At 43.8% G+C, this 144,179-nt stretch overlaps 2 protein-coding genes across 12 annotated transcripts in view; one reads left to right on the top strand and one right to left on the bottom strand.

Annotated features, from left to right (window-relative positions):
- The first annotated feature begins 4,075 nt into the window (after positions 1 to 4,075).
- Positions 4,076 to 82,635, top strand: ARHGAP23 (Rho GTPase activating protein 23). Of its 4 annotated transcripts, XM_088474593.1 has the most exons (25): positions 38,055 to 38,271; positions 46,780 to 46,956; positions 48,482 to 48,500; positions 48,900 to 48,998; positions 49,827 to 49,905; positions 50,389 to 50,443; positions 51,129 to 52,392; positions 54,219 to 54,374; positions 55,315 to 55,426; positions 56,427 to 56,484; positions 59,453 to 59,590; positions 59,867 to 60,160; positions 60,573 to 60,634; positions 60,724 to 60,848; positions 60,997 to 61,118; positions 62,203 to 62,358; positions 62,757 to 62,835; positions 66,150 to 66,223; positions 67,475 to 67,564; positions 70,146 to 70,271; positions 70,546 to 70,587; positions 72,586 to 72,679; positions 73,871 to 73,894; positions 76,713 to 76,744; positions 79,014 to 79,064. In XM_088474593.1, the coding sequence occupies exons 1-23, from the start codon at positions 38,077 to 38,079 to the stop codon at positions 73,888 to 73,890; spliced, it is 3,636 nt and encodes a 1,211-aa protein (XP_088330719.1). In that variant the 5' UTR covers positions 38,055 to 38,076; the 3' UTR covers positions 73,891 to 73,894; positions 76,713 to 76,744; positions 79,014 to 79,064. The 4 variants fall into 4 exon arrangements, with proteins under 4 accessions (XP_088330718.1, XP_088330719.1, XP_088330716.1 ...); XM_088474592.1 differs by lacking the exons at positions 38,055 to 38,271; positions 73,871 to 73,894 and adding an exon at positions 4,076 to 4,232 and having other exon boundaries at positions 79,014 to 82,635; XM_088474590.1 differs by lacking the exon at positions 73,871 to 73,894 and having other exon boundaries at positions 79,014 to 82,635.
- A 51,603-nt stretch (positions 82,636 to 134,238) lies between these two features.
- The window catches only part of SRCIN1 (SRC kinase signaling inhibitor 1), a 542,753-nt gene continuing 532,812 nt past the window's right edge, over positions 134,239 to 144,179 (bottom strand). For 6 of the 8 annotated variants that reach the window (XM_088474595.1, XM_088474594.1, XM_088474598.1 and 3 more), the window contains 2 exons: positions 138,776 to 138,919; positions 134,239 to 136,369 (listed from right to left, as the gene is read on the bottom strand). In XM_088474595.1, the coding sequence (XP_088330721.1) occupies positions 136,238 to 136,369; positions 138,776 to 138,919 (276 nt within the window). In that variant the 3' untranslated portion in view covers positions 134,239 to 136,237. Of the gene's footprint in view, positions 136,370 to 138,742; positions 138,920 to 144,179 lie in introns of all 8 variants that reach the window. The other 2 variants (XM_088474600.1, XM_088474599.1) reach the window with 2 other exon arrangements.

Here is a 144,179-nt window from a genome sequence, read left to right on the forward strand (position 1 = left end):
ATTTTTCAAACACAGCCTATAAAATATAAATTAGAAGCTGTTTGGTTGGTGATTTATATCTCACAATGTTATCTCTCATTAAGCTTTGATACATAGGCCCCTTGGTCCACTATATCTGTGAATGACATCTTTCACAGATATGTTGCATTGGCCGTGCTGCGTGGCAGATGAGATATATTGTACAGATATATCCTTCACATCTTACAGTGTGTACACATGATCAAAAGTTTACACGTTATGTTGGCCGCAGGAACCATTGCAAGCATCAAAACTGGGTCGGCAAATTTAAATGGTTCTTCTGGCCAGACATATTGTGCTGCTGATTGGTAAGTGTATATGCTTACCAAAATTGTTACATTGGTCGGCCGGTCAATGCATCATTCTAGTGTGTGCCCCACATGAAAACTTCATTTTCCACCTTATTACTTCAGAACACTTGGCGCCTATACTGTACATATAGCATAATTAATAAAATAATTGCTGTAATTTTCTACAACATAACTGCTACCAGGGCCGGACTGGCTATCTGGCAAATGCAAGAAGGGCCGATGGCCTCATCGGCTGGTGTAGACTGAAATCTGGGCACCCCCCACAGCACATGCGTCACTCAACGCATGCGCAGAAAGACTTCTGGGTCATAAACACTGAAGACTTTCTATCGCAAAGGACAGCTCTTACTGGGAGAGCTGTCAGTTCAAAAATTAAAGTTGAATTATGGCAGGGGAAGATAATGTATATTGGAGGGCCACTTATTTCCCACCCCTAGTCTAGATAGATAAGATTCATGGATGTGTATTGAATTAATGGTATCCGGATAAAATAGAGGATCGACAATATAAAGGTCGACAGTCAGTGGGTTGACATGCAACAGGTCGACAGGTATAAATGGTCAACACATTTTTTGTTTCTAATGGTTTTTCAACATTTTTAGGGTAAGGCTGCCGGAGGGTACTGTTAGGTTTAGGCACTTGGGGGAGGATTAGGCACCAGGGTAAGACACTAGGGGTAAATTACATAAAAAATAAATGTGTTGTCCATTCGAAACGGTTAACCTTTACATCTTCAGTATTTTTTACCACACTCTGAATCAGGGACGTGCAGTCAGGGTAGGCAGAGGTGTGAGCTACTTTAGAAAAATGAAACCTCATGAAGAGCTACTAAAATTGTAGAAAAAGAAAATAATCTGGCTAATCGAACAATTGAAGATAATTTAATAAAATTAAAAACAAAAGGAAAAAAAAAAAATTTCATAGAAAATAAAAATGCATTTAATTATTACAGTGATATTGTAGTTTGTAATTAAAATGAAGCACAGGCACATTTCACTGTTAATTACCGGCTCCAAGGAGGTACGTGCAGTAGAGGAGCAAAAGATATAAGCAGGGCAGCTGTGTGATTTTCCGGCAGGGCTGGGCGGGAGTCACTCGCTCTACCGTAGCGTAGACGCCGTGGGTGGAACCAGGGCCGAGCATCAGCGGGGGTCTGCCGGGACTGGAGTTCCAGGCCCGGACACTTGGGGGCCCGCCTGCTCCTACCCCAGCAGCGCTAAGATCCCCCATCCTCCGGCGGACCACAAAGGCAGCCAGGGACAGACTGGGCTGGGGGCATACAGGCAGAGGACGCTCCCCGGCTGTTCCAATTATATTTGTAAATACAATTAGAGCGGTCGGGCAGTGTAATTTTGCCTGTACACTGACACTCACCGCTACACGCACGCAGCATCGGCGGCCGTCAGCTCTGTTTGGCTGCAGTCAGTGACCTGGCGCTGTGCGATGCTGGTTGGTTAATGGCTTCAGCCATCCACCAATCACAGTAATGGGATGTACTCATGCACTGATTGGTGGATGGCTGAAACTATCCACCAATCACAGCGCAGGAGACTGTGTGGTACTGTATTCAGGAATCAGGATCAGGAGGACTATCATGAGATGGCAGCGCCAACCAAAGGCAGCCAGGTGAGGATTAGAATAGATATTTTAATATTTAACAAGAGGTGGGGAGGAAAGTGTGGGGGTTTTAATCAGTGAGTGGGGGCATTGTAGATTTGGGTCATGTTTTTCAATGATGTATGACAAATTGCTCGCATCTAGTACCGCTTCTACTATCCCCTTGAAAGTGAGGTGAGTGGCAGGCCTAGCTATCCCCCCGCGCGAGTCACTTCTCATCCAGCTGCCCAGGGCCGCCCTCTTGCCCCACCTCCTACCTACATCACGGCCAGCCCGTGAAAAAAACTTTTTCTTGTTAGCCGGCATGCACACCGCTGAACGATAGAGGAGTTGTGGCGTGTGAGGTCCCTGCCTTTTTTTGTCACTGCGGGTCCCGTAATTTCTGATGGCAGCCCTTGGTGGAACCATGGTGAAGCATGTCAGGTGATTGCTGTAGATGTTGTGGCAATCACCTGACATGCTTCCGTGTGACTCCACCCATGTGTCAATGCCACGGGGAAGCACACATCAGAGGTCACTTCCTCCTAGTTGACTCGGCAGTACTGCAGCTAGGTGAGCTACCAAAATTAAGACCGCGAGCTACAGGTTGGAGACCACTGGTCTAGTGTGTACTCAGCCTTAAGGGGGGTATCCACTAGACGATAAAGTTGAACGATTGAACGATAATGATAAAATCGTTCGATAATCGTCTGATAATCGTTCAAACATCGTTCGAACATCGTTTGAAAATTTGGCCTTTTAGACATCTGTCATTGTGCAAACATGATGGTCAACCTGACGATATCGTCAGGCTCAGCATGTTTCCAGATGATGGATGACCCTGCACTGAACGTCTGCTTGTTCAGTGCAGGCACATTACACGACTGACAAACGACTGCACGATTACAATGTCGTAATCGTGCAGTTGTTTTCAGATCTTGTAGTGGATGCCCCCCATTAGAGAAGAGGGATGCTGGAAGCTGTAATTGTTATCCCTCTCTTAGTAAACTGCACTTATTAGCACTGCCAGGTGCCTGTATGGTTGCGGCTACATACACCACTGTATATAAAAGTATGGCTTTGGCAGCTTCCCCAGTTCTTTTAAATATTTTTCTGAGCAATGAATTTGTATTAGTGATGCTATTATTATTTATAAGCAAAACTGTTCTATAGAAAATATGAATGCTGCTCAAAGCTAAATACACAGCAGGTGTGGGTGTGTGTATATATATATATATATATATATTTATTATATACACACAGGGCCGTAGCTAGGGTAGTGCGGCCGGTACCGTGGCACAGGACACTGCAGGTCAGGGGGCGCTGTTTGCATACCCTCCAACATCTCTCAGTTGAAAATCGGTACAGGGGCGTGGCCACAGTTAAATAGGGCGTGGTTATATATAAAGGGGGCATGTCCACAGGTACTGAAGACTGGAGGCAGCTGGCCCTGGTTGGTCATTATGTCAGCTTCAGTGCCTACTGCCAAGAACTACGGAGGACAGAGCCACCTGTTACTCAGCAGCGCTGCTGTAGAATTCAGTAGATTGTACTCATCCAGTACAATCGGTACAGACCCTGTTTTGCTGGTACAGACCATTACAAAACGGTACTATACCGGCCAAATCGGTAAAGTTGGAGGGTATGTGTTTGGGCCTGTCAATTTTCTGTTTATTATCATTCTCACTTGTAGCTTCCTATTATTTCATTCCCAGCATCTCCTGGTCTCCCCTATCTCTTCCCTGGCCCTTCCCCATAAGGCCATTACCCTTTTTAGGGTGCGTTATGTCACTTTGAAAAATGAGGGGGGCACCAATGCTCTTTCTGGCACAGGGCACCAAAAAGTCTAGTTACGGCTCTGTACACACACATACCCTAATGTATGTACAAGTATACATGATATTTTTATGAAATCTGCATCCATCCCACTTTCGACCCCCATCCCGTTCCCATTCCATCCACTTTATCAATTTTCATTCTTTCTTCTATCTCTCTATCTCTCCCGAGTCTCCTTCCTCTTCCTCCTGTCCTTCTCTCACAGCCCCCCTCAGTGTGACAGCTCACCCCCCTCCCGGCGGCTCTGCCCTGTATCTCCCCCTCGCCTACAGCAGCAGCCTCTCTCCGGCAGGAGGGGGAGGGGAGGTCCTCTGTCATCCTGTGAGGAGGGAGAGAGAGACTTACACACACTGCGAGCCAGAGAGAGAGAGGAGGAAGGGTCCGGCCATTGCCAGGGATTCCCGGCCCCTCCACCAAATGAATGGCGTGGCTTTCTGCCTGGTGGGATCCCCGTCTTCCCCCGCCGCTCAGGTAGGAGCCGCCCGGTCCCTGGAGCCCTCAGACGTAGGCGCTGTCTAGGGTGAGGGTGGGGTTGGGGTGTTACAGGGGCCGCTCTATCTCCTAGTGCTACTATAGCCCCTCTTGCAGTTGGTGGACAGGGCCTCCTGTCTGTGTACTGGATACTTATATTGGATTATATAATAAATTTTATATATTATATTTGTAGCTCCGTCTCAGTTATATGTTACGGCAGTCATGGTGGAGGGTAGGGTATTTTATCCCCTTCCCCTAGTACATGTCTGCACGACTCACTTACACTATTCACTATGTTGTCATAGACATTACCTCCAGTATTGTACTCAAAATTACTGTAAACATCTGCACTAAATATAATGTAATAACTGCATTCTACACTGTCTACAGTGCATGTTTCTTGTATGTGTCTACACTATGTATATAAATGTTATACTAGATGTACATCAATGCATGTTAAGATTGTTCCATATACTGTACTGTTTGTAACTATTTATGTACCAGGGCATGAGCCAAATCTAATACTTGTTTTATCCATTCCCTACTCTACTGTAAGTATAATGTTTACATTATCCTAGATTTCATTGAACCAACAGGTACATACACTGGATGCAGTGTACAGGCAAATATATGTATAGACTTGGTAGTTACATACTTATGGAGATGACTGTAGATCCTAATGATTTGTACCCACATCTGTGATTTAACTGGGATATGCCTAGGCAACAAAAAGACAGACTGATCACAATGCTTCTATTTAAAATGAACCCTGGAGCAGGTAACACAGGAAGCGCTCAAAGAGCTTGTATAAATGGCACCTATACCACTGCTCTAAAGAATAAAAATAGATGATCTATCTATTCTCCATTTATACGTACAAATCCTGAGTGCTCCCCTAATTGTGCTATAGAGAGAGTCTGCACTCACACCAGAAACAACGGCTGGTGCTACCTACTGTAACCTCTCAGGATATCCAGGTAGACATGGAGAATCAAAATTAAGGGGCACTCACCAGAGCGCAATGACTGAAGCAAGGTTTTACTTCTTACAAAATCGAGTCCCTAAGTCTTTTGGTGGGCTTATGGCTGGAATTGAACTGTGTGTGTATGTATATGTGTGTTTGTATATATATATATATATATATGTGTGTGTGTGTGTGTGTGTGTATATGTGTGTGTGTGTATATATGTGTGTATATATATATATATATAGCGCAACAGGTAAGGAATGGGATATGCCTGTGCACTGGGATCTTTGTACTTTTTTCTTCCCAGTTGGTTTGTTGGTGGTCTTGAGAAACGTAATTTTTCAATTTTGTAGGTATTAAAACTTTACACTTTTCATTTGAGCTCTGGTGATTGCCCATTTATTTGGAATCTTATCTATCTATCACATTGTACGGGTCCTTTGCTTTATACTAACTCGTCTGTGACTGAGTGAAACCAAAATAAACTGGTTATGAGTAGGCCAGTTGCATTTCCCTGATCTGAGGGGAACCTTGACATATGAAGAACTTGTTTTTGTCTGCGTGCTAGGACATGTAGATGTCAGGCCTGCCTTCTCTTGGCATGTCATTCTTCATGTTTTTAGTACATTTTTGTGGTTTGAATTAAAGATCTCTGCATCATCTGATTTCACAGTATGATGTTGTCATAGCAACAGTCTGTCCCCCATCTACTAATTCTTTCACTATTCCTGCCTTACTACATGTATAGACACTTCTTATATATCTGGACTGAAATAATGTGTCCTGATTTTTAAAGGCTGCAAGACTGTTGTGGCCCTATACAGAATCCTTTTTTTTTTTTTTTTTTTTGACTGTCGCACAATAATAGTTTACAAACTAATTGGGGCAGATTAAATTATTCTGCAGCTGCACACATTTTTTTTTTTTTTTGCCATAAGAAACATTGTTTTTGCTAGTACTTCTACGGTTTGTGAGCAAAAACAAGCAAGGTTTCCTACCCGGATAGCCCATGTAGTGTTAGCGGGCAAGATTCTGCCAGCATCTTGAGGCTGATTGAATCTGCCCTCTTCATTTAGCATTTTTAATTGTATGTTTAACAATTAGGCCCACACAAAATGTGGCCCTAAATAGCTCCTTTACTTATGCCTAATGGTTTGCTAAGCACATTTCCAGGTGTACACCCACTGCTTTAAACTACCCTGAGGTCATCAGTCATTGCCTGGTTTTGCAAGTTTGCAGATACACCTGAAAATGTGAATTGAGCTAAGACTGAAAACATCATTTGAAAGTCCTTTATCCTACTACATCAGGTCCACCTATTTTAACAGGTTATACGTTTTACCAATACACTGCCACATTTAGTGTTTAATGTTATGGCTAATTGGGGTGTGTGTGTGTGTGAATGTATGTGTAATACATATATCTATCAGTGATGTGCAGTGAGGTAAATGACTGGGGAGGCACTGGCTAGTATCAGAGCCAGATTTTGAGATACATATATATACACCTGAGGGTTCATGTGGGCATTATACAAAGGTGCGGCAGTATATAGTGCTGGAAATTTAGTGTGTTTCAACCATGGGTGTGTGTGTGTGTGTGTATGTATATGTGTGTGTGTGTGTGTGTGTATATATATATATATATATATATATATATATTTTTTTTTTTATATATTTATTTAGATGGGTCCACATACATCTAGCATCCTTGTGTGTTAAAACACCCCTTCTAGTCGCGCCGTGGCGTGACTCGATAGAGGTGAGAATCTTTTTACCTTCAAATGCTTCTTATTTGCACAACTATGTGACTAGATAGCACAAGCAGCTTCTGCTGATTAAAATTATATGCAGCATGCCTATGTTCTGTGTGTGACTGCGGGTGTATCTGCATGTAAATTGCTATGTTACAGTGTCAGTGTGCGAATAAGACGCATTTGAAGGTAAAAAGACGCACAAAAAGATGCTCGGCGCTACAGAGTCACACTGAGCTCCCACGAAAGATGTATGTGGGCACATCTGTGAAATATATTATAATATAATGTGTGTATCTATGTAGCAACGGTTCGGCACTCTGACTGTAAAAAACACCAACTGTCCGGGTGCCAGTGTCTGATAAGTATAAATGTCATAGGTGTAGGTGCTTGTAAAGCTGTCCTTCACCATACTGCACTCCGGGTATAAAGAGATTTATTGAAAAAACTTTTCAGAGCGACTAGCATCCTGTCTTCAGATATACATAACTTTTATTCATGATGTGTCCCGAAGAATAATCCACAAAAAGTGGCGGGTTTTTTTTTTTTTTTTTTTTTTTTTTTTACCCCTGCAACGGTGAGAACACATTGATCCATGAGCTTATTACGATCCTATGTATTTTCGCCCGAAATATCCTATTTTTTCGTCCAAAATAATATGAGGAAAAATGGGGATTATCGGCGAAACGGGGCTTACATAAATTTTTCTGGAGAAACCGGATAATACGTATCAATCTCTACATGGTATAAAATAAAGTCCATCGTTGTGATTTATCTTTAACGGTTTAGGCAGTTTAAGCCAAGAAAGCGCTCGGATGTCCATTTCCTTCACTAAAATCATCAGTGCTCGGCTCCCTTTTGTCATATATTAATGTTACATACACCTAAACCTTCCTCGACAAATGCTCTATAGAATAGTGAAAACTGCATCAAAATCCGTCCAGTGGTTCTCGAGATTTGCCCGAGCAAACAGACAGACGGCTACCAGGGACTGTTTTATTCATTGAGTTGCTTCACTAAACTCGTTACTGCTCGGCTCCCTTTTGTCACACATTGAAGTTTCTTACACCTAAACTATCCTCGAAAAAGGATCTATGGAATAGTGAAAACTTCATCAAAATCTGTCCAGTGGTTCTTGCTTCGTTATGTGAAGAAAACAACCCGGGGGATGTGTGATGCACTGGAAACTTTGGGTCCTAGCATTCATGTGGATGTTACTTTGACACGTACCACCTACCTAAACATTATTGCAGACCAAGTACACCCTCCATGGCATTCAAGGTGATTAATTGGCCTCCAAATTCCCCAGTTCTTAATCCAATTGAGCATCTGTTGGATGTGCTGGAGAAACAAGTCCAAGCCATGGAGGCCCCACTTCGCAACTTAAGGTGTGTACACACGGAACGATAACAATATCGTTCAAATCATTTATTTTTATGCAGTGAACGACCAACGATGCGTGTTCCCGCATGAACGATAATGGTATCTATGATCGTCCGTACATGCAGGCCAACTTGCACGATACTGTCAATTTAGCCTGTTCAGAGATGTGGCAGGATGACTTCCTGGAAGGATATCTTTGAAAGATATCTTTCAAGTCGGTGGTGCAGATTGTACCGTGTGTATGCAGATTAACAGGACTTAAATGATCTGCTGCTAATGTCTTCGTGACAGACACCACAGGACACCTTCAATGGTCTTGTGGAGTCCACGTCTTGAAGGGTCAGAGCTGTTTTGGCGGCACGAGGGAGACCTACACAATATTAGGCAGGTGGTTTAAATGTTATTGCATATATATATATATATATATATATATATATTTATTATAATTTGGCACAGATATTTACTTTGTCAAGTGAGGGTGGCACTTTTTTTTTTTTTAATACCCTGTTACCCACGTTCAAGGAATACCAAGATATTATGGTTTATCAGAAAGTGCATGATTATTTATTAGCACTTATTTATATGGCACACACATATTCCACAGTGCTTTACAGAGAATATTTGGCCATTCACATCAGTCCCTGCCCCGGTGAAGCTTACAATCTATATTCCCTATCACATGCGCACACACAATACACACTAGGGCTAATTTTTGTTGGGAGCCAATTAACCTAAAAATAGTGTGGGAGGAAACCGGAGCACCCGGAGGAAACTCACGCAAGCACAGGGAGAATATACAAACTCCACATAGTTAGGGGCATAGTGGGAATCAAACCCACAACCTCAGTGCTGTGAGGCTGTAATGCCATTACACCATCTGTGCACGTCTAGAAAACCCCCCAGCTCATTAATACATTCCCCCAATAGTCATATGTGCTGCTTTCTGGCCTTCACTTTGCTGTATTACAAAGGAGATTTAGTACATTTCAGTCACTGATGACCATAGACCTGTAAACATTGAACACACATGCACACCTGTAGGCTTCCACATGCTGTAACTGAGTAAAAGTAGTAGCTTCTTTTGGGGGTGGGGGGGTTGATATTCTTTAACGGATTGAGTCCTGAAAACTATTCAATCAGATCAGTTGCCGCCATGACCTGAAGCAGGGATCTTTCAGTGTCTCTATGGTGATTTGTGTTTGCCATCTCAGGTAGTATGAGCAGAAATCAGCAAAGGCAACATTACTTTATTTGCCGGTTAGAGCATAGGCCATATCACATAAGATGATTGACTATCCCCTCCCCTCTCCCTGTTATACCCCTTTGACACTTGGTCCAATAACCCGGGTTATTATTATTATTCTCGTTTATATGGCGCCACAAGTGTTCCGCAGCGCCTTATAAAGTACATAAACTGGTTGATTAACAGTGACTTGCAGTACAGTACAATACAGGACATGGATAATATACATTGCTACATTCGCGACCATAACACCCAGATAAGCAACCAAGTGTTAGGTGCCCTGGGAGAGAGTAAGAAGTAGATGAAGGTAGAGGGCCCTGCTCATAGGAGCTTACATTCTATTGCACGTGAACGTGCAGCAATCCGGTTTACTGTGAATGTGAAAGGGCCAGGTTAAAATAAGCCAAGTTGAGCGACCTGGCATTTCAACCCTGGTTACGAGAAGGGTTAAACGCGTGTTCAACGCTGCTTGTGACGCAGTCTAAACTGGTAACCCGGGTCCCGTTCACTGCATAGGAAGAGCTGGCGCTTGGAGATGAGATCATCGTATAATGCTGTACAACATACTCTGCAAGCTGCAAAGTTCTGGCAAACTAAGGAAACTTAGGGCCTAATTCAGACCCGCTCGCAAGCGGGTCGATGGTGCGCATGCACGAGACCCTCATAGCGACAGCCAAGCTGTCGCTATGGGTCTCGCACCAAAGGGGGCGTGCTGTCGATGGTGAGTGACAGCACGCCCCCTTTGGTGGGCATGCCGGGGGCATTGCTGCCCAGACGGAGGCGTTCCCATGGGAACGCCTACCGTTTGGGGCCAGCCCCACTGACATCACTAGTGACACTAGTGATGTCAGTGGGAGTGCTTTTGGCTCTGATAGAGCCAAAAGCACTCCAGGGCAGTGGAAGTCCAAATGGATCAGGCCAAATTTCTTCATATTAAATGCAATCTCTAGTATTTAAATATCTCCTACTCTATGCTCTTTCCATCTAAGTTACATGTAGTAGTCAACGGCGAATCTAGATTCTTCCTCACTCCTCTTGAAACAGCTGCATGATTGGACCGCCATGCCCCTGGCCACTGCAACTAGCTACTGACTGACTTTCCATTCATACTGTCTACAGGACTGTGGGGGTCATTCAGACCCACTCGCAAGCGGCAGTACGCTCACAAGTGGGTCGATGTTCCCCACTGCGCATGCGCACGACGGAGGGAGCTCCGTCGTGCGCATGCGCGAGACCCGGACTGCGACAGCCAAGCTGTCGCTCCGGGTCTCGCACCAAAGGGGGCGTGCTGTCGATGGTGACTGACAGCACGCCCCCTTTGGTGGGCGTGCTGGGGGCGTGCCTGCCAGACGGAGGCGTTCCCATGGGAACGCCTACTGTCTGAAGCCGGCCCCACTGACATCACTAGTGATGTCAGTGGGAGTAATTTTGGCTCTGATAGAGCCAAAATCACTCCAGGGCTTGTGGCTGGGAGACCCTACCGCAGGGTCTCGTCGCAAGCCCGATGGTCAAGACCATCGCGACCATCTTTTTGGCCGCTCGCATAAGCTGTGGGTGGTCACCCACAGCTATGCGAGCGGCCAGGAGGCCGCTCCATTTTTAGGTAGGAGGGCCCTGATTCAGAGCGAGCGCTCTGGTCAGAGCATCCGGCTCTGAATCAGGCCCTTAGTTCCCAAATGTTATATGAACAATAAAAGCATACATATTAAAGAATTGGCCATAAAGTGGAATGTTTTGAGTTTCTTAAATTCCAAGATTTATGGATAATCCAATGAAGAGCACACGTTTATTCGATTGGTCAATGACACATAAATAATGTAAGATTAGGATTATTGTGAAAATGACACATCATAACTAGACTACTAAAGTGACATAAAAAGAAACCATTACCACCACTGTCTCATAGATAAATGTTTAAATATAAGGGGGGTACAGGGTTTACCCCGCGACCAATTGCCAGATAAACTCCCCACGGCGTGGGGAAAGGCTATTCAGTTAAATAGCCTTTTTTTCCTGCGCTGAAAAAAAAATCAGGATTCGTGTGTGGAAACAGATTGATTCAATGGTTTTTATTATTTACCGCATGCGAGCCCGATTTGAGTTTTTTTTGTTTTCTGCGGACTTTACCCCACAGCTGCAAGGTTCAGTCCGACTGTGGGGACTTGCGCGCGGGGTAATCCCCATTAATTGATAAGCTCCGATGTGGCAATTAGCACTAATTGAATACCCCCTATGAGCACTTATATTATCTTTTACAACCTGGCATCAATTTACAAGATACACGTATCAAAGTAGAGTAAGTTAAGAAGTTTATTTATTCTATTCTATACTTCTACCCAGTTTAGATTTTGTCTCCTGAAAGCGTTAATGGTTTGCAGCTACACTTTGTTCAGTAGCTTGCTTTACAAAGGGTTAAAGGGGCAAATTAACATTTTTGTTGACCTTTTAAAGTTACACGTGTGTTTCAGACATGCCATGCTCTTACTGAATGGAATTGTTTATTGGGTGTAAAGTCTTATAGTTTCTATTAAGGAGGTGTTACAATTCTTACATGGTGGGTCTGATTCGTATGGGGGTGGAGCATGGGCGATGATGGGCAGCGTTGCAGAAAACGGGGGCATGTTGCAGCCAGTGGCTGCGTCCTTTGATGCAGCATCACTGGTTAGTCCAGTGTGAATTCTCCGGTCATGTTGAGTAACCTGAGGGTTGTTCAGATCGATATTCACGCAGATGATCCGATGTTGCATCCTCTGACTCAGCAGCAGATCAGAAAGGCCGGCATTAGGCGTCTATGTAAGCAAGATTCTTCCCACTGCATTAGCATAGTATAACACAGCCGATGCGTCTTGTGATTGGCATACATCTTGGAAGCAGACCCTCAGCTAGCAAAAGTGATCCTTGCATTGCCAGTTTGAAAATTGGATCTAATCTCTGTGGAATATATTTACTAAAGCTTCTAGAACACACAAGTGGTGATGTTGCCCATAGCAACCAATCAGATTTTGTGTTTCAGTTTCTAGAATGCTATAGAGAAATGATAGCTAGAGTCTGGTTGCTATGGGTAACATCACCACTTGTCTATTTTAGAAGCTTTAGTAAATCTACCCTTGTGTGTTTATTAGTAGTCCTGTTTCTCCCGTTTGCGTACCAGCAGGTGGGTCTTTGTTTGTTTGTTTGTTTGTTTGGGCTCTGTTACATAGTAAGCTGAAGAGGAGTATTTTAAAACTATGGTGTCTGTTTATCAAGCAGGTATCACCCATTTTTCTGGTGTTATTGCTGTAAATAAAGGTTATCTGCTTTTCTCACTATTTAACAAGAGGGATGCTGCTTATAAATCACTACTTTCTCCTGTGGCCCCTCAGTTTTTACTATAATCTACTATTTATGAGGACTGTGAAGTGAGATCAGGTTGTTCCTATGAGTTTCCTGCACATGCATGACTGTTTTGGTTCACTCTTGTGCATTACCGAACTTCATCAAGTCATGAAAGAATGTCCGGTAGACTTCGTAGTCTGCGTTACACTGACTGCAGAAGGTAATACTAGACCGTCTGAGAGGTGGTCTTTCACACCATCTCTCCGGGGTATGTAATATTGATGAATTGCGGCTGTACAACACTCAGAATCACTTCAGCATAGAATGATACAGAATGTAAAGCACTGCAGCAAAAAAAAGAAAAATAGCAAATAGACCCCTATGCATCAATGCAACTGCACCCAGAGACTAGTTTACTCAGTAGGGCTCCTCATGTTAAGTGATGCATAGTTGCACTGGATGTGGGGACCACTTTGTGCTTTCAGGCTATAGTGCATGTGTCAGTCTGCCCTGAAGTTCCACTAACCCAATGTTTCCCAAACCCAGTGCTTATGGCACCCTAACAGTGCATATATTCCATATTTCCTTACTGGAGCACAGGTGTATTTATTACTGACTGTCGCATTTAAAAAAAATCCACAGATGGTACTAATTCTTAATTCTGTGCGGTGACCTGGAAATATGCACGGTTAGGGTTCCCTGAAGAAGAGTAACACTGGAATCACCCAATTCACACTCCGTAAAGACAATCATCTACAACCGTAACATAGACTTATGGGGGGGGGGGGGAGCGATTTGCTAGTTTTGGGCGCAGCAATAATTAATGGGTGCCCACTGTAGCAATTCAACTGTTTTTGGGCACCCATCACTTATCGCGCTTGTCGTGCCCAATTAAACAGGGTTTAGCCATGTATAGTGGCTAAACCCGACAAGTCCTATTTAGGGCGACCAAACCACTGACTTTTTTCGCACATTACTGCTCTCCTTCTCAGGTGAGGGCAAGCTGAAATGACAGCGCTGGCTCCCGATGGGTGCCCAGCACTGACAGCCATCGCCGCTAAGAATTTAATTGGCCCCATGGTGTCTGTGGTGTAGTATACAATTTAACATATATATGTTGTGTTCACTTTTGTGGTTATTGCGCTCTCCCTTTGGACTTTATATTTAGCAATGTTGAATTGTATCTCATTGCACAATAGTATATTTAAGAGTGCAGGGATATGGTAAGTGAGCTGTGGGGAAGGTTCAGTAAATGGTGTGAGAATACGGAGCATTCCCCTAGAAGAGCCGGCAGACAGGATGGCATTGCGGGTTAAGGGGCTTAGGGGAGCGAGTTTGTAAACCTGGGCATATGGTGTATGCAACTCCTCTGGAATAGTAGAGCTGTGTGGTTGTAGTTTGTGTGTTTTCGTGTAGGTTTACTACACTATGCAGCAATTATGTCATTGTGTAAATTAGAACTTTGCCTAGAGCGGATCTTATTTGTTTAGTAAACATTTGAGTCATCTGTATATTATTATGTAAATCTGTTCTCTTTGCTGTATTTTATGATATCTTTCTTGGCCATACGTTGTCTCTGTTGGCTAAGATTTTGCACTTACAGTGTGTATCAAGTGTCTATTTCCCTATAGATTGGAAGTTTACAAGCAGAGCCCCATTACCTCCTTGTCTGTCTGTGTCTCATTACCCAGGCCTTCCAAATTGTAAATTGCAATTGAATATGCTGGAGCTATATAAATAAATTTAATTTATGAATACCAAGAAATGTACATCTCACAAACAGCATAGCTTTGTAAGATCTATTCAAAACCACAAGACGTTTGTACATGTGTATGCATTCAAATATGCAGAGGAGGAATGTTATCTGCTTGTAAACAACCATGGTTCTCAAACATGTTTTGACTGACTGGGAATTCAGTTCAGCACAAGGTGCCTCTGAGATGTCCAGATGCACACCTCATCCTGTATTATGGGAGACAATCGGCGCTCATTTTCCTACGCACCTCTGTTGGAAGCGAATGAAAATGAGCGAAGTTACTGGCTGTGAAATTCCTTTGTCCGCCTGTTCTGGAAGCACTTTGATGCTATTGCAGAGATTTGAATCCCCTCCCCCTTCTCGTCTGGTATTGTGTATTGTTCTCTGACTCCATATATTTAGAAGTTTTGCGATGGTGTAAGCATTTCATATTTCTGTTGCTGAGCTGAGCAAATCCAGGGAGCCAATGCTCCATAGTTGCCTTCTCCTAAAATTTCTGTCAGACTAACAAATTTTGGCTAGTACCCCTGGCTACCAGTAGAAAAGTTACAAAAAGTTACACTCCCGCACAGGTCCGCCATCAGAAATTTTGGGGCCTTGTACTGACAAAATGGGCAGCCCTTCCCCCGGGGGGGAAATAGGGCGGAGCTGCACCGGAGGATGGGACATCAATTGGTGCGTAAAAATTCTCAAAGTTTGGGCTGTGGTTGTTATTATGATATGTCAATCTATCATATTTGAAACTATACGAGAGAAAACTGCTGTAAATTCTCACACACACACAAAACAAGAATCTATATAGGAATGCAATGTTGATTGTATATTATTTAGAAAAAGCCAGAGCCACATAAAATACACTGAAAAAACAGATCCACATAAACATCCAGCAGGAAGGGGAAATGCAGGAGAGTGGGAGCTGTACCTACTGGGGGCACAGGGATGGCTAGACATGGTTTGGGGTGGCACAGGGCAGAGAAGGATGGCTGGACTAGGGGGTACACGGCAGGGGCGGCTGGCTGGACTGGGGGGGGAGACAGGACAGGGAAGGCTGAACTAGGGGGGGAGGCACAGGAGAAGGAAGGAAGGTAGGTTGGACTGGGGGGAGCGGCAGGGAAGGCTGGCTGGATTACGGGGGGGGTCAAGTCTTTTTGAAGATGAAACACGTTGAGTCCAACATATTTTTCAGTAGCAAGGAAGGGTTATTTTTATTTACAATTCAGAATCTGTAGGTACCACACTTGGGCCCTCATTCAGAGCCGTACGCTCTGAGCAGAGCGCACGCTCTGCATGAGGGCCGGGCTCCATTTTCATGGAGCGTCCTCCTGGACGCTCGTATAGCTGTGGGTCACCACCCACAGGCTATACGAGCGTGCATTTTGATGGCCGCGATGGTCGTGACCATCGCGACCATCGAAATTGCGAGCCGGAGCCTGCGGTTGAGGTTTTCAACCGCAAGCTCCGGAGTGATTTTGGCTCTATCAGAGCCAAAATCACTCCCACTGACATCACTAGTGATGTCAGTGGGCCGGCTTCTGACGGGAGGCGTTCCCGTGGGAACGCCCCCGTCAGGGAGGCACGCCCTCCAAAGGGGGCGTGCTGTCAATCAACATTGACAGCACGCCCCCTTTGATCGGACACAACGAGCGAAGGAAAGTCCTTCGCTCGTCGTGTCTGGCGCATGCGCACGACGGAGCTCCCTCCGTCGTGCGCATGCTCAGTGCAGACCATCGACCCACTTGCGAGCGGACAGCCGCTCGCGAGTGGGTCTGAATCAGGCCCTTGATATCTTAATAGATGCAACAGTTCATGTCACATGATTTCCATAAATTTTTTATTTCAAAGTTATGGTAGCCTTAAATATCTCATTCTGATTTCCCTCAGAAAAGAATTAGACAGCCTTTAGCTGGACAGTGAGCCTGATTCACTATGGATTGCTACTGCAATCGCAGTTGCGATTACGCATGCAGTGCTGCTGCGAAAATATGCTAATGTCTGCAATTGCAAAGCCTGCATAAAGACGCCCACTACCGCTCACATCTGTAAAACCTTGCAGACCTGCGTATACATCGGTACCATCAAGTAACATCGGCCCCTTACGCACAATTACAGCAACCCTGACCTGTCTCCGAAATTACAACTCTCGTCGCACGCAGTGAGTACTAAAGCTGCGTATGCCATCGCAGTGGCTAATTTATGCGTGCCCAAGTAATGGCGTTCAAACAGACTGGCACGCCTGCATTTTTCCGACCAGTTCCACGTCATCACCCCCAAACGCTGACGTCCAGTCACTCACTCTGCAATGGCTTTCTTTCTGCATGCGCACTGCAATGTATATGCAGCACACCATCGACTGATCTGCAGATGTGATTGCAATTGTGATCCATGCTGAATCAGGCCCAGTGTTGTGGAAGTGCAGCCAGATGCTTGCAGAGCATGCTGGGACGTCTAGGTAACAGCTGGTTGCTTAAACCTGTCTCAGTAGCTAACCACAGCAATGCTTAGGAAAACCTAATCCACAATGCCCAGTGGTTTTTCTGTATGCAGTTTCTAAATAAGCAACATTTGTTCTGTGAAAAGTGTTGTGCTAATGATTTTAACCTATGTTATAATATATTATACAGTTGTTGAGGTCTACAGAAAAGCAAAGTGTCTGCTCTCCCCAGCTATATTTTGAAGACTCAGGACCTGATTGAGAGATGGACGCAATGGCGATTCCTTACGCAGATCCATCGTTTGTTTGCCATCGCGCATGCATATAAGTCGCACTTTGCGTGCTCTGCGATCGCATTGCGATTATCGACGCACATAGGAATACATTGCAGTGATTGACAGGTTGTCAGCGTTTGGGAGTGGTAACGGGGGGTGGTCAGAGAAACGCAGGCGTGCCTGTACGTTTAAACGCTGTTTCATGGGCGTGCATAAATTAGCCGCTGCGAGTGCATATGCAGCATGAGAGGAGAGCTGCTGAGTCTGCGGCTGGTCAGACCTGCCGCAAGGGCAAGATGGCCACTCAATGTGCATCTATGTTACCGATATTTACGCAGGTATGTGTCGTCGCACACAGGTAAGGCAGCTGTGGGTGTCTTTATGCTCGGGTGGTCTTTGCAAACATTAGCATATTTTCGCAGCTGCTGTGCGTACAAAAGCGCAGCTGTGATCGCATTAGCGTCCGTCTCTGAATCTGGACCTCATTTTTCAAAAGAGATTAAAGGAGTATTACAGTGGCAGATGTGTGACATACATGTTTTCCTGTTGAATAAAATGAGGGTAACCTACTTCAGTGTCTGAGAAAGGCTTTTGTCATAAGTTATTGCTTGAGAGTAGCAGATTTCTTCCCTGATAGAGTAGCTATTTGGTGGTGCAGTTTAGTGCTCTTTAGTGCTAAATTGTAATTGTAGTTTAGCAGGTCCCACTTATTAATAAATGCACATAACAATAACACCCTAAATGACGTTTGGAGCTGCAGCAAATATGACACATGAAATCTGTCACAATCTTACCGAACTATAATTCCCAGCATTAAAGTTTACAGGAATGAGGTCTATATGCAACATGCACAACAACAATTTCCATCGCTTTGTAAAAACCACCCTGCAATCTGTGCCATTTGCTCTTGTTTGTTTTACTTGTTGTCTCAAAGGAAACCTAAGCGAACGTATGTCAGGCTTAATTACCTTTACCAAATGCACAGCTTATCTTGCCTCTGTTCTTTGATGTGTGCAATTGTATTCTTCTTAGTATTCATAAGAAAGAAAACAACGGAATAATTGCAGTATTGTCATAATATCTGGGAAATACTTTGACACAGTTTCCGTCCCATTTATAGAGCACAAGGAGAGCAATGCTGTAATGTAAACTGTTGTAGCCAGCACTTACATATGCAATGCTTTACACAGTCTGTTGCTTTTACTCTGCTTTTGGGCAGAAAAGCTGGTCCACAGGGCTGGATTAAGGTTTGTGGGGCCCCAGAGCAAGTAACTAGTTGGTGCCCCTACTAATAAAATTGTTAATAATATAGGAAGTGATGTTATTAAAAAAGTATAATATGTAAATAAGCCATAGTGTGTTAAACACACTGTAGTGGGCCCCAAATAGAATCCCAGTTCAAATATGACACGGTACCCCCCATGCAGGTGATGTAGCTATGTATGGGGACCCCAGGGCTACTGCTGGTTCATACAGATGAAGCTGAAGCTTAATGTTTTGTTTAACATTGAGCTGGTTCATACAAAACCTAAAACAAAAACCTTTCCAAGAATGTCTACAGCACTTTTCAAGAAGTATATCCACCTAAATTACGCTTTTTATCCAACACCCATACTCTCCCCGATCACCAGAAATTATGTAGGGGGAAGGGGGATCTATGCCAAGTTGAGAACGCCTCTTCATTTGTTGCCAGCTATTGTCCACATGTTGGGAAACTTCGAGGTTCAAACTGTTCTGGTTTCATTTGTAAAATGGGTGCTGACTGCATAGCTACATGGTTTCTCTGTTGGTGCGCGATTGGCAGGTGGGGAAAGGATCTCCAACCTGCTAAGGTCTTTGGTATGTTCTTCTACCTAGGGGAGGGAGAGGTTTGTTGGGTAAAAATGAGAAGAAAATGTTCTCTTAGTTGGAGTTACTCTCCCTGTGCAGAACATTCCTTAGGAAATGAACAACTATACATAGAAGGCGTCTGTCTGTTTGTTTGGGCTAATCTCAAGAACCACTGTACGGATTTTGATGCAGGTTTCACTATTCTATAGAACATTTGTTGGGGAAGGTTTAGGTGTAGGAAACATTAATGTTTGACAAAAGGGAGACGAGCAGTGTCCATTTTAGCGAAGCAAGTCAGAAAAAATGGCCATCCGAGCGCTTCTTGTCTTCCAATTTCCTGTAAGAGATGTCTTTGCCATGACAATAAATAAAGCACAGGGACAGACACAACTTGGCTGGAGTTGACCTAAGTGGAGACTGACCAACCTTACGTGGCCCTTTTGAGTGTCCTGCAAAAAAGAAGGGGTCTATTCATGTGGATCTGCGGTTCAGAATTGTTACTCATTACTATTGATTGCATCAGTGCGATGCCATCTATACATTTTGCTAAGTAGCAATACATATACCCTGACTTGTTTGCAGAAGCGATGAGGTAAATCCGGGCCAGGTGTAGCCGTCCGGTCTCCTTTTTTTTTTTTTTTTTTTTCCTTTCCTGTTCCACGCATGCGACATTTTGAACTTCTCACTGCGCATGTGTCTGGCAGCTCCCGCCTAAGAGCGAGGCGGTAGTGGGGGCAGCGGGCAGTCAGCAGCAGGGCCGTAGAGAGCCTGCCCAGGTCCGGTTACTCTCGGGGACATGGCTTAATTGCGGGAGACATGGCCACACACCCCTTAGAAAAAAAAGGATTGCGCGCCAATGAGGGGTTGCTGTGAGCCCCTCAGCCAGGGACAAATTCATGGGGGACGCAATCCGCACAGGCAGAGGAGAGGACACTGCTTCCCCTGCCCCATCGCAGCCCAGCGCATGCTGCTGTGTGCAGGGCTGCTGACAGGTAAGAGGGAGGTACGGGGGCGTCTGACCCGGGCCGCTGCCAGGCACCTTCAACAAGCCTGGGTAATTAGTACACGCTCCCCTCCCCACTCAGCACCCCTGGTTAGTGATGACCTGGCATATGCATATTTTGGGTCACCTAATACATAGTGGCAGGGTTGGGGGCAGAGAGCAAGCTGGCAGTGGCCAGTCAGCAAAACATTGCGGCACATACAGTTAAGAGCGGCATAGCTCTGCAGAGCAAAAGAGACGCCTTTACGGAAGATAGCTGGGGGAATTGTGGGGAGTGGAGGCTCCCACTGGAGAACAGAGGAGACCTAGTAAGGTCTTTATTGTTTCTTTGTTAAACCGTCATAGGGCCGTATTGAATTTTAAAAGTCACGTTTGGTGAAAAGCGTTCGGGGTGCTAACCTTTCGCGTATAAAGCCGCGTATCCACTAGCAGATATTAATGAGCGATTGCCCATTTACGACATCATAATCATGCAATCGTTCACTATAATGTTGTAAACGACAAGCGATGCGCGCTCCCGCTGGTCGTTTCCTACATCAATCATCGGCTGAACATGCCAGTCAATCTGCCGATAACGACAGATTGACCAATGTTCAGGGATGATGGAGGGTGCCTACACTGAACGACTAATCGTTCTGTGTAGGAACTGCAAGGGATGGGGAATGGCGGTAGGATTATGATGTCTTAATCGTACTGTCGTTACCTCAACTGCTAGTGGTTGTGCGCCTTAAGTGCGTATCGCGCTATCCAGTTGCCGGAGTTTTTGCTTGTGCAAAATCTCCATAGGCAGAAGCTGGTGAAAAGTTTTTCCCATCTACGATCAGGTGATAAAATGTGCAAAATCCCGTTTTGTGGGGACTTGGTTCAGAACCCTTTGGACACCCCTCACCCCCGATTGACTAATTAGGCAAAAATAATTTTCTCATTATCCTAATTCCCCCCAATAATGACATGTCATTTTCGGGGTGAAAATGTAAAAAGTGTTGGAAAACGGGTTTAAATTAATGGGTCAGGTACTTTGGGGTGCTGTATGGTTGGGGCTGGTGTTTTTAGGATTGCAGTTGGCTGCAGCAGGTGTATTTTTAACATTTTATAAACGGCACTTTATAGACACAAAATTGTACTAGCACCCATATTAATTTACCCCCAATTTTACAGCAATTATTTAAACAAAAAAAAATAAGCTTTTTATCATTTTTCCACACTTAGGCAAATATGCGTATAACAGCCACTTGACTCAATTTAAGAATCCAAAATACTTTTATTAGGGCTATTAATACACTGCTATATTGATTTCCAGTGTCAGTTAGGCTTTTTATGGGATACAGACTGATTTCCCCAAAATGTGCTGTACTTTTCACTTGTTTCGCCATGTGCAATCATCTCACACATGCGTTTTCGTGTATATTGTAATTGGATAGGGCGAAAAGCGGGAGCGCGCATTGCAAAAATAAGCGAAAAGGTCGCATCAAAACTGGCGACTGGGGCAAAAACTTTGCCCTACTAACGCTTTTCGCCAAACGCAACTTTTCGCACCTAATTGAATCCAGCCCATGGTCTGCTGGCAAATACACTAGAAAAGGAAAACTAAAAATCAATAAAATCCCCCCTCTCCATTAAAAATCCAATAGAAAACCCTCCCACACTACAAATGACTGATGTGAAATTGAGAAATAGGGAATTGCCTGGGGCTCCCCTTATTTGCCAGTCAGTCACAACCGGTTTCTCCTACTGTGTGCTTGTGATTGGATGACAATGAAGGGGCGGTCCAGAGGAATTATTTTCTGTAAGCGTGGTGGTAACAGATTTTATTAAGGAGATAAAATTTTTTAAGTGAAACATTATTTGCACATTTTTTTTCTCTAGGTATAATTGGCTTGGTTCTTAGCAACTCCTTTCATTCCAAGTGTCCCAGTCTTGTATCCTTCAGTACGGAGTGAGGGTGAGCACCTTGATGTGTGCTGGGTGGACTGTCATGGTATACACTGGGGAAAACTGCTTTTCTGTGCGTCTCTACTAGTGTATGACTTCCTTTTACTGTAAATCTTTCATAATTGTGCAGCACTGCGTAAAATGTTGTAAATACTGTGTAGGGAATATAGCCAAATAATCACATGTACTTCATGTAAACTGTATTTGCTCATTGTCATCGCAGATAATACTGTAGTAAACAATATAAACAGGGTAGGCAAGAATGTGATACACATAATACACTAGTGTTGGGATCACATGGGAATCCTGTGAGCAGGCACACAGCGTGGGATGTTTGTAGTAAGTATGTCCCCTGACATAGGGAGGAGGCTGGATAGACCAGGGGAGAGGATAGCAGAAAGGAAGGTGGTAAACCTGCTACTAACATCCTGTGCTGACTCCACAGGAACCTGTAGCCTGCACTGCCCCTTCCTGCTCTGACATAGGAATTTCATTCACATTAGTGAGGAATGGATGTCACTTACCTACATGCTCCCTTCAGCATTATAGAGTGTGGGCTGCCAGAAAAGGTTATCCAGTTTTTCCTTCTCAAATGCGGACCTGTTAGTTATGTGCAGCGTGGCGTCCATATACATGTTTGTTAGACTGTCGGCTCATACGGAATAGCCTGCTTTATTTAGTCTTTATAATACATAGCATTGCAATTTTGGACATCTTTGTTGTTGGGAAATGGTATAGTTGATGCTTTATTATATAAATGTATGTTTCCTAAGAGTGCACATAAACACCCCAGATTCAAACACCTTATCCACTGAATTGAAAATTCCGGGTTATTTCACATGAACGCGCAACATTCCAGGATTGTTGTAACTGGAAACTGCTGCAACTTGGTCAAGTCACCCGGGGATCCTTCCCGGGTACCTAGCAGGGTTTTACTCGGGAAGGACTTGGGTGAGCTGCAGTGGGTCCCATTTACAGCACGGGGAGAGCCGCACATTCCGGCGCAAGGAGATAATGTCATCTTCAAGCGCTGGCACTGCACTCCTTTTTTTGCAGTGCCGGAGAGGGGCGTGCTGTCAGCCCGACGCAAAGCTTGGAGGGTGCGCAATCAGTGTGATCGCTTCCCCCCACAGATAGGAGACTGCTGCAGCTGCGAGCAGTCTCCCACTGCAGCCCAGCAGACAGCAGCGTGTGCTGGGCTGCTGTGGGGTAGGTGACGCTGAACTCGGGCCCCTCCAGCAGCCCGGACCTGGGTAATTGCCCCCCCCCCCTCGGTGCCCCTGCTAGTGTGCCGCTGGGCACTGCGGTGGAAAAGTGGTCTATCCGGGTGGAAAAGCTGTATTATTTGACTGTCAACTTTTGAATTTCTCTGACTTAACTGCTCAAATGATGGCGCTGGTGAGATATGAAATGAGACTGTGAAGTGTGTGCACTAAGGCTCTGAATCAGGGCGTTTTTTTTTTTTTTTTTTATGGAGCTGCTTCCTGGCCGCTTGCATTGCCCAGAGCTAATGCGAGCGGCCAGGATGGTGGTCACGATGGTCAAGACCATCGCGACCATCGGGCTTGTGGCGAGACCCTTGTGGTAGGGTCTCGTGGCCGCAAGCCCCAGAGAGCTTTCGGCTCAAACAGATGGGAACGCCTCCGTCTGGGCAGCCACCCCCTGACCCGCCCACCAAAGGGGGCATGCTGTCACTCAACATCGACAGCACGCCCCCTTTGGTGCGAGACCCGGAGCAACGTATTGCCCGTCGCTATCCGGGTCTCACGCATGTGCACGACAGAGCCGGCTCCGTCGTGCACATGCGCTCTGGGCCACCATCGACCCATTTGCGAGCGCTCAGCGCTTGCGACCGGGTCTTGAAAATACAGAGAAGAGCGAAAACTTGTAGAAATGCCGTAGTTGGTATTAACTTTTATTACTAGATCATTTCACAAACTAAATTAAGTAATGTTTTATTCTTTAGATTGTAAGTTTGTGAGCAGGACCCTCATACCTATTTTGTTTTTGTCTGTTATTACCTAGTCTAGTTTTATTACTATTTTGTTCCTAATTGTAAAGCGCAATGTACAGTGCATCCGGGAAGTATTCACAACGCTTCACTTTTTCCACATTTATGTTACAGCCTTATTCCAAAATGGAATAAATTCATTTTTGTCATAACAAAATGTGGAAATGGTGAAGCGTTGTGAATACTTTCCGGATGCACTGTAATATGCTGGTGCTGTATAAGTAAATATTTATAATATATGGTTGCATTTTATTTGAAATATTAACCCTAGAACACCAACTGGATAATTTTGTCAGTTTGTGTTTTGATGTGTCAGGCTTTAAAGGGTTAAGAAAGCAGCTCATCACCCACACCTATTATTTTTAATTGTCAGAAATTGGGGGGTTACACAGGGCTTGATGGCCTTCTAACTAGTTATGCTGCTAGTGTAATACTATTCAGTATAGCTCAGCCAACATCTGCAGATACCTGGTTAGGCACATTTGAGGTGGGAGGGGCTAGTTCAACACATAATTAATATCAGCATCTAATTGTTTATAAGTACTATAGAGTAATGATGCCAGGCTTCGGTCACGGTGATGGTTGAAAGTATTTGGTCTCGAATGCACCACTGAATGTAATGCACATAACGTTTGTTTCGCAACTTATACCTTTTTTCCGGGGGGCATCCACTAGACAATTTTATCCCTGTCCAACCTCTTAACGATTTTCCCTTGAAGTTTCCCTTGAAATTTGATCTTCCACTCTGAACAATTTGCAAAAGATCTAACGATAAACTATGTTGTTTCAATCTGTGATTGAGAGCTTTCAGCTATAGTGGGCAGATAGTGGTTCATCATTTGATCGTTCAGCTTGAACGATGTGTAAACGATGTGTAAACGATTTGTAAGCAATCAAGTGAAATTGACCTGCATGTTCAGTCGATGGAGGAGACGATCAAACGACCAGCGGGAGCGCGCATCGTACATCGTTAGAAACAATTACTGCACAATTTGCAAACGATGTTCAAACAATGTTCGAACGATTTTATCATTATCGTTCAGTCGTTCAACTTTATCGTCTAGTGGAAACCCCCTTAACTTCCACTTAGTACCTGGCTGAAATATTTAAGTTCACAAAAAAAAAAAAAGTTTTACTATTCAAGGGAATGTTCTAATTATAATATTGTATGTAAGGGCAATATAGTATGGAGCAGATTTGAGATATCTACACACTACTGCCTGTTCGAATGGCTCAATAATATGTTTAATTTACAGAGCCCATTGTAAGCAGTTTATGTATATGTTAAATACATGTACAGCTTTCCGTTGTGTTCCCTGTCTTGCTGTGATTTTGCACGATTCCATTGTTGGGATGTAAGGCCAGTGAGAGTTAGTTTATGGGTGTAACAGATGCACCTAACTCTTCCTACACATATCTGCTTGTAAAATGCTCACACACCCTGCCTGGCTGCATTCCAGGGCCACGCATCCCTGCCCATTATCATTGTCAGTGTCTGCTCACCCCCAAGTAATACGCTCATGTGTGACTGTGTGTGTTTTATTATCAACCATCGCGTGGCACCATATCCAGGGATGTCAGCTAATCCCAGGTCACTGGGGAGATAATTATCTCTTCCTGTCTATCTATGGCTATTTTTTATTTTCTTATTTAGACCTTACTCTATTAAACAAAATATAATCTGTCAAAAACAGGAAATTCAGGACTACTTGACTTTACTTCACTACCTCGAGTATGAATATATATAATATATATATATATGCTATCATTGTACTGATCTTTTTAATATGATATTATTCCTCTTTATACAGTCTGTTTGTTTGTATCCCACTGTATTTTTATTCCTTTCCTCCTGCACAGGCACAGGCAGACCTTTCCGGATTTTGTCCAGCGACAGATGCTGATACGGCTGCAAAATTGTACAGTAGGACAGGATTAGATAATCTGTGGCTCTCCAGCTGTTCTGAAACTACAAAACCCAGCATTTCCTGATGGCCAAAGGCCAGGACAGATGGAAAGCTCCAGGTTCTCTACCCCTGTAAAAAGAAAAACACTTTGGTGCTATGTTATGCACTAGCTATTCACGTACTACGTGGTTGGGCAGCATTGTAACAGGGCATAATGAATTCGATATCAAGTCGTCTTGTGTATAGTGGAGGATCTATAAATGTATATATGTATAGCACCAATTTACTGCACAACATTTTACAGAGACTTTAAAGTGATTATCTTCTGTAGAGATTATAGTCGAATTTGGGAGAGGTTTGTAAAATCTTCTAAAAATGAAAAGTGAAAATGTTACCCATAGCCAGGGGTTAAAGTGGGCCTGGATGGGGCGGAACTGCGTTCCGTCACTTCTATTTGGAGATGAAACCAGTTCCACCTCCCCGTACCCACCTTAGCCCGGCGCCGCAGGGAGGCTCCATATGCCGGGCGCCCGCTGAGATTTTGTTACCAGCGGGTGCCCGGCTCCTTTCCTGCAGCGCCAGCCGGAGGCTGGAGCTCACTCTTGAGCTCCGGCTTCCAGCTCCGTTCCCCCCATGGGCACTATGGGAGAGCCGTCATGATGTCTCTCCCATAGTTCAGAGTACTCGGAGCAGACAGGCCGAATGGAGGCACGCAGGAGTGGGCCTTAAGGTAAGTTTTATTTTTATTTTTTTGTGTGTAAGCGGCACTATAGGGGGCATAACTTCTGGGGGCACTGCATAAGGGACACTACCACTACTTTGTGGGCTCTACATAAAGGACACCACTACTGGGGCACTGAATAGGGGGCACCACTCTTGAGGACATTGTATAAGGGGCACTACCACTACTGTGGGCTCTGCATAAAGGGCAGGCAGCAGTTGGGACAGTGCTGGGGGCAGATAGCAGTTGGGGTAGAGGGGGTTAAGGGCAAGCAGCAGTTGGTGTAGAGCTGGGCGTAGAGGGTAGTAAGGGCAGGTAGGGAAGGGGTAAGTGCAGACAGCAGTTGCGACAATGCTGGGGGCTATGGGTAGGGAGGGGGCTAGGGTAGATAGCAGCTGGCACAGTACTGGGGGCAAGGAGGTTGGTTAGGGGCAGTGGGGCAATACTAGGGGCAATGAGGTAGTTAGGGACAGGCAGTACGGGGGGTAAGGAGGGGCAAGGGAAGATAGAAGCTGGGGCAGTACTGGGGGAAAGGAGGAAGTTAGGGCTGGGTAGGGAGGATGTAAGGGTAGATAGCTGGGGCAATACTGGGTGCAAGGAGGTGGTTGGGGTCAGACAGTATTGGGGGTAGGGATGGGACAAGGTTAGATAGCAGCTGGGGCAGTACAGGGTGCTAGGAGGAGGCTAGGGGTTGGCAGTGTGGAGGTAGGGAGGGGTTAATCGTAGATAGCAGCTGAGGCAGTACTGGGGGCAAGGAGGAGGTTATGGACAGGCAGTGCTGGGGGTAGGAAGGGAGTATGGCACATAGCAGCTGGGGCAATACTGTGGGGCAAAGAGGAGATTAGAGACAGGCAGTGCTGGGGTAGGGAGGGGGTAGGGTAGATAGCAGCTTAAAGTAGTAGTAGTAGCTTGCCCATTTCCCCCCCCTCCATTAAAAAAAAATTTGCACAGCTCTGAAATGCTATTCCGGTTTGGACTGACCTGAGGCACAGATCACTTCAGTAGACGGGGAACTTTGTTTAGTCTCGGGTGAGGCCTCCTCCGAGCTTCCTGGTCCTCTGATGTCTGTGTTGCACGACCCTGGAACTTGCAGATTGCGGGGAGCCAGGTGCGTGATTTTGTTACAATTCAATCTGACTGCATGTGTATGTTAGCCAGCCAGCCAGGTCCCCCCTGACACCCTCTATGGGCGCCCCAAGCGAGACTCCATGGCCACGTCCAGCAGCAGGCCCCCCAAGTACCGCACCTGGAACCGGGCACATGTGCAGAATAAAGTGCGCCGGAACCAGTTTACTGCTGACCGTCCAGCAGGGGGATCGCTCCCCCAGCACCCGTTCCACCCTTGTCTATGCCACGAGTTGTTGGAGGGAGAGCATCTGTCACTGCAGATGCTCCTTATGCCCTCATCTATCTCCCGTATTCCCCTCCCGGCCCAGCCCAGCCAAACCTGTCATACACTTAATTGGCGGCCAAAGACAGAAGAGCGCGTCCCCGGGGACCCACCCATTTTTGAAAAGTGAGTCCCTGTTCAACAAAAGTGGGTAAAATGCACGCTATAGCACGTATTTGCAATAAGGGGCTCCACTACTGGGGGCACTGCGTAAGGGGCACCACTACTGCGGGCACTGAATAAGGGACGCCATTACTGAGGGCACTGCATAAGGGGCACTACCACTCTTGGGGCCACTGCATAAGGGGAACTACCACTACTGGGGGTACTGCATAAGGGGCACCATTACTGAGGGCACTGCATCAGGGGCACCACTACAATGGGCATTGCATTTGCATAAGGGACACTACTGCTGTGGGCATTATGTGTAAGGGGCGCTAATTTGGGAATTGTGTAAAAGGGGCACTGTAGTGTGTCGTACATGAATAAGGGGCACTACTATGTGGTGTAATGTGAATCAAGATTGTGCTACTGTGGTGTCATTTGAATTGGGAATAGTATTGTGTGACCATGCCCCTTTCTTTTGGGACCATGCCCCTTTTTTCGGTGCGCAGCTACGGTGTGCTGTCCCTTTAAAAAAAAAAAAAAAAAGAGGTGGGGGGGTTGAGTTCCACCACTTCTCCAGGACCACTTTAAGCACTGCCCATAGCAATCTATCGTATTCCATCTATCCCTTTCTGGACTGTTCGAGGCAGGGTGCCGGAGCTAGAGAGGGCACGTTTGTGCGCGCGTCCGAGAAGGGGGCGTGGACACCGAAAAGGGGGCGTGTCTATAAGACGCGTCCCTGTTTCGTCACTCTTGGGGGCATGCCCGGCACTTACGGACACGCCGGGCAGCCACCAAGCCCTACAGACAGGGAGAATAGATGCCGGGCGCATGCGCCCGGCGTCTCTTCTCCGGCGGTGACCGGGTCACCGCACATTTCTTCACCCGCGGGACACTGCGACCCGCGGGTGAAGACAGTTCCCGCAGGCTGTTAGGGCAGGGTGCTTTTTGCCATCCTTCTGGAGGGCAGGGCGCTTTTTGCCTTCCAGAAAGAGGGCAGGGCGCCGCGCCCCGCTAAAACAGCCTAGCGGGAACGCTAAACATGGGAATAACATACAAACTCCACACATTCAGTCTCTAGGTCAGACTAGAACTCATTCTACTCAAAATATTATTATTATTATTATTATAATAATAATATCGTACACCTGTAAAGTGACAGTGTTCTGCAGCGCCCGGTGGGAAAACAGGACAAACAGGGATAAAATAAATGCAGACACAAAAACTAAGGTTGGGGAGGGTCATTCATAGCAATGCCAAACCCGTGTGCCTTTATGCCATGTTCATGTGAATTTGTGTGCCCTGAAGGGTGGCCAGGTGTATGTATTCAATTAAATTTAAATAATTGGAATATTTAGAATGTGTGTTCTTACTCACTTATTAATTGGAAACTGTTCCCTTGCTCTAAGCTACTGTTTATTTTGACTTAATTTTTGCTATAAAGGTGCATACACACGGTCAGATTTTTCTTCAGATCTGAACTATAACTATTTCAAAAATCGTTCATATCTGAAGGAAAATCTGACATACCTGACATGTCTGAACGATGCGCGTTCCCGATTGTCAGATAACGATATCTGACATCTGATGTGTTTGCAGTCATTTTAATGCAGTCAAAAATCGTTCATCATTGGTCAAATCGTCCAGATCGTTCAATCGTTCATCTGACACATCTGACAAATCTGACCGTATGTATGCTCCATAAGTCTTCCTTAAAAATGAACATCTGAATCATTGCACATATAGAAAGCCTGGGGAATGTTTCTGGTGATGATATTGCATAGGTACCTGAATGATATTAATCACTAACTACCTTGAAGATATTCAGAATGAAGAAACAATCTCAAGAACATCCAATTTCTACTGTGCACACTAGCAAATGTTCACTCTGATCTAAGCGATTATCTGTCATAACAACTTGCCATATTGGTGTTTCCTTGAAACAGTTGCTCAGCACATCTGGCCAGCCCCTCTTCCCCCTCGGGTCCCTCTCCCAATCTCCTCCCAGCCCAGGTATAGAAGCCCACCTGTGACTGCAGGAAAACAGTCTTCCTGCAGCCCTATCTTATGTGGCTCAGGGCAGCTGTGGCCTCCCATCCTTCTCTTCCCCATCCATGGTCATTGGCTGTGATCGGTGATCCTAACAGGATTGCCTTACCAGCCTCTGCTCACTACAGCCCCGTCTCCCCCCAGTCTCTCCACCTCTACCAAGCAGAGATTATGAGTGAACTAGAGGCACTTCAGTGAGTTTAACACACTTTTGTTGCTGGTATTTGCACTTATACTTTTGTTTTTTTAATATTTTTCTGAAACTTTGAGTAATAGATATGTCAGTAAAAACAGTAATATAAAATTGAACCTTTTTATTATCATTACATAGTGAGCATAATAAAGTCAATGTACAAAGAAGTTGATGGAAACCAAAGCATACCTGTACGTTGAAATACATAGGCATAACATGACATAATAAGAAGTGCAAAACAATACACAAAAGGTGCTTAAGGAGCAACCAGGAAAGGTAGTACCCTGAGATATACAGTTGCCAGTGCATCCAGATTGCAGAAATTACAAATATAAAGAATACGTTGTGTGGATACGGAGACGCCAAACTGTAGCCAAACCATATATTGAGGTTTATAGATGCAACAAACAGTGAAGAGTGCAGAACAACATACACATTTTCTATCAAAGTGATTAGTTGCTAGTGCACTCAGATCACAGATTCAGCAAATAAGAAAAGAAAAAAATGCATTGTGTGAGTAAGAAACCGAGTGTCAAGATTATAATAGTAGCAGAATAATGAACATAGCAAAAATTTGTTAAAATTTATAAATAAGACTTAAACGCCCTCCACCCCACAGGGTCACAATGCAATAGGAGGGTCATCAGCCATCGTTCACAAGGGAGACCAGAAGTATTACAAAGGCATCTGTGACCCTGCAATCTTATAGCAGCAGACAGAGCAGCTATGTAGCTTTCCCACATATCGAGGAACTTTTCAGTTTTTTTTTCTCCCTGTTCATCGTAACCTCCACCCACTCCATACGGCAAAGATAAGAAAGATTTACTTTGAAAAGGGATATATAATTAATATATTAAATAGTTGGGGGTTCAGGGTGTATCCACACCGGTAGGATAGGTTTACGAGCTTCTGCTCTGACTTTCAATAACGATCGTCTGCTGCCTGCCCCTGTAGACCCTAAGTTCCCGTGGGCAGATACTGAAAAGTGTCCATCCAGGGGTTAGGGGCAGGTAATTTACCAAGTGATCTTCGGAATAATTATAGACTTGCAGCCAAAATCTAAGAATTAATGGGCAGAGCCGTAAACAATGGAATAGAGATCACCACATATATGAATATTAGAGAGACCAATAAGGAACCTACTGTGTGGGGGAGAGAGGTTCTATGCAGTATATTTAAAAATATCTCTGTATACATTGTGGGAGAAAGCAGCTGACCAGATCTATTAAGTGCCTGCAACAAGTCAACTATTTGCAAGCATGGAAGCTGTGAGAAGCGGATCACAAGGCCCCCTGGGAGTGACAATGGTCAGGGGAAACTTGGAAGTGTTTGTATGCCAATAAAATTGCCCCACTACCTGTTGGTGGTTGTTGGAGCAGTAAGTCTACGAGATTCTGTCAGTGGGCAGAAGAGAAATGGTGAATAACAGAGTTAGCATAATGTTGGGCTAAAATAAATCCTTCAGGGTAGGGGGCTAATACAGGGAATATATCAGTAGTCTCTCGCAATGTGAGAGGTCATCTGGCTAATTTATGAATTGAGGAACCGATATTAACCCCCCACCCTTCACAAATTAAAGGGGTACAGTGCATGTCCCTCTTGAAATTCCGGATTGAAAATAAAGGCAGGGTACAAGGATTTATGCACATCTATGTTATGTGTGTGTATGAATATAGCGAACTTGACTCTTGGGGGGTGGGGGGGGTATGCCCCAAGTATGCCCCAAGTATGCCCCAAATGTTTTTTTGATTGCAGGTGTTTGCGGCAGGTGGGTTTTTCATGATTTTTTAAGTAACTAGCAAGTTAAAACCCCATTTTCAAGTACCCCAAATTAGATGGGCATAGTTGTTTTGCCCTAAAAAAAACTTCTAAATGCTCTTCTGCATCACCTTATTCAAAGCCGCATTTATGCACCTGCCGTGGCTAATTAAAAACCCGACTTTCTTTTGCAGCCAAAAACAGGGGGTACCCATAGACATCCACCATGTCTGGACATCTTTAGGGGAGTCCTAGGATTATTTACGGAAAATTTTAGTTTTTTTACGCCGATCCACGTATCCCCGGGTTCCGTTTTCGCATACTTTCAAATTGAATGCGGGGATACGCGGGCACGCGTGCGATACTTTAACGCCTACAAAAACAGGCGAAGGCAGCGTTAAGTCCGGGCCACGTTAAATTATCGCGGCTCGGCTCAAATTGAATACGGGCCCAAATCTTGTAAAAGTCGTTACAGATTTATATATTTCTTTTTTTATAACTTTCATCTTAATTTTGGCTCAAATGTCAGGAAACAGGATAGATTCAATCATCCAATTCGAACGTCAATCTTCCCTGGGTGCTGCGTACACTCTCTGAGATTATCTGAGTGAGCAGCCGAATATTGCATAGTGTGTACCTGTGCAGCCCAGCGGACAAGAAAATTGATACAAGTATATTGTGTTGTTTTTAAGAAATAGCTGTTGAAAAAAACTTCCACATGACATATTCTGCTGCAAAAGCTGGCTATGCTAGGGCATAATAGTGAATGGGCCCTGCATCTCTGGTGTGTTTGAACCTGCCGATGCACATATAGTGCTTTAAAGGACGAGAGCAGCCTGCTAGATATTGTGGGCACTCAGCTCCTCCACAAGGCTGTGCATAGTTTTTTTTTTTTTAATTTGCTAAAAATAGAAGTTGATTCCAGATCTCTGCTGTGGTGCAGGACAAGGTTGAGTTTGGGACTATTGCTATGCATGTGAGCCACCAACACTATAAATTTACAATCGGACACTTTCGATACAACCAGCCATGGCCGATTACGCCAGCAGTAGCAGTGTTGTACAACAGTAGTAGTAATACTTAGTAATATGAACAGTAGTTGTAATGCCTAGTGATATGCAATGCAGTAGTAGCTGGATTGCCCAGTAATATGCAACCGGTAGCAACGGTGCCCAATACATTTCCATTTTGTGTTAATATCGGAAAGATTGAAAATAGTTAAAACTTTTATTGAAGTAACTAAAAATAGATGTAAGACATTAAAATATAAATGATTAAAATTGAGCTGGTAACAATAGTATTTATACTTATATATATTTATACAAATGCACCTCCCTAACAGTGGAGTGCTAATGGGAAGCAATCGGGAAGCCGACTGACTAAATACCGGCAGCCGGCTTCCCGACTGTCAGATCCCGGCAAGGGTGAAATGCCGGGCGTCTAGATGTAGACGCCGGGAGACCGGCGCCCGGCATCCCGATCGTAGTGATGCCGGGCGCCGCGAGCGGACAGCCGCGGGGGGGATGGTTAGGTTTAGGGCTCCCGGGGGGGTCTTAGGGTTAGGCACCCCCCCGGGAGGGTTAGGCTAGGGGGAGGGAGGGTTAGGGTTAGGCACCCCCCCGGGGGACTTAGGTTTAGGCAGCGGGGAAGGGGGTGGTTAGGGTTAGGCACTTGGGGGGGAAGTTAGGGTTAGGCACCCCTAAGGAGGGGTATTTCATACCCATTCCGTGCTAATATATCACCCAGCTACCAATGAGAATACACACTCATGTCTATATATTATTGTCCAATCATAAATCAGGTAAAGATATTATTGTGAGAGCAGTGACTGGTAAGGAGAAATGGGAGGTAGCTGATTGGATGCCATCGCCTGAATCCAGACACCAGTCACAATCCTGACACCGGCATCCCGACGTCAGTTAATGAGGTTAGGGGGAGGGCTAGGGTAAAGCACTAGGTTCTGACTGCCGGCATCCCGTACCCAACCCAGGAGAAACACAATTTCAAAACAGAAAATACCACTTAGTGCTTTTATTATGTTCCAAACACCGTTGTAGATGAGATGTAAACTTTCTCGGGATAGTAATGTTTCTGATATACAATTAGTAAGTCTTTCTCATTGGTTGTTAATGGAGTAACACTGAGGCCAGTGTCATGCCCACATCCTCAATTCACACACTCCTGCTGCTCTGTTTGTTCGGTAATCCTCAGTGTTCAGAGTATCATATATTGACCAAATTGTAATGCCCTTTCTATATCTCTGGGAGAGATGTATAAAACCTTGGAGAGAGAAAGTAGAGAGAGCTAAAGCAATCAGCGTCTAAAGCTGGGTGCACACTATACCAGGCCTGGCCAACCTGTGGCTCTCCAGCTGTTGTGAAACTACAAGTCCCAGCATGCCCTGCTACAGTTTTGCTATTAGGGAATGCTAAAACTGTTGCAAGGCATGCTGGGACTTGTAGTCTCACAACAGCTGGATAGCCACAGGTTGGCCAGGCCTGCACTATACGATATATCATACAATATATCATTCCAATACTGATCAGAACAATATACTGTATTGTACACACATCGTATAGTGTCTACGTCAGATCTGTCGTTCATCGCATCATCCCATTTTCTGTTCTGCACGGCACATGGGACGATGCTATGAACGACGCAGTGCGCCTTCGTACACCAGATGGTGCAGTGTGTACGGCGCATTCGATGCATCGTTGCTGGGTCGCACCATCGTTTGATGTGTACCCAGCTTAATTGTCCGTTTTCAAAAACGGACTGTAACGTTGTAGTTAGAAGCTGGTTGGTTGGCACTTTATCACTCACCACTTTATCTGTCTTTAATGCTGGGTACACACTACATGATGCATGATGCAATGAACGACATATGTGGTTGCTTGACACTGCACAAAAAATATCTGGTGTACGACCGTACATTATATCGTTTACCAGCTGCATCCACAAGCATGGGGTCGTTCAGCAAATTAACAGTTTGAGCATCATGTAGGCTTGATCTGTAGGACAACCCAGCGGGAGCGCGCATGGTCGCTCCAAGTGCATACACATTTGCCGATGTGGACGATATGTGGGCCCGATCCGCCGTACCTGCGACATATTGTCTAGTGTGTATCCAGCTTGAGATTTGCTACATCTCCCCCCTGTGTTCCTGGGACAAATTTATTTTGGTTATCTGCGAATGAATTTTCATAAACTGCAGTTTGAGCTCTGAACCTGATTCAGACCCATTTGCTAGGCTGCTTTTGCGTGTAGCCAGTCGATGTTGGCAATGTGCGCATGTGTATAAAACGCAGTGCGCATGCGCAAACTAGTCCATGCAATCATGAAGCGTTCGCTTGCAGCGCATAGCCACCTCGCTAGAATGAGTGACAGGATGAGCCATTTGTGAGTGGTGACGGGTTGGTCGATGGAAACGGGGGTGTGGTGGTGCGAACACAGACATGTCTGAGCGTCTTAACGCCGTTTCAGAGGCGTGCATAATTAAGACGCAGCGTCATAATACACGTCACATACTGGTCAGCCACAAGTGCTGCGTATGGATCCGATGTGACCGATTGTTGCATACACTTCCTGGAGAAGATGTGTATCACTAAGGGAAAGTGAGCGTTTTAAGACAGGCTGGTGGGCGTCTAGATACACACCGCGATCGCACGCCAAGACATGGTGGGCGTGCTAATGCCTTGCCGTGCGATCGAGGGATTTGCATACTTTTGGCTGCGTGTGAACGCATCTAGCTAGCGGGCCTGAATCAGGCCCTCTGTGTGACTATATGTGATAATTGGGTGTTGAAGTTTCCTCATGACATGATTCTTCTTACCAAAAATAGTCATAATAAATATATGATTAAATAAATCCTGTGTGTCTATATTGGGCTTTTGGATGGTATTGTGTTGTGTGATACCGAGCAATGCTTCCCTGATGGGTTAATATTTCAGGCCCACCTCATCCACTCCCACTCTATGGTCTTTGTCTTCAGTTTGTATGAATAATTAATTTCAAACACCCACTTTTGTCTTTGTGTGTTTGCAGTGAAATGTGTACTCACTGGAGACTCCTTGCTGGACTTCTAAAACTTGTCACACTCCTTGTGAATGTACAATCTTTTTTACTTAGAAAAGGATAATTGGAGGCTTGTATTCTGTGGTGGTACACAATGCCTGCTGCACATTTTGGGCCAGCACTGCAATGTTTGTCCTACATTTGTCCAGAAAATCCATTCTGCTGCCATTACACAGTTTAGGCAGACATTTTGTGGACTGTCCCAATATTCATAAGAAGCATCTTATCAAGGTAGAAACATTGACCTCACTGAGGCATGATGGTCAAAGTGCCTCATGTCTCAAAGAGGTCACTGGTTGTTTGTGAACTGATAGGCTGCATTCTCATGGGTATTGGGTCAGCCCACAAAATGTCTGCCTCCACTGTATATAAACAGTGCGGTCACTCTAATGATCCCTTACTTCCCCCACTTGCTATTTTTTGCGTCCATATAACCACACCATGCAGTTTGATGAAACCTGCTCCTGTCTTTTTTTTCATTGTGGTGTTTTATGTTTTCTAAATGGTCTTCTCCCATGTTGTGTCTCCTCTTTTGCCTTCCTGTTTCCTACAACCCTCCAAATTCTCTGCCCTCCACATGACTTGTCCCCTTCTCCTTTAATGTTCTAACCCATTTCTCGCTGGCCCCCCTCTGCATTGGATGGGCTCTCTCCTACCCTTCCAGTGTCCCTGAGAGCTGAGAACATGGTTAGGAAGGAAGGAAATGTGAGAAAGACGGAAAGCTATAGAGAACAGAGAGAGGGGGACACAAGTGAGTGACAGAGGTATACAGAGGAAGTGACAGTGATTCTATAACTTTCCAACTGTGTTTGTTGTTTTTCTTTCTATTTGCAACCATGGTCATTTGATTTACATATGACAGACAGAGCCGGCACTGTTGCCCTTATGAAATAGACTGACCCTATTCTGAAACATCCCTGCCAGTGGGCAATCATTGCCACTGTCAGATACACCGTTTGGGTGACTCATTGTAAGGTGCAGATTTGACAATCTGCCATAGCTTAGACCATCCATGAGAGTTACAACTACAGCCTGACTGTAAGAGGCATAGGCTAGCACACATAGATCAACATAATGTGTGCACCCGAAAGCAGTGGCCTGGGCAGACAGTCTGGGCAGCGTTGATGGGCAGGTTAAGCCTCCTGTCCCCACGGCCAGCCCTCCCCCCCCCCCCCCCCCCCCTTGTACTGCTGTCAGCTTTGGGTCTGGTAGCGGAGGGGTGTGATGAGGGACAGGCGAAGGGGTGTGGAGAGGGACAGTGGTGAGAGGGAGAGGCACGTGCAGGGTGGGGTAGGAGCCCGTGGCAGCTGCCTCTTAGGCAACTAGGAGTTTTCCCCTGTGTCTGTGGATGTCTAGCTGTGACTATGTCTTTGTGTTCTCTGTGACTGCCTTCCCCCTCCCATTAGTTGTCCCATTACTTGTGTTTCTATTTTGTTTTCCTTCGGTCTGTCAACCTTCTCCCTAAGTGTGTGTCACATCTCTACCACTGGTATATTCCTCTATTTTCCCTGTGTTGTGATCACTTTCTTTCTGTGGCCTTCGGGCATCCCTCTTCCGTGCATTTCAGCATGTTATGTAGCAGATCTATCAGGCAGACAGCTCAGCTATGACACTCAGATGCCGCTTTGTGTCTGTGTGTCTTGTGTCCTCTCACCTCCTCTGGCTCTATTCAGCTATTGCTCACACTCCATGTCATTTTGGGATTGACTGTCAAATGAAGACCAATTTAGGATAATGGGAATGTGTGGATGGAAATGCCTGTCGTGCAACAAACTATGTCTGGCCCTTGGGGGCCCAACTGGTGCTGGGAGAAGGTAGTGGGAGTGGATTGCAGCTCACCAGAGCCATGTTGCATTTGGCTTGCAAGCTCAAGGAATGGAGCACTGGGGTCGGCCACCTTTCCAACACAGAAACGGAGTTCCCATTGGGGTGAAAAGCAAGGGGTAAGATGTGTGGCTCATTAACACCTTAATAGCAGAACTGTGTATGGCTACGTGCTTACACAGATCAATGCTGAACGGAAATATGCAGACTATTTCTAACTAAATATATATATATATCTCTTCACAGAAACATTTGTAGTATGCAGAGCAGTATGGTGCTACTTATAGACCATCCCTGAGCAATGCTGAGTATTTGGCCTATGTATATATGCATCTGGATGGTGCAGGGCAACGTGCTGGCTATCTTTATCAGTAGTGGGCACTCCTCTTGGTATGGATAAGGTCCTGTGCTAGTTTTTCTGATTGTCAGCTATGTTTTCCTGCAGTGTCTGCTTCCGCTTGGATGAAAACTGCATAGTTTAGTTAGTTTGAGTTTAGGAACTGCTGACCTGTGCACACTAGCATACTTGGTTATATTTCATTGTATTTCTCCCTATTAAAGAGCAAGAATTGCTTTCAGTTTTCAAACAGCGTTTCAGTTCTCTATGCTGGCCTTGAAAGTGCAGTTTATGCAAGACTTACCTGGGTATAAGACATATCTGTGATATTATACTCTAATATACGGCTATTACTTTGCAATCTGCAATTATCACAAGTAATTTTGAAAAAGTTAATTCCGAATTTGTGAGCTTCGTTTCACATGTGAGTTTGCTAACTTTATTTCTCATTGCTTAGTTACATACTTTTTACCTTGAAAGTCATGTTAAATGTAACATGTTAAGATGCATGCATGCATGATATGTGTACCTAGTGATGGCACGATACATCGCACCGTCCGTACACACTGTGGATGATGGCGATATGTCTCATTCCATGCTTCTCACCTGCGATGGGGTGTACACGATATATCGTTCATACTCCAGGGTAATTACTGGTTGGATGGCGAGGTCTGCTCTCCCAGTAACCATTCTTGGATAACAGGCTGCTTTGATTGTATGTGTTGGGGAACAGTGTACACAGTGGCTGGGATGCCCTTGGAGTGAAGCCTTTGTGACCGAATAACGTTCTGCAAGTGGAAAGTGCCACCCAGTTGAAGAGACAAGGGTCACATGAGGAGACTGGAATCTAGCACTGTACTATACTATAAACTAGTGGAGATGTTATTGTAGATGGTATTCCACAGGTAAAAATTACACTGTCCACTGTATTCCACCATTTAGTTTTCATAGCTCAAACATATTACAAAGTTGTCCCTTCCCGGTGGAGTTTACAATAAGAAAGAAGAAACCCACAAATGTACAAACTCCACAAAGATGGTGCTGAAGTGCTGCACGACAGCAATGCTAGCCACTGTGTTGCCCTATACCTTATCTGGTACAAATTGCTCTGTACACTGGGTCTGATTCATAGATAGAACTAATACCGCTTTTACACCAAAGTCCCGGGTCTGACCCTGGATTTGGAACACATTTCCAACCCGGATCAGAGCCGGGACAGCCCCCCTTTTACATCGCGGCATAGCCCAGGTCGGCTCCGTTCACACCGGACCCAGGTTAGCACTGACCCGGCTCTCTGGCGCGGGTGAGCAGCGATTGTTCTCCGCGACCTACTTACCTTACTCCGCAGCGGTCCGGAGGCAGGAAGGGTGGGTGGGGTGCGCTGCTCCGCTCTTGTCGGCCCGGCAGTGGATACTTGGAGATTATGTCATCTCCAAGCGTCACTGAAGCCGGCCAATCAGGCGGCATGTGGCACAACCCGGGGCATGGTGACCTGGGCCACGCCGTTTACATTGCAGGATGACACAGGAACGACCCGTGCTCAACCCTGCAAGCTAGCTGGGTCGGATCCCCGGGTCACTGGACCCGGGTTCATCCGTTTACACCAACTAAAATCCCGGGTTGATGCGCGTTCAAGTGCATCAACCCGGGATTTTTCAGTCGGTGTAAAAGGCGTGTAATACTACCACAGCTGCAACTTTGTATGCAGTGGCTGTGTGAAAATATATGCACATGTTGCAGCCATCAGGATTTGTGTTTAGATGCCCACTAGCGGCTTCACAAATCCAAGCGACTTCATACAAAGACCAGATCGACCGCAGATCAGTTGATTATCAGACTTCTATGTCGCCCTATGATCGCACAGAATGTCCGCCGGAATTGAGACGCCGGAGTCATTTTGACTGCATACGGGATCGCAGTTGTAGACACAGACATGCCCCAAAAACGGTCTCGACAAGGCTGCGTTTGAGTCGCCACTCCCCCGTTGCCACCCACAAACTGTCCCTGCCTGTTAATCAATTTGCAATAAATCCTCGAGTGACATCGGTAATGACTTGAAGCATGCACAATGCGACTCAGACACATGCGCAGATTACCGATAATCGCTGAGCTGCGTAAATATCGGTTCTGCGTCTATCTCTGAATCAGGCCCACTGCTCACTATATTCCACATTCTGGTGGAGAGTATAGTGTAGAGTAGACTGCATTTTATTTGATGGTTTGGTGGAGATTATAATTCTTCTGCTGCATGGTAAAATATAATAGTATTACATTTTACAGTCTGGTAGACATAATTATGCCTTCTTTAGTCAAATAGAGACAATTACGTCGTACACTCTATTCAGCAGTCTAATAGAGAGATTACATTGTGCTCTCCATACACTAGTTACCTCAGTCTTGTAATTGCTACACTTAATTTCACAGGTTCAAACCTATTTTATTGTATGTTGTTTTCCACTGGTGACTGTGTAGTTGAAACTTGGATGTTGGCCACTTAATGAATAGTTTATACTAGTCATTAAGTGGCCACTATGGACCGGATTCAATTAGCCTCAAAAAGCCGCAGTTTTGCGAAAAAGTTTTCGCACAAAAAGGCGTTTCGTGCAATCCTATTGTCGAAGTTTTCACACATGCGAATTCTCCATACACCAAAATCGGCGACAAGTTTTCATTATCTCAGAGCAGGTGCAAAGTTGTGCATAATCCCTATTTTTGGTTAAAAATGTCTGGACTTGGCTCAGAACCCTTTGGACATTCCTCGCCCCTACTGTTAAAGAAAAATGCATATAACGGCTATTTCACACAATTTAAGAACTCCAAATACTTTTTTAGGCCACTAATACACTTCTACATTGATTTCCTATGACAAGTAAGCTTTTTATGGGGTACAGACAGATTTCCCCAAATGTTACTCCACGAACAGTTTTCCTGCGAGTGCCGCTTCGCATGTTTTGCAATAGGGTAGTGCGAAAAATGGGAGCACACATAGACAAAAAATGTAAAAATATTGCACCAAATCCCCTGAAGTGTGTGAAAACTTCCCCGATGTTACGTTTTCGCTTTATCGCATCTAATTGATTCCCTCCGATATATCTCTTTGACATGACAGTGTATAGAATGTTCTGCAGTCTTACAGAAAATGTACTACTCTTCATTCCAGTGGTGAATGTGTGTGATTATTTATTTATAACAGTTTCTTATATAGCGCCACAATTGGAAACATTAATAGAACAAAACTGGGTAATAACAGACAGACATAGAGGTAGGAAGGCCCTGCTCACAAGTTTACAATCTATAGGATGATTAGTAAATAATTATACTGTATCTGATATTCCACATTCTCATTTGTCATTGAGCAATGCAACATTTTGTTGTGTTGGGTGTACAGCAATTCTTGATTTTGGTGAAGAGTGATGGTGGGGTTGGTTGAACAGTAATGAGTAAATTAAACATAGGTTGATTATGGTGTGTCATTAAACAGAAAAAGGGACTAACTTTACACCTTGGTAAAACCATGTTGCATTGCAGGTGGGGCAGTTTTAAAATGTGCAGCCAGTATTTACCCCACATTCAAAAATAAATAAATGTATTTGCACCCCTAGAATTGCAACATGTTTTGTCCAGGTGCAAAGTTAAGCCCCCATACGACGGATTGGTACGATATCGCTGCTATATCGTACCGTGTGTGGGCATGATATCGGCCAGTGCGCGCTCCCGTGGGGTCGTACATCGCACCTCCAGATCATATAGAGCGGTCGGCCACCCGATCGCTCTGTGTGTGGGGACTGCCCTATATGTCGGCTGTCGGATCGCAAGTTGCATTGCAAGGTGCATATCGCACCGTGTATGGGGGCCTTAACTCATTTTTTTTGCTTTGCTCCAATCTCAGCATCACCCATATAGTGCATACACACGGTCAGATTTTTCTTCAAATCTGAACGATAACTATTTAAAAAATCGTTCCTATCTGAAGGAATATGACATGCCTGAACGATGCGCATTCCCGATGGTCAGATAACGATAACTGACATCTGATGTGTTTGCGGTCAGACTTGGACGATTCCATTCATTTTAATGCTGTCAAAAATCATTCAAATATTTTGGTAAAATCGTTCAAAGTGTTCAATCGTTCATCTGACAGATCTGACAAATCTGACCGTGTGTATGCTCCATTAGTTTGTGCTGGGTGTGCAGCAGTGCACGTGTGCAGCAATGCCTGTAGTGTTTTCATTTTTGCTTGTTGGATTTGGTATTGTTGTCTATGTGTATTACAAAAAAAACAAAACATCTGAGTGATCATCATTCCATATACTTATTGTAGCATTTCCATTTTGTTTTAATGTGTGTGTATGTTGTGTTTATTTTCTCCTTAGGAATTTGTGATAAATGTGTGTTTTAGTACCAATTCTCTGTCATCTATAAGATAGTGATACCGTTGTTTGTGAGCAGTCTGTTATAGACCAGACTCCTGTGGTGGAAGCAAGACGATCATGTGAAGCTGTTGTGGCTTTCTGGCTATGACTGTCATGTACAAAAGATGTAGAGCTCTGTGTGTGGCCTGTGTAACCTTCTGTAATCTCCTGCTGCATGCTGCTTTCTTTCCCAATATATCCCTTCATCGGCTGACACATTACTGTGCAGATCCTAAGCATCTAATCTTTCTATAAATTTCTGAGCCACTGAGTAGTCTGTCCCTAGCTCAGTGACACTACAGACAGTGCTGAGCTGTGTGACATACAGATTGTCTGTATAGCACATTGTGCAGAGGTGTATGATGATATATACATGTATGTTCTAAACTAGTTCAGACAATGCAGAGTGGTGCATGTTTCTGGAACAGTCACATAGATCGTGCTCCAATGGAGAGGCTCTTAGTACAGTCACACAGACACTCAGACATGGAACAGTACCCAGTACAGCCATGTACAGGAAACTCAGAGCTGTATGACTTGGGGTCTATATACCCTAGTACTGACATGGAGCAACTGCCTTGTGTGTGTGTGTATTGGACATGAATGGGGGTGAATGTTGGTGAAGCTGACAGACAATGAGAGGATAGTTGTGACAAATGTGTGAGTGTAAGACTGAGCGCATTAGATCATTTCTCAAATTACTCTGTGGGATTACAGTTTTGATGCAGCACCTAATACATTGATTGTCCTCAGTTGCCCAGCCCCCTTTTCATAATTCAGTTGTAATACGGCTGGGAGCTATCATTTGTGTTGGGCGCATTATTTCAGATCACAGGAAGCTCAGTGCACACCCCACCCCATGTAATGTGATAAGTAATACAAGAATAGGGCAAGCTGGATGTTTTTTTTTTTTTTTTTTTGTAAATGTGGTGCATATGTGGGTGTGATCACTGCCTGTATTGTTTCTAAGAGTTGGGAGCAGACATTACCATCTCTGGGGACAAGGCAATGTGACCAGGGGTGTATATCTTTGTTGGGAGCAGACATTACCATCTCTAGAACCAAGGCAATGTGACCAGAGGTGTATATCTGTGTTGGGAGCATACATTTCCATCTCAGGGGACAAGGCAATGTGACCAGGGGTGTATATCTTTGTTGGGAGCAGACCTTACCATCTCCGGGGACAAGGCAATGTGACCAGAGGTGTATATCTTTGTTGGGAGCAGATATTACCATCTCTGGGGACAAGGCAATGTGACCAGGGATGTATATCTTTGTTGGGAGCAGACCTTACCATCTCCGGGGACAAGGCAATGTGACCAGGGGTGTATATCTTTGTTGGGAGCAGACCTTACCATCTCCGGGGACAAGGCAATGTGACCAGGGGTGTATATCTTTGTTGGGAGCAGACCTTACCATCTCTGGGGACAAGGCAATGTGACATGGGGTGTATATCTTTGTTGGGAGCAGACATTACCATCTCCGGGGACAAGGCAATGTGACCAGGGGTGTATATCTTTGTTGGGAGCAGACATTACCATCTCTGGGGACAAGGCAATGTGACCAGGGATGTATATCTTTGTTGGGAGCAGACATTACCATTTCTGGGGACAAGGCAATGTGACCAGGCGTGTATATCTTTGTTGGGAGCAGATCTTACCATCTCCGGGGACAAGGCAATGTGAAGAGGGGTGTATATCTTTGTTGGGAGCAGACATTACCATCTCCGGGGACAAGGCAATGTGACCAGGGGTGTATATCTTTGTTGGGAGCAGACATTACCATCTTCGGGGACAAGGCAATGTGACCAGGGGTGTATATCTTTGTTGGGAGCAGACTTACCATCTCCGGGCACAAGGCAATGTGACCAGGGGTGTATATCTTTGTTGGGAGCAGACATTACCATCTCCGGGGACAAGGCAATGTGACCAGGGGTGTATATCTTTGTTGGGAGCAGACTTACCATCTCTGGGGACAAGGCAATGTGACCAGGGGTGTATATCTTTGTTGGGAGCAGACATTACCATCTCTGGGTACAAGGCAATGTGACCAGGGGTGTATATCTTTGTTGGGAGCAGACATTACCATCTCTGGGGACAAGGCAATGTGACCAGGGGTGTATATCTTTGTTGGGAGCAGACATTACCATCTCTGGGGACAAGGCAATGTGACCAGGGGTGTATATCTTTGTTGGGAGCAGACCTTACCATCTCCGGGGACAAGGCAATGTGACCAGGGGTGTATATCTTTGTTGGGAGCAGACCTTACCATCTCAGGGGACAAGGCAATGTGACCAGGGGTGTATATCTTTGTTGGGAGCAGACCTTACCATCTCTGGGGACAAGGCAATGTGACCAGGGGTGTATATCTTTGTTGGGAGCAGACATTACCATCTCAGGGGACAAGGCAATGTGACCAGGGGTGTATATCTTTGCATGTCTGTTTATATAATGGTGATGTAGCTAAATGTAAAACAGTATCTGTGTGTGTAATGATGTATTTTTCAAGGGGGCGTAGCATTGCCTGGGGTCAGGCTGCCCCCCTTTCTCCCTGCATGCCTGTAAGACGGTCTGTGCCAGTCGGGCATTGTTCGCAGCTGTGTCCTTGGGGCCGTCTCTCTTTCATTGCCCCCCTCCCGTATAGATCAGCTGTATGTGGAATTGACTCATTTCCAGGATGTCTCCGTCTGTCACAGTCCCAGCCCCCCAAACATGTCGTCATCCCAATGATATGTCCGCAAGTCCAAGGTAAACGGCATTGATAAAGGAATAAAATAATCCAGAGTAGAGATTATTATGTTGCACTGGAGAAGTGTTAGTGTCATGCTTTGCACATTGATGAGGGGATTTCAGTGTCAACATTATCCATAGCAGAATATGTGTTTTTCTGTGGGATATGTTTTCTCTGTTCAGCAGGTTTTACTCAGCAAAGAACTTATTATTTTCCGTGGGAGTTGGTTAATATAAAAAGACATTGGCTTCATGGCACTCTAAATGACTAGTTTTAATAAATGTATCAAGAGTGGTAATAACACATTTTAAGCGTTTATTAGCATCTATCTACTTGTTTGCTCTTTCCAGGCATTAGTAGTACATTCAAAATAGGGCAAACAATGGTGCCTTTCTCACTGTTGCATTTTTTAATTTTAACACATCAAAGATGCATGAAAACTAAATAAAAAATGCATTGCTGAACCTCATCTAAAGTGTTGATGGCTTTCCATGCATCTCTGCCCATTTTTTATTGCATATGGGGCAGCACGGTTGATGTAGTTGTTAGCATTGCTGCCTCACAGGACTGAGGTCAAGAGTTCAATTCCCAGTCATGTAAATCTGTGTGGAGTTTGTATGTTCTCCAAGTGTTTGCAAGGGGTTCCTTTCAGTGCTCCGGTTTCCTGCCACTCTTCAAATACATTAGTGGTAGGTTAATTAGCTGCTCATAAAAGAAAATTAACCCTATTATGTAAGTGTGTTCATGTGATAGGTAATATAGATTGTACGCTCCACTGGGCAGGGACTGATGTGAATGACTAAATATTTTCTGTAAAGCGCTGTGTAATATGTGTGCGCTATATAATTAAATGTTAATAAAATAAATGTGTAACCAATCCCTGATCAAAGCCATAGTATTTGGAAGCTGTAAATCAAACTGCATGAGATGAACATATTTAAAGGGAGATTTTTGTTTTGTTTTACTCGAAAGAATAGTAAAAGGTCACAATCTAAGAGAAAAAAAGCAACTTGCACCCCACAAAACATCACTGAATATCCTGTTGTGCTTGGTATGCAATGTGCTTATGTGTGGTGTGTGCCAACATTTTGTTTTTAATTGTGTTTTTTGTATTGGCAGCTTAACTTCTTTTTTGTCCCTTCCTGCAGGCCCCCTTAGCTCCGCAAGATGAGGGTCGCCTCAGTGGTTCCCCATCCCATGACGAACCCTTTACATGGGTTGGGCCCAGAACGCTGATCATCAGGAAGACCCGACAAGGGTTTGGCTTCACTCTTCGCCATTTCATTGTGTATCCACCGGAGTCTGCTGTCCATGTTCCACACCAGGTATAGTTCAGTAGTAATGTTTTCCTCTTATTTCCCTTTATGTATAGTGTTAAGATTGTTACAGTTGGTTGGAAGACTTTAAAAAGCTGTTCCACTGTGAATGCAAAATTGGTTAAGTAGTTAGTGTTGTTACTACAGAAATATTATGTCTCTGTCTTACTTTTCACAATCTTCTTCCTCCCTTTTTGTCTTGGAATTTCCTGCCTTATGCATGTATTCCTTGCTTACATGAGAGGAGGAGAGCGAAGTAACACCATTCTAGTGTAAAAAGTAAGGTAACCCCCAGTGTTCTCCCCAGGCTGTTTTCTGTGGGCGCATCACCCGGCAGAAATAGCCAACCACCCGGCACTTTCCCCCGCCGACCCCTGCTGTGGAACGCTGGTCTCTGAAGTGACCGGAGGCTAAAGAAGCCTCCGATCGCTTCAGAGACAAGCGTTCCCAGTGATGCAGTGCACCCGCGACGTGAGGATCCAGTCAGAGCGAGGGAGTGGGGGAGCGCAAGCGGCGAGCAAGTTTAAGGTAAGTTCTGGGCTGGGACCGGGACCAGTCTGGGGGCACTGCCTAAGGGGCAGTATTTAATCCTGGGGGCACTGCATAAGGGCAAAGCAAAACTACAGGGCAATGCATAAAGGGGAAAACTAGGGGGGCACTGTATAAAGGGCACAAATACAGGGGGCACTGCATATGGGGATAACTACAGGGGCACTGCATAATGAGCATTTTTGACTGAGAGCCAGTGGGAGAGGAGCCTGAGACCTGTCATGCTGGAATGGTAAGGGAGATACCCCTTTTCCCGGTGTGCACATAATTTGCGAAGGCCCCCACCCGGCTACTTCTTGATGCCACCCGGCTGGAATAAATTTCTGGGGAGAACACTGACCCCAGTTCTGGTTGCACTGAATAGGAACTCTTTCAGTGGTCAATTCAATTATCAATGTGTCGTCTTGCCCCACGAGTAACTGCACACATATGAGGCACTTGGGGGCCTATGTATCAAAGCTTGATGAGAGAGAAAATTGTGAGATATAAATCACCAACCAATCAGCTTCTAACTTGCATTTTATAGGCTGTAAAATGACAGGAGCTAATTGGTTAATACATTTTCTCTCACAATTTTATCTCTCGTCAAGCTTTGATACATAGGCCCCTTAGTGTAGTTCCAAACATGCAAGTCTGGGGTAAGTTAATTACCACACCATTGCAACGGCACATCCTCCTGCTCGTCGCTAACTGAATCAACCCCTAGGGGAGAAACCACACATTTTACAGGTAGAAATACATTTTTCAAGGTGGAGAAAACTTATAAACATTTATTTTAAGAATATGAAATATATTTTAGTTTACCTGAAAATGAGTAACAATTTACCTTCTGTTTACCTTGACTTTGGTAAATTTTTCATCCTTGAAAAATATTTGTGATGAGACCCAATTGTCACATCTGAATACTAGTAACATGTCTCTGCATAAGCTTGTGATTAATGAGTGTTATTTAGAAAGTAACTATATATAATCTCTCTACTTGCAGGAAGAAAATGGCAGCTCAGGTATGTTTCCTAGGAGGCGTAGTTGCCTTGTGTGTACACTCTGTGATGTGCTGTCCGTCTCTCACTGTCCTTCTATGTCAATACATTTCACAGTAAATGAATAGCTCTTAAGGCCATTTCTGAAGTAAAATGGGAGAAAAAAATACACTTTTATATACTTTGCAATTGTAGCTTTTCATTGTGCGTGTTCTGACGTTTATGTGTGTATATAACTCTAAAGTTACCTCAGACTGTTTTCCTCTCCTTGTTATTTATGAAGGGAATACAGTCTTGCTACGGATTACTAACCTTTGTAGCACGCTGGGTTACTGTTGCTGGTAGACGTAGTAAAAGTATTTTCAGCATATCTCTAAACCTCTCTCATTTTACAAATGTCCCTCTGCCTGTGGTGTATTTCAGAGTATACTGCTGCATCCAGTCGCTTGGAACCAATGGACACCATTTTTGTCAAGCATGTGAAAGAGGGTGGCCCTGCACAGCAGGCTGGCCTCTGCACAGGTGAGCGGATATGACAGCCCACAGCAATTATAAAGAAGCACCTTTAGGGGGGATTTATCATTTACTCTAACATAGCTACATTTAAAATAGAAACAAATTACAGTAGACTTGCATTCTGTTTTACTTTCTCACAATGGGATGTAGTTATAATCCTGACAGTTGGGATGCTGGCGCTTAGAATGCCGGCACCTGTCAGAATCCCAACGCCTGTGTCCCGACGGTAAGTACTGGGGTTAGGGGGAGGGTTAGGGTTTGGCACTATGGGGAGGGTTGGGGTTAGGCACTGGGGGGGGTTAGGTTTAGGCACTAGGGGAGGAGGGTTAGGTTTAGATAGCTGGGAGATGGGGGTAGGGAGAGGGAGGTTTAGGAAACTGACCAACAGGTGTCTGTATCCTAACCCTGTCGGGGTGTTGGCGTTGGGATTCTGACCATAGTATGTTTGTAAATGTCACAATATAAGCCTTTTCATACAGGATGATTTTGTATTTCAGGTTCATTCGCCATTTTTTTTTTCAAAAATATGCAGAAAAAGATCAGCATAGCATGCATGATAATTTCTTTTTAACTGAACCTGTATAGAAATATGTAGCAAAATAAACCAAATGATAAAATCGAAAAGTTTTTACTATTACTATATTAATGAGCATTCTCTAAACTGCATGGATTATCTGTTATTAAAATATTGTGGTTCTCTAGAATACAAATGTAAGTAGGAATATATAAAAGCATTAGATAATGGTATGCCATATACAGTACATATGACTGTCTAATACGTTAATTAAAATGTAACACTCTCTGCTAATTTACAACCTGTTTCTTTTTTTTCAGGTGACAGACTCGTAAAGGTTAATGGAGAAAGCATAATCGGGAAAACATATTCACAGGTCATTGCTCTGATTCAAAACAGGTGAGATATAGGGCCTAGGGAAGGAGGGAGGAAGAGAGGGGGGTGTAGTAGGTATTACCGCCGGACGCATGGCCGGTGGTACAAATCCCGACAGCCGCAGCCTGGCAAGGGTGAAAATCCTTATCGTCCCTAAGGTAAGTATGCCTAACCCTAAGTCCCCCCGGGAGCCCTAAAACCTAACCCACCCCACTCCCCCTCGCAGCTGCCGGTGCCCGGCATACCTTCGTTCGGTATCCCGGGCGTCGGTTTTCCGGCGTCTGGTTAATGACAGGCGTCGAGTTTTCGACACCTGTCATTGGTACAACGCCGGGATTAGAAAGTCTGGAAGCCGGCGGTCGGCATTTAGACCGTCTGCTTCCGAACTACATCCCAGAGAGGGTGCTGGGAAAGTATAATATTAGATGACACATCAGATTAGGAGAGGGTTGTCTGAGGAACATTTGTCACATAACATAACTTTTCCACTCACTTACTGACTTGCAGTGATGACGTGCTGGAACTCTCCATTATGCCACGGGATGAGGACATTTTACAACTGGTAAGCGCCAAACACGCTGTACCTAACTGCTAAACTACATCAATGTTTAATTGCTTCTCTCACAATTTATACCTCCACTGCTCAGTGCTTATAGGTTATATATTTAATGTTATTTACTAGTTCAGTAGTTTTGTTAATGTGCCACAAACAATTCCTAGTAGTTTATATTCAGAGTACCCTACAAATATAGGTAATAATACTGTATAGATAATTGCAGTCATATCATGGTTGTCATTACCCCTAAACATGCCCATGTACAAAGAGATCTGGAGGGGTAATTTATAGCTCTAAATTAATCTGGCCCCTTAAATCACCATTTGTATTGGCACAAAACAAACTGCAGTCCACAGCAAAAAGGGTTCATAATCTATCAGGTGTCATTTGCAATTGGCAGAAAATCAATTTGGCCAGTGAATGCCATTTGCTACATTAATTGAGCTACATGTCATCTAGTTGCCTGTTTTCAGTACCGAGCAATTAAATCAACCAGAAGTTTGTCACAAATCTGTTTGCACCATACTCAGACACAGTGACCAGACCTGCCCGTGTATTTTGTAGATTTTATTATTTCGGCATTTGTCACATTGAGAAATATAGCGATTTAGATACAGTTCTAGAATACGATGGACTCTCCTCCATAAATCATCCTGCCATTTAACGTTTTGTATTCCTTCTTCTCACACAGGCCTACTCTCAGGATGCATATTTGAAAGGGAATGAGCCGTACCGGGGGGGTGCACACAGCATCCCTGAGCCGCCCCCTGTCTTTTATCCATGGCGCAATCAGCATCCAGATTCATCTCCTGGGTATCAAGCAAGCTCTGTTTTCCATCGTTCTAGTTGTGAGGACTTTACGTCAGTCAGAAGCCCCATGCATAGTGAAGTGCCGAGGAGCAGTCCTGCTTACCGTGACAAATACTCACGACCTGCTGTTAATCCTCTCCCTCCACCCAGACCTTACATGACATCACCTGCTGTGTCTGACAGATTCAGGGGCCCAGGACCTCCATGCAATTCTGCATATGGTTGGGCTTCTCGCCATCAACCAGAGCCACCAAATAAGGCTACTCTAGATTCTTGGGAGAAGCCAACTGGCTCCCGCTGGGTAAGTCAGTGGGAGAGACATCAGGCACTGTGCAGCTGGATGTCCCAGCAGACACCTCGCAGGAGGGGCTCGGCCTTGCCCCCTAGAAGACGTAGTGCCTCACAAGACCGGCTAGGAGAAGTCACTCATCGGAGTAACTGGCCTCATAGTGTGTCACAGGATACCCTCCATCATTCCCCTGATAATGATTCCTGGGGTCATCGGACACAGTCGGACAATTTCTTGCCTCGTTATGGAAGGTCTATGGAAAAATTGGAGTTGAGTGCTTTAATATCTCCCCCCTATGAACGCTGTATTTGGTCATCAGACAGACCCCCACATACATCTAAAATAGTGTCTTGTCCTCCTCCTTGTCAAACTGTACCATCTGTATCTAGAGAAGTCGCAAAACCTCCAACACAGCACTCTACTTCTGGGGACTCTGGGTACATAGGGTATAGAAGTTATAGTCCCTCTTTTCAGCGTCGGACTGAGCTCCTTCATGCTTTTTCCTTCAGGGAGACTGGATTTAGTGGCCTCCCAACTTTTAGGACAGCACAGTATCCAAGTTCTCCCCCTTCCCCACCAGAGAGAAGGGAGCCATCTGTAAGTGTTAGCTCCACAGATGAGAACAGTGCCACAGAGGAGAGGAGAGATGAGGTGGTCCTAAGGCAGAAGCCACCATCAGGACGCAAGCTCACTGCTGCTGTGCGACAAGCCAATGTTCTCTTTTCAGATGAAGACAAAGATATAGAGTTCCCACCTTCTCCTGCAGGCAGTGAGGAGATGCCTAGCAAGCAACCGTTGCAAAGGGTTGCCCCATTACCATTTTCTGAGGAGCCTCTGGCATCAATTCCTTTTATTGGTAAGACTAAACTCATAGACATGTCAATGCCAAATTCATTGTTGATATACTTTTCTAAGTTGATGATGACTCTTACAAGCAGTGTAAATGTCCTTATGTAATGAAGGAGAATATTGAATCCTATCCATTTTATAGAATTACTGTCCTAATTAAACAAGGCTGTCAGCCTACTAGATGCTATATTTCTTTACAATAATAAAATAATATTACTGATGTGTTTTTTTTTTTCTTTAATTAGATCAGCCTGTCCAAATATTGGCCAGTATGGAACTCTGTTTTTTTTTTTTTCCTGTGGTCCCCTCGTTTCCTTGCCATCCTTTTATAGACACTCTTGTATAACATCATTTCTTTTTATTTTTTAACTTTTTATTTGTGTCAGCAGAAGAAATGATACTGGCCATAAAACAGATATACATAGAAATGTTAAGAAAAAGGGGCGAGTATTGTACTGATCTACAAAGAATCAACCTATGTGACTACGGCAGAAAAAACTAGAACAGCTACTAAGGTCAAAGGGCCTGAGTCAGCATGGTTCGCAATTGTGATCGCAGCTGCATAATTGCACACAATGCAGCTGCAAAACATGCTAATGCCTGCCACAGGTCAGCCAGCGTAGAGATGCCCACCACTGCTTTCTCACTTCATATAGCCTCGCAGTCTTGCGTATGTATCGGTAACATTGAAGTACATCGGACCGTCACGCACATTTACAGCAGATCTGACCAGTCGCAGAAACTGCGAGTCTCGTCGCACGCAGTGAGTACACTCAAGCTGCATATGCAATCACAGTGGCTAATTTATGCACGCCCATACAACGGCGTTCAAACGGACAGGCACACCAGCGTTTCTCCATCCACTCCCTCGTCACCACCACCAAACACTCACTCACTCTGCAATGGATTTCTATGTGCGTGTGTAATCACAGTGCGATTGCAGTGCACATGCAGTGGTCGTACGTAGCTGCAATTGCATATGCTGCTGAATGAGGCCCTAAGACCCATGATGACTGTCATACGGCAATACAGAGTAGTAGGACATTTTAAGACCATGTAGCTCTGGAAGTAGATGGTAAAAGAGTTGATGGGTTTTTGGAATTTTTAGATAGGGTGAGGGGTAATTTGGAGAGCCAGGGGTGGGGAGAGGTAGTTCACTAGGGTTAGGGGGAAACCACTTCAATGGGAGAACCTTAAATGAAAGGAAAGTATCAAGAAGGGGGAAGGGTAAGTAAGCAAACATCAACACTGGGGTGTTCTAAAGATGTTAGCATAGAAAAACAACCAGGAGAACCACATAAGGGAGATAATGAAGACTAAAAGGAGTTAGATGGTGCTGGGTTGATTACTGTTGTTGTGTGTATATACCAGGGATCCCACACTGTATGGAAAGCAGATACTGTATCATAAAGAAGGCTCATTATACATTCCATAGAGGCATTCCAGAGGGCTGCAGGGACTTCTTCCAATTACTGGCTATTTGAAGTTTAACTGCATTAAGCATATGGCGAATAAGTTTCCCAGAAGATTTAGCTACAGCTCTAGTAGGTTGGCACAATAAAATAGGCGGTGGGTCTTTTAGGTATGTGTATAACAAGTACCTGAGCAATCTGTAGCAATATGTCTTCCCAAAACCCTGAAATCAGAGGATAGTCCCACCATATATGAGGGAAGGGACCTCTTTATTCAGTTACACCAACCATGGGAACCATGTATCAGCGGATGTATAACATAATGTGCACCAGCACATTAGTACGTCTATGTTGGATTCTTCATGTTTATACTTGCACTGCAATGTAGTAGTCTCTGATGTGATTCCTCCTTTCTTTACAGATGAGCCAACGAGTCCAAGCATTGACCTGCGAGCTAAACATGTCCCTGCATCTTGTGTTGTTTCCAGTGCCATTAGCTCAGCTCCATTGATTTCTGATAGTCCTTCCTCCCCAACATTTAGTTTTTCCATTGGGCGTCATTACTCACAAGACTGTAGTAAGTACCCCCTTCAGCAATCTTTGAATGCCAAAATCTAATTTATTTGCTGTTTTGGAGTACGGATTGAGATTTCCCTTAACTGAAACCAATTTTTATAGGCCTTTTAATATGTTGTTTTAGATTTTTTTCTGGAACCGCACAATAAGTATTAAGTAAATGATGCATATGTTTGTTTTTTGTTTTTTTTAATCTCGTTTCCAACTCTGTAGGTCATTTTTAATTTCCCATGGTATTCATATTTGTGAAACTAACCTTTTGGGAATGATTCATGCCATTTTATAATTTCAGTGAATAATCTGTAGTAGGATTGCCCCGTTATCCTTGTTAAAATAAGGTATCACATACAACGGTATACATACTGTGATTGGAGGGGCCAAGGTACATGTGGCTCTCATTCCTTGGGAGGGGCCAAGGTACATGTGGCTCTCATTCCTTGGTTTTAAGTTGGAGTTTAAAATTCTCTGTAAAATGTGTCCTTTATGTTTTCTTAAAGTGGGCTGTAACAAGGAAATACTGTGCAGATGTGTGGAGAACTTTGTACATACTGCAGTAGAGAAACTATAAGGATATATAAAAACATGTTTATCAATATGTGGTGGAAACTTAGGGAACATATACAAGGGCATTAAAAAGAAATCTAGTTAAACGCAGGAATTAACTGAGCACCTTGTCCTGGCTTGATCAGAGCATAGCTCAATTATCAATGCTTCTTGAAGCTTTCTTGCACTAAAATGTGCCCTCAGTTGGTGGTCACAAATAAATTATTTGTATTTTTACCATCCATTAATGCTTCTAAAGGCTGCAGGTAATAATGACATATGTGCAATGTGAGTACTTTTCAGAATGTTTGCATTAGAGGAAATGACACTAGCTATTCTATTTGTGTTGTTTCACTTCTTCCAATCTCCCGCTCTGTCCTTTGCTCTGTCTCACTCAGGTAGCATTAAGTCCAGTCGGCGTTCCTCATATCTCCTGGCCATCACCACTGAGCGCTCAAAATCTTGTGATGACGGACTCAACACTTTCCGTGATGAGGGGCGACTGCAACGGTGAGTGTGAGCAGAGCAGATGCTAAGCAGGTTCTGGGTGAACACACTAGATGGGTAGTGGAGAAAGATGTATCTTACATTAGGCTGCTTGAGTTGTATCCAGGCTGGCTTTAGATCAGGGCTTGAGAAATCCCAGAGGCCAGGTCGCCAAGGCTACAAGAGTGTGCTACCTGGCTACTAGATTTTGCAGTGAGGGAGGAAGCAGATCCTCATCAGCTCCGGCGGAGATTCTTGCCTATAGTATTGCGCTGTTCATATCATGCATGTGAGTGCATGTGCTAAGTATCGCCTACGGTGACTGCTGTGCCTGTATCCGGCCTGGCCTGCACTGACGACTCCTCCATCCTGGCCTGCTCTGTTCCCTGATGTCTGTCCAAGTCTACGCTGATCCTAATGTATCTCCCGGCTGTCTACTGTCTCCTATCTCCGGCTGCAGTAGGATCTATGCATGGCCAGGGATTGCGGAGCAGCTTCAGTGGGATAGTTGTGTGACCACGAGGGGGGGCGGGTTTTTTTTGTTGTTGTTCCATTATTACTGGAGGGTGGGGGGGGGAGCAGGGGAGCTGTGCAGAGCAGTGAGGGGGCCTCCATTTTACTGTATCCATTCAACTGTGACCATTTTCTGGACTAGTATAGTGTGTATAACAGTTGCGTAACACACAGAGCTGTGCTCCTCACTCACTCCTGTAATTTTTATTTGGAGGGGGGACGGTGGTCTGGCTCCTACACATTCATCCTGGCTCCTAGATTTTAGAAAAAATTGTCAAGCCCTGCTTTAGATTATAGCTGCAGAGGTGTTATAGCTGGTATGAGGTCTTCGGGTAATGTGCTGTCTGAGAAGGCACTATATGGGTAGCTAGCATGTGGTAGGAGTATGCTTTACCTATGGTGGCTAGAAAGGTGAGTTCTAATGCTGGGGCCCTGAAGAGAGACCTGTGAAAAGCGTGTAATATGCCTGCTAGAAATGTCATCTGATAATTATCCCTTCCTTTAACCACAGGAGGATTGTGGGCCGGGTGCCAAGTCTCAGGATGCTGCGTAGCTTCTTCACTGATGGGGTGAGAAAATACATTGTGTATATAATTACAGGTCGTCACATGAGTTGCCTATTGCACCAAATATATTCTAGAGATTTTTTTTTTTCTATTCAAGAGAGGAAGAAAGAAAAACTTAGGGTGTGTGATGTGCATTGTGTAGATCAGTAATAGCTTCTAATGGTGGGATGTCTTAAGGCTTCTAAGCGCCCGCAATGATTGTAAATATGTAAAATCCTCATAAAATTGCACCCACCTCCCACACACACTGGAGACAGCCACTCTATGGGACCAGCCAATATTCATGAGAATGCAGTGTATGCAGCGAGTCACTCCTCTAAGACATTAGGCCTGAGTGATGTCACTAGTACGGCTGGCTGTTTGTAGGTCCAGTCCATAAAATGGCTGCACCCACTATATGTAGGTGATGAATAGACTTGAATTGAACATAGTACTGGTTTTAATATTAAAAGAATGTTTAAAATAAAATACTGATTTTAATTATCCAGGATAATATTGGCTTATTTAATCATTCTTGATCTTTATTAGATAATACATGCATATTTTTAAGAAATATATCAATGTTCTTTCCATAAAAGCTATAAACAAATGTACACAATTCGGAATAACTAACCATAGAATAGAACAATGATAGACGAATGATAACATTGGGGAAACCTTGCATTTCATTGGTAAGCAATCCTCAATGTGTACTGATATCATAAATACAGGACAGATATTTGTATTCCTGTTATATGGTTTCAAAGTGCTCATCAGTAGATCTGGTTTAGGCAGCCTGTAACCTTCTGAGGGCTACCAGGGCTGTTCTGTACACAGTTGTTGCTGGGTCACATGTAACCTACCTCCGGAAGAGGGAGAGGCACAGATGTGATTATATTCCTCAATGCTGTAGTATTTAAAGCTTACAAAAATATTCAATTGTAGGGACAATTGCACACAGTTCCAAATGACTATATAGTACACCAGTATGTATTGTGTTTCCATGTTTACAGTAATGGGGTTAAATTCAAAGCATTTACAAATCATCAAGAATTTAAGACCTCACTTTTATAAACTGATACCTAAGTTATGCTACAATATGAGCTTATTTCTACCTTTTATATTTCTGTATCATTGGCTAAACCTAGCCATCACACAGAGATCTTCCTGTAAGTCCCTGTGTCCGTGTGTGTGATATCAGGACATCAAGCCTTATGTATTAGTTGATTATTTGTTTGTGCATAGTGAAACAATCTTGATGTGTTTCTGGGGCCAAATCACACATTTACTAACACTTAAAAAGCCAAATCAAAAAAGTGTCTGTCAGTAAATGTGTGATTGAGCCCCAGAAACACAACATCGATTTAGATCGATTTGAAGTTTAGTAAATTTTCCCCCCAGTCTCTTAAGTCAGGAATTCTTTCATCAGAGTTTACATTGGCTGGCGTTATTTGCATGGCTGTTGAAGCCATAATCCTTTAAAGCTAAGGATTTTTCTGTCCGAGGGTTTCAGATCATGCTCAAGGCATGAAAACCTAATTACCCCAAGGTTTGGAAAAGTTTATTTGCCTGATGTGAAACATAGGGGTTCTACCTCTGGACCTGTTGCTGCTGTTTAAACAGAATTGTCTGTAAAGGGATTTAAAACTGTGCACTGGCTCTGCATACACACATAAAGATTTTCTGTACAACTAGTTGGTTGGTTGGAATGAAAATCTGGTAAGGTATGAAAGCAAATGCCAATCAGCCATTTGCTCCCAAACGCCGGAAAATGGACAAAAACTGTTGTTTGAACAAATTGTTTAGATCAAACATTTAACAAACTTGTCTGAACGACCATTTTCACCTGTTTTCTGGCATTTAGGAGCAAATTGCTGATCATCAGTTACTCCCATACGTTACCAGATTTTCATTCCAACCAATCAACTAGTTGGATGGTTGGATAGAAAATCTTTACGTGTGTACGCACCTTTACTCTTTTACATTCTATAACCATGGTTATACAATGTAACCCAGTGGATTGCAAGAAAAGGATTTAACACACAAAATAGGTGATTTTATTGACATTAGAGTCAATGGGGATGATGTAGAGTGGAATGCAAGTGCATTGGTGGAGCGTATCTTGTGTGTTTTCACACTACATATGCTTCGGAGCTGAGGGTACACAAGTACGGGTTGTACACAATTCTGCTGCATCACTTGCAGCTAAAGTGGCGTAGAAAGGTTGTAACGGGGTGTTTGCACATAGGCAAAGTTCAGTAAGCGTGTGTTGATGGGAATGTGTGCTATTTGGGGTTGGATGCGTAAATATGACCCAGTCAAGGATAAGGGGTATTGGTATGAAAAGTCGACATTCAGAATGTTGACAAGTTCTGAATGTCGACATGGATGTTAGGTGGACATTCACGAATGTCAGCATGGTTAAAATCATGTCGACACCATAATGTCGACATTCAGGTTTTTTTTGCATATTTACCCTAAAAATAACACAAAAATGTGCTGTCAATATTCTGGTGTTGAGGACATTATGAACATGTTAACATTTTAACCAGGTCACAATTTGTGAAGGTCTCTCTACCTTATGTCCATGTCGACATTCTAACTGTTGACGTTCAGAATCTGTCGGCATTCATCCTGACCGAATCCCAAGGAAAAGGCTGGTGTAAGTGTGCACTGATAAAGGTGATTGGTATGAAGCAAGCATTTTGGTAGGGGTGGTCCGACTGCAGAGATATATACAACTCTGCATGCTAGGAAATATATGCATTTAGTGCCATGTGCGCAATGGGGGAGCAGTAAATTCTCCACCAGTTTCTTCTTGTGTATGTATATTATATTCGTGTATTAACTTTTCTGTTTCTTGCCTTATGTCAGTTCATACGGGGAAGAAAAGTCTTTTATTTGATCATTATCTATTTATGTTCAGTTATAGCTCATATGCCTACGCTAACAAGTTGTGTTACAGTGATATTTATATTTTTATTCCTTTCAGTCGTTGGACAGTTTAGTTGCTTCTGAGGATGGGCGATCCAAACGTCATTCCACCTCTGAGCTATCTGATACGGAGTTTAGTGATGTGCGCAGGGAAGGCTGGCTGCTTTATAAACAGATTCTCACTAACAAGGGCAAGGTATGACAGCGTATATGTCCTTACACAAATAAGAGGATGGTTAGTCATATAAAGTGCTTGCTTTCTGTCTTTCATTTTGTGTTACTGTGTGCAACTTTTATTTTTCCTTGTTGAGTAGAGCGTAGATTATTCTGTCTCTTATTAATATAGGCCCCTTACTGACTGTCTTGGCTACTTTTGTGTCTCAGTTGTAGATTGTGGTCTTCTTGCTAAGCTCAAGTCTTATGTCTTTTACCGTGATAGAAACAGTCTTTCTCTTGTCTGTCTTCTTGGTAGAAGGTTGGCGGCGGGCTCCGTCAATGGAAGCGTGTGTACTCCATTCTACGTCCTCACCTTCTCTTCTTGCACAAAGAACGTCCAGAGTTACAGGGCCCTGGGCCAGGTGAGGAGGAGCAGCCAATCAGCATCCTCGGAAGCCTGGTGGACATCTCTTACAGCGAGACCAAGAGGAAGCACGTTTTCCGTCTGACGACACCTGACTTCTGTGAATATCTCTTTCAGGCTGAGGACCGGGATGATATGTTGGGCTGGGTCAAAGCTATCAGGGAGAACAGCCGGACCGAGGGGGAGGTGAGGAGACTTTTTTTTTTTTTTTTTTTTTTTTCAATGGTTGAAGGTGGCTGACAGGAGCTGGATGGTAGGAGGAAGCAGGGTCCAGAGTAGATATTTAAGTAGCAAATCATGTGTAAAAAGCACCATAACTTAATGTGTAGAGGTCCCGTGCAGTAATTTGTATTGCTCATTAAATTAAACGGGATTAATAATTCTCTGCTATGTAGGATCTGCATTTGTGCCGATGTTGAGCTAATTTGACAATATCGGTGTATTATTGCATAGCTAAAAGAGTTTTTGGAGTGAGATAATTCAGGGGAATTGTGAGTAAAGCTGCTAGCAGAGGACATAATGAATCTGTCATGTATAAATGATCTTGGTGGGGTTAAAGATATTTAGACTTTGTTTCTTTTTTTTTTTTCTTTTCTAGGATCCCGGCTTTGCCAGCCATGCTTTAATTAACAAGAAGCTTAATGACTATCGCAAACTTAGGTAAATTGCCTACAAGTATTGTAGAAATGCACTTTGCTTATCTGTCCATGGATCTAGCTGTCTAACTCCACATCTATTTACTTTTGTAGTGTTACTGTGGCCAAACCTGACACATCCCCTAAGGGGACAAGGAGCTTAGGAATTCGATCAGATCTCTTATGGGCAGCAGGACTGGCTGCCCCGCGATCACCAAAGCAAGACACTGCTGGAAAAGGTAGTGTAATTGTATGATACTTGTGTAGGAATGTAATTATCATAACAAATTGTGTTATGTTTTTGTGTTGATCTACAGTCCTGTATCTGTCAGTATGGTGCTCTGCAATAAGAGGACAGATCTTTATGTTGTCTATGCATTCTTCCAGCAGAAGAAGGGACGTCTACTAAGGTTCCATGGGGAATCAATCTCATGAAAAAGAATAAGAAGTGTACACCTCGGGCATTTGGTGTGAGACTTGAGGATTGCCAACCTGCAGCAGAGAACAAGGTGATACTTCCCGGCAACATGTTAACATTGCTTTCTCCGTAAACTTTAATTTACAAGAGTATTTTGCATTTCTTTTAATAACTAAAGGCATGCACTGTCTGTATATATGCTAATGGTTATTTCTCCTTCATCAAGGCTGGGGGACACTGGATCATGGGGTTGTAGCTGGGACTGCAAGGAGCTGGCACGTAATCAACTCAGTAACTTTAGCACTAAGCTCCTCCCCTCTGCAACCTCATGACTTCAGTGTAGTTTAAGTGCCTTAGGAGTGAGGCACGATTTGGGAGGGCTGCTATGCAGCCCCTTGTAGTTTCATGTTTTTGCCTCCGGCGACGTCCACTTTGGGCGTATAGTTCTCTGGTCAGGCAGCCTGAGCGTTCCCTTTTCTGGGGGCGGCTTTTGAAAGTCCAATGGTTCACTGTCCCCCAGCCTTGATGAAGGAGAAAAGAGGATTTTTTCTTTACTTACCGTTGAATCCTTTTCTCTAAATCAGGCTGGGGGACACTGCGTTCCCTCCCTCACGCTCAGTCGTGTTGCATTGTGTTTTGTGACCGGTTGGTCCCTGCGGTTCTATTTTTATTTTGATTATAACCGTTTCACTGGGTTACTGCTTCTCCTTACCAGATTTTTTTGAAGTTATACTGAAGTCATGGGGTTGCAGAGGGGAGGAGCTTAGTGTTAAAGTTACAGAGTTGACTAAGTGCCAGCTCCTTGCAGTCCCAGCTACAACCCCATGGTCCAGTGTCCCCCAGTCTGATTCAGAGAAAAGGATTCAACGGTAAGTAACCAAAAATCCTCTTATCAGTCTACTTTGCTGTTTTTTTTTTAAATTAATAATTCTTTATGCAAAGGGCCTGGTATTATACTGTATTTCCTATATGTAGTACCTGAGTGACAAGTTGCATACTGTAAAGAACATTGTCTTGTTTCTGTGCTCCAGTCACCTAAAATGAATGCCCTGTAAATGCTGATTAAAATGTACATTCTGCTTTATATATTAGTGTTCAGTGCTGCCATCTGCTGTGATTTTCTTGAACTACCTAGACATGTGCTGTGCATAACGGTCATATTATATCACCCGCAGGGGGTCCCTTTGATAGTGGAGTTGTGCTGTACACTAGTGGAACAAAAGGGTCTGGAGTATTTGGGAATATACCGTGTTCCTGGAAATAATGCTGTCGTTTGCAGTCTACAAGATCAGCTCAACAAGGGCCTTAGTGACACCAGCATACAAGACCAGGTCAGGATTAAGTATGGACCTTTAGCAGATATGGTAACAAATGTGTACTCCATACACCACCTCTTGTACAAAAACATAATCTTTGTTTCAATCATGATGCTAGAAAATAACTTGCCTATAATCCATTTTAGGCTAAGCTTTATCCTCAGACAAGTAATGAATTACTTGTCTGAGGATAATAATTTTAACTCATACCACTAAATGGTAATCAGATCAGTTAAACATGACTGCTGTTAAATTGTTTTTTTTCCCTTCTGTTGGAAAATAAAGCTTTTTATTTTTTTGAAAGTGTGCACTACACATTATAGCCAACATGTATCATTCCACATTGGAAACCTAGTAGCCAGAACTCTCACATAGACCTATTTTCTTCCTGATATGTTTGTGTTCTGTTTCAGCGTTGGCAGGACTTGAATGTGGTCAGCAGTTTGCTCAAATCTTTCTTTCGGAAACTTCCCGAGCCGCTCTTCACTGACAGTGAGTATGACGGGCCTTGTACACTGTGCTTGGCGGATGAATACACTGGCTGATGATATGGTACTCTGTGTGGACTAAAGGCAGTGGAGCCTTTTTCCTGTTAGGAACTAGATAAATGTGCTACTACAGAGCATTTCACTTATTGGGGGTATCCACTAAGCGATTTAAACAAGCGATTGCACGATAACGATGTCGTTATCGTGCAATCTCTTGCAAATCGCGCATGCATCGGGCATGTTTTGGATAGAAGCGACCCGCGGTGCGCGTGCCCGCAGGTCGCTTCTGACATCGCCTGTACATACAGGTCAACCTGACGATCTCGTCAGGTTCAGCATGTGCGGGAATGAGGGATGTGCCGGGACTGAACGAGTGAACGTTCAGTCTAGGCACGTCACTAGCTATACAAACGACAGCACGATTGCAATGTTGCAATCGTGCTCTCGTTTGTATATCGCTAAGTGGATACCCACCATTAGAGCTAGGGGGACAAATTGCAGCATTACTCATAGGCACAATCACACATGATACTTTTGGGAACTGGCAACTGGTGGCTGCAGGTAGAAATTCTCATGGTGGGAAATCACATTTCCTTTTATCCAAAAATACTGTTGTAAATAAATAATGCAGATGAGGGAACAACAGGACCGTACCACTGTCATATGTTTTAATGTAATTGGTAAAAATGTGCCTAGGTATATAGTCTCCAATGTAAAGTGCCTGCGAAAGGCAAGAGGTGTTAGTGAAAATATAAGCCAAGGTCAGGTATCTGCTACGTCCATCTCCTTTTGCAGTGTACACCCCAATCCGCCCAGCTCCTCACAAGTTACAATTGGTGAGATTTAACTTACAAAGCAAAAAGTTGTAAATAAGGGTTTAGTCCAAATGTGGGAGCACATAATTTACATTGTACACTCCATGCACAGTGCAAATGTCATTTACTGTATTACCCCCCTGTGCGCCTGGGTGGTTCTCCCTGTGTACATCTTCTCTATTCTCATGAGACACAACCCCAACTGCTTTGCCTGGACAAATCTCCATAAGTTTACTTTGAAAAAATAAAGACCTCAAAAGTTCAACCCCTCCGACTACTTTACAAACATTCCTTTCATTGTATATAACTCGTCAGGATTTCTGATAGTTTACTTTAGTCTTAATCATCACTGTGATTCATAAGAGTGAAGGGACATTGGCTGTTTTTATTACGTGTTGTAATTTTCTGCATGTAAAACTTTCTTCTACAGCAGAGAAAGGGCACATAGAGACACACTTCTACTAATGCCATGTCTTCCCCAACTCAATGCTGGTGCAAAGTCTAGTGTAGGAGCTCCATAAAAATGTACCCTGGTCACCCAGTGGATGTCGTTAGGTCAAGCAGAAGGGGAACAGCGGTGTGTCAAACCCAACATGCTACTACTGCGCTGAACAGCATTGTGACAGTGTCGGCTTGGTTTTCCATCAAGTTTAAACTACTAAACCCCACACGGTACCTATGCAGTGCGGCACTAGCATTCGCATTGGGTTCGACATTTTAAAAGTCACCGTCGTAATGGACCCCAGGAGCCAAAATGTAAATACAGTTGCTGCCTTGTGTATTATGTGGGAATTAGTACTAGATATTCTCACTGCAAATTACATAGCCAGCATCATTTATACAAAAAATAAATGTTTCAAGTGTTTCAAGTTTCCACCTCTTTTCATATAAATAGATGTGAACAGGCTTATCGTTCTGAAGTGCTTGGCCCATAGTAAGCTGTAATGGTCGCCTTGCCTAGGTCACCCCCACCATCTCTCTACATTTTTCAGGGCAAAAAACGTAACTCTTAAAAGTGACGTGCATGTGGTGTGCTCTCTGTGTATTGTCCTCACCTGTAAGGGATATGTGGGTTCCTAATCTGTTAAAGTACCAGGTGTAAAGGAGAACTAAGGCATAAAGGCATCTGTTACCGGAGCTGCGGCTGCTATAATATACAAATGCTAGTGTCAGCCCTGCCCTGGTGCACATTCAGACGTGGGCATCTACAAGTACTGAGACAACCACTTCCTGTGTCTGTGTGCTGCAATACACTAAGGCAGGTTCCATTTCCCCCTCTGACTATGGCCGCTGTGGCTGTGCATTTGGGAATGCAGCCATGTTCACTGACATGCCCATAACACGCCCATGAGACAGACTCTTTTTTTGCATTCATGTCAAACCACTTCCCAGTCACCACTCAGGACCGCCCATCACATTGCCACCCCATTCCTGATACCATCTGACGTGATCTGAACAGCCTCTTTGTGCATACAATCTGTGTAACGCCTGCATACTAGGGGTTTTCTGCATAATCACTCCGCTACATAAATAATTACATTCCGTGCCCCTCTGACTCAGGCCCAAAGACCAAACCCACCAGATATTCCATTCCAGGCCCTTTTATGAGTCTTTTAAAAATATACCCAAACAAAGACTTGCGTTTTCAAGATATTTAATTTGTCCTTATGCTGGACATACACTGCCAGATAAAATGCCTGACACCCTGCAGACATCACGGGCATACACTGTGAAATGTCTCAGTGTATTGGCCCCAATATCTGTGCTACGCCCACCGGGGAGGAGACATTTTCCCGTTGCTTCCCTGTGAAGGGAACAGGGGAAATGTCTGTCTGTCGGCCGCGGCTGGGCATACACTGGCCGCTGCGGCCAACATTACATTTACAAAATATCGCATCAGACAGGCATGCTGGATGATCTGGCATGCCCGATCACTGGATATTTAACCCTCAGTTGCCCATACACAGACTACAATTATCAGGGCAATCCGCGGATATCGGGTTGATCGCCCCAATAATTTAACAGTGTATGCCCAGCATTACCCATTGTTATCAATGTTTTTAGATTATTTTACATTGTGTTGCATAGTTAAATATTCTTCTTCTTTAATGGTACAACTATTATTGTAACTGTTGTCCTTAATGTCTCCTAAGCCTATGAAGCCCATGTAAAAATGTGTATACATGTACATTATACATCTGGTGGACAAGGGGTTAGCCATAATATGGTAAATGACTGGGATTTACTAACAATTAAATAACAATTACACTTGTTTGCTACTGGATTTGGACATGCATTAATAGTTTGGGTTACAATTTAGTTATTCCAGTAGATTTTGGTTTTGCCTTTTGCATAGTGAGGACATAGTTTCCTTAGCATGGGGGATGTTATGCTCTATTTTGTCACCTAGAAGGAAGAATCCTGTTTGAATTGATAGCAGAGGGATGAGCTCCCCCAGTCTAATAGATGCATGTTTACAGTACATTATCCATTTCTTTTGCAGATAAATACAATGAGTTTATTGAGGCAAATCGTTTGGACGACTCTAGGGAGAGGTTGAAAAGGCTTCGCAAACTGGTAGTGTACATTTTCCTATAGTTCCACACCTACTCCTGTATCATTCCTTCTCTCCATCTTTCTTACACCTAATATTAGGTACTATTATGTTATATTCATTGTGTGTAATATCTAGATCACAGAAAAGCATAAGAAGGGTTGCTACTAGATTCAGGCAGAATCGTTTTGCAACCAAGAGCCATGTTTAAAGTTGGTTGTGCGAAGATCTTGAAATAAGCACTAGGTTATCCATGTTGTTGGATAATGTTAAATTTAAATGTTGCAATGTGTTTAATAAACATTTCACACATCAAAATACAACATGATTGTCCATGCATTGCATACTTCCATTATCATACTGTAGTTTTCATTGCAAGAAGCAAGCTTCGTAGCAAGGGCAACTAAAAACACATTCACTATACAGAGAAAATGTATATACAGTGAACATAGTGCCTAAGTTTTATGTGTGAAGACAAATCTTCTTCATTAGCAGCAATACTGTAACTGGACAAAACCAAGTCTTACTTTGTCATCCACGGCCCGTCATCTGTGCTGCAGATAATTGTGAAACACTCGGAATGGATGTTTTCCCTAAAGACTGATGATTTTCAGATTCTGTGAAATCTTTGATCACCATCTGGCGAGCACAGACCTGAATCCTAAGAGGGTGGTTTATCACAGCAAAACAAGGCCTACATAAACTACAGTATAACTTCAACTGACATGTTGTGGCATTCTTACAAAAAAAAAGAAAGAAACTGGTGATAAACAGTAATGTCATTGCAGGAAAATGTACAAATTAAGACATTAGTGTAATCTAGCTTTTTTGAACTGCTGACAAATACAATTTTGTTTTTATTTCTCTTAACTCTTGATGAATTACTGTAGTCAAAATAGAAATCCTTGGTAAAAGTTTTAACATTCAAGTTTAATATTAGACTTGACCTTAAAAAAAAAAAAAACCTTGTCTTGCGGTCAGCATTTGTTCATTTTTTTTTTGTCTTTTAATTTAGTTTCACAGCTGAACTACGCTGTGCACTGGAGCCTGTGTTTTCTGTTTGCGCCATTTCATTTATACGCATTGAAGAAGAATTTGTTTCAGTATGATTTGCTGATTTGAAGTGGAACTGTTCACTATTCCGTTATGTGTCTCCGTAAAAAGAACTGTGTAATAAGAATTTGTTAAAGTGTACTTATCCTCAGTTTACATTTGGTTTCCTGTCTCCTATTGTTCTCTGGGCCCACTAGAAAGCTATTTTCTTTTATTTGCAGATCAGAGAACTCCCTGCCTACTATTATGAGACATTGCGCTTCCTTGTCCGACACCTGAAGACCGTAGCTGACCACTCGGAGAAAAACAAGGTGGAGAGTTTCTTTCTGGCAGAATTAGGCTTAGGAACTCTCATAATAAATGATAACTGTGATAGAGAGAGGGCGAAGAAGCCGCCATTCTCAAAACTATATAAGAGATGGTTCACAAAGACATAAATTATAATCAGAATTATAGAAAAAGTTTATCCATATAACCTTTATAGCTCAGATGAGAAAAATTAGTGTCTCACTCATTATAAAGTATCTCTGCTTGGGGGGAATTCAATTGTTAATGGGCACCTATTAGTTATTGCATATGTCGCGCCAAAATGCACCAGGATTAGACGCATAAAGCGGCTAATCCTGAGCAAAGTACTAGGCACTCTGCGTGTGGGTACCCAAAAGCCTGACTTTTCGCAGATCTACGCTGGCCATCTCAGGAGGGTGTGAGCAGAATAATGGGTGCCCGCGACACTCTTGCCCCTCAGCAAAACCATTGAATTGCTCCTGAAACAAATAAATCCCCCCCCCCAACCCGACTTCATAAACAAATAACTGGAGATCGATTAGATTAAGGCAGAGGTTCCCAAACTTTTTTGAATCACGCACCCTAGAGCAATCAGCATTGTTTTCAAGGCACCCCTAAAACAAAATTTTGAGAAAAATTCAGAAGATGCTGCCACTAATGGTCCTGTTAGGACACACGGTGGGTTATCAATCCATTCTCATGTATAGGTCCTCTGTAACTTGTCTGGGATACTTCTGCTGACCAGGAGCTGCTGTCACTGGTAGTGTTGTTCATACACACCATGGGGCATCGATCCTGTATCTGAGTGCCCCTGCTGGTGTAGGAAGTGCAGCCAACGGGGGAGTTGTTAGAACATACCATGGGGCATCTATCCTTCCATAGGGGTATTCACTGGTGGTTATTTAGGTGTTGTGACCGTGGTTGGGTCTCCTGCGTAGTGTGTTGCAGCTGAACTGCATTCACACATCCACTTCCTGATCACACGGTGCTGCGGCCGCTGGCTGCAGGTGCTGGGTGATGCTTACTCCTCATGGGCAAGATGGTGATGGAGTTGGTTAATGTTTCTGAGAGGTTGTAGATGTGCCCTAACAGGCCTACTTCAGGGAGTATAGTGTGACAAATAATAGCACTACAACCTCAATTACTACAATTTCTAAAAATATGTTTGTCCCAGTGTATATGTTGCTACCACAAAATATCTGCCTCACAAACCCTTTTAGGGGCAAGCACATGATTTCTAAAGGGAGGTATCCTGCTTCATTTCAGAACAAAGCACAATAAATACATATAATTAGAAAAATACATTACATACAATTTTAAATAATAAAAAAAGAATGAGCCATAAAGTTAAACTGATACATTCAAAAATCCACATCAATATTAGCCTGCCTGAAATATATTAACCTTGACCATCTTACCAAATCAATACCTTGTAAAGTCTACAAAGTGAATATTAATCTCTCCTCACTTTCAATTAAATTAATAGAATAGAATTCATGTTACCCACCTAATGTGTCACATGACTTTCATCAGCCAAGCAAAATAGGACAAGTACTTTTGCTGTATTTAATTTTCCTAAAGTCACAAAAACACTAGAGCCAAAACATAAATCATGGTCTTAATCTAAAATATAAGTAACAATAATGGTGTCCATTTTGCTGAAGCCCAAAGTTCATTAAAACATAGACAGATCACCACAAAAAACGGTCTTAAGCCGGGTACACACTAGACGATATGTCGTCCAATCCAGCGGATCAGACAACATAACGTCCACATCGGCCAGTGTGTAACGGCTATGTGTGCTCCCGCACGTCATCAGCGACATCGTCCGTCGGACCTGCATACAGGTCTATCATCAGCGGGGGCCATGCTGCCAAATGCAGCATAGCCCCCGATGTTGCCCTCGGCAAGTGTGTACGCAATTGCCGATGCCGGCACCCCCATCGGGACCCGCCACAACGAGACACCGGCTGGGTACACAACATTAAGTGTGTACCCAAAATTAGACAAAGGGGCCGATTCTGAATTGGGAGCAAAGCAAACGAAAATCAAGTAACTGTGCACCTTGGTAAAACCATGCTGCACTGCAGGTGGGGCCGATGTAATATGTGCAGAGAGATTTAGATGTGAGAGGGGTGTGTCCAAACTCGAAAATTAATTGAAGTGTAAAACTACAGCTGTCCAGCATTTGTGGGCTACAGTACAAGCTAAAACAACCAGTATTTACCCTGCTATAAAAATAATAAAGGTATTTACACCCCTTTCATTGCAGAATGGTTTGTCCCAGAAACATAGTTGCTTTCTTTTTTTGCTTTGATTCCATCTCCAAATAAGCCCCAAAGTGTTATAGGTTCCTAAATACAGACAGAAACAGTTCCCTCCTTCTAAATTACAGAACTTGGTGTCTGCTCCTCAAGCCTTTTACGATGTTCCTGTTAGGTATGTATAGTGTAGGCAGCTTTTTATGAGTTCGACTAACACGTAAATAATGCAGTGATGTCACTAGTTTATATTGTGTTTCTGTAATTATTCATTCAGTTCACATTATGGCTGCATTCACTGTGTGCAGGTGATGAATACACTCATGTCTTCTCTCTGACTTAGATGGAGCCTCGAAATCTGGCCTTAGTCTTTGGCCCTACACTGGTTCGTACATCTGAGGACAATATGACAGACATGGTGACACACATGCCAGATCGCTATAAGATTGTAGAAACACTCATCCAACATGTGAGTAACGATTGTGTATGCAATAAGCGTGCCAGAAATATTTACAGGAATTTATGAACAATATTGTACCCCTACCAGAGGTACTATATCACCATGAGTTCTGTGGTCATGGAAAGCTATAAGGCCTGGTTGTGTAAGATGCAGTATGAATGAGAACTGCTGTGTAATGTCGTATCTCCTACTTTCTAAACATATCGTGCTATGTAGATGTAATGTTCTATAATCCGTTCATCCAGTGTATTCTGTTATCTCTCTTCCCCTCCCCTTGCTACAGTCTGACTGGTTCTTCAGTGAAGAGCATGAAAAAACTGAAAAGGTAAATATTGCAGGCAGTGAGACATTGCTGAGGAATGCGGAAAATCAAGTCACTTATCCGTATTCCATGCAAGTCATTTTTCAGATTTTTCTCAGGTTCTTATCTATATTTTTTTATCTTTCTATTCCTCTCCCACCATTTTATAGGTTTAGCGGTCTTACCTGTTCTCAATCTATACCACTTATCTGTTCTCCATTTTACATTATCGCCCTTTATCTTCATATATGCTTATCCTTCATATTATATTACTTATCTATTGTACGTTTTATCTTACTTTTCCTCCTTCTTGCACACTCAACTGTCATACATTTCATACTTTTAGTTGTCCTCACCTTTCCTCTATTTTACATTCTCATATGTTATTACACATACAACCTGTTCTCTATCTCACATTTTTACCAGCACACTATGTCCCTCATACCTACCTATCCTCCATCTCACATACTTACCTGCATATTGTTTCTCATCCCTGCTTGTTTTTTGCCATCTCGCATTTTTACCTGCCCTCTGCGTCCCTCATACCTACGTGTCCTCCATCTCACATTCTTACCTGCACGCTTTGTACCTCATACCTACGTGTCCTCCATCTCACATTCTTACCTGCCCTCTGCATCCCTCATACCTACGTGTCCTCCATCTCACATTCTTACCTGCATGCTTTGTCCCTCATACCTACCTGTCCTCCATCTCACATTCTTACCTGCATGCTTTGTCCCTCATACCTACGTGTCCTCCATCTCACATTCTTACCTGCCCTCTGCATCCCTCATACCTACGTGTCCTCCATCTCACATTCTTACCTGCATGCTTTGTCCCTCATACCTACCTGTCCTCCATCTCACATTCTTACCTGCATGCTTTGTCCCTCATACCTACCTGTCCTCCATCTCACATTCTTACCTGCCCTCTGCGTCCCTCATACCTACGTGTCCTCCATCTCACATTCTTACCTGCACGCTTTGTACCTCATACCTACCTGTCCTCCATCTCACATTCTTACCTGCCCTCTGCGTCCCTCATACCTACGTGTCCTCCATCTCACATTCTTACCTGCATGCTTTGTACCTCATACCTACCTGCCCTCTGCGTCCTTCATACCTACGTGTCCTCCATCTCACTTTCTTACCTGCACGCTTTGTACCTCATACCTACCTGTCCTCCATCTCACATTCTTACCTGCACACTTTGTCCCTCATACCTACCTGTCCTCCATCTCACATTCTTACCTGCCCTCTGCGTCCTTCATACCTACGTGTCCTCCATCTCACATTCTTACCTGCACGCTTTGTACCTCATACCTACCTGTCCTCCATCTCACATTCTTACCTGCCCTCTGCATCCCTCATACCTACGTGTCCTCCATCTCACATTCTTACCTGCACGCTTTGTACCTCATACCTACCTGTCCTCCATCTCACATTCTTACCTGCCCTCTGCATCCCTCATACCTACGTGTCCTCCATCTCACATTCTTACCTGCCCTCTGCATCCCTCATACCTACGTATCCTCCATCTAACATTCTTACCTGCCCTCTGCATCCCTCATACCTACGTGTCCTCCATCTCACATTCTTACCTGCACGCTTTGTACCTCATACCTACCTGTCCTCCATCTCACATTCTTACCTGCCCTCTGCATCCCTCATACCTACGTGTCCTCCATCTCACATTCTTACCTGCCCTCTGCGTCCCTCATACCTACGTGTCCTCCATCTCACATTCTTACCTGCCCTCTGCGTCCCTCATACCTACCTGTCCTCCATCTCACATTCTTACCTGCACACTGTGCCTTCACACTGTACCTCACACATACAAGTTTTTCTGTGTTACACTATTTTGCTTATCCACAGCCCACATTCTTATCTGCCAAAGATCTCACCATCTTATCTGTCTACAGTGACCCTGTTGTTACCTGTTCTCAGTCAGAATTGTTTAAATATTTTTCTCACATTTGACCTTAAGCATGAGCACCATTTTTTGATAATGTTATGTTTTTAGACTCCAGTGGATGAGTCAGATTCCCAGTCTGTACCAAATATTGAACATCTTCTGCCAAATATCGGACGGACGATAGCACCTGGAGACACCTCAGGTGAGTTCTAAGGTCATTTGGTTGATGGGCAAATCAGAAAGAACAATGGTTTTGGGGAGAGCAGGAAATCCTTTATGAAGAGCAAAACTGTCTCTTCACAGAGCAAATACAGCCATGGACCAGCTGTATGGTCTCCATTTGCTGGAATGTACCTAGATTTCTATAGGGCAAAATGACTGCATTTACAGAGGAGAGGAAGTTTAAACAAGCAGAGGGGAAGAGTTAGTCGTAGTAGAGGTGAAGTCTTGAGGCACTATCCATTAAGGGACCACAGGGGTGGAAGTTCCACTCCAGGGTTCCCAATATTTCTAATTACCCTAGGCACCAAACCATCGAAGGTCGGAAAGAACCACAAACTTGGGATATTTAGGTTGGGACCAATCATGGTGAGCTGGTTTCCATTATCTTTTGTGATGGAAACCAGCTCACACTGACTGTCACTGGAGCTGGTTAAGAATTTGAGGTGGGGAATTACACAAAGCACTCTGTACATGGTAGACTTTTTTTATATATATTTTTTTTATTATTACAGGCGAGGCGGCCAGTGTGTCGGTGCCAGTTGGGTGACATTAAAAGTATAGGCCTTCAGCAGAGAATAGCATTACTAGGAACAATGTGCAATATAACACACAGCATCATATACACAAATGTGTGATGCATGTAATAAACAATCCTGATATCCCCCCTTCTCTCATGAGTTGTTTATGCCATAGATGAGGCTAAACCAAACAGCATTTCTAGAGGAAAACAAAGACTATTCAATTGAAAGGGGTGGAACGAAGGGGTTAGGAGGTTGGACCTTAATGTGATATTTACAGTGCACATCCTAGAGCTTATTCTGCTTCTCCTGTGAAGGGGAGAGAGTGCAGAGTCATGGACCTTTATCTGCGCTTGGCCGATCATTGTGATGTACAGGCACAAACCCAAAGTTTTGCTTTGCGCATAAGGTTAACGTAATAAATGTTTTGTTAAATTTCCTTCTTAGTGTCTATTACCCTCACACGTGACACTCTATGTAGGTATTGTAGACTGATGTCATAAAGACACATCCCTCTTAAGAGTCTACTCATGGTGTAGCCGAAAACCCTGACCCATCCTGGCATGTTGTGACCTCAAATAATTCCCAGCCTTTCTTCCTTTCCTCCTTCTCCCTGAATCTGCTCTTCCTTCTCCTCCTATCTCTTCTCTCAGCGGATCTTCTGCAGCAGTGAACGGGTATGGTTTGGTTTCTACCGCTTCTCCTTCTAATCACTAGGGTGGTTGTAAGAGAGATGGAAGCTGTACTACATACGGCTAGGTGGAAATGGGAACAGATAACCATTAATGGATAGATGAGGATTATGCTGAGTCTGGTGAGAGATTTATCTAGGAGAATCTCCATCGGGGATGTGACTGTTCTGAGATAAACGATATGAGTATTGAAATTTACCACAAGAAGAGGGGCAAACATTAGTGACAGTGGTTCACAGGAATAGAGGTTTTAATGCAGATGATTAAACTTTCTTCATCTCTCTTATTTCCACCCATTGCCCAGGGGTTTAACACATCTTATGGCTGTTACTGTGTGGCGTTGTCACGCTGATGTCCTGTGTTACTTGGCTCTCACACACTTACAGAGTGGCCCCAGCAAGATGTTTGCAGGCTCCTCCACAATAAATACATTGTATGTTCACAGTGTCCCTGATTATGCCCAAAACTCCTCCCATCTATTCTTTTTAAACCCCACAGCATTACTCACCCAGCCTTAATCGCCAATCCTCTGTCTTTCTTCTGACCATACTGCCCCGAAACACCCAGTACCTGTAACTAGCTCAGCGTCACTTGTACCATTCTCACTGCTATTACCTTCCATTGTTTGTCTTCATACCTCCTGCATCTTCATTTTCTCTTCACTGTCCTCCCCACCATAAATGGATATTTGTATTAAAAATGAGCATTATTTATGATTGGACTTACTGAGGATACAATTGTCTGACCGTCTCTGCGTGGTATTGCTGCAGTTGTTCTCCGTAGCTTTTCTTTCTCTGGCTTATGGGCTTGTCACTTTTCAGTGTATATGTGCCTGTATGACCACTAGTTAGTGGATAGTTTCCTGATGAACAGAAATGCATCCCGAGTAATCTGCTGGCAAAATCCTAGCGCCCATAGATCCATTGAGCCTTAGGATGTTTTGCCAATGCTGCCCCCATGGAGAATGCCATAAAGTACTGGAGATATGTTTTTTCTGTCTTCTTTTGGTACTTCATTGCTGTATGTGTTTACTGCACAGGAATAAATTTTATCCTTAGCAGTTGCATCATGTTCAGTTTGGAAGACGACAAGTACTTTGCTGAGCGAGACTGACTGGACTAGCAGAGCCCTCGCTGTGAGTGCAGAAAAGCATATTGCAAGGAGACACGGAGGGGCTGATAGAGAGCAGATCTGTGCCTGCTTTATGCCAGGAGATGTGGCTTATTATTGTTACTAGTAAATCCTGAAGTTACAGTACACAATATAGTACTTAAAATGACCAGTCATTACAAACATCCATTTTCTTCCCCTTAAAAAAAGAAAAATCAAAAACATTTTCTTGCCATGGCATGAATGCAGACATTAGTAAAATGATGTAAATAGATCACATTAATAATATAAAATATAGTATCAGTGGTAGGGATCAAAAAGCAGCTGCTGATGGTCATCAGTGCGTCAAGCACCCACAAGATATATACCTCCTGCTAGACGCGTATGCGCCTCTCGCTGGTCTACGTGAATGGTATTTGCCTGTTCATGCCCTTTCTGCAAAATGCAATCTGCATATGGATGGACGCTGCAGCCAATGATATGGAGACTAATCTACTACAGTCACACTTTGTTTTGTGTTATTTTCAAAACCAAAGAATACTGATAGTTGTTATGATGTTGTATTATCCTTTGTGTTATAATCTCTGAATACACTGTAATTTATCCCCATCCCATCATGTGTTTATAATCTCATTATTCTGCCCCAACCTACCTCTTGTTCTACTCTTCTCTCACTCTCTGAGAACTCAGCCATGCTGGAGGGGCCTGCATTGTTCCCTTGCGTGTAGTCCATGTGTTTGTGTCTGTGTATGATCAAAATATATATATATATATAGATATATATAGCAACTCCCATGGACAGTTTGGTTATTCTAGACCTGACTGGCCCCAAATCTCAGCATGTGTGTGTGCCCAAAACATCCAGCAGTCCTGTTCGATATCTGTTCGGGATCAACCCGATGTTGGCTGGAAAAATAAGGTCAGCTGATCATGATCGGCCAGTGTATGTGTGGTCATCACCTATGCCCAATCTGACGTTAATTGCCCGACTTGAGCAACTGGAACCATCCAATTCAGTCACCCACAGATGCTGGTTGCTGGGCACTCAGGCTGAGTGAATGGGCTTGCCTATGTAGACACTGCTTTAGCAGTAAATACAAGAATGTATCCATTTGTCTGCAACAAATGAACATTTTGTAATGTCAGCAACTACATTTTCTGTAGCTTGACAATAAGATAACTTTGGATTACCCCATGGTCCCAATAAAAGTATATTTTCCTCTGAACTTGTCAACCTTTGAACACATCCTGATAGTAGAAAGGTAAAAGAAAATGGGGGAGATGTACTAAGCTCTGGAGGGTGATAAACTACCAGCCACTCGGCTCCTAACTGTCATGTTACACCCTGTGTTTGAAAAATGACAGGAGCTGATTGGTTGGCAGTTTATCACTCTCCAAATTTATCACTTTCCAGAGCTTAGTGCATCTGCCCCAATGTCTTCATTGGAAAGACAAAAATGTTAAACAATAATGTAAAAGATACACATTCAGGTAAGTACTTTTAAAAGGAAGCACTCTCTGTGTTGTGTCTGTGATGTATTGTGTTAACCATATGTTGTGGGTTGTTGGTGACCCATTTGTGCTGTGTTTAAGAGAAAAGAGTAAAGGGGGATGGAAGATTAGAATGATTTGCCTGCAGGATAATATGGGGGACTTGGTACACATCTCACTCTCTCCTCTGCTTTCATTTCAGATTCGACCAACAGTGATTCTGCCAAAGCCAAGGTGAGAATACTGGGAGGAGCAGAGGGTTTTTTATTTAAGCAGAAATAGACTTGTCCTATATAAATTCAATATGATAATTTAATGAAAGCATCCAGTGATTCTATTAATACAGGACATTTTAAAAGCACAACATTGGCTTTGGTCACACACTGCCCCTCGATTTGAGCAAGCTCTACTTAATTTCCTCCAAAGCACATGCCTCTGTGTTTCTAGAGGAACTCATATGTACAGGCAGCTGGGAGTTGGGTGGAGCGAGGATGTTCGTGGCTAGGCATGCATCTATTCGCCTAGGTTTTTAGACCAGGGCCAAATTAAGATTTCATTTTGCAGTTAATTTATTATAATGAGATAAAGAGGTGGTTGGAGCACATTTTTAGAGGTATACCTTACAAGGATAGGGGCAGTAAGGATATTTTTGTGTTCTTCAAAAAGACTTGAAGTAATGGGGTCTTGTCCTACACTTCTAGTTGGACGCATCGTCCATCTTTCCGTTGCACTTACTGTATATGCTTGTTTCTTGCTCACTAAAGCTGGGTACACACTTAACGATGTGTACCCAGCAGATGTTGTGAGCGGCGGGGGGTCGCGGCATCGGCAAGTACACACACACACACTTGCCGCTGCCGGGAACGAGGGCCATGCTGCATTCGTCAGCATGGTCCCCGCTGACTATAACACCCGTCGAACCTGCAGATCCGACGGGCAATGACGCTGACGATGCGTGGGAGCGCGCATAGTCAGCAACATAGCGGGTACACACTCGCCGATGTGGAAGATATGTAGCCCAATCCGCCGCATCGGACTACATATTGTCTAGTGTGTACCCGGCTTGAGTATTGTAAAGAAAGAACTTCACATACAGATGTGCCCTCGTACACCTAGGGTTCTAAGGGGGGGAATTCATACATTCAGATGTATAAGTTACACATTACAATGTCTTTTGTACGGAGATTACACCGAGTAGGGGGGTTTACAAGCGGTTCAGATTCCAATCTAAATGACGCAAACTTTCCTGTTACTGGCCTGCGCCAGCACATGCGTGAGACACGCCTCACTGATCCACTGCAGCCATGAGCTTCAGGTACACTTCTCACACACTAGACTGTTTCACATTTCATTGTGCACATAGACCCCCTGCGTGTCCCAACATGAAAAAGGTGATTCTCTCATCAAAGTGCCATTATCACAATATGTAACCTCATTGTGACAGGAAACCCTTCTTACCTCAGCCTGATACAGGCAGAGTTACCTACAGCTAGGAATTACATTTATTCATTTAGCCGTGGTAAATTACTGCGTGATAATTGATTTCCCGGGGCTCCACTTGGCCTCGAAGTCCGGCTGTCTGCAGTACTTATCAGGGATTTTTTTTGGGACCTCAGCCGACTCCAAACAATCCATGATACCTAGCCTATTTTCGGGAAGCCGCCCACGAAAACACGCACGTACGTGAACACACCACGAATTCTATATGTATTCACCAGAAAACAGATTCTTTTTTGTTAATTGGGGGGCGGGGGGGAGAAATGGGCTCTAGTTGAATTGCCCTTAGCTAAAAAATTGGGGTGGCTGTGTTTGAAAAATAACAGGAGCTGATTGGTCAGTTCTTTATCTCCATCCACTTTCTCTCTCTCTCTCTCCAAGGCTTAGTACAAAGACCCTCTAGCCTCAATATGCCCTGTGTTTATGAGACACCTGGCGTGAGTGAGCCGCCAGGTGCCATACGACTCGGCTTGCGCTGGGCAACTTTTACACCCAAAAATGCGTCTTAGTTGCAAACTGATGCGACATGCCACTTCATGAGATTGCACTGAGTAATTTGACATGCAACACTTTTATATGTGTGTGCGTCTGAGTCTGTATACAAAGCACAACGGTACTTGGCGTGGAAAAAAAAAAAAAGCCGCAGCCGCACTTTGCATATAGATTCAGAATCAGTCGCACACAGATATGCAAGTGTCGTATATTAAATTAATCAGTGCAGTCTCGTGAAACGACTTGTAGCATTTAACGCGAAAAAGCCGATCCTAGCAAGCAGAGCCGCACGGGACTTGGTGTGCAGAGAAGGACTTGATAGGTAACTGGACTGCAGAATCGGGGCGTTCCGCAGTGCATACTGAGTGCGTTTTGTCAGTGAATGCCCAACAGGGTTAGCTCAGATCATAATGACAGCACTTGCATGGCTGCAGACTTTTTCTTTTTTATTACTTTCATCATTCTGAATGTAGTTTGGCTGAATTGGTAGCTAATCCTGCTGGGTTTTTTTCAGGCCTCTCGAAAGGAGATTTATGCCCGCGATATCCTGTCAATTCCCTTCATTTCGGCAGTCAACCGTAAACGTAGGAAGCGGAGAGATGAAAAGCGCTTTGGGAGCAGCACAGAAGAGGATGACTCTGAGCAGGAGGTGGCACGGGTGGGGCAGCCCGAACAAGATGTTGAGGTCATAGAAAAGCAAAGAGAGGCCAGTGAATCCCAAGAGCCAGTGTGTTTAAAGTCCCCGGATCAAAAGCTGGCAGGGGCAGGGGACACTGAAGCGGAGAGTAAAGATCCTGGGAGTAGGTGGGTGGCTCCTGTAGAGGAGAGGATACCTGCAGATGCCCGTTCTATTGTCTCTGGATACTCCACTTTGTCTACGTTGTGCTCAGAGCCTGCTTCTAGTGTTCGGGGTGGGGATGAGGCAGATGATGAGCGAAGTGAATTCAGCCACATGGAAACTGACACGGAGCTGGGAGGAGGAGGAAGAGAAACAGAACGACCACGTTCGCAGGACTCGTTCACCTCTCAGAGGCTAATTCCTGGGGATACATTAGCTCGTAAAAAACTGGGTAAGGGTAAACTTGAAACCTCTGAGGAAACAGTGTCTTCTCATTCTCGTACAACACAGCGCTCAAGACCAGCGGCAGATGATCTTTGCATGGCAGCAATGCGTAAGCCTGGCTCCCCAGAAACTCGCCGTAGGAAGAGTGCCTGGCGTCGGCACACTGTGGTGCTCCCAGGACAGCTAACTGATCTTAATTTTAATGACTGGAAGGAGCCAATCCTTGGAGCAACAGCAGCTTCTGAACCTAGTGCCCGATTAAGTGGGGGAGCCTGGGCAGAGGGGAGGGATTCTGGGCTCAGTAGCTTGGAATCCCAAAAAGCCAAAAACCCAGCAGTTCAAGAACCTGTAGCCAACAAGGGGTCCAAATCTCAAAATCCTTCTCTTCCTGGGCTCCGCCATTATTTGTAACCAAATTTGGCAAACTTCTGCTGTTATCATAATGAGGTGTGTGGTGGTTTCTTCATATCATGAGCAAACAGCCTGCACTCATGCACCACATACATCTGTCTGACCACAGTATCATGGCTTTAGGCAGTGTGGGAAGGATTCTTATATACAGGAGTTGCTTTTTATGTTCTTTATTGTTCTGAAATAATGTTTGCCCATGTGGTGCCATTGTCATCAGAATACGTCCCTACCTCTTCTTTCCTAGCAACTAACTTAATCCCTTTTGGCATTGACCAAATACAGTAAAGGAGATAGCAGGGTCTGTAAATGAGACCTATTACTGCAGTGTCTCCCCCATGTTGTAGGATAATTATTGGGTATTCTGTTTATTAGAATAGATAGACCTCACTCTACGCAGCAACTCATTCCATACAGAGGAGATGTGAACGAATCACAGAACTTTGCAACAAGACACCCCTATATTGCTCCATGGACTCTCGTGCCTTATTGCATTTTTTTTTTTTAACATATTTCAATCCTTTTCCCAATCAGACTATTGTCTGAAGGTGAACAGCAGCATGTGCGCACAACAAATGGATAATAGATATTGGCCACTATATATTTGTATTAAACATACTATGCATAGTGACAACAATATTCTATATATTAATAAGCCTAGCACTGTACGTCTCGTGCACCAGCAGTTTGGAGAAGTTCTTATTCAGCCTTGTTGCAGGGAACAGTTAGAAGGAAGAAAGAGAGAATGCCACAATTGTACTCCCATTACTACAACCAAAGCCTGGGCTTTGCAGGTCAGTATCTGAGTACCTTTAATAATACACCGGAAAGTCATACTTTGGCTTTAGAGAAGCTTAGTCTTCATAACACACTACATTCATGTTATTCCAACAATGCAATTGTAGTCAGTTCATGAGTGGCATTTCTGTAGAGTAAATGTAAAATTCTAACAGTGTCAGCAGGGCTGGGGCGTCCGGGCCATGCAACTAAATTACTACAATATCTACACTCATGTAGCTTTAAATTCACTTAGAAGTTAATGTTAAAAGCCCTCTAGCCTGAAATGTGTTCATTGCCTAATGCCCACTAGTGGGGAATGTATATACAAGACCTTTTATGTTACTCCACTCTACAGGCAACGTGCAGACCTGGGAATTGTCTATCACTTCCTTGCCTGCTCTATATCACGGTTGTGGGAAGCACTACTGACATGGTGTCATACCCATCCTTACTGAAGTCATGAACACACCTTACAATTAGACCCCACTCACAAATTATTTAGGATTATTACACATGGATAATCCATCTAGATGGAGAGAAGATTGACACAGACAGACAAATTGCAGTCTATGGAATCTTGTACCAAACCAGCCTCTTTAGGAACACGTTCATATATAGTAGTCTTAATATGCCTATTGCCTATAATATGCCTATTATTATTATACATCTTTTTCATTTGTCTAAGAAATAAAAATGTAAAGGTAGGGTTAGTTGTGCCTTTAGCCTACTTACTGTTAGGGGCAGCACTATTTTGCCTAAGGGGTACAATGAAACCTGAAACACTGGGAGCTTTGTACCCATCAAGTGCTGCTGAGGGAAAAGGCCCAGAACCATTGTACCACGCTCTCCAAGATTTTATCCATGATTATCCTCCTTATTCTGGCCAATGGGAGTGCAGCATCGCTAAGCTATGTTTACAAATGAAGTCTCTTGATGCATTACAGGTATGGGATTTTCAAGTGTTAGCCTTTTCCACAGAAATAATCCACACTTGTTACTACACATATCTTGTCATATAATGTGATCTGATAAATGGTGCTGTCTTTTAGTTCAGGGATTTACAATACATACATGATGATGTCTCCCAGACAATACATGTATGCTGTGATGTTCTGTACTAGTAAGATCTAATGACAGGTCTGCTTTACAGGTCACCCTAAAAGACAGTATTGTCCAGGAATAAACATTTACAATTTATATTTATACCACCAGCTTTGAGCACAGGCCAAAACTTGCATTATAGCAAGTCAGATGTATAAGTTACACATTACAATGTCTTTTGTACGGAGATTACACCGAGTAGGGGGGTTTACAAGAGGTTCAGATTCCAATCTAAATGACGCAAACTTTCCTGTTACTGGCCTGCGCCAGCACATGCGTGAGACACGCCTCACTGATCCACTGCAGCCATGAGCTTCAGGTACACTTCTCACACACTAGACTGTTTCACATTTCATTGTGCACATAGACCCCCTGCGTGTCCCAACATGAAAAAGGTGATTCTCTCATCAAAGTGCCATTATCACAATATGTAACCTCATTGTGACAGGAAACCCTTCTTACCTCAGCCTGATACAGGCAGAGTTACCTACAGCTAGGAATTACATGCTCTATGCTCACTGTCCTTGTGCTGTGTTGGTGAAACATGCATAATGGTTCACTCAAACATTTATACTGTAGTAGCTGTATATATAAACACATGTATCTATATATAAAATTGTTGCTTACTATACTACCTAAGCAGATTATGCCTTCTAATGCAGTTAATGACATTTGTTGGAAGGAGTAATGGTTTGCACCACAAAATAACTTCATGTTGCAAAATCCCTGGCCATTCCTGTCTCTCTAAATCTGGCCATCCACTATACAATTTTCTGTCAGATATCTGTCCAATCTGGCTGGTTGGAATGAAAACCTGGTAATGTATGGGCGCAAATGACAATCGTCCACTTGCTCACAAACACTGGAAAATAGCCAAATATGGTTGTTCAGACAAATTGGTTAAAACACTCAAATTTAACCAATTTGAACTATTTTTTTTGTCCTTTTTTCAGTGTTTAAACCCATATGCCCGACTGTCATTTGCTCCCATACACTACCAGGTTTTTATTCCAACCAGCCAGATTGGACAGATATCTGACAGAAAATTATATAGTGTATGCCCAGCTTAACCTTCTACCACTTTGATGAAATCTGGGAGCAGGATTTCACATCAGAAAAACATTTCCTCAGACAAACTCTACTTGGGATTCACATGTCAGATTTTAAGAAATATTTTCTCCTAGCAATTAAATTACTGGAAATATAACTTTTTAATTAAGACTATGTGATTTAAAAATGAACTTTTTGGTGGCCTATTTATTAAGGTTTTTTTTTTTATAGAATTATGTAAAAACTGCAGTTTCTGCATAATTTTATGGTTTGTTGCTATGTACTAATAGCCAGGAGGTTTCACAGAACTCTCCGGCAGAGGACTAATTAGCGCGGCCGATTACAGTCTCCAGTGTTATCAATGGGGACAATGATCTGACCCCTATGTACCAAACTATGAAAAGCAAAGCATTGTCATTATGTACACCTCTGATACCCCTTTTACACTGGCCAAAAAACTGGCCAGGTTATTGCAGTGTTAACCCGGGTTGCTGCTCAGTGTAAAGGGGTCCATGAAAAATAACCCGGGTCCAGTGACCCAGCAATCCCACCCAGGTAGTGATCAGGGTTATGGGCCAATGTCAATAACCCAGGTCCCGTTTTCAGCATAGGAACAGCCAGTTCACCGGTGCTTGGAGATGATGATATCTCCAAGCATCGGCAGAAAACTTAACACTGCACCCATGTGCAGTGTAAGCAGCCCAACCATAACCCGGGTCGGAGCCGCAATGTGAACAGTGTCTATCTTGGGTTTTTGGTGTAAAAGGGGTATGAATCATGCCCTGAACCTATCAAATAATCATGAGAATATGGCCTGTCAATCTTTAGGGATAGTGAACATATTTGCCAACATGTAAGAAGCAAACATCGGGTGATAAGCCCCTCCTCCTCTGTTCCTCAGTGGTGGTACTTATTCCAAATGAGATTAGAGGTTGCATTCTCATGAATATTGGATTTACAAAAAGAAAATGAAAATGGCTGCTTCCACCATGCATAGGTGAAAATTGTATATTCTTAAAAGACAGTTGCACGATATCCGATTTGGCTCTGTTAAGAGCTGTTCAGAATTATTTTAGTTATTTGCTATAAATATTGAAACACTGCAGCTTAGTGTAATGATCAGAATAGTAATTGGAGGCTGCATTAGCCTGGTCACTGACTAGTTACATGGTCTGTCCATGTGTGGTGTCTCACAAGGGGACAACATGGTGTAAAAGTAGCAGACGGATGGGTGGACAATTATGTAATGGTGGTTAATGGTTATGTATGAGGATAGAAAGAGACTGCTAAAAGCAGGTGGGTTACTAGTGATGTGTATGAAAGTTATGGTTTAAAATGCGCTCTCATCCGACTGAAGGCAAATCACAGTGGAAGATCAACCTAAAGTCCTGGACATAAATACCGATTACAAAAGAACTTGCAAGTTCTTTTGACAGACATTAGCTAATCCCAGTGTCCTAGTAACAGAAGTCTGTCCATGTTGCAGGAGACAATTGTGTTTTATTTGGTTTTGATGCATTTTCTTACCTATTCCTTTCATGCTAAATCTGAATGTCGATAGTGCTTACTGCAGGAAACCTGTAAGTCAGACGTCTTATGTGTCCAGGGCCAGAGGGATACATATAGAAAGCTGTTCCTATGAAGCTATTACAGAAATTCATGACTTCAGGGAGAGTAAAGGACAGTACTGTGAACATTGCTGGGTAAAGAACAGGAGGAAAACCGCTATATAGGGCCTTATGTAACAGCCTGCGATATGTGGGCACAGGCGCCATTTATGTAAGTTAGCCCATCATTTTAAAGCAGCAATAATTTAAAAGACCAGCCAGAATGGTTTTGTCTTTTAAATCATTGGCACTTTAAAAATCCAGATTAAAATTGCAGGCATTGCGCCATACCCTGCATCTCGCAGGCTAGTATGTAAGGTCCATAGTGTCATAACTATGTGCATGGAGGAACAGTGCATGGAGCAGAGGCTTATTGATACAATGTCAGCATATATACAGTCATTCCTAAGAATGCACTTACATTAGTAGCTTGCTGTGGTACATGTAACATGGGTTCTTCCTTTCCACCACACACCATAAATATGGGTCACCAGCAAGGTAACGGAATAGTGTGGGCACAGATGCATGCCACTAATGCTGCATCTCTGAGTCTTGTCTGACAGTAGCTTCACCATATAAGCGCTTACAATGAATTGACAAAAGTGATCTTAATACAAGTTTCACTGCAATATATATTTAGACTGTTACTAGTTGGGGTGTGCACTAAATGAAACGACTGCCTCCATTCCCTTCGTTTGTGTCCATCTCTCTGCTGTACATGCCCCGGCTACTGCCTGTACCCTTCGGCACCACGTATGCCTTTCCCTTATACTGACCACTGCCTGCAAGCCTTGAGCTCCATCACAGCTAGGTTACTACTTTGCCTGCATGCTCTGTAGTAGACACAGGCAACATTTGGCTTCACATTTGTTGTGGAACTACAAGTCTCAGCATGTCCTGTCAGCCAAGATTGCCTACCTCTAATGTATATTGTACATACACACCATTGCTTCCCCTAATAATACTGAATTTCAGCATTGCTCCCGTGCTTTTATAACCAATTTGTATTTTGACTGACCTGTATTTTAAGTGACCTCAAACCCCGTGCCCACACCTTCCATTACATTGTACTGACTTGGTGCTGCTAACAAACTCATTATCATTTGTTGCTACAATGTATTTTTTACCATTGGAATCATGCAAAGACCATTCATCAAATCCATTTTGTTGCAAGATGTGATTCAGTATCAGCAAAAGGGTTAAATAGTCCTCTAAAATGTCTGCTGAAACTGTTGTGTGGCGGTTTAAAGTGTCGCATTGCAAGCCTTCCTGGCAATAAAGGAGTTAATACGGCCCACAATCCTTAGCAAATGTGTTTTTGTATACAAACTGCCGCCATTCCAGACTAGTATTGTGACTAATGTATAATCCTGTTATGCATATAATGTAAAGTATTATTTCTCTCTGTTCTGTAAATATGGTCTCTAAATGTGTAACATAATATAAAATGTATAAGAATTTTTAATGTTTGTTTTCCTGCTTTTTTTTTTTTTTTTTTTTTTTTTAAATGGAGATACTGCTGAATAAAGCTTTCTGCATGTGTTCTCGACCTCTGTATTCTGATGGAGGATATGCATAGATCCAGGGGTAAATTTAAAGGTCCATTTTAATCTATATCAAATTATTATAAATCGATGTTGTTTCTGGGGTTAAATCACTACAGAAAGACTAATTACAAGTGCACAACTCCAAATTACTAATCTTATATAATACATTTGGCAATAAAATTTTGCAATAAATAGAGGTTTTAGCATAATCATGGCCAAGGTTATGGGCATACCCACCACTTGGTAACCTCTTATACCCCTTTCAGACATCTCGAGATTCCCGGGAATTTGGCCCGCCTCAGCCAAATTCCCGGGTAGCCACGTCTGTCTGAAAGGTACCTACCCGGGAACACGTTCCTGGGTAGCCGCCCCTTCAATCGACCAGGGATTACCCTGCTTCTGTCTGAATGATGCTACCCGGGAATTTACTACTCCCGGACAGCACCAAGCAGATTTTACATGGAGTTGACAGCGCAGAGCGTCCTATAGGACGCTCAGCGCTGCTGCTTTGAGTTGGCAGCGCAGAGCGTCCTATAGGACGCTCAGCGCTGCTGCTCACCACCCCCAGCGCTGGCCGGCTGTGTACAGAGCACCCTTGCCAGACTGTGGGGACACCCGCCGGCGGGTCTCTGCCACAGCGTGCCGCCCGCACTCCCGCTGGACCACCAATGAAATAAAAAATTTAAAAAAGCAGCTGCATTATGATTGGCCGGCTTCCAGCAGCCTAATGATGACATCATCATCAGCCGGAGAGGGGATAGGTTAGGAGGAGCAGTCAGCAGAGAAGAGGCAGGTAAGCAGAAAAACCATGCTCTTGTCTGAATGGTGCTACCCGGGAATTTCCCGGGTAGACACTGTAGTGTGAAAGGGGGGTCTCGACCAAATACCTGGGAATTTGCACAGGAGAAATTCCCAGGTCTGAGCAGGAAATTTCCCGGGTTGTATGTCTGAAAGGGGTAATAGTCTCAACAAGTAGCACCTCTTAATAAATATATATTTGTGTGTGTGTGTATGTGTATATATATATATATATATATATATATATATATATACAGAGAAATATCTGAATTTCTCAGATGAAGGCACTCACTTAAATTTAAGTGAGTGCCTTCATCTGAGAAATTCACAGATATTTCTTATATTTTGGAACCCAAGGGTTTGGAGAGCACCCTGAACATATAACTTTTTAAGGTGTGAGTGCAGTGTATTGGAATATAAATATATATATATATATATATATATATATATGCTCCTTTGCACACCTGAAGGCATGAGACACCTTCAGCCTGGACTAGCACCCCTCCCCCATTGGTATTAAGCAGGAAGTCTGGCATTGTGACTGCACATTAGTAAAAGGCACAATTTAGATAAGTCCTACAAATGTATATACTGTAGTGCAGCTTTAGGTAAATTTTTGGGGCGTGGGTCCCCTGGATTGCTTTGGTTGGGCTGCTTCAGGACATCGCATTATAACACATTTTTTCCTATTTTGCACTTAACAATTCTATTGTTTATTTTTATATGTATCTTCACAGCTCTATTCTTATATATGTATCAGTAGCTGCTCTTATCCAATTTTACACTTTACTCTTCTTATTAGAGTGATGCCCTGGGGCGGCTCAGCTGGGCTGGTTTGGGGGTGTCCTGCACTCTGGATTTGAACCTCAGTATGTTAGGGACCTACCCTAAGAGGTTACAGTGAAGTGGTGGGTATGCCCATAACCTTGGCCATGATTATCCTAAAACCTCTAATTATTGCAAAATTTTATTGCAAAATGTATTATATATAATTAGTAATTTGGAGTTGTGCACTTGTAATTAGTCTTTCTGTAGTGATTTAATTTGTCTTTTTGTGTCTGCAATAATAGTCTCAACAAGTAGCACCTCCCATTATATATATTTAGGGTGTGCAGTCTTGGGGTCCTTTTCCATATACGTTAAAAAAAATTGTCTGTAATGATTTATTTTGTTTTTTAAGTGTTAGTAAATGTGGTTTAGCTCCAGAAACACAAATTTGATTTAGATTGATTTGAAATCCTTTTTTTTACCTTTAGTAAATCTACCCCTTAGTTTTCTCTATTTGTACCACTACTTCACCCACAGAAATGTTTCTCTCATGACTAACTGGCAAAGTGCTCTCGTCTGTACTTGTGTGTTATATCTGTTTGAGTGTGTGTATCCCACTACTATAATGCGTGCAGCCGCCTTCTCTGAATTATGTCCTTTGGGGGGGATGTATCAAACCTTAGAGATAAATTGGAGAAGTTGTTCGTAGCAGCCAAGCAGCTTTTAACTGTCATTTTATAGACTGTAACACAGTGGATACCAAACTCTGTCCTCAAGGCACTGTAACAGTCCAGGTTTTCAGGATATCCATACTTAAGCCCATGTGACTGAAGTTTGTTCGACATATGTCTGTGTATCTTGAGTGTACAGGGGGCCCGCCATTGCCCGTACACTTGCTGGTGGGACAGCCGACACTGGACATCACAACTGGGCGCACAAATTTAAATGCTCGACCAGTTGTGATGTCAGTCCAGATATAGAGCGGCCAACTGGTAAGATTGGTATAGCTTACAATCGGATGGTTGATCGGTCTTCTGACCTATCAATTGTTTTAATGTGTACCTAGCATTAGATGCATGTAATTCATTGGATAATAAAGGGTATGGTTTATTGTTGTGTTAGTAACAGAAATAGTTGTCAGGTAGGTGATAGCGGTTAGCCAGTAGTAATATAAGTTGCTCTGGTTTTTAAAGATTGCATTTGAGGTGGCGAAAAATCTACTAAATATCAACATCTTATATGAAATGGCAGAAGAAAACCAAATTCACCTATCCTCTGGCTCTCTCACCATCTGTTTCTGACTGTATTCCACTTAGAGATTATACTGAAATCCAAAGTAGCATATTGCAGATGTGGCACAGATAGAGTATAGCAGCAGGACCTAGGACTGAGCCTCTTGGTACTCCAAATGGCTAAATAAAAAAAATAAAAAAGTGGTGAAATTAGGCAAATATTTAGCAGAGTTCTATTTGTGAGATACTGATGCCATATCTCTGAGGAGTGGCACCATTAGTCCCTAATTTATTATGGAAATTTAAGAATACTTCATTAATTATAGCAAATTCCTAAAATTAATAAATCTTTTAAATAATACTAAGGACTAAATGTAACAGTGCGAGCCGGCGCTGCTACAGGAATACATACGAGTATTCCCACAGCGGTTTTGCCTTTAACATGCTTGCTGCTTTAAAAATACTCGCATGTTTTCCCGCAATGGTGCCGGCTTGCACTCTATTACATTTATTCTAAGTCTTTTTCATATGCATTGTGGATTAAATGTTTTTTTTTAAATCATTATACATTAGTTGTATTAGGGAAACAATAGATTCAAAATGTTATTCAATTGTTTCAAATTCTGTTGAAACAAACACCACAGGAAAGAATAATTCTGTGGCAACTATGTGCGCAGGACGAGTATATGTGGTTCTCCACCGCACTCTCTTATATTCAAACTGAAGTTCTTGGGTATCCCATGCTCTCTGCAATTCTATGGTGTTCTTTCGTCTTTGATTCTATATCAGTGGGGAGTGAGTGTTCTAACATTGACTGGAGAATGTAGTTCTCTGCAAACCGATTTCAGCAAACACCCTGGCCAAGATATAGTAAAACACCATGGAATGTTGTCAAACAACAAGGTCACTCACTTTGCCATCTGAGTAGAGAGGTGACTGGTGGAGAGAACAGGAGGACTTGGGCCCCTCATAATATTTGCGCCCCAGAACAAGGTCCAACAGGCATCAGATGGCTGTCTAGAATAGAACTTAACATACCAAAGACTCTTCAGGATGCAGTACTCCAAAGGGGAGATGTAATAATAATTTTATTTATATAGTGCTTTTCTCCTAAAGGACTCAAAGTGCTTTACATTTGCCTGTACAGTACAAAATAAGCTTTAACAAGGGACATTAGTGATATGCTTGGGTGAAGAGGTAAGTCTTGAGTCTATTTTTGAAGGATTCTAGAGTGGAGGTCTCTCGAACTGTGCGGGGCGAGTGAGTTCCATAAGGTTGGAGCCCCAAACCTGAAAGCTCGACCCCCAGACGACTTCCGCGAGATTCTAGGTACTGTTAATAGTCCTTCGTCAACGGATCGCAGTAATCGAGTGGGACAGTAAGGAATCAGAAGCTGCTTTAGGTACCTTGGGCCATGGTCATGTAAGGCTTTGTAAGTTAGTAAGCCAATCTTGAAAACAATTTGCCATCTGACAGGCAGCCAGTGAAGGGAGTAGAGAGTGGGTGTTATGTGGCTGGAACTGGGCTGGTTGGTTAATAGCCTGGCAGCTGCGTTTTATATCATCTGCAAGCAGTGCAATTCTTTTGCTGGGAGTCCAAGGTAGAGGGTGTTGATAGAAGATCTGAATAAAAACATACATGCATTTATGAGGGAATTAGGTGCTTGATTCTGGCAATGTTCCTCAGATGAAAGAATGAGGATTTGATTGTGGCTGATACCTGATTTTTAAGTGTCAAGCCACTATCAAGGACAATACCAAGATTCCGCACATGTTCAGTGTTTTGTAATTCTCATCCCCCAAGCGTAAGTCCTGTTGGTTGGCTATGCTGTAGCCCTGACTTGTGACCTATCATAAGGACCTCTGTTTTATCAGGGTTCAGTCACAGCCAACTGGCACTCATCCACTCCTGAAGCTCAGCTAGGCAGCCATTTAGGGTTGTTATGGGTTCCTTTGTACCTGGAGCAAAGGACAAGTACAGTTGTGTATCATCTGCATAGCAGTAGTAGACCAGGCCATGACATCTGATTATTTCACCCAATGGTAGCATGTATACTGCAAAAAGCATGGGAGATGGTATAGAACCCTGTGGGACACCGCATGGAAGTGGCACTGGTGATGAAGAAACACTCTCTGACCTGCCGGTCAGTAATGATTTGAACCAGCTAAGGACTGTGCCATCCAGTCCACAGAAATTTTTCTGGGGCTCAATTAGAATGCCGTGGTCCACAGTATCAAATGCTGCTGAGAGATCCAGAAGGATTAAGATTGAACAATCACCTGTCTCTTGCCATCAGAAGATCATTGAGCACACATACTAGAGCTGTTTCAGTGCTATGTCTTCTGAATCCTGACTGGAATGGATCATAAATATCTTGGGTAGACAGGCAGGTTCCCAGTTGAATTGCCACCACTTTCTCAATGACTTTTCTTAGAAAAGGAAGGTTTGACCCTGGTCTATAGTTGGTCATGCAGTTGGAGTCTAAATTAGGTTTTTTAAGAAGTGGTCTAACAATTGCTTCCTTTAGTGGTTCTAAAAAAAATGCCTGTTTGCAAAGAGCATTGAACTATTTTTGCGATTACAGGGCCAATCATGTCCATACACCCTATGAGAAACTTGGTTGAGGCAGGGCCCAGATCACAGATGGTGGGTCGCAACATTCTGATAATTTTGGCAATGTCTTTTACATCCATTATGTCAAAGTTGTTTCAGGGAGACAGGTGGCTTACCTTGGCAGGCTTGGTAGTTTGGCAATCCTTTGATGGCACGGTGGGGATTCCAGCCCGGATGGAGGATACTTTATCTGCAAAGAATTTTGCAAACTCATGGCACCTTGACTGGGAGAGTGTTTTATTAAGCTGCAGGCATGCTGGTTGCAAAGCATCTCCACTGTACAGAAAAGCTGAGCTGGCCTATTGTTTGCTGTCTTGATCTAATTTGAAAGGAACTCTGTTTTCTTACGGGTGATATTCTCCAATATGTTTGATTAGTGTTAACTTATCCTATACCAGGGTTGTCTTCCTCAAATCGTCTTCCAAGTCTACGCCCCCTTTTCTTGAGTTCACTAACACTATTGTCAAACCAAGGGGCTTGACGGTGTGGAATGCGGGGTCATATACGCACAGGTACGATAATATCCATTGCAGCTGTCACATCTCTGTTATAGTAATGGACTAGAGAACAAGGATCTTCACAGGCCCCCATTACTGCAGAAAGATCCAGGTTTGCTGCAAGAGCCTGGGGGGGTCATGCCCCTCCTTGGACGATACCTTGTCAACTCAATGGGTAAAGTTCTATTTTGAGGGGTTTCAAATGAGAAGCGAATTGAGCGGTGGTCTGACCACGTGACTGGGTTTATATTTAGGTCAGAGACTTCTAATCCAATCTGGAAGACAAGATCAAGAGTGTGACCACTTATATGAGTAGCTGAAGAAATGACTTGTGTGAGGCCCAGAGCATTCATTGTGCACATGAGATCCTGGCCAAAGTGAGAGAGCTCATCATCAACCCATCCATTGAAATCCCCAAGGATCAGCGATATTTGATGCTCCAGAACTAGTCCAGCAACAATATACAAATTCTTGTAGAAATATCTTTCCATCTCCAGGCGGGCGGTAAATGAGAAGTACTCTGAATCCTAAGTCTGTAGAACTCCGAGCAGCAATGCACTCAAATGAGTGAGTAATTTCCATTGGGTGAACCCTAAGTTTAAGTTCTTTTTTAAAACAGATTGCCACACCCTCTTCCCTGCGGTTAAGTCTTGGGTTGTGAATGACATAGTAATTTGTTGGAACTGCAGCTTCCAAAATAGGAGCTGCATTTTCGTCTAGCCAAGTCTCTGTAATACAGGCCAGATCTGAAGATTCAGTAAGGTCAGCAATTGTAGCAGTCTTGTTTCTTATAGATCTGGCATTACAAAGGATGGACCTGATTGGGCATACCAGAGGGCCTGTAGTTTTCTTTATATTGAGTGTGGGGGCTCTGGGGATGTCAGTCACAGAGCAAGAGTTTACAGGTCTGTTCTTCCAAGCACAGGGCCGTTTGATAGGTACCACTTCTATTTGTCTCCTAGATCAAAAACTGGTGAACCTGAAGGCAAGGAACTTACGTGGTTACAGCGCATAAGAGACATTCATCTTCGCTTCCCACGACTGCCCCGTTGAGTTTTTTTTTTTAAATGCCAAGGGATTTAAGAATGGAAGCCTGTTCTGGATCAATAGGAACTGCTGCTCGTGGTGGGCGGTGAAAGCATAAAGCTGGAGGTGTAAAAATACATTGGGTCATCGATGAGAGAGCATAAATTGCATTTGATGAGAGAAGATCAAGCAGTTTTTATTTTTCTGTTTTCTCAACTCTGTGTATGATCCAGAAGTTATAATGGGATTCATGAGCAGTCTAATTTAATTTGGCTATTGCTATGTCCAGTTGCTTCTCTCTTGTACAAAAGGTATATTTTGAATAAGGAGTATCTAAATAAGCTAACTTGTCTTTTCAGTTGATGATTTAGTCACACAAATTATTCCACGGCAAAGCAGGCTTGTGGAAAGGTGTTAGAAGCCATTCCTATTGTATAGGTGTGAAAATCCCAGTATGAGACTCCTTTTGAAGTGGATACTCTGTGCAAGGGTAAAGATAACATGTCTCCAGTGGGGGAAAAAAAATGGGATCCTGTGTTTTAAAATGACCGGACCTCCAGATTTCAGAGACTGGAGATACTGTATTATAGATTATTAATGCAGAAATCAGAGTTATTTGCTGAGAAGAGACCAGAGCTGAATGATGTTTTAGGGGGGGAGCTGGAGCCAAAGATAATTTGTATTCCACAGTACCTTGCTCTGGGGTGTCCACTGGAGAGGAATGGGATCCATTGATTTTGGAGATATGTCCATGTAGTACAGTACAAGTTAAAGGTAAGTCCTTGGATATTTCTTGTGCTTCTGATGTCACTTTTGTAGAATTTAAGCTGTTTTATGGAGATGTTCAGGAGCATGTAAAAGGTGAGGCAGCCATCTTGGGCACCTGAAGATAGAATAGCAAGTATCAAGATGTATCAAGTCTTTGAGAAAAATTAGGATTTTGGTACTTACCGATAAATCCCTTTCTCCGATTCCACAGGGGACACTGGAGCCTCAGTACAATGGGGGTATAGGAGTGTTAACTGGGAGCTGGCACCTTTAAATAAAAAACTACTGGTAGCTAGCTCCCCCTCTATACCCCCCCAGGTCAGTCTAAAAACAACTGTGCCTGAGGGGAGCTGGAAAGTAAGGAGAAGGAGACAGAAAAGCGACATTAATCACATATACATAAGAAAACAAACATATACATGAAAATAAGAACAGTTCAGTCAGACAACATTAAAACGCAAACCAGCGTCTGAACCTGTAAAACAGTAACAATGCAGGTAGAACAGCCTAGGGTGGGTGTCCAGTGTCCCTTGCGGAATCAGAGAAAGGGATTTATTGGTAAGTACCAAAATCCTAATTTCTCCTTCATCCACCAGGGGACACTGGAGCCTCAGTACAATGGGGACGTCCCAGAGCTTACATCCCGGGTGGGAGAGCACTGAGAGCCCTGCAACACCGCACGGCCAAACTCCGAAGCGGAGGCCGCAAAAGTATCATAACGATAGAATCGTAGGAAGGTATGCGTGCCTGACCAAGTGGCTGCTCTACAAAGCTGGTTTAACGAACCCCCTCGAGCAGCCACCCATGAAGGACCTACCGAGCGCGTAGAATGCACTGTAATAAGACCCGGTGGTTGTTTGGAAGCCACCACGTATGCTTGCTTGATAGTGAAGCGAATCCATCTAGAAATGGTCTGTTTGGAGGTCGGCCAACCTGGACGGGCCACATCAAACCAAATAAACAAAGCATCGGATTTACGGAGGGAGGCAGTCCTGTCAACGTAAATCCGGAGTGCTCTGACTACATCCAAGGATTTTGAATTGGAAGAGTCATCCTTATAAACCAGCCTATCGTGGTTTCGGTGTTTATGAAAAGCTGTCACCACTTTGGGGAGAAAAGCCCTTTGAGTACGCAGCTCCGCCCTATCTTCATGGAAAATAAGGTAAGGAGGGCGGCAGGATAAAGCACTGAGTTCTGATATACACCTTGCTGAAGCGAGTGCCAAAGCAGAACCACCTTCCAGGTTAAGTACTTTATCTCCACTCTCTGTAAAGGCTCAAAAGTATCAGACTGGAGGAAGGCCAACACCAAATCTAAATCCCATGGTGCCGTGGGAAGCACAAAAGGGGGTTGAATCCTCACAACTCCTTGGAGAAAAGTCTGTATATCCGGAAGCAAAGCCAATTTTCTCTGAAAGAAAATGGACAACGATACCTGTACCTTTACTGAACCAAGATGAAGACCTGCTGTGAGACCAGCCTGAAGAAAAAGGAGACGTGATACCTTAAAGACTGACGGAGGAGAATTACGTCTCACACCAAGCAACATATGTCTTCCATATGCGGTTGTAATGTTGAGAAGTGACTTCTTTCCTAGCCCGAATCATTGTGGGAATCACACTAGATGGAATACCCTTTTTTCTGAGGACGGCCCTTTCAGTAGCCAGGCCGTCAAACGAAGCCGCCTTAAGTCACGATAAACAAATGGGCCCTGAAGAAGGAGGTCGTCCTGAAGAGGCAGTGGCCACAGCTCGTCTATTAACAGATTCTGTATCTGGGAGTACCACGCTAGTCTGGGCCATTCTGGTGCTATCAAGAGCACCTTGATCCCTTCTCGCTTGATTCTTTGAAGCAGGCGCGGAATGAGCGGAAACGGAGGGAATAGGTAGATGTAATGAAACTTCCACGGAGCCGTCAGTGCGTCCACTGCAGTTGCCCGTGGGTCCCTTGTTCTGGAGTAGTAAACTGGTAGTTGATGGTTTAACCTTTACGCCATAAGGTCGGCTTGAGGACAGCCCACCTCAGAGTTAGTTGCTGCAACACCTGAGGATTGAGTGACCATTCCCCTGGATGAACATCCTGCCGACTGAGGTAATCGGCCTCCCAGTTTTCTACTCCTGGGATGAAGATCGCAGAAATCGCTACTGCGAATTCCTCTGCCCAAAGCAAAATCCTTGTTACCTCCCTCATGGCGGCTCTGCTTTTTGTGCCGCCCTGCCTGTTTATATACGCCACTGCAATGGCGTTGTCCAACTGGACTCTGATTGCCTGCCCCTCCAGCAGCGGATGCGCCAGCTGGAGAGCATTAAGTACCGCTCTCAACTCTAGGATATTTATGGGCAATCTGGCTTCCGGCTGCGTCCAGTGCCCCTGAAAATGCTTTCCCAGAGTCACTGCTCCCCAGCCCCTCAGACTTGCGTCCGTGGTGAGGAGGGTCCAATCCCACACCGCAAACCTTTTCCCCGCCAGCAGGTGCGAAGGGTTCAGCCACCAAATGAGAGATGTTCAAGTTTGAGGCGCAACGAGAACTCTCTGATGGAGAAAGAGGTGGCATCCTGACCACTGGGAGAGGAGATCCAGTTGAAAAGGACGGGTGTGAAATCTTGCATACTGAATCGCCTTGAAGGCCGCTACCATCTTCCCAAGAAGGCGGATACAGAGATGTACAGACACTCGGCGATGTTTTAAGACCAGGCGCACCATATGCTGAATGGAGGCAGTCTTGTCTTGAGGCAGGAAAACTCTTTGCTGCGCTGTGTCCAGTATCATTCCCAGGAATAGTAAACGCTGTGTAAGGATCAGGGAGGACTTTTTGAAATTTAGTATCCAACCATGTTGCAGGAGGATGCTCTGAGTTAAGCGAATGTCCCTTAACAGCCGAGCTTCCGGAGAGGCTTTTATCAAGAGATCGTCTAAGTATAGAACAATGACGACCCCCTGACCATGCAGTAGGGCCATCATTGCCGCCATAACTTTTGTGAATACTCTTGGAGCCGATGAAAGTCCGAAAGGTAGGGCCTGGAATTGAAAATGCGAATCTAGGACCGCAAAACGAAGGAAGGGCTGATGGGGGGGGGCAGATGGGGATGTGGAGATGAGCGTCCTTTATGTCTAAGGACACCAGAAACTCGTTCCTGTCGAGACCCGCTATAACGGATTGGAGAGATTTCATCTTGAATTTGAAAATTCGAAGATGAGGGATTAAATCCTTGAGATTGAGTATGGGTCTCATGGAGCCGTCAGGTTTGGGTACAAAAAACAGGCTGGAATAAAACCCTTGACCTCTCTGGTGGGTCGGAACATTCACTATTACCTGAGACAATAACAGCTTTTGTATTGCCTCCTGAATTTCTCGTTTTTCTGCAACCAGAGGTAAAACGGTTTTGAAAAAACGAGAGGGAGGTTGGACCCTGAAGTCCAATTTCAGGCTGTGAATAATGATGTCCCTGACCCAGGCGTCCTGGCAAGACTGGATCCAAATCTCCTTCAAACGTAAAAGGCGCGCCCCAACCCTGGGATCCCCCAAATGAGAAGGACGGCATGCGGCAGGCTTTGCAGCTGCCTTGTCCTGCTGAGTGTTGGAGGCGGCTGATGCTGAAGCTACCTCGGCCTCTAGAACCTCTGGAGAAGGCTGGACCTCCTCTGGAACGCCCTATAAATCTTCCAGAGGCTCGAAAAGAGGGACCTGCTAAAGGTCTTCTAGTGGGAGGAGCTGCAGATGGTAGGTAAGTGGATTTCCCACCTGTAGCTTGTGAGATCCACTTATCTAACTCCGATCCGAAAAGTACCTCTCCAGTAAAAGGAAGGGCCTCTACCGCTCTCTTGGACTCTGCATCTGCCTGCCATTGACGGAGCCACAGAGCCCTTCTAGCAGATATAGCTAATGCTGAAGATCTGGCGGATAATTACAAATGTCCTTAGAGTCGGCTGCTTTCCTCGGAGAAGCGTCTGACGACTTAATTCAGTTAGCCGAACAGATTGCAGTTTGCGTACCTGTCTTAATCCCCTCTGCCAGCTGCAGCGCCCAGGCTTCAATGGCTTTATTTACCCAACAACTAACTAGTGCTGGACGCATCAAAACCCCTGCAACTGTATACAAGGATTTTAATGTGTCTTCCATCTTCCTATCTGAGGTTTCCTTTAGGGAAACCGCTCCAGGCTCCGGAAGCACCGTTTTCTTGGAAAGACTGGCTACTGACAGGTCCACTGCTGGAGGAATTTCACATAATCTCTTACTGTCAGGTGGAAAGGGATATTTCTTAGAAATTTGAAATTTTTTGTCTGGGTGTTTCCATGCGGAAGAAAGAATCTCATCCAGCTCTTCTGATGCTGGAAAGGTAACAGACTGTTTAAATCTTTTACCGAAAATAGATGGTTTTTCAGTAACCTCTAAATCCTCTACATGCAACACCTGGCGTACTGCTGTAATTAAAGCATCCACGCCCTGAGATGCAGGTTCGGGGTCCTCAGGAATGTAAGTTTCCTCTTCCTGAACCTCGCCCTCTTCAGGGTCCTGCAACTCCTCATCCTCTGATTCATCCCAGCGTAAGGGGTTATGAATCAATCTCTTACTAAAGACCTGAGCAGGAGAAGAGGCAGGTGGAGCCTGGGACATTGATTTTGTAAGTCCCTCAACAGATCTGGCCAGAGAGCGAGCCCAATCTAGTTCAGCTGCTGTTTGTCATCAGAGCTGGAAGCAGCTCGCAAGGACAGGGAGAGGCTGAGACAGATTTGATATAACTGAAGTCAATTGATCAGACCACATAGGCTGAACTACCAGATCAGTATTTTGAGGCATAGACACACATTTATCACACAGTAAGGAAGTATTAGACTGTCCTTGTGTGAATTTTTCACCACAAGTCTTGCAAGAAAAAGACTTGGACAGCTTTAGACCTCTTGGTAGACATGTCTATAGTACTACAGACACCACACCCACACACACACAGAAATGGAAAGTAAGACTGCAATAACAGATTTTACAATCACACTACAGAGACCCTGCTGAAAGGGGCACAGAGGGAGATAAACTACGATGTTTGCAGCGCTAACAGAATAGTGCTGATGACAAGAATAAAAATGCAAGTGCTGATACACAGAGTACTAGCCTGACTCCTGACACAGCTCTCTCTCCACCCTGTAGTGCGTGTAAAATGGCCACCAGCGTCCCTCTGGAAGCACTGAGGCTGCTGGGAGGCAGGAGCAGAAGGAAAACTTAGGCTCCGCCTCCCCGCTATGGCGCTCTCAGCTCTAGCGGAGCACACTGTGAATGCCCGCCTAAACACTTGTCCTGGCTCCTCTGCTAACCAGAGAGCCAGGGAACACTAACCTGAGCCCTGCCTGTGCTGCTGGTGGTGGGCATATGCTACGGGGTCCCGCGACGTGCACTGCATGCAGCGCATCTTTGGGTACCCCAGAGACTGAGGTCTCTGTAGCAGGAGACCTCAGCGCACACCACATGCAGCAGCGGTGAGGATCTCCCCGGCGCTCCCTCGGCGCAGACAGGCAGAGGCAGTAGGCTGCCTGTCTGTCCTCTTGCTGATAGAGATCTTTTTTTCAGAGCCCTACCAGTAGCTACCAGTAGTTTTTTATTTAAAGGTGCCAGCTCCCGGTTAACACACTCCTATACCCCATTGTACTGAGGCTCCAGTGTCCCCTGGTGGATGAAGGAGAAATAAAGTAGATTAGTTGCCCAAAGCAACCAACCAGCTTCTCACTGTCATTTCAAAGACTGTGCTAGATAAATGACAGAAGTTGATTGGATGCTTTGGGCTCTAAGTTGAGAGCTGTAACCAGCAGTGGCTCCTGCTCAATGAATCGGGCAGGCATCGGGACCTGTGCGGTGGTGGCACCGTGCATGCCAACTCCAGCTTCTTGGGGCTGCATTGTTTGCAGCTGCGAGATGTCCTGTAGGGCGCTGCCACTGGAAGCCGCTCTCTGCTGATTGCAGCCAAGACTGGCAGTCCCAGGGGGAGGAGATGCCTCCCCCTGGCTGCCTGTCTTCAGCATGACTGGCATGTGGCGCAATAGGAAGCCACCTCCAGTCACAGTGAAGCCAGTGCAGTGGCTCACTGAACAGTGGGCATTTTACTTTACTTGCCTATTAATGTTACAGCCTACCTTTACATTTGGACACAGATGTAAAAGGTAGGCTGTAACATTAATAGGCACCTCTATTCTCACATCAGGACCTACAGAGTCAATTGAGAATCAGGCCAGAGTGGACTGCACACTGCTTTTCCCACAGCATCTTAAACTGCAATGATGAGAAATGTGTAATAAAAACACACACAAAAAAAAACAGATGAGCAATGTAAGGGCAAAAAATGACAGGAGTGGAAGGGAAAAAAAAAATTAGAGACAAAGAGGAGAATGTCTTGTATCTATAAGTTGCATCATCATCTGGAAGAGTAAAATAGACGCCATACTGTACATTTTATCTTGTGCTCAGTTGTGACTCAAGGCATGTCTTTGTAATAGATTTACTTCCACCGGCCCATAGTGTTCAACCAGACCCAGATGAAGGTTTATGGTGGCCCCTACCAATAAAATACAATATGAAATATTGGCGATGTTATGTGTAAATGCTCCCAGCAACGCAAATGTGTTAAATACACTGCAGTGCTCCCAGTTCACATTATGCCATGCATAAACCCCATAACATGGCATCTAAAACAAATATTCACACCAGCCATCTCAACCATAAATATTTAAAATGTAGAAAAACTTTTAGGGGGGAGGAGGGGGGTAGGAATCCCAATAGGAAATCTCACAAATGTTTGACACATCAGGACAAGAAGTATGCAGAGGCAAGCCTGCTCCCACATCACTATGGAACCAAATTAACACCTGGAAATTGTTTATAGCTACACTCTACTAGAGTTGAGGCTAAACTATGTGATAGAGTCCAAGAACATGCAAACTCGCATATTTTTACACTCAAATAAGATGGGTCAGCTTTGTAACGCTGAAAGGAAACAATGCATGCATTATGTGGAGTTATGACATCAAGTGCCATTCAAAAGGTATGTAAAAGATGCCAAGCCCATATAAAGTGTAATGCAGAATCAGTCTTGTGAAGTCTTCCAAAACACAGGAACAGCTGTGTGCATATAGTGCACATTTTGGACACAGAAAACAAGCATTGCAGGTTACTTCAAGAAACAAGGAAATAAAACAGAAATCGCATATAGTGGTCACCTAACCTACTTGGTTATACTACACATGGTTACAATCTGGCTCCCTCCCCCCTCGCCTCTTCCCAAGACCCATCTGGGATTCCATGTCCTGGATTCAACCCATAGTGGAATTCATTAGGGTGTTTCCAGATTCATACAAACTTTAGAAGACCATTCCTTTTGATATATCATTCCTGGACAACAGTGTTGTTCATAAGACCTGCCACTCATGAAAAGAGAAACCACTAGCATTCAACCAGGTCCTGGCAAGTTTAAGGACAATAACTATATTTTGACTGGTAGACTGATTCACTCTGCCATCATATTTAGGCTGAAGAAACAAAACATTTCTTGAGAAAAAAGGAGTCCCTACCGCTTATTAATTCAAGCAGTAATGATTTAAAAAAAAAAAAAAACTACCTGAGGACAGGAGCACAGGAGATGCCATAAGGTACCCTCCAAGCTGCCACATTTAGGATAAGTACTACTACTCCTAGCACCGAGCTTCTACAATGTACATAGAGTGAATAAACCCTATGATATATAACACTTGGATTTTGTGAAACGGGCAGAAGAAGTGGCATGAACAGGGCCAAATTCCAGACCTAGTCATCCAGTATGCCAATATTTTTGCCATCTCACCCTAAGTTCGACAAAGCAAAGGAGGTAGATTCAATAATCAGATATCTGTAAATGGCAGAAATAAGCTTTTTGTCACCAATAGAGGGTAAAAGGAGCCTAATGGGGTCCCTCCCTACACTAGGAGAAACAGCAGAAAATTGTATATTAAGGACATGACGTTTCTGTAGAGTGAGGCAGACTAAAGGCTTGCAATGCACATTGAGAAAGCATCTTTCCAATAGAGACCACAATAGTGAATCCAAAGGGAGCTACCCTCAAGCAGTAAAATAGTTTGTTTTTTTAGATTTCCACAGTCCAATATGCAGGCCCTCAACTGAGTCAGCTTAGAGGCTAATTAGTACAGCTTTAAAGGCCCCCATACATCAGCAATTGATTGCAGCAATCTTGCAAATTGCACGATTGCTGATGTATGGGAGCCTTTAGTCAGGAAGAAAAATTCCCCCAGATGCCCAAATCAGAAAGAAAAGAAACATGTTGATGGTGCAGATCATTTTAGGAGGGATATATAGACACATTTGGGCTGAATGTCCATTTTATTAAGGTTTACATAGCCAGTGATCATAAACGCCAGCTTTTTCCAGACTTGCATGTGGGTTTCTGAACAGTTAATCTGTGGTTGAACAGTAAAGGTGCATATCCACTACACGATGATTGAACAATAACGATATCATTAATTATATTGTGCAATGGACAAATTTGAGCCCACACTAAAACGATATATCGTTCAGTGCCAGCACCCTCACTCATCCCTGAACCTGCACAACCTGACGATATAGTCAGGTTGGACAGCGGGTTCGGGCAATGAGCGACGACCCAACGACCAGCTGAAGCGTGTATCACTGGTCGTTGATGGAATATTGCAGACGATGAACGATATAGTTCTCATTCAAATCGTCCAATTTAACGTGTAGTGCAGTGATTCCCAAACTGGGTGCCTTGGCACCCTAGGGTGCCTCAGGGTACTTGCAGGGGTGCCTTGGGTTGGGGGTCCAGTACAAATAAAATAATTTTTAGTCAGTGTGATTGGCAGCAGCCAGCACTGGTTTTGCCTATCAAAAAATATATGGACAAAAAAAAAAGTTGAGTCCTGTCAACCACCACGTGAGTGAATCTAAGGGTTGGGGTGGGGGGTGGGGTGTCAGATGGTGTAATGGTTAGCGTTACAGCCTCACAGCACTGTGGTCATGGGTTCAATTCCCACCACGGCCCTAACTGTGTGGAGTTTGTATATTCTCCCTGTACTTGCGTGTGTTTCCTCCGGATGCTCTGGTTTCCTCCCCCACTTCAAAAATATACTGGTAGGTTAATTGGCTCCCAACACAAATTAACCCTAGTGTGTATGTGTGTGAGCATGTGGTAGGGAATATAGAGTGTAAGCTCCACTGGGACAGGGACTGATGTGAATGGTAAGATATTCTCTGTAAAGCGCTGCGGAATATGTGTGCGCTATATAAATAACTGGTAATAAATAAATATATAAGCACAATTTACTTCATTGAAGTTTTGCTGAATTTCTCAATAAGAAACTTTTGCCCCAGGGGTATCGTGGATAAAATGCTGATACTCTGAGGCGCGGTGATTTTAAAAAGTCTGAAAGTTGTTATCCAGATCCCTAGATGCAAGTTTAGATGTCCGTGCTACTAACAGTTTTTTTTTTTTTTTTAAATTGAGTATATTTTATTGGAATTTACATAATACCAACACTCAAGAATAACAATAATAATTGCATGATACAATATAAAACATACAAATCATCATGTCAAGTAAGGGGATAGTTACACAATAATGTGGTACAGAGTTATCCAGTGTTTAAATATCCCTAACATATCTTCAAATTATGAACATCATCTCGACTTTGTAAAAGTGTTGCATATATTACAAACATATCCATTTGGTACAACTCAGTCCTAAGCACAGAATATTCTAATAATATAACCCAATCATGACATCTATTCCACCATATTTTTAAACATATCCTACAATAAACAAACCTTCTTTTATTACTAAATAACGATGCCTTATATATAAAAAGGAAAAAAGAAAATGAAAAAAGGAAAAATAAAATGAAAGAGAGAAGAGGAGCTTCCGCCATGCCTGCACTTAAACCATACAATCATTTAAACGTCAATTAGACATTACACTTCAGGAAGAGCCTCACTGGACCTATACCAACTACCCCAAATGTGGTCATATTTAAAATCTGCCTTTCGAGTTAAATAAAGGTATTTCTCTTGTCTGGCAGTGGTACGAACCAGCGCAAGCCAAGCACGGAAGTCCGGACCCTGAGAGGCCAACCAGGTGCGAGAAATACTGACCTTAGCCAAAGTACACATTTTAATAACAAACTGCCTATCGTACTTATCTAGAGTGGTATCCTCCATGACACCCAAACAGCATACTTGCGGGGTGAGAAGAGGGGTCTTGAATCCCAGTATTGGAAAGAACCTGTATAACCTTGCACCAAAATGTCTGAAGTGTGGGGCACTCCCAAAGTAAGTGCCAGAAAGTACCAACAGCCATCCAACACCTTGGGCATACATTAGAGGCAAGGCCCCCAAACTTCACCAGCCTAATTGGGGTTAAATAGACTCTATGCAAAATATATAGCTGGATTTGCTGCAATCTCACGGAGGCAGTGGAGATGCGGGGAATACTCAGAGCCATATCCCATTCGCTGTCATCTATTAAGCCCACATCTGCCTCCCATTTTCCTTTAGGATCAAGTAACCTGGATTCATGTTGAAAAGACGAAAGGTATGAATAAATAAAGGACAAAGGCCCTCATTCAGAGCCGTACGCTCTGAGCAGAGCGCACGCTCTGAATGAGGGCCGGGCTCCATTTTCATGGAGCGTCCTCCTGGACGCTCGTATAGCTGTGGGTCACCACCCACAGGCTATACGAGCGTGCATTGTGATGGTCGCGATGGTCGAGACCATCGCGACCATCGAATTTGCGAGCCGGAGCCTGTGGTTGAGGTTTTCAACCGCAAGCTCCGGAGTTTTTGGCTCTATCAGAGCCAAAATCACTCCCACTGACATCACTAGTGATGTCAGTGGGCCGGCTTTTGACGGGAGGCGTTCCCGTGGGAACGCCCCCGTCAGGGAGGCACGCCCCTGGCACGCCCACCAAAGGGGGCGTGCTGTCAATCAACATTGACAGCACGCCCCCTTTGATCGGACACAACGAGCAAAGGACTTTCCTTCGCTCGTCGCGTCTGGCGAGCTCCCTCCGTCGTGCGCATGCTCAGTCCATAACATCGACCCACTTGCGAGCGGACAGCCGCTCGCGAGTGGGTCTGAAACAGGCCCAAAGACCTATGGGGACCCAGTGAGAGAAGTACTGTCGTGATGGAAAATGACTGAATGTCAGGGGGGCTAGCACTAAACTGAACACTGATATCTGTAAAAATGAGCTCTAGGTAAGGAAAACTCCTGCAATTGAGTAAAGGATTTAAGTGTAGAGCAGTCATATAACTGACCCAGAGAGCTAATACCTTTGGTGCCCCACACTTGTCTAACCTCAAGTGAACTCAATTCAGATAATGCCCTAGAGTTCCATAAGGGTATATCAGGATCCAGACCAGAAGAGTCCGTGATATTAATGGTAGCCTGCCAGATCTTAACAGCCTGTAATAGTATTTGGGGAAGAGGTTTGTTAACCCTGTTGCTCCACAAGGCCTGTAGGGCGTGTAACCAGGGGAAGTCTGAGACACCAACAATGAGTGTAATGCATTAGGGGAGTTATCCTGAAGCCATTCTCTCACATGCGTTAGTTGTGCCGCGTAGTAGTATAGTCCAAAATTAGGGAGCGCTAACCCTCCGGAAGATTTAGGTCTCATCAATATTTTAAGTCTAATTCGAGGTTGTCTATTCACCCATATCAAGTAAGATAGCATATTGTCCAGTTTACGGAATACTGAGGCAGGGATAAACACTGGGGACTGTTGAAGTATATACAATATCTTATGTTGTACTATCATCTTAATTAGGTTGATCCTGCCTGTAACCGTGGGGGGCAGTCTACTCCAAGTTTTAATTTTGACTTAGGTAGTCAAGTAGGGGATCTAGATTGAGCCTTATAAAGTCAAGTGGGGAGTTTGTAATGCAGACGCCCAAATATTTAAATTGGGATACCCATCGCAGGGGAAGAGGTTTGGGAGCAAGTAAAGGTGGTTGTCCTCTAAGAGGGAGGATATAGGATTTATTCCAATTAATTTTTAACCCAGAATAAACGCAAAATAGATTAATAACCTGTAAAGCTATAGGCATAGCCTCTATATAATTGGTTAAAAATAAAAGCAAATCATCGCCGTATAAAGCCACAGTATCTTTTCTGGTGCCTATTTTAAGACCCACAATCTTAGGGTGTGACCTTAATACACAAGCAAGAGGCTCAATTGCCAACGCAAAGAGGGCCGGGGACAGTGACACCCCTACCTCGTGCCCCTTTCTAATAAGAAGGGAGAGGGGATAAATCCATTGACAGAGAGCCTAGCAACTGGATTATAGTATTATAACCGAACCCCCGCAAGTACATTGGTCCAAAACCCATACTTTTCATGACCTCCAACATGAACGGCCACTCCACAGAATCAAAAACCTTCACTACGTTCAAAGACACAATGACTGAGGACTCGTCCCCGTGAGAGGCCTGAACATGAGTAAACAGGCGTCTCACATTTATAGAAGTGGATTTGCCTGGCATAAAGCCGGATTGATCCGAGTGGACCACAGAGGTGATGACCTGATTTAGTCTTAAAGACTGAATTTTGGCCAGGATTTTTATGTCCGTTGGTATCAGAGAAATAGGACTGTACGAATCCGGGAGCCTGGGGTCCTTCTCTGGTTTTAATAATACAATAATTAGGGATTCTGACATGGATGGTGGAAGATAATTCAATTCAAACAGGTCATTATATACAGTCAGGTGCATAAATATTGGGACTGACAGAATTTTCATATTTTGGCCTCGGTTTCATTTCATAGCCATTGTGGTGGTGAATAAACAAGATGTGCTTTAACTGCAGACTTTCAGATTTAATTTGAGGGTAATTACATCCAAATCAGGTGAACGGTGTAGGAATTACAATGGTTTCTATATGTGCCTCCCACTTTTTAAGGGGCCAAAAGTAATGGGACTATCAACTCAAAAGCTATTTCATGGACAGGTGTGGGCTATTCCCTCGTTATTTCATTATCAATTAAGCAGGTAAAAGGTCTGGAGTTGATTCTATGTGTGACATTTGCAATTGGAATCAGTTGCTGTCGACTCTCAATATGAGATCCAAAGAGCTGTCACTATCAGTGAAGCAAGCCATATTAGGCTGAAAAATCAAAACAAACCCATCAGAGAGATAGCAAAAACATTAGGTGTGGCCAAATCAACTGTTTGGAACATTCTTAAAAAGAAAGAACGCACCGGAGAGCTCAGCAACACCAAAAGACCCAGAAGACCACGGAAAACAACTGTGGTGGATGACAGAAGAATAATTTCCCTGGTGAAGAAAAACCCCTTCACAACAGTTGGCCAAATCAAGAACACTCTCCAGGAGGTAGGTGTATGTGTGTCAAAGTCAACAATCAAGAGAAGACTTCACAAGAGTGAATATAGAGGGTGATGTAAACCATTGGTGAGCCACAAAAACAGGAAGACCAGATTAGAGTTTGCCAAACAACATCTAAAAAAGCCATTACAGTTCTGGAACAACATCCTATGGACAGATGAGACAAAGATCAAACTTGTACCAGAGTGATGGGAAGAGAAGAGTATAGAGAAGGAAACGAACTGCTCATGATCCAAAACATACCTCCTCATCAGTGAAGCATGGTGGTGGTAGTGTCATGGCGTGGGCATGTATAGCTGCCAATGGAATTGGTTCCCTTGTATTTATTGATGATGTGACTGCTAACAAAAGCAGCAGAATGAATTCTGAAGTGTTTCAGGCAATATTATATCCTCATATTCAGTCAAATGCTTCAGAACTCATTGGATGGCGCTTCACAGTGCAGATGGACAATGACCCGAAGCATACTGCAAAAGCAACCAAAGAGTTTTTTAAGGCTAAAAAGTGGAATGTTATGCAATGGCCAAGTCAACCCTTGACCTGAATCCGATTGAGCATGCATTTCACTTGATGAAGACAAAACTGAAGGGAAAATGCCCCAAGAACAAGCAGGAACTGAAGACATTTGCAGTAGATGCCTGGCAGAGCATCACCAGGGATGAAACCCAGCGTCTGCTGATGTCTATGCGTTCCAGACTTCAGGCTGTAATTGCCTGCAAAGGATTTGCAACAAAGTATTAAAAAGTGAAAGTTAGATTTAGGATTGTTTAGTTTGTCCCATTACTTTTGGCCCCTTAAAAAGTGGGAGGCACATATAGAAACCGTTGTAATTCCTACACCGTTCACATGATTTGGATGTAATTACCCTCAAATTAAATCTGAAAGTCTGAAATGAAACAAACAAGATGTGCTTTAACTGCAAAGCCATTGTGGTAGTGACTAGAGGCTAAAATATGAAAATTCTGTCAATGTCCCAATATTTATGCACCTGACTGTAGCTATAATAGTTTAGGAACAAATACTTTGGCGGAATTAATGGCCTTCTGCAGTCAGTGGAGCATCAAGAAAGGTCTTAGCCTCCAGGGAAAGGCTTTGCAGCTCAATTGATGTAATATATGCACGTAAATCTTCCAAATTACATGACAAATGGGATTTATAGACGTCCTTGTAGAAAGATATGAAAATATCAGCTATACCAGAGATGGACGTAGCCACACCACCATCCCCTCCCACAATCTCTGAAATGGTATTAACAGGTCGGGCAGACTGGACCAATCTTGCTAGATAGCTACCTGGTTTATCAGCATACATATAATGGGAATTAGAACTAATCACCAACTCCAATTTCGAGCTATCTATTAAGTGGGCAGACCAAGCCTCCTGCGCAGCCAACCATTTGATTCGAGAAGCATCAAGCCCATCTTGTAGAGATTCTGAACTGCAATTTCTACAAGTGCATTCCAACTCTACCTCCCTGTCCCTATAATATTTTTTAATTTCGGCAACCCTTTTCAATAAAGTCCCTTTCATGAAGGCCTTAAATGAATCCCAAATCACGTCAGACCTAGCAGACCCTATGTTGTTTCCAAAATAGCCCGACCATAGTGCCTCAAGCTCAGACTCTGCCCCCATCTGCATCAACTAGGAGGGATGCAGCTTCCAGAATTTCTGTCCTCTCGACCCTCCTAAATCTAAACTCATTACTAATGGAGAGTGGTCTGACACCACTCTAGTCATGTATTCAATTTTAATTATCAGACCAGTGCCATATCAATCCTTGAAAAATAGTTATATGATGAGGAGGAACATGAGAATTGGCGTACTGCAGGGTGCTTTTTGCACCAGGCATCAATCCAATCTAAGCTTTCAATAAACCTTGCAAAACTAGTGTCAGTCAACACCTGATTGACAGGTGTCTGCCGCCACCTATCCAGATACCCATTCATAATGTTGTTAAAGTCCCCCAGGCATATAACATGAGTACTGGGGGAGTCAGCAATAAATCCAGTAGCTAGTTTTAGTACATCGTAGCTAAAAGGAGGAGGAATATAAACTGCTAACAAGAAAAACGGAGTGGAATTAATTTTACAGTCCAGAAATACAAATCTCCCATACATATCAGTTTGGACTCTATTCAGTACAAAAGGCACATTTTTGTTTATGAGTACTGACACCCCCCTGGAGGATGTGGTGTGGGAGGCATGATATGCCCAGCCCACCCAAGGGCGTTTTAACGATAGAATTCTGCTTCCCACCAAGTGGGTTTCCGTCAGGCAAACAATATCCGGACAATATTGTTTAAGGAGTCTAAAAATTAGTGACCGCTTAATCTTGTCATTAGCTCCGCGAACATTCCATGTCAATAGATTCAGCATTATCATAAATATCAAATGTATTTAGCAAAAATACAAATCAGATCTATACCAGACCCTCCATCCAGAATGCTTTGAACATACAAAAAACGGTGCAGTGCAGGCAAAAATAAAAAATACCATATATAACAAAACCTTACATATCCCCAATAACCACCCCCTCCCTGTATACCACCACAATTGTTGGCATACCTAATCCCAAAATGTAACCTAACATTAGCTACCCACTATGCCGTATAACCCAGCTAAGTGGCGGAGCAAATAGAGATCAAAAGCCACCAAAGCAATGGGGCTCTCCAACATATTTCAGACCAATAGAACATAATATAGATTTTCCTATAATCCAGTGCAATACCATTTAACGTATATAATCGAATGTAAACGTATATAAGAAAGCTGCTGCAATTTACATATATTTGTGTAACAGTTAACGTCACCCGAATAGGTACAAAGTAGATATAACTGTGCACCTACAATGTAATAGATCAAACAGCCTTGCATATAGGAAGAAAAAGTGGCCCGACTGCGAGCTTACAGAATTAAACATAACAATTAGGAGCCAACTGTAAGGCGCCCGGTGCCCTGTGATCCAACCATGCTGCAGCCTCACGAGGGGTAACAAAAATGTGGACTCTCCATCTACCACAACTCTCAATTCAGATGGAAACAGCATGGCATACTGTATATTCATTTCACGAAGACGTCTTTTGACAAGTATGAATTTAGCCCTATCCTTCTGCACATCGGCGGCGAAATCTGGAAACACAGATACTTTCACAGCGTTACGTTCCAGTGGACCTTTTATCCTAGCCATGTGGAGCACAGAGTCACAATCAAAGTAATGCAAGAACTTTGCTATGAAGGTGCGCGGAGGAGCTCTAGGAATCATTGGTCTAGCAGGAACTCTATGCGCCCTTTCCACTGCAAATTGAGCCGAGAAAGAATCCCGACCAAACGTATCCACAAGCCATTTCTCTAGAAAGGCCTCAGGGGATGACCCTTCCTCCTTTTCTGGTAAGCCAACAAAGCGGACGTTATTACGTCTCAGATGACACTCTATGTCGGCCATTTTATTCTGCATAGTAGAAAGCTGGGAGGTCAGGGTGGATACTTGCGTTTTCAAAGGAGCTTGTAAGTCCTCCAAAGTGGAGATGCGAGTTTCAGGTTCCCAAACTCTCTCGCGGACTCGTTGCAAATCCTGGCGTACAAAGGACAAATCAGCCTGTACTTTCCCTATTTTATCAGATAGTCTCTGATCGCTTGAATTGACTGCCTCCAGAACCTGTTGGAGAGTCACTTCAGATGTCGATGAGGAGGATGAAGCCTGAGATTGGGAATCCCGATGGGGCGGCTGAGCATCTTTAGCCGGCGAAGGGGGACTCCTGGAATCACTGGAAGGGGGCTGAGGAGTGGATGATCTGGAGAAACGTTCCAGTTTAGCAGCTGCTGCAGCAGCATGGCCTGATTTACCCATATTGGCAATGAAAGGGTTATTCAGCATGCAGTTTCCTAGTAAACCAGCAGGGGGCTTACGAGAAGGGAGCATAGCAAGATAATCCTCCAGCAACAATGGCCGCCACCCCCGCAGGAATCAGCACCAAATAGCCAGTGAGCCAGGGCAGACCACACCGACCAGGCAGGCAAGATAACAGCAAAGGGGATTACACAGGAAGTGCACCAGGGCAGTCAAGGCGCTACTACCCGCGATATGTCAGCACTTGCAGTCTGACCTCAGCGGCACCACGTGCACTGCCGCGCTTCCACCGGAGACCTCACAGACGGCATCCGAGTCGTGCCTATATCCCCGGTGCCCGCAGACCGGACCACCGGAAGCCTGAATCGTAGGGGAGGGTAATTCACCCCACCGGAGTCGACCCTCTGGTCACAGGATAGGGGAAGCAGGAGGTTCAGTTGGAGAGCCCTAAGACAGCGTGTCCGACTACGTCAACGCCATGGCCACGCCCCCCTAATAACAGAGTTATCACCAGCAAATAGGCAGGTTCCTCTGCCCGGAAGGATATTGGACTTGCTCCAATTGATACATAGTCCTGAAAAATTATCAAACTCATCCCCCATAAAGAGGAGAATAGACACGGACCCGTGTGTCAGATAAAAACAGGAGCCTTATACACGGATGTAATGCTATCTTGTCCACCCAATGGTGAATACGGAGCCCACTGATGTCAGGATGGGGTCAGATAACACATGCAGTCTTAAAAAGGATTTAGGGAAACAGGACCAACCTTCACATAATGATTAATAGCATTTTCCAAAACTATCAAGTATGCCATATGTGAGCAAACCATCCTCAAAGACTTCCTAAACTCACTCAACATCCTCTGGAATGCCTTCGCACACGGAGTAGCTTAACTCTTGTTCACTTGCATCGGATATCCATAACATCAGTAAGGTTCTGCAAATCCTCAAACCATAGCAGACAAAGCAGGATTTTGAAACAATCTACTTACAAGCTGACTTTAAACATATAGAAGCCAGATTGTCAGCCTTGGAAGCGGGAATATTCAGCTTCATATTACAGCAGGTTTAGGGACGCCTGTAAAATAGAGATGAAGGGCCATATGTAAAAGGGTGAGAGTTTAGAAAATGTGAGAGAAACTCTCACATTTTTACAGAACCTGCAAACTTGCATGTTTTTCAGACTCAAACAACTCTCAAGAGTTAGGCACGTATTCAATATTGGAGCGAAAAGTCTGTGCTGGACTTTTCGCTCCACATCGGAGCTTTTCTGGAGATAAAGTATCGGGCGCGTGCCCACTTTATCCCTGTATTGTTTGGAGCCTGCGGAAAGGTAAGTATAGGGGAATAGGGGAATTTTCAGGAATTCATCCTGGGACCCCCCTAATGATGTCCAGACATGGAGGATCACTGTGGGTACCCCTGTTTAGCCCCGACATTGGAAGTGATGCAGGAGAGCACTTAGGTATTTTTTTTTTTCGTTTTTAAAAGTGTTCCCATCAAATTTGGAGTACATGAAAATGGGTACTAGCATATTTTACATCCCTAAACTAATTTTTTAAAAATTCTGCAAAAATGCACCTGCCAATAATAGCCTATTCTAGAAAACACCTGCCGCATAATTACAGAATACCCCTGAACCTATTTCGCTATTTATAAACACTGTTCCCCATTTTTTTTTTACCCCAAAATTACAATAATTTTTTTGGGATGTCCCTAATTTTTTTTAAAACTTTTTTTTGACACAGTTCGTTTTTAGGGGCTATTCCCAGGGGTGCAGGTTTTTTTCTTAAGCCTGCACCCCTAAACCCCAATTCTGCACTTTTTTTGGCCATGAAAAACATGGTGAAAACTTATCCCCGTTTTTTTTACAAAGACTTTTCGAACCGACTAAAAGGCTTTGTAATTAAATACAGGGAAAATGGAAACATGAGATAATGACGTCATCGGTGATAATTCATCGCCGATTCCAACTTTTCGCATCCAAATTGAATAACCCCTTTAAACTCTCATCCAGGTGTTTCCTGTATTGAAAATACAACTCAATCGATGTATTAGTGTGAGAGTTTTACAGCTAAACTCTAACACTTTCTAAACTCTCACCCGATTACATTTGGCCCGAAGGCTCTGACAGTTGTGCACTTAATATAGTAAAAAGTTAATTATTACTATATTATTGACTTACTCTTTTTGTCCATAAGAGACATAAATTATGATAGGTGTCCAGCGTCTCAGTGGAAACTTTGAACCTCATTCAGACCCGGTCGCAAGCGATGAGCGCTCGCAACCGGGTCGATGTTTTGGTCCTGCGCACCTGCAGCAGCCGCACTGCGCGTGCGCAAGCCCCGGAGCGAGAGAGAAACTCTCTCGCTCCGGAGCGCACTACAAAAGGGCCGGCTGTCGATGTTGATCGACAGCTCGGCCCGTTTTGTAGGCGGGGCGGGTGGCTACACAAACAGAGGCGTTCCTGACGGACACACTGATATCAGCAGTGATGTCAGTGGGGAGTTTCCTGCTCAATCAGAGCAGGAAGCTCCCTGGGGCTTGCGGTTGCCGAGACCCAACCTTATGGCTCGTCGCAGGTCGCGATGGTCTTGACCATCGCGACCATCACCCTGGTCTGTCGCTAAGCTGTGGGTGGTAACCCACAGCTTAGCTAGCAACCAGGAGGCCGCACTAAAAAAAAAGAAGCGGCCACCCTCATATAGAGAGCGATCGCTTCTAGCGACCGCCTGTGAATGAGGGCCTTTGTCCCTTGGATAGTTCAAGGCAACTGGTGGTCATTTGATATATTCTGGGACCACTAGCATTTGTGAGGCAAAAGATGCCTGAGCAGATGGACCCTGGTCACTACAAAAGAACATGTAGCTATATTGGTTAGGGCAGAGGTTCCCAAACTCCACCATTACAGTCTAGGTTTTAAGGAGATCCATGCTTGATCACAGGTGACTTAATTTGTACCTCACAGTCAATTTGATTCAACCATCTGGACTCAAGCTTGGATATCCTTAAAAGGATTGTAAGGGTGGCGTTTGGAAAACTTTGCATAGAAGATCTTGAAACTGTGAGGAATGTGACCATTTCAATATGCATCTGTAAGAAGGTTGCCATGTAGGGTTATGGTTAAGCGGGTCATCGGTCACTACAAAGTGCAGTTTCTATGGACAAAGCTCTAAGGAATGTTGGAACAGCTCCTGATACCAGTTAGAAGGGTGTAAAAGGAGAGCCTTATAGACAAGGAAGAGACCTCACCTGTCGATGGGGCTGTGCCCAGAATCTACTTGATATGAAATCTCTATCAGAGAATTTCAGGAACTGTGAAGGTGTTGGGGCTTCCTCACTTGGAACCTCGCTCTGGCTTTCTGTGCACAAAATGCCAGATATAACTATTGACTTTGCCAGTGCTGCTGGATATTGAATATGTGCTGTGTGTTAATCAACTAAGTATATCTGTTTAACTACTGGGAATCTGCTATTGCTTATTCTCTATTATAAACTTGATTACTATTTATTATAGTATACTGTGTGGCAGTGGCGGGGGATGTAGTCAGCTGAATGCCCACACAGGTATAAGTTAGGCATCGGCATTTCGACGCCTATCTTAATCCCGATGCCGGAAAGCAGACGGACGGATACCCGAACGAGGGTATCCGTCTGTCTGCTTTCCTCTTAGCTGATATTCTGCAACAGGTACAGAGATTGGACTGCTGAGGACTTGGGTAAAGTTATTTTCTCTGATGAATCCCCTTTCAGATTGTTTGGGGCATCTATAAAAAGTGCTTGTCCGGAGAAGGAAAGGTGAGCACTACCATCAGTCCTGTGTCATGTCAACAGTAAAGCATCCTGAGACCATTCATGTGTGGGGTTGCTTCTCAGCCAAGGGAGTGGGCTCACTCACAATTTTGCCTAAGAACACAGCCATGAATAAAGAATAGTACCAAAACATCCTCCAAGAGCTACTTCTCCCAACCATCCAAGAACAGTTTGGTGATGAACAATGCCTTTTCCAGCATGAGGGATCACCTTGCCATAAGGCAAAAGTGATAACTAAGTGGCTCGGGGAACAAAACATCAAAAGTTTTGGTCCATGGCCATTTAGAACTTGTGGTCAAACCTCAAGAGGCGGGTGTACAAGCAAAAACCCACAAATTTCAAGTACTGATTAGGCAAGAATGGGCGGCCATCAGTCAGTATGTGGCCCAGAAGTTGATTGACAGCATGCCAGGGTGAATTGCTGGTCTTGAAAAAGAAGGGTCAACACTGCAAATATTGATTGTTTGCATAAACTTAATGTAATTGTCAATAAAAGCCTTCTTCTGAATGCTTGTAATTTTCCTCCAGTATACTATAGAAACAACTGACTAAAAGTTCAAAAAACACTGAAGCCACAAACTTTGTGAAAACCAATACTTGTGCCATTCTCAAAATTTTTTGTCATGGCTGTAGACAGGAGGTTCATACAAGTACAGCAGGATCCACCACTGGATGGCTCTGTCAGCTCCTTTACCTATCTCCCCTTCTTTGGCTCTCCAACAGGAAGCATCTTATTTACATCTAAAAATCATGTAAGGGATTAACTATGGAAAGTTCGATAAAACCCCTTCATTAGCATGAGTGGATGTTTTCCTTGGAGGGACCTCTTTCAACTCACTGACACCAACACAGCAATGGGTAAAGAGCAAAAACCCATATTATGTAAAGTCACCCTTGCATCCCGTGGAATTATTAAATGCACTCCCTGAGTTGCACCAACATCATGGAAATTTAACAGTGTACAGAAAAAGCGAGCCCAGAAGTTTTTGGATTGTTCTTGTTTTGGGTAACCTTTAAGTTGGTCTAGGCTTCTACCAGGTTAGGAGTGTTTGCCTTCTTACCTTCATTCTTCTATTAACATCTCCATTTGGGAAAAGTTGGTGGTTTGGAACCCTCATTGTGCCTGCCAGATTAAGTTGACTTATATCCGTTCCTCACCAGACTGATAGAGGGTAATTTAGCCATATAGGCGGGATCAGCAAATAATTGCAAGATCATCAAATCGTTTGTAGAGTTTTTGAGTAGACTCTGGATTTCTGACCCTGACGAGGACCTGTGAACATTCCTTTCCACTCACCATAGTTCTTCCTGTGCCCAGGACGATAGTCCACTTTTGAGTGCCATTCATCAGTTGATCGAGGTCTGGGTCCAGGTTACCACTACAATATGACATCACTGAGGCATCCCGCAATGCTGTTTACCCCATGGAACATCCACTAAAAATGTTTGCAAGATCATCTCCTTTACAGTCTGGTCATTTGGCACTCTCTCACATGATCACACTACTGCTGACCTTTCCTTCTTCACCAACATCCCCCTTTTCTTTGTAGGTTTCACTCTCACTTACTCTCTGCTCTCACCATACTTAGGCCTGGAGCGGACTAGGTCCTTACACCAGCTGAACATCACCCTCACATCTGCTGTGTGTTGCCTCTCAACCCACCAGAATCCACACTCGCTGCTGTGACCATCTCATAACCACCTGCTCCAACAGGATTATTGACTGTACACTTATAATGCTTTATTGCTCCACAACTATGTAGATCTTCTTCGCCGATTGCTTTCCATGTCTCTCCACAATGACCCGTGACCTAGGTCATACCCCACACTGAATTGTCCCACTGTTTCTCCTTATCCTTCCCTCTGGAATGTAAGCTCTCACAGCTAGGGTCCTCTCTACCTTATATTTCAGGTTATCCACTATTCATCTACCACATAGGTCTCTTGTCTGTTGCTGAATATTTTCTGTATGCCATATAGCTTGTTCTGTTAATTGCATTCATGCTTTTATTTTTCAGCTCAACTGTAAACACACTTTATTACATCCCTCTCGGGGCGTCAGGTCCCATGCGACTCTGCAATGCGACTAGGACGCATCAGCAGATTGTGTTGATTAGTTTGATAAGCGACACTTGTATATCTGTGTGTGATCGAGTCTCTGGATCAGCATACGAAGTACTACCATGCAGTGGCCGCAGCTTTTTCCCATGCCAGGTTCCCTATATAGACTCAGTCACACACAAGTAAGTATACAAGTGTCACATATCAAATTAATCAGCACAGTCTGCTGGTGCGTCCTAGTCACATCACATTGCAACTAAGATGCATTTTCGGAAAATAAAGACACCCGGCGCTAGCAGAGTTGCATGGGACCTGGTGGTTCACTCACAGCAGGCACTGCGTGGCGTATTGAGGATAGATGCAGGAGAACACATCTGTATGTGGTAGCATATGGAGCTATGGAAACCTTCAGCATATTTGGTGGTATTGTCCAAAATAATTAGATTGTGTCATAAAATTACTAAACTTAATTGAACAAATTACCAACATTTCATTCCCACATAACACAAAAATATGAGATATGGTAAGAACTTACCCTTGTTATCTCTATTTCTACGAAGTCCATAGGGTTCCACAGGATACCTTGGGGTATAGGCGATGGCGGCAGACATCCAGGCACCACAGAGTTACATTTTCAGCCTCCCAGGATGCACTGGGGTCCCTCTCCTATACCCCGCCCCAGAGCCTCAGGCCACTCAGTTTCGTAACAAGCCATAGGCCGGAGCAGGAGCAAAAAAGAGAGAGAAGACAGTCTGGAACACACAAGAATCACATTCTCACCAGAAGGAGACGGAGAAACCGGTGACCAGATCAAAGCCCATCTGCAGTACAGGTGCGACAGGGCGGGAGTCCTGTGGAACCCTATGGACTTCGTAGAAATAGAGATAACAAGGGTAAGTTCTTACCATATCTCATATTTTCTACTTCAGGGTCCATAGGGTATCCACAGGATACCTTGGGGATGTCCCAAAGCAGTATCCTTTAAGGGTGGGGACGCTCCTGTGCTGTAAGGAGAATCCGCCGCCGAAAGGAAGCATCCTGAGAGGCGAAGGTATCAAAAGCATAATACCTTACAAAAATATGGACAGATGACCACGTGGCTGCCAATCACCGCTGAGGCGCCACGTGGAGCTGCCCACGAAGGACCCACAGACCTAGTGGAAGAGCTTTAATAGAGGATGGAACAGGAAGACCTGTGAATCCATCCTGCCAAAGTTAGCGTAGTGGCAGGCCAACCCTTTTTATGGAAATCAGAAAGGACAAAACCGAGAGTCTGATTTCCTAAATGGACTGGTACGGTCAACTTAAATTCTTAGCGCCCGTACCACAGCCAAATAGGCCTCACAAGCAGACAGGACTGGGGAAGAAAAGGCAAGCACTGCCCTGTTCCTAGGAAAGATGAGAAAAAGGGAGGTCTACATGACAAAGCCTCCCATTCTGAGATCCTACTGGCCAAATTAAGAGCCAGAAGGAATACAGTCCTAGCCGTAAGCCATTTGAAATCCACTGAGCCCAGTGGATCAAATGGCGGTCCTCAGTGAGACCTAAGGACCACAGCCAAATCCCAAGGAGCCACAGGTGGAACAAAGGGATGCTGAATATAACGTACACCCTGCACAAAGGTGCGGACATCAGGAAGAGTAGCAATCCTACACTGAAACCATACTAACAGGGCAGAAACCTGCACCTTGAGGTAAGCAAGGCGAAGACCGTTATCTAAGCCCACCTGTAGGAAAGCCAACCTCTGGATATCCGGAATACCCGAGGAGCCTAGCCTCTAGGGCGACACCTGAAAGAAAGTATACCATACCTAATGGTAAATTCTTGCAGATAAAAACTTCCGAGCTCTTAGCATGGACACAGCCCCTGTTAACTATAGAGCTGGAAAAAACTCCTAGACCTTAAGAGGGCAGTCTCCACCTCAGACAACCCAGGTCTGGGTATCAGCCAGGATCCTGAGACAACAGGTCCGGGCGTAGAGGCAACAGCTTCGGAGTGTTAACTGAGAGGCTCCGAAGATCTGAGTAATAGTGCCATCTGGCCTACGCTGGAGCTATCAGCAGGAGCGTGCCTCCTTCTTGCTATTACTGGAGGAAGAAGGGATAACGGAGGGACGAGGTACACCACTTGGAAGGTCCACTGGACCCACCTACGTCTATCAGAAGAGTCTCATCTCTGAAAGGCTCCACTTGTTCACCAGAAGATTGAACACCTCCTGATAAAGAGGACATTTCTCTGAATGCACGTCTTGACGGCTGAGAAAGCCTGCTTTCCATCTGAGGATTCCTGAATGAACACTGCCGATGACGGCAGGGATATAGCCTTCCACCCAAGCCAGAATTCTGGACACCACTGTTAGTGTCGCCTGACTTCGGGAACCTCCTAGGTGGTTTACATAAGCCATCATGATGGCGTTGTCAGACTGTACCTACACGGTATTTCCGTGGAGGACGTGTCCTGCATGCTGGAGAACCCTGAATACTGCTCAGAGTTCTCAGATGTTTATGGGAAGCACAAAAACTACTGGTGTCCACCTGCCCTGGAACAAGTGTGGACCCGTCATGCTTCCCAGCCACGGATACTGGCGTCCGTCGTCAGAAGGACCCTGTCCGCAATCCCAAAGGGGGTGCCCCTTGTTTAGGTGAGCTTTCTGCAGCCACCAGGCCAGAGAGAGACAAACCTCCGGGGAAAGACTATTGACTTTATCCTATGGGGCAACCCATCCCATCCGGAGAGGATCAAGTTCTTTAGAGTGAAGCTGGGTACTCTCCACCATGTCGAACAGCGACATCCTGGAACCCAGGAACCACATTGCCAAGTGAATAGACACTCGGCGACTCTGCAGGCAACTGCGTAACTTTGCCTGTAATGCAGAGATCTTTTCCTCAATCACAAAGATCCTCAGATGTTGGGATATGGAGCATCCTCTGTGAAGAATCAGAGAGGACCATTTCCAGTTTATCAGTCAGCCCTAACGTAGCAACACAGATGTCCGTTGCATATGGCACTGAAGTATCTCTGGAGACCGTGGACAGGAGGTCATTCGGATAGGGTAACAAGCGGACCCCCTGCATCCGCAGGTGGGCTGCCATAACTACCATGACCCTGGTAAACCGTGAGGCGCGGAGGCCAGACCAAGGGGCAATGCCAGAAACTGGAAATGCTTATCGACCACTGCAAACCTGAGGAAAACACTGGTGTGCTAAGAAAAGAGGGATATTCAGGTAGTCACCCTGAATATATCCAACGACACCACAAAATTCCCAGGCTCCATTGAATGATGGAATGCAGGGTCCCTCTCCCAAACCGAGGAACCCTTAAGAATTTGTTGAAGGATTCGAAGTTGAGAATGTCCTGGTAAGACCCATTGGGTGTCTGTACCAGAAAGAGGATGGAGTAATACCTCGTTCCCCTTTGGGGCAACGGAATAGGTACTATAACTCCTGCCTGGAGCATAGAGTGTAACACCCTCAAAAATTACAGGGCCTTGTCCTGAATTGACAGAAGACCTGTAACGAAAAACCTTCTGGGAGGCTTTTACCGGGAGGAAAGGACATACCTTCAAGAAAATACTTCTCTTACCCCAGTGTCCGTGGTGGTCAGACACCAGCACTGGGCGAACTGGAGAAGCCGGCCTCCAACTCTGGGGGCTCCCGAGGAGGCCCGTCCCGTGAGGCTGAAGGCTTATAGTCCAACTTAGGAGTAGGACGTCTTGTACTCCAAGCCTGTTCTTATGGCTGAGCAGATTTCCTGGCTACTGACTGTCTTGGAAAGCTGTATTTTAGACTTACCCTGGCCTCACAGGGCCGAAAAGACAAAGTCCCAGACCCTGATGGGACTGTAGCCGATGGCAGACACGCAGACGTAGCTGCTGCCTGCAGGGCCACAATTGCGTCCAGACGAGGGCCAAACAGGACTTGTCCCGTAAAAGGCAAAGCATTCCAAATGAAATCTGCGTCCGCTTTCCAAGAGCGCAACCACAGGGAGCGGCAAGCCGCTACTGCTGCCGAGGAGATTCTGGAAAGGAGTAGGCTATATGTAAGACCGTCTCATTATGAACGTGGCAAAGTCTCTGAGAATTTGCCACTATCCACCTGCTCTGCTGGAGAGTCAGTGTGCAGAGATCCAGTTACCTACTCAGTGTTCCATGGCTCTGGCCCCCCAGCACACGGCCATAGCCGGCCTGGAAGCCCCTCCAGCAAGGGAATATTGGATTTTAGATATATTTGCACCTTGCAATCTGGAACCTCCTTCAAAGAGGACCTGGAGGGCATGGGCAACGTAGCACTCCTCACTAGGCGTGTAACATGAGAATCTACCCGTAAAGGTAACTCCCATTCGGAAATGTAATTATCCGCAAAAGGGGTATGCAAAAGGTCAACCGTTTTTGAGGCTGGAACCGCTTACCCGGATTTTCCACGCCTCCTCTAAATGATCCACCTGACCAAATAGAGGAATTACAGTGGCAACACCCTTATCCTTAAAGAAGGCATATTTGGATTTAGCCACGGGGGATATGTAATAACCAAAGCCGTACGGACTGCCGTAGAAGGCCAGGTATATAGACTTTAGACCCAGACTACGCCTCGTTTGCACTAAGGGGCTCGTGTCTGAAAAAGTCAATAATGTCACCGTCATCAGACGTCATGTCTTTACTCGTCTGAGACCCGAAAGGCCGTTTAGAAGGCCGAAATGGTGACTCCCCCTGTAAAACGTCCATCAGGTGCTATACCATTTGGACAATAAATTCACCCACACAGGCTCCTGCGAGACCTGGGGGGGCGAAAAACAGGATACACTGGGGTACCATCAACTGTCCAGGGACCCCTGCATGTGATAAGACCACCACAGGCTGCGATAACCCCTTGGGGAAACGCAGGGGGCGTTGCCCACAAAGGCTGTAAGCATTTTAGCCAGCCGAGGGCGGTCCCCTTTTTTGTGCAGGCACAGTGACAGACATGGGGCGTGATATATAATACAACATGCCCTCCATAAACCCTCAGCGTCTACATATCCCTCCGCTAACTGCACATGATATCAGTACATTATAGCTGGAAGAGGATATCCTCGTTCACTTTCCGACATGAGGAGTGTGAACGGAGCGTATGTGACCTCCCACACAGAAAAACCACGTTTACTGTGAGGTAATAAACACCCTGCGACACCGCACCGCAAGGGCTGTAGCAGAAGCACAGGGATAGGAAAAGGGTGACAGTCAGAAATGAAAGTACAGGCAAACAGCGCTAGCATTTAAGTCACATACAATGCACAGATAACATCCTGCATTACAGGCACTGCGATCAACTACACAGACCAGAGCCTGGTAGGAAACAGTGCTGCATACACTGACCTTAATTGAAGGAGAGGTATGCGGGGGACCCGGACCGCAATGGCATCTGTATCAGCTTCCAGCAGCGTTTGCCATCCCCAGCACATGTAGTGAGAAAATGGCCACCGAGGAGCAGAGAGAAGGCAGGGCCCGTGGGAGGAGCGCTGACACAGCCCGCTCAGACCGCTGTGGAATGGCACTGTGCAGCGGGGGAGACGCCGGCTGTGAGACAGGGAAGGCGTTCTCCCCTGGCGTGCTGTCAACCCCTGGGACGCCGCTGTCCCTGGTGGTCTAGTGGAAGGCGCAGGATCAGTACCTGGCCCCACGCGCAGCCGGTCCCCAGGGAGCCCCCTGCCTGGGGACCAAACAGGACTGTGTTACCGGCAGGTGCCCACCGCGGGAGCCCGCCGCTTACCTTGTTCCCCGTGCATCCGGCCACAGTCCAGGTAGCCGGGGATCACCGCTAGCTGTGACCCCAGCTACCTACCAGCATCCCCGAATCGGTACCGGCGGGGTGTAGGAGTGACAGCATGGACGTCAATACTGACTGTCCTATGCTGGAGCACTCTAGTTGTGCAGCCACAGCTGCAAAGAAATATTCAGGGGCCTTAAAAAGACTCCCCTCTGTACGGTGCGACTGGTCCGGCTAGGCACCTATGAAAACTGAGTGGCCTGAGGCTCTGGGGCGGGGTATAGGAGAGGGACCCCAGTGCATCCTGGGAGGCTGAAAATTTAACTCTGTGGTGCCTGGATGTCTGCCGCCATCGCCTATACCCCAAGGTATCCTGTGGATACCCTATGGACCCTGAAGTAGAAATAAGTACTCCCTGGTATAGTTATAGCGACTCTCCTGTGCCCAGCACCACCTGATTTGATCAAAGAACCCTCTTATAACCCCTGTTTCCTTCCTGATAGATAGACCCCTACGCCTACCTATTTATACTGCACTAAACCTCCTCTCCTCGCCACCATAAGCATGTCTCCATCCATACACATTACATTTAAAAGCAAAGACACATTTCTGTTCTAACTGAAAATCCCCAGTTTTGTGGTTATCGTTAATGTCAACTGAAACCTAGGCCAAAAAAGAAATGGTAATACAGGTTATGTAACCTCATTAATAGATAAAAAAAAAATCATTGTAAAATTTAGAGGGAAATTTTACAAAAAAAATAACAAACTAACAAAATATTCACAAAAACAATTGATATATATGGCCATATTTTGGCTCCAGCCACCTTTCCAGAATACAATTAGCAGTAATATATTGTTTAATCGTTTGTGAATTCAAACTTTAAGAAATGAAAACATTCGTTAAAACATGTTTAAGCCTAAAAGTAATTATGTGAATTTCACTCCGTTATAATTTAGTAAGAAGTCTGTTATATTATTTATCAGCATTAGTGCTTTATTCACATAAGGGCGAGATGTAATAGGGTGTGAGATAGCAAAATGAGCGAGTATAGAGCTATACCCACACATTTTCAGAACTCCGCAACTCACAATGGCAAAACATGCACCCAGATGTTTTGCCATTGTGAGCATGGAACTCGGGCAATGTAATAGTGTGAGTGCTTCACTCGCACACTATTACTGTCTGAAAACTCAAAAAAAAAAACAACAGACCTGCTTCAGGATAGAGATTCTAGCCTGAGCAGGTCCGAGTTGCACAGAAAGATGCACAGATCCGTGAGATCCATGCATGTTTCTGTGTGTTTACTTTAAAATAAGGACAGTAACAAAATAATAATAAATACATTTAAAAATGAAGTGTGCCCCCCACAAGCATAACCAGCCCCAGGCTCTGTTGAGCTTGTCCTGTTTCTTAAAATACAGGGGAAAAATGTGTATGGGTCCCCTGTATTTTAAGAACCAGCACCAGGCTCTGTAGAGCCCGACCTGGTTCTTAAAATATAGGGGGAAAAATGTGTAGGGTTCCCCTGTATTTTATGAACCAGCACAAAGCTCTGGTTGAGCCTGTCCTGGTTGTAGAAATACAGGGGAAAAAATTTGTAGGGGTCCCCTGTATTTTCCATAACCAGCACCGACTCTTTCTAGTGGGGATGTAATTCCACAGCTGGGGAACCCTTTCACTGGGAGACGCACGTCTTTTTTATTTATTTTTTATTTTTAACACAGAATCCTTCACAGATCTCACTGATCTGTGAAGGCTTCTGTATAGCTCGGACGTTTTAATGCTAGTCATATTAACATGTCCGAGTTTTCATAGGAGAAAACTCACCCGGACTCGCATAATGTAATAGCCTTGAACTCACAAGTTTGCAGGCTATTACATTTGGCGAGTTGTGAGAAAAGCTTGGACCTTTAAATGTGCGAGAAGGTCTGAGTTTGTCTCACACAAAAAACTCAGACCCTATAACATCTCGCCCTAAATGTGTTTCTGATACATTATATTTACACAGTGGGGCCAATTCTGAGCAACACACAAAGTGGATGTAGTTACGGGCAGCCACGGAAACCAGATTTACTACCTTATGCTAATGCCAGATTCACTTCAACTAATGCAGGTACCGATCGTGTGCAAGCGGAAACCTGTGCGTGCCGCCCACTGATGTTGCACGGGCTGCCGCAACAGTCATCATTACTATCAGCACATGCAGCAGCCCCATGCTAGGTGCAAGAGATCTGTCAGACACAGGCTTCCTTTCCCAGTACTCATGACCCTTTGATACACGCCCATGACATTCCCACAAGTCAGGGCACTACATGTGATCGCTTTGCTCTCGCTCAAAAACGCTCTAGATCCAGCCAGGTTCTGTAAGAACATATGCAAGTCTGTGCATGCGCTGTATGCAGAAACTTACTGTGTACGTGCTAAGAGATCCATCTGTCTCAGAATCAGGCCCTTTGGGTGTACACTCTAAAAGTAAATAAAGTGAAAAGATGAGATGGAGGAGCACTTATACTGCTGCTTCTATCACTGTCAGCGCTGCGTAGCTAAAAGGTGAGAGATTGACAGTGCAGTAGCCGCTGTTCTATTTTAACGCCACCTGTCCCGCTGCCCATGTACACTGATTGCAACTAGTTGCACTGCACAGCGCCTGTGGCAGGAGCACTAGCAGAGGTGTAAGGGGCAGTCTGGTGGCCAAGAGGCAAAAACTTTGTTTCTGCTGCCCCTATTAAGGTGTCACATGACACAAAGTCCTCATCCTTGCCTTATAGAAGCAACATCTGTCAGTGGTGGTCAATGATGACATTAAGGTGATAAAAATGACACTCAACAGAGAGCTGCTGGCTAACTGCCAAGTCATAGCGATGGTTTATTTACCACATGGGCCGGAGATAATGGTCCTGGTAATGCCGAGAATAGCAGCTTGCGGAGGTCTCTGGAGCACACACACACTTCTTGCCACACTCCTCCTCCAACATTAGTATGCATCCCATCATCCCAGTGGTTGCGTATCGTGTCCTTGGTTTTTGAAAGTGAAGGTGTTTCCTGCACACATTAGTGGCACATTTGTGGTTTGAATCAAACAAGAAAATGTAGCCTATTCATTAGGAACCACTGATATCAGTGTGAATGCAGCATATCAAACCACTAGGAACCTGTGGTATCTGTCTATACTGTGTGTGAAAAGGTGCATCTTAAGGCAATAAATTATATATATATATTTTTTTTATAATACTGAACTCTATACAGCCTGCAGGGCCGGTGCTAAGGTATTCAGCAACCCCCTGCAAACTATAAATATGAGCCCTCCTACAAATGCGACAGGCAGTGGATGACGGTGACAGAAAGGGAGACAGGGAGTGGGTGACAGAAAGGGAGACAGGGAGTGGGTGACACTGGGGAGAGGCAGTGGGTGATAGAAAGGGAGACAGGGAGTGGGTGACACTGGGGAGAGGTAGTGGGTGACAGAAAGGGAGACAGGGAGTGGGTGACACTGGGGAGAGGCAGTGGGTGATGCTGGGGAGGGATTAGAGGGTGACAGAGGGAAACGGAGAGGGAGTGGGTGATGAGAAGCAAAGAGGCAGAGGGTGACAGCGAGAGGCAGTGGGTGAAAGACTGTGGGTGATGAGAGAGGCAGTGGGAACAGAGGCTGGACAGTAAGGCTGGTGCAGAGAGGAAAAAGTCAGAATGTTTGCATAGGCAAGAAAAGGGCTGAGAGACTGACATAGGCAAGAACAGATAGAGAAGAATGATACCACTTAGAAGACCTTATGTGTCTCCACACACCACTTCATGTGCCGCCACCACCACACATGCCTCCACAATCACTCAGACCACCACATGTAACTCTGACCTCCCCCTCTTACAACAAATACCACACTGACCCTCCCCACAACGAATATTCCTATTATTGTCTCCAATCGCTGTTTTTCTAAAAAAAAAAAAACCTCTAACAGCTCTCTGTGGATCTAGTAGGTGCTGGTCAGGGCGGCAGCTGCTTTATCTGCTGTCAGATGGCCCTCCTCAGCTCCTACTCCTGCTCCACCCTCTCCTTTCTGATGGGTCTGCACCGCCGGGTGCTGCACACAGAAGCCCATTATGTTTATGGTGGAGGGACTGATGTAGACAGGGCCGGCCAAAGCCACAGCCCCCTCATCACAGCACTTCACAGTACAGCCCCCTCATCACAGCCGCTCTCATAGCACATCTCCTCATCACAGCCCCCCTCAGCACTGCCCCTCCCATCAAAGCCCCTCACACCAGTCCCCTTCATCACAACCTCTCACATCAGCTCCCTTCAGCACAGCCCTTCACAAGACAGTCCCTCACACCACAGCCAGTCACATCACAGCCCCCCTCACACCACAGATCCCCTTCCTCACATCCCCCTTCAGCACAGCCTCCCTCACATCACAGCCCTTCACACGACCGTCCCTCACATCACAGCCCCCCTCACAACCACATCCCCCTTCAGCCCAGCCCCCTCACACGACAGTCCCTTACATCACAGCCCCCTTCAGCCCAGCCCCCTCACATCACAGCCCTTCACACGACAGTCCCTTACATCACAGCCCATCACGCGACAGTCCCTTACATCACAGCCCCCTCACATCACAGCCCATCACACGACAGTCCCTTACATCACAGCCCATCACGCGACAGTCCCTTACATCACAGCCCATCACTCGACAGTCCCTTACATCACAGCCCATCACACGACAGTCCCTTACATCACAGCCCCCTCACACGACAGTCCCTTACATCACAGCCCATCACACGACAGTCCCTTACATCACAGCCCCCTCAGCACAGCCCCTCACACGACACACTGCTCTCCTCAACACAGCTCCTCTCATCTTCCCGCCAGTAGCCAACTTACCTGTCTGGTCCTGCACAGCCGGGGACTGGTGGCGGCAGCGGGGGATTGGCAGTGACAGCTCCGTCGCGTATCTCGAGTAACGGGCGGGCCGCCAATGTATGTGCTGTCTTCCTCTGAGGAGAGGGAGGGAGGGGAGGAGAGGGACCCGGCAGGGGGCAGAGAGGCAGCCGGCAACAGCAGCACTAATCTCAGCTGCAGCAGGCAAGGAGAGCGCCTATCTAGCCTGGCACCTCCCTTCAATGCAGGCTTTGCTGAGTGTATTGCACTGGCCCTGCAGCCTGAATCAGAAAAACTATACTAGTCAGTTTCAGCTTAATGATAAACAATACATGTCAAATCAAATCTCCTGTTAGGTTGCAGTTATGCGTCTGTCTTACTACCCTAAATAATGGTATTTTAAAAACAAAACCTAATAGCCCAAGAGTATTCAGTAGAAAAAGAGAGAAAGAAAACAGTGTGTTTATTAGACCTATAAATAAAATAGGAATAGAGTCTTCATTCCACACAAATGAAAACACATACATTTTCATTTTTCATCGAATATTTATGGCATCCATATATTTATACATAGAGCTATATTCTACAAGTGTAGCATTGGATGTACAAAATGACATAGTTACCCAGAATCACTGCGAAGAGAGACGCTTTGAGAGGTTAAGAACATTTCACAAATATAAACCATGCTCAAAGACAGATTATTTACTTAAAGGAAAACGAAAAAAACGGAAAACATAAAAACAAAACCCAAATGTATGTTTTCTCCCTCCAGTCAATTTATTTCCCCACATTTTCTTTTTTTTTTTTCCCCCAAACAACATAGAGACAATATTGCTAAATTTATCATGCAAAAACCAGTGCCCGCATGCTTGCACGCATCATCATCGTCGTCATTGCCGAATTGGTTCCCCCTTTCATGGGCTCATTTACACACAGCAGTTAAAAATATTTTCATGGTGTCCATGGAACCATAGTTTATCATGTGTAGGCATCAATGATCAGTATAAACAGTGCATGGAAACGACACTGCCCAGTTTCACAGCAATGTTATATATTCAGAGTGTGCATGTTAAATCTGTTGGAGCAAGTACTACTGCTTACCTACACTGGTTATACTGATCAGCGATCACTGTGACTGTCTGCAATTTCAAGGCATATATCATTTAACAGCGTGGCACTGCACATAAATGCAAAATGTGAATAAGCCCTACAAGATAAATGTATTGCTCTGCTTTCCATGGGTGGCATCAGGCTTACAGTAACAAGCACAGTGGAAATCATATAAATGAATGGGTTATGTAGTTGCAGAGTGACAGAATTTAACAGGCCGAATTAGTACCATAGTACAGATACCATACCAAAGTTATCAACTCTTAATTATGGAAAACAACCCAAAATATTTTACAATTAATAACCCGGCAGGAATAAAGTATACTTTCTCCTGCCACTGTTCTGTTTAATGTACAATCAATACAATATAACTGCAGACAGCAGCATTTGACAGAAGACCCCAAGTAACCAACCACTTGTCAATACAGGTTGAGTCTCCCATATCCAAAATCCTTGGGACCAGGGGTGTTTTGGATAACAGAATATTTCGTATTTTGGTATATTTGCATATCATAATGAAATATCTTGGGAATGGGACCCAAATATACACACAGAATGCATTTATGTGTTATATACACCTTATACACACAGCCTCCAGGTATTTTTATACAATATTTTCAAGAATTTTGTGGCTCAAGCAAAGTTTGTGTACAGAAATGTAATTCATTTATGTTTCATATACACCTTATACACACAGCCTGAAGGTAATTATATACAATATTTGTAATAATGTGTGCCTTAGACAAAGTTTGTGTACATTGAACCACCAAAAATCAAAGGTTTCATTATCTCAGTCATGCCAAAATAATTCAGAATTTCTGAATATTTGGATATGGGAGACTCAACATATAGAAGGAATGAATCAGTGGTTAAATGTGCTGTTTAATTGGATCAACTCCTTATAACCTTGTAATAATGTCCCTTTGCTTAATGACATTTTGTCCAGAACACCAACATTAGATTGCAAGTTTAAACATTGATATGACAAATAATATTGCAAGATATTACACCTTACATACATTCAAGGGACACTTTACATACAGTAAATGTTCAAGTAGGTCTTAAAGTGGACCCATCACCATCACACAATGGCGGCAGCAGGTCCGTGAGCTAAAGCAATAAACTGCCCACAATATTGCTGACTCCAGGCTTTGTCGGTGATGGGTCCTCTTTAATCTAATGGTTACACAGTAATGTTCCAAAGGCAAAATGGCTCTCTAAATACTTTCAATAATATTTTATATAGAACTATTTAAACGTTGTGAATATATATCAGCCAACCAGATCTTCACTGTAATGCACATTATATGCAGGTTGAAGAATATGGAGGTCATTTATAATGAGCAAACAAGGCCCACCACACTGCAAAAGCAATCGGAGCATGACTGAGTGGAAAGATGGCACATTTGAGGCCATGTTATCGTATATCTGACATTGTGGCTGGTTTTACAGTACTTGTGACTATGGAGTCACGTTTTCTGCATAAAAATCAATGTGGCAGCATTGTTACCATGATATATTCATGAGCAAACGTTAGGCCTAGATGAGATGCGCCGGTCAGAGTGCCGAGACCGGAATCCCGACACTTCTCAGAATACTGGCACCGGCATCCCGACTACCGGAAGAGGTAAGTATTGGGGGATAGGGTTAGGCTGCGGGGGGGGGGGCTTAGGTTTAGGTTGCGTGGAGGGAGGGTGATGGGTAGGGTTAGGTCAGGCTTACTTACCTGGGGAAGTCTGCATTCTAACCTGGTCGGGTTGCCGACATCGGGATTCTGACCACCGAGATCCTGAGTGCTGGCATCCTGTGCCCAACCCGCCTAGCTATAGTGTTGTCAAAGTGCAAGGGATCGCTGCATCCATTCACAGCTAAATCAGTTTGGATTGATAAAGTTACTGTGATGAAGCATATAATACATCCAGATAATCAATAGAAAGTTGTGCACATCTCAAAATTCAAACAATGCTGGATGCAAAGTGTACATGATGACACATGGTCTCTCAGACATGTCACAGGATCAGGTACATTTATGCACATTGTAGGGAAAAAAGTGCAAGTCATAAAAATGTGTTGATACCTTTGCTTACCATAAATGACCCCTTGTAAATACATTTTCATTTGTTTTCTCGAAATTCACCTCTAATTCCACAATTTTCAATAGTTTTCAGCACTGTTAGACAAGTGTATGTTTTGCCTACACTCACCAAATGCAGCTTTTTTTGTGAGCCAAACATATTCAATGACACTCGATAGAGCTATCTATAGGAGAAACGCTGTCAAATGCACACAAAATGTAATACAGTTGTACAATATGCATTTCACCTGAATCAGTCTTGAAGTAAATACTATAATATTTACCAATAAAAACTGGGGGTTTCAGCTATGGAAACTCTAAGGAATTAAGGAAACTGTTCTGGAAAAAGGATATTGCAATAAACAAATCCCTTTAACTCTATCACTGTAGAAGTGCACTGCAAATGGCCTGAATTAGGAGGTGTACGGAGATGGCCTGAATTAGGAGGTGTACCGAGATGGCCTGAATTAGGAGGTGTACGGAGATGGCCTGAATTAGGAGGTGTACGGAGATGGCCTGAATTAGGAGGTGTACGGAGATGGCCTGAATTAGGAGGTGTACGGAGATGGCCTGAATTAGGAGGTGTACGGAGATGGCCTGAATTAGGAGGTGTACGGAGATGGCCTGAATTAGGAGGTGTACGGAGATGGCCTGAATTAGGAGGTGTACGGAGATGGCCTGAATTAGGAGGTGTACGGAGATGGCCTGAATTAGGAGGTGTACCGAGATGGCCTGAATTAAGAGGTGTAGTAACGAGATGGCCTGAATTAGGAGGTGTACGGAGATGGCCTGAATTAGGAGGTGTACATTACACCTATCCAGTAAACTACTATAGAAAAAAGTCTGGAACTTTTGCAAAATACCAAATATACTGTGTATATTTCCATTTATTACAGCACATGTGAATTAGTATCAATGTAGAAGTGCATTGCAAATGGCCTGAATTAGGAGGTGTACCGAGATGGCCTGAATTAGGAGGTGTACCGAGATGGCCTGAATTAGGAGGTGTACCGAGATGGCCTGAATTAGGAGGTGTACCGAGATGGCCTGAATTAGGTGGTGTAACGAGATCGCCTGAATTAGGAAATGTACATAACACCTATCCAGTAAACTACTATAGAAAAAAGTCTGGAACTTTTGCAAATTCCCAAATATACTGTGTATATTTCCATTTATTACAGTACATGTGATTAAGTATACAGTTTAGTTGGTCTAAGTCAAATCAAATATCAGGCACAGAAACAATGAAGCAATGCTCCAAGTAACCAAAATAGAGTAATACTTATTTGGCTTTACCAACTAGTAAAATTCTGTTATGCAAAAGCTATACAAATCATAAAGACTGATAATATTTTATAAAAGGTCACCACACTTAGAGCATGAGTCAGATTTGGGAATAGAGTACTATAGAGCAAGTAACTATGTACCTGGACAAACCATGTTGCAATGCAAGGGGTGCAAATACATATTGTTTTTGCATGCAGGGTAAATACAGGCTGCCTTTGCATGTAGACACAAATGTTGGACAGCTTTATTTTTACACTGCAATTCAGATTTCTTTTTGGACACACCGCTCCCAAACGTAAATCTCTCTGCACATTTTACATCTGTTTTACCAAGATGCACAGTTACATGCACTTTCTTACTCTACTCCCAAATTTGAATCAGGCCCTTAGGATGCATATTGCCTTACATAAAATAGGTAATTTTACTGATTACATATATGTGTGTATGTGCGCCAGAGCAGCGGGATTGGGGCTCAGAACAACAGAGAGGGGGGAAGGGCATGACAACAGAGTGGAGGGAGGGATGGGGTGGAGACTGAGGTGACCCGGCACATGGCAGGTCAGTTATCTAGGGCTTCAATGACCCTTAATGGGATTACATTGAGGCAGACTCTTACCTACTGGCTGCTCAATATGTCGGGCCAAGCATTACAACTCGGAGGGGGGGCCATTAAAATTTGCCCACCCAGTTAGGTCAGTGATAGCGGTCCCTGCGGTCAATGTATGGTCAATCGGCAGGTTGCCTTTACACACATGTCACCATTTGCACTGATATATCTGCATGATTTATCTTTACCGGCTGTGGTGCAGGGCCGACCTGATATGACTGACGTCTTTCACAGACATATTGGGTGTACACACCTGCCGATCCGCTACTGATATATTGTTCGATCGAACAATATATCTAGTAGTTTGTACCCAGCATTACACTGCTCAAAAACACAACTTTAGCCCACACAGCTTCAGTAGTCAAGATCCTGAAACTCTTACATATAATTTATATATTAGAACATTACCAGCTATTTCATATAAAGGACAACTGTTAGGTTTAGTTGTACCTCAAATATAATACAGGTGATTTAGAAAAAGGCAGAAAAAATACCACCAACATGTTAGATTTTGGTTTGGATCAAGTTAGGGAAAAAGGAATTTTTAATTTGATACAATTAGTAGTTGGATTTTGTGACAGTCAGTATATGAAAAGAGCAAATAGCATATAAAAAGGACTAATAATAACAAAAGGAATGTAAACACTATAATAATGCACTCAAATATTTTAAAAAATAAAAGCAACACAATTTGTATTATTAATAAATTGACTGTATGGTTATAGTAATTATTTGTGCTTCTTTTAATAATTTTTATATGTATTTATGTATTTTCTATCATTATGGGGCAGGTGGTGACCCTTATACTAGGAGCAACATTTAATGAATTGTTACACTGTATTGAAATTGGCTGGTAATTGTGCTCAAAGTATTTTTATATCTTTGGATATAAACACTAACTTGCCAAGCTGATGTAATACTTTAGTAGATCTTTAGTAGATCACTTCCAATTACATTTTTGTGTTTGCTATGCATTTGTGAGAAGGCAATTTAATTGGAAATGGTTGAAAACGCAGAACTTTCAGATTTCAGTTGTGCAGGAAAGAAAATGCACTATGATATATTTCCATGTACTTAACATCTCTTACTATTGTGACTATCACAGGGGTTATATAACATAAGGAACTGCAGGGTGAGAACATTAAATGATCACTTTATTAGGCAGGTTTCATAGAACCTTAACTAACAAATGTACTGTGTGGTCCTTTGGGGGATTTTTAAGCATGAACAAATCTAGTAAGTTTTAAAATAAAACAAATAAAAAGAAAAAGCTGTTTAATCGAAGTCATTAACATGACTAACATCCACAGGGCCTGATTCACTACGGATCGCAATACTGCATATGAAAGCAACTCAACTGCGATAGCAAGCCAAACCACTGCGATCGTAATGCAATCTCAGCATCACATAAGGACGCCCACTTTACCATACGCACATCCGTAATACTTAGCAGAATAGTGAAACCATCAGTACAATCGAGTAACATTGGACCGATACGCACACTTGCACAAGCCCTGACCTTACTCAGAAATTGCTAACAGCCACGCACGCTGTGAGACCTCACACTGCGTATGGCTTCGCAGTTGCTAATTTATGCATATCCCTACAATGGCGGGCGAACACACTGGCCTGTCTGCGTTTCCCTGACAACCCCCCCCCCCTTCACCACCCATAAACGGCAATCACTCTGCGATGGGTCTACATACTGACTGCGATCTCAGTCCCGATCGCAGTGGCTGGTTTGCGCATGCGGAACGCAACAATCGGCCAGTGCGTGCGTAATCACAGTTGCAATCCTTGCTGAATCAGGCCCACAGTTCAGTAGTGCTAATGACTAAGTTACCAATGCACAGGAAATGTAATAAAAATAATTACAATGCATGTCTAATGTCTCAGACGTATCAGCACTTTCCCTTGAAAATGTATTTAAAAACAAAAATATGTACTAAATATATTATGATATAATCATCCTAACCATAGCATTTTAAATAAATATCTTTAAGATGTTAAGTAGGAACATCCAAAAAAATAAATATATATTTTAATAACGTAATGCTCTTTTTTATGTATATTCTTTATAATTATATAGAATTCTTTTCTAAAGTGCTACTGAGCAGCAACTCCTTAGTGCTGTTTTCTATTAATAATGGGAGGCCTAGGGTAGAACATGCTATTTAAAGAACAAAAAAAATAGATGCTTTCAGTGCAAGAGATGTCTGTGACTTATTGTCCGCCTTTATTCATAACAGATACTGGATGGGTGTTGTAGCGCCATACATACCTACAAACATCTAAATTAGATCTCTAATATTTCATGTATGAAAGTTTAAAGTACCCTGTTCAAACACCCCCTCTCGCACCATAAAAAGAAATATTTAAAATTGTACATATATATTTATATTCAGTATTTATTTTATATATAATATGTATATGTTTATTCGCAATACAATAAAAAAAAAAGTAAGACACTTTCACTGAATGGAAAGTTTGTTTGCGATTCTGAAGAGTGACTTTATAGCTTGTTTATTAAAGTTATATACTCACAACCTCCTGCTTGTACAAAAAATGGACTGTTTACAAACAAAAGGCTAAGCAACTAGTGTGCGAACAGACAGAAGCAACTAAAATAACGTGATTTGCTCTCTAGGCCTCTCCTCTGTCCATAGAACACACTTTCTTTGACACACGATTCACCAACACACACACACTTCACATTATCTAGTGTTATTAATTTCTGTGCTTATAATATACAATGTTACACGGGAATGTCCTACATGTACAGTCCTAGCAACCCTCATGGAATGTTCATAACAATACCCTAGGGTGGTCTCAACTCCCGAGTTCTTGCAGCTTTTTGGACAATGAAAGCCGCGGTTACCCCTTAGATTGTGCCCTGGAGTCCTCTTCCTGCTCCTGTCCCTGGCTAATCAGAAGACAGATATTGCTAGAGAAAGATAACAGTGTAGGTGTCACCAATCTTCACCTCTTGTACTCGGCGTAGGTGATCACTTAATGCCACACTTGTGGTGACACGGAAGCCAACCATTTACTTTCGGTCTGTGCTTTTTATGAATAACCCTGGAGCGGATAAGAAACATGATCTGCGTCTCACATTACACAAGTGGGCTATTCTGAAAGTGTGGGTGCAGTGCAAACACCCCAAAATACAATCTACTTTCTTGGGGTTGGGTCTTTGCTTATTGCTGGCAACGCAACACACTAAATAATATCATCCTGACATCTCTAGACTTCCACAGAAACTACAGGAACAACAAATATATAACGTATAGAAATAAAAATAAAACAAAAAAAAGATACAAAGCAACATACAATGCTCAGAACCCCGAGATAATGTCTGGTAATGTCCTGGCTTTCGGAGATTCATATCTACATCATTTGGAAAGATGAACAGCTGCAGGGGTGGTAACAGTCAGGCCTGGGCAGGTGGGAGGCACCGTGGAATGCATCGACTGTTGTACGTCATGTCTCTCACACTTCTCTCCGCATTTTCAGCCCTTTGCTGTAACATTTTTCTCAAAGCTGATAAAACGCAGAGGGAAAAAGAGGTGAGGGGACTTTCAGCCAGAAGAAGTTGGCCAATTTATAGTCCACACTTCAAGGAGCATGAAGGAGGTTACAGGTGAGTAGAGCACAGTTGAGTAAAAAGTTGTAAAGATAATTCAGAATGAAATAGAGGAGTTCCTTGTACCAAAGGAAGTTAGTACAGGAATAGAGGTTCGAGAAGGAGCAGTTTTATCCGATCCTGGGTTAGTCTCATTCACACTACCAGCCTCTTTAGATGGTCTAGCTGCCTGGAAAGAAGAGTGAGAAGAAGACTGAGGAAATTAGGATAGTGATATTATTCCCAACACATATACATGACTACTAATAGCAATGAGAGGATTTATATACTTGGCGAGCTCTTGCAGCAAAGAGAACAGATGTCAGTATAAACAGAGATGAGGAAAAGGGGAAGAAATATAACTTGGGGAAGAGCTTCTAAGACGTTTGATGTGTTTATGAGAGCCAGGCAGTTTGCAGGACTTATGCGACAATGAACTGAGAATTGGATCACATGCAGTAAAGAAGAATACGGCGCAATGCCAATTTACTAAAGGCTTCAGCTAACAGTGAGTAAAACTAACAGCTAAATATAAAACAGGAATTATGGAAAGCAATGTAGATGAGATGCAGGAGAAACAGAGCTACTGTAGAAATGCAGATGTATAGGACATACTGTAGGAGGTGGTAACGACTGAGATGGATAAATGTACCTGAAAGAATATAGGTGCTGGAATGGCAGAGGTCAAGGTGGGAGAAGAAGGGGAGTTAGGAGAGAGGGGGAGCAGGCTTGGTTGAGATGGACAGAAGAAGAGCTGGGAAGGCTCGGGGTAAGTGACAAAGGAAAGCAGATGTAGGTAAGTGCAGCTGGACAGGCAGTAGAAGAAGTAGTTAGGATAACAGAGGTAGATAGAGAAGTTGGAATGAATACCTGAGATGAGGAATTTAGGAATCACAAATATAAAACAGGATGATGTGTGTTAGTAATAATGTGGATGAAATTTGAGAGAAACAGTTAATTCATGAAATTGCATCCATTAGTTTCACTGAACAAGGAGATTGAGATAGATAAGACATTCCCTGAGTACACACAGTAAACCAACTTGAGGTGCTAAGCATCAATCTCCGGAGCAACACCAGGAGGATTATTTGAAAAATAAAATGATACATTCCTGCAGTCTCTCAGCAAATTTATGAGAACAAAGTAACAGACTTGAAATATAATTATCTGGCATGTTTAATTTTCCTACATCATTGGCAAATTAATAATAAAACAACACACAAACAATTCTATAAATAAGGATACAATGTATAATAGCAAATATAATAAGACAGTTGCACAGGCAGAGAAATGGGTATCCGGATGAAAGATCCACAATGAATAGATCGGCAGTCATTAGGTCAACACCAGATGGTCGACAGGGACAAAATGTCGACTGAAAAGGTTGACAGTGCAAAAGGTTAACAGATGGACAACATAAAGATGGTCGACATGTTATTGTTTTTTGTCTTTTTAACATTTTTAAGGTTAGGTTGAGGGTTAGGCACTTGGGGGAGGGTTACATTACAAATAAAATCATGTGTCAACCTTTTAACCATGGCAAACTATTGCATGTCGACTATCTGGTGTCAACCTATTGACGGTCGATCTTAATACTGTTGATCTTTTATACCACACACAGAAAAATGAGCCACAGAAAATGTGAGGCTTAGGGGCATATCCAATTATCTGTGGCGTTTAATTGTTGGTGCTGAGCAATTCAATTAGCATCTGATACCCCAACACATCAATTACCAGAGGGTGCACTTTTCCTTGCAGCCTAACATAGCTGCAAGGAAATATCTGCATAGAAATAAATGCACTTCTGGTAGTTAACGCACAGGGAAACCATTTTATGCGTTACCAGAGATTTTACCACACGGGGAAATGGATAATTTGAATAGCGCCGAGCGTGAACCTGAAACTTTTCCCGCCTAATTGAATATGCTCCAGAGAGGACCTTTGCCTACAAACAGTGATAGAGCCATTTTGTGGGCTGAAACAATATTTAATAGGATACAAATGACTTCCACCTGGGGTATGAAGCCATGCAGCTGCCATTGTGTGTGTCTTGTACCTCAGTGATGTCACTGATTCCTAGAAAAATGATGCAAAAAAAAATATATATATATGGTTCAGCTCACAAAATGGATGCCTTGACTGTGTGTAGAACATGCGTGAACCTTTATAATAAACACAAACATACATTAGTAGTTTTGTCCAAGTATCAGCTAGCAAATATGCTAACCCTTAACAGCTTGCTTGGCAAGTACAGCATACAGAAACACATGTAGTACAACTGCACACATGAGCATATAGGTGCAGCTCACTTCTCAGCTGGCATAGAAATTCTGGAGAAAGTAAGGGGGTGAAGTATTAATAATAGCATAGCGAGTGGAAGGAAGTTACAGTTTACAGTCTGATTGCAAATGTAAGTTAAGGTCCCCCCCACACACACACACACATAGCTGGGAAATTTTATCACTGCACTTATCTGCAAATGACTCTGGTGACAAGGTTTTAAAACACACAGACTGATGCAAGATTAGGATGAGAAATGAGAGGGGAGCCAGTGTGTGCTAACCTTGTGTTCACATCTTCTCTACAGATAAACTACCTGCTGGTGGCCCTGGATCCTCATGTACTCCATTCTCTGTTTGGAGTGCTTGTTGCTCTTGTCTCCACTGCTCTGCTGAACGCTCTTTAGCCGCGAGCCTACTGGGTTAACCATCTTCATGGGTGGAATTGATACGCCCCCACTCTGCAAGTAAAAATAGGAGATGTCAGCTCATGGAGGAAGCCTCCATTAGTATCGTGTAATTTATTTTGAATTGTTATACAGCACTATCCATGGAAAAGTCATTCACAGAAGTCCCTGCCCCAGAGGAGCTTACAATCTATATTCCCTACCACATGGATGCACACAATAGGCTTAATTATTTTTGTCAGAACCCAAATGACATACCAGTATGTTTTTGGAATGTGGGAGGAAACTGTGTGAGGTTCCCCAAGGTGCTCCAAACACAGGGATAGCATACAAACTCCACACAGAAAAACCCCTGGTTGGGATCGAACCAATGATCCAGCACTGTGATGCAGCAATGCTAACCACTGTGCCATAGGGCTGAATTTAAATTGGATCCATTGTCTACACACAAGATGATGTAGTCTCTCAGTTCACCAGGAACTAGTGACATCACTGAGGTATGAGGCACAAAATACAATACATTCATCACTGCGCCACATGTTACAGTAAGGTCATCTATACCTACTAAACTGACAAAATGGCTACTTTTACTGTATGTAGGTGTACTAATACACTCTTTTACACTTATCAAGATATATTAAGTAGCTTTTGATTAAACAAATAACATACTGTACATTCTTTTTCATGTAATTTCCATTGACATGAAAAAGATGCCAGAACATTTCAAGAATTCCCAGATAAGGTGGATCACTTACTGAACCCCCTTCCCAATGCAATTTAGTTTGTGTACATGTACCTATTAATCCCCTTGTACAAACATTAGTTCACACCCTATTTTCACACAGATACAGGGAACTCTGAACATTGGCGAAGAGCTGCATTTAATTTCATGCACGCAATGCGGCCAACTTGTGTGCCATTCTGGATCAGACCCATAAAGTGAACATGGATGGTGTAAAATACATATCATTTAAATATAGGCAGAGGTCCAATCTCCACTATCTCTGAGAATCAAGTCCGTTCATGGGGAAAAAAGGCTTTTCAGTTCCTGCTAACCATGGACCACCATCCATAAATGTGCAGCCTCAAGCACCTTAAACCTTACTTACACAACTGGTCCTGCAAAACAAAACTTTGACGTGGGTGCAATATGAGGCTCAAAATACCTAGCAGACATCACCAAGATCTCCCCGGATCTTCTGCACTCCTTGCATTAGTAGGTGGGAAATTTTGTCTCCCAAACAGATACTGCTATCTTATATACCAATGCCGTAAAAATAGGTGCATGGTGACAGAAAATGTAATTTGCAATTTTGCTGTTGAGTATATTAGTTACTGAGTATCGTGACCTGATGCAGAAAGCCTGTGACTGGGGAGAAATGTGAGGGCATTGCTAGTGTCAGTACAGAAACAAAACTAAAGAACTAAAGCACATTATTCATAACATGCAGACAAGGTCTGAGACTAGAAAATAAATACAGGTAAGGACAAGGTTTAATTTGCAGCCACTATGTGAGCGAGCGAGATAGAACTGATATAGTGATGAGGGCAGAGGTCAACCAATCATGATGGCATTGTCGAGAGAGAGAACTGTGCCTTATGTTCCATGGTTGTATTAATATATTTCAGTTTGCATATTGAGGGCATAAAGACTGCTACAACTGCCCTGATGTGACTCAGTAGCTGTTATTATAAAGTTTATTATGTTATATGTTATTATGTCTTTTTAAGTTTTCTGCGAATAGACAGGCTTCTTAGGGACAACGCTGCCACTCCAGTTGTCATAAACCAGCATACAGTATGTAGCCCTTGTTTGGCAGTAATATTTACATTTCTAGCTATATGTTTAATATTGACGTGCCAAGTTTGCAGTGTCCCCCAGATCAGATGAAAGATGAAAATAAATTGTGAAAACTTATTACACTATTGGTGATTCTTCTCTGTATATGGAATGGATTGGGTACGGCATTCCGACAGGCAGAACCCAGACGGTCAGAATGCCGGCAGCGGGTTCCCAAAGGTGAAAATGCCGTTGAATTTCAGTAAGTATTTTCATGCTAACCCTAATCCTTACCCTATTCATAACACTAACCCTCCCCTCCCACAGCCTAACTCTAACGCCGGATCGGACAACACATCCAAAAGATATGTATTACTCTCTGCGCTTAGATAAAGGTGCAGCTAACTCACTATCGGGTTACCACAACAACCCGTAAAACACAATAAAACACAGGAAAAACGTGAAAGCGCTCACACGTTAAGATATCATACACAAATATACAGTTTCTTCTTTTTGGTTTAAGCGTCTTTTTCAATTCCAACCGATATGGATCTCTCCAATAGAACAGTTCCCGCACCATATGACCCTCCAAAAAAATCAGAAATATGTGCTTCTCATAGCGTAAAACTAATTTTTACATTTATTGCACAATAAAAAACCTAAAATTCATAAAACAAATTCCACCAATAAAAAATTGTCCGTGTATCAAATAGGGCCTTTACATAAGGCATATATACCTTATGTAAAGGTCCAATTTTTTATTGGTGGAATTTGTTTTAAGAATTTTAGGTATTTTATTGTGCAATAAATGTAAACACTTGTTTTACGCTATGAGAAGCACATATTTCTGATTTTTTTGGAGGTTCATATGGTGCGGGAACTGCTTACCAGAGAAGTTCTCTTGGAGAGATCCATATCAGTCGGACGACACATCGTCCGACTCTAGTGTGTACCCGGCATAACTCTAACCATCCCTCCAATCCTGCAGCCTAACCCTAACCCTCCCCACCCGCAGCTTAACTCTAACCGTTCCCTCCCGCAGCCTAACCCTCATACTTACCAATGGAAGTTGTTGGCATTCTGACCCGTCTGCATCCCACCGCCGGTATTGTGAGCTTCTGGATTCTGACTGTAGGGATGCCGACTACATCCCATATACAATATAGTATTGAGAAGCCCATTGGAAGTGTATGAAAACTTAGATGCTCACCATAAGGCATATACACCAGAAGTAATGAAATTGGCATATGATTTCTAAACAAAAAGCTTAAATAGTAAAACAGTGCCTTGCCAGATCTCAATGTGAATTAATGTGAAATACAAATGTTTGTGGTGACTAAAAAGTCACTCACCGCACTGAGGGGCTGATTCTTAGTTGCTGGCAGCCACAAAAGCCTGAATTCCTACTTTATGACCACGATAGATTTTGTCCAGCAAGGGTCAGTGCGTCTGCAATCGGGAAGCTGTGCCGCTCGCAGCTGCGGCAATTTTCATCATTAGGATTGGCACTTGCACCAGCCCCATGCTCTTCACACACGCCCATGAGTCAGGGCAGTTCCATGCCATCACATTGTCGTCGTCCAGTTCCCACCACAGAACGCCCAATATCATGGACAGACAGATCCAGCTAAGTTCCGGCTGACTCAGAATAGGAAGGACATACGCAAAGATGCATAAATTCAACCTGCACATGCGCTGTATGTTAAAAAACCTGCCATTTGCATCTGTACATAGAGATCCCTTAGGCTCAGAATGAGCCCGAGTTAGACAGGCTACACTGGAGAGCTCTGCAAGTAGCTTTAGAGCAGAGCTGCCGTGGTTGGGCATAGTCAGTAGCCTAATTTGCCCATTTTAGTATAAGCTGCAGATAGAAGAATCTGTGTTTCCCTCTATCCAGGAGGAGTAGGGAGAAATATTTTTTTGCAGCACGTGGAATGGGGGATCCTACCCAAGTGTAGAGAGAAATATCAGTGTTGCCTTTCTTTACAGATTAGCAGAAAGGGAAAGGAATAAGCATCAGATTGTCTATGGGGTGGGAACTCCCCCCAAGTGCACCCCTGGAAGGGTCCTCCCATTATCTCATACTATAATCTTGCAACACAAAATGATTTCCCGTTTCTGCAGGACTCTGTAACATGAGGCACACTGCAGCACCACATCTGTATCTCCCTGCCAGTGCCTAGTTTTCCCCCGTCTGCAGAAATATATGTGAGCTTGTGCAAATCAAGCAGCATGGCCCTAAGCTGGAAATCACCGCCAACGTTCTTAGGTGATTAGTACACTTAAAATACAACATCTCGCTTTGCAGAGAATAATTTTTACCACCTCACTGTTAAAAAAACCGAAACAAAAATAAATATTTTCCACCCAAGAAGCATAAGTCTAAGTCTCACATATGAATAAAATACAATATACACACAAATACGCAATGCACCATTATAAAAGTATGTCAGACAGTTGCACTTGGATACTCTGGGTGACACTAATTTATCCACCTAGTTTCTTTTTTATCTAGTATTCAAAACTTACTTCACAAAAGGTCTTTTTTTAAAAAAATAAAAAAATAATAATCATAAGTGCTATAGGGCAACTACTATAACAATACAAATGTATGTGCTATGTAAAACACTTTAAATCAAGCTTTCTCATTTACTACAAAAAGGGGTCACAATGCTGAATATAAATATGGTAATTATGCTGAGATAGTCTATATCCATTACAATGTTTAGTAGATTCTATGGTCAACAGGTGTCACTATAGCTGTCTAAAGGTGCCCCATCCACTAGTAGATCAGGGAAAGACGGTATGATTAAGACATCGTAATTGTACTGTAGTTCCCCTAGGGGGTGCAGTGCCTACACAGAATGATTGATCGTTCAGTGTAGGCACATTAATCATCCCCGAATATGGCCAATCTGTTATCGGCAGATTGGCCTGCATGATCGGCCGATGATTGATGTTGGAAATGACCACCGGGAGCGCGCATCGCTGGCCGTTTCCGACATTTGGATGCACAATTTGTGGCATACTGAGCGATTGCACGATTACAACTGCAATCGTACAGTGTAATCGGCTAGTGGATGAGCACCTTTAGAATTTGTTTAGTTGGTTCATACAAGACGACATGGCCAACAGTATGTGGACATACCCTCTAATTGGGGTATTCAGCCATTTCAGCCACACTAATGGTTAACAGGTGCATACAATAGGCCATGCAGTCTCTATAGTCAAACATAAGCAGTAAAACAAATCTTACTGAAGAGTTCAGTGACTTTCAACATGGCACTCTCATAGGATGCTACCTTTCTAACAAGTCAGTTTGGAATATTTCTGCACTGCTAGAAGAGCTCTGGTTAATTATGAGTGTTGTTATTGTGAAGTGGCAATATCTAGGAACAGCAGCAGCTCAGAAGCAGTAGCACACACAAGCTCACAGCATAGGACAACCGAGTGCTGAAGTGTAGCATGAAACAATATTTTTCCCACATAAACCTTTTCCAACACTGTACTTTCACTTGCATTCCTGAAAATCTC

Source organism: Taudactylus pleione, unplaced genomic scaffold (assembly GCF_031769625.1).
Source record: "Taudactylus pleione unplaced genomic scaffold, aTauple2 ptg000155l, whole genome shotgun sequence".
Taxonomy (NCBI): Eukaryota; Metazoa; Chordata; class Amphibia; order Anura; family Myobatrachidae; genus Taudactylus; species Taudactylus pleione.

What these genes read in the sequence shown, in the direction of transcription:
- ARHGAP23 (XM_088474590.1), top strand. Translation starts at nt 38,077, where the DNA reads ATGGAAATGCCTGTCGTGCAACAAACTATGTCTGGCCCTTGGGGGCCC. An exon ending in TGAAAAGGCTTCGCAAACTG is followed by an intron (nt 66,224 to 67,474) that starts GTAGTGTACATT and finishes TTTTATTTGCAG; the next exon opens with ATCAGAGAACTCCCTGCCTA. An exon ending in GTGATTCTGCCAAAGCCAAG is followed by an intron (nt 76,745 to 79,013) that starts GTGAGAATACTG and finishes GGTTTTTTTCAG; the next exon opens with GCCTCTCGAAAGGAGATTTA.